The following is a 144,179-nucleotide window of genomic DNA, read 5'->3' as shown; positions in this document are numbered from 1 at the left end:
TCCTTCTCTCACCGCCTCTTTCCCCAACTCTCTATACTGTCTCTCTCACCCCATCTCTCTACCCCTCACTCTCCCTCCCCCTCTCTCTCTCACTCCCTCCCTCCCTAATCCTCTCCCTCCCCACTCTCTCCCCACCACTCTCACCGGCCACACTCTCCCCCACTCTCTCTCCACAATCTCTCTCCCCCGACTATCTCCCCCCACTTTCTCTCCCCACTTTCTCTCCCCACTCTCTCCCCATTCTCTCTCCCCACTCTCTCCCCACTCTCTCCCCAACTCTCTCCCCATCTCTCCCCATCTCTCTCCCCATCTATCTCCCCATCTCTCTCCCCACCTCTCTCCCCACCTCTCTCCCCTTCCCTCTCTCCCCATCCCTCTCTCCCCATCCCTCTCTCCCCCTCACTCTCTCCCCTCACTCTCTTCCCCTCAGTCTCTCCCCCTCTTTCTCATCCCGTTCTCTATCTCCCCCCTCTCTCCCCCTCTTTCTCCCAGTCTGTCTCCCCCTCTCTCTCCCCACTCTCTCCCCCTCTCTCTCTCACCCCCTCACTCTCCCCTTCTCTCTCAACCCCTCACTCTCCCCTGTTCTCTCACCTCCGCTCTCTCACACTCCTCACTCTCCCCCTCACTCTCCCCATTTCTCTTCCCCCTCTTTCTCGCCCGCTCTCTGCCCGCCTCTCCCCCTCTCACTATCTACTGCGTCTCTATCTCCCCATCTCTCTCTCTCCCCCCTCCCCTCTCCCCTCTCTCTCCCCCTCCCTTGCCCCCTCTCTGGCGCCTGTCTCTCTCCCCCTCTCTCTTTGACTCTCTTTCTCCTTTCCCTTGCCCCTTCTCCCTTGCCTCACCTCCATCCAGTCTTTCACCCTCCCTCTCTCGCCCCTTTCTCTCTGCACTCTCTCTGTCTTCTCTCTCTTCCCTCACTCTGTCACCTCACTCTGCCTCCCTCTCTCACTCCTTCCCTCTCTTCCTCCCTCTCTCTCTCACCCTGTCACTCACGATCCTCTATTTCCCCCACTCACTCCCCTCTCTCTCTCCCCCTCACACTCACACTCCCCCTCTCCACTTCCTTCGGTCCACCCCCTCTCTTTCTCCCCTCTCTCCCCCTCTCTCTTCACCCTCTCTCCTCTCTCCCACCTCTCCCCTCTCCCTATCTCTCTTCCCCAGTCTCTATCTCGCTCTACCGCCTCTCTCTTTCCCCTCTCTCCACGACTCTCTCTCTCACTCCCCTACCTCTCTCCCCTCTCTCCCTACCGTCTGTTGTCTCTCAACCCCTCTCTCTACACCTCTCTCTCTCACCCTCTCTCTACCCCACACTCTCTCTCTCCCCTCGCTCACACCACCACACTCCCCCTCTCTCCCCCTCTCTCCCCTTCTCTCTCCCCATCTCTCTTCCCCAGTCACTATCTCGGCCTGCCTCCTCTCTCTTCCCCTCTCTCCATGACTCGTTCTCACTCCACCCTCTCTCCACACCCCTCTCTCGCCCTCTCTCTCACCATCTCTCACCTCCTCTCTCCCACTCTCTCTTGCCCCCTCTCTCCCCCTCTTTCTCCCCCTCTGTCTCCCTCTCTCTACCGTCTCTCTCTCAACCCTCTCCCTACACTTTCTCTCACCCCCTCTCTCTACCCTCTCTCTCTCTCCCCCTCTCTCTTCACTAACTCCCTCCCCCACTCTGTCACCTAACTCGCTACCTCTTTCTCCTCCCTCCCTAACACTCTCCCTCCCCCACTCTCTACCCCCACTCTCCCTCCACTCTCTCCCCACTCTGTCCCCCCATTCTGTCTCCCCACTCTCCCCACACTCTCTCTCCCCCAGTCTCAACCCCACTTTTCCCCCCACTCTCTCTGCCCCCACTCTTTCTGCACTCACTCTCTCTCACCCTCTCTCTCTCCCCTCTCCCCTCCTCTCTGTCCCCAAACTCTCTCTCCTTCTTTCTCTCCCCCTTTCTCACCCCTTCTCTCCCCTTTCTCTCCCCTCTCTTGCCTCCTCTCTCTCGCCTCTCTCTCTCACCCTCTCTCTCCTCCCACATTCTCCCCCTCTCTCCCCTCTCTCTGCCCCCTCCCCCTTCTCTACCCCCTCTCTCCCCCTACCCAACTCTCTCCCCTCCCCCTCTCTATCCCCACACTCTCCCCCTCTCACCCCCTCTCTCCCTCTCTCCCCCCTCGCTACCCAATCTCTCTCGCACCCTCTCTTTAGCCCCCGCCTTCTTGCCCCCTCTGACCTCTGTCTCCCCTCTATCTTGCCCCACTCTAACTCCCCTCTCCCACCCCCTCCTTCGCTCACCCCCTCTCTCTACCCCTCTCTCTCTCCCCATCTCTCTCTCTTCACTACATCTCTCCCTTTACTCTGTCACCTCTTCTCCCTCACTCTCTCATACCATCCCTATCTCTCCCTTCCTCCCTCTCACTCTCCCCCACTCACTCCCCTCTCTCTCCCACTCTCTCCCCTCTCTCGTTCTCTCCCCCTCTCTCGACCCCTCTCTTGCCCTCTCTTGCCCTCTCTTGCCTCATCTCTGTTGCCCATCACTCTCATCCCTCTCTATCTCTCGCCCCCTCGCCCTCACCCTCTCTCTCCATCCATCTCTCTCCACCCATCTCTCTCCACCCATCTCTCTCTCCAAATCACTCTCCATCCATCTCTCTCTCCCCTCTCTCCCCCTCTCTCCCCCCTCTCTAACCCCCTCCCCTCTCTCTCTCCCCATCCCACGCCCACGACCTTCCCCTCCTGTTTCCGCCCATTCTCTCGCCTCCTCTCGCCCCCTCTCTCCCCTCATCGTCTCTCTTCCATCTCTCTCTCCCCACGTCTCTCTCCCTGTCTCTTTCTCCCCACCTCTCTTCCCGTCTCTCCCCGACTCTTTCCCCATTTCTCTCCCAATAATTTCCTCCCTCGCCCCCTTTTCTAGCTCCATACTCTCTCGCCACTCTCTCCCCACTCACTGGTCCTCTCTTTCTCTTCCTCTCTCTCCCCACTCACTGTCCTCTCTTTCTCTTCCTCTCTCTCCCACCTCTCTCCCCCCTCTTTTCCCCCTCTTCCCCCTTCTTTCTTCTTCCCCGCCTCTCCTCCCCCGTCTGTCTCCCCCTCTATACAACCTCTCCCCCCTCTTCCCCCCCTCTCTCCCCCTCTCTCTCCTCCCTCTCTCCCCTTCTCTCTCCCTCCCCCCCTCTCCCTCTCTCTTCCCGCTCTTTCTCCCCCCTCCCTCACCCCCATTCTGTCCTCCTCTGTCTCCTCTCCCTCCCCCCCTCTCTCCCCCTCTTCCCCCCACTCTCCTGTCTCTCTCCCCCCTCTCCTGTCTCTCTACCGTCTCTCTCTACCACTTTCTTTCTCCCCCTACCTCGCACCCTCTCTCTCCCCGTCTATCTCCCCCCTCCACCCCACTCTCTCCACCCACTGTCTCCACCCTCTCTCTCCCTCTCCCCCTCTCTCTCTCCCCACACTCTCTATCCCGCTCCGACACCCCCGCTCCCTCAAACCCCGCTCCCTCACCCCGCTCTCTCACACCCCCGCTCTCTCACCCCCCGCACTCTAACCCCCACTCTTTCATCCCCACTCTCTCACCCCCGCTCCTCTCACCCCGCTTTATCAACCCCCCTCTCTCCCTCTCTCTACCTCTCTCTCACCCCCTCACTCTCCCCTCACTATCCCCCTCACTACCCCCCTCACTCTCCCCCTCACTCTCCACCCTCTCTCTTCCCCCCTTTTTATCCCTCTGCTCTCTGCCCCCTCTCTCTACTCCCTCTCTCTCTATTGCCTCTCTCTCTACCCCCTCTCTCCCCATGATTCTCTATCTATCTCCACTCACTCTCCCCACACCCCCCCTCTCCCCCTCCCTCTCTCTCCCCCCTTGTCTCCTCTCTCTCTCGCCTCTCTCTCTCTCTTCCTCTCTCCCCCCCTCTCCCTTGCCTCCTCTCCCTCCCCTCTTCTCCCTCCCTCTCTAGCCCTTCTCTCTCTACCCCTCACTCTGCCCTCTCTCTCTCTTTTCACTCTGTCACCTCCCTCTCCCTCCCTCTCTCCCTCCCTCCCACGCTCCATCCTTCCATCTCTCACCCTATCACTCACTATAGTCTCTGTCCCCCCACTCTCCCCCTCCTCTCCCCCCACTCTCCCCCCTCTCTCTACACCCCTCTCTCACCTCTCTCTCTACCCTCTCTCACTATCCCGCTCACCCCCTCTCTGTACCCGTCAATCTCTCTCCCCCCTCTCTGTTCACTAACTCTCTCCCCACTCTGTCACGTAAATCTCTCGTCTCCCTCTCTCACTTCCTCCCTCTCTCCCCCTCTCACTCTCTCCTCTCTCCAACACTGTCTTTTCCCACACTCTCCCACATTCTCTTCCCCCACTCTCATCCACAGCTTTCTCCGCTCTCTCTCTTTCCCCTCTCTCTCCTCTCTCTCCTCCGTCTCTCACCCACTCACTCTCCCCTCTCTCCCTCCCACTCTCTCCCCACTCTATCCCCCAATCTCACTCACGATCTTTCTCGCTCCCTTTCTCTCCCCCCTTTTTCTGCCCCCTCTCTCTCCCCAAACCCACAATTCCCCCGTCCGCTCTCTCTCACCCCCTCTCTCTCACCCCCTCTCTCTCACCCCTCGCTCTCACCTCTCTCTCCCCTTCTCTCTCACCCCCTCTCTCTCACCCCCTCCCCTCGCCCCCACTCTCGCGTGCTCTCTCTCTCAACCCCACTCTCTCTCCCTCTCTCACCCCCTCTCTTACACCCTCTCTCACACCCTCTGTCTCACCCATCTCCCTCCCCCCTCTCTCTCCCGTTACGCCAACCTCTCTCTCCCCCACCCTCCCAAACACTCTCTCCCCCTCTCTAACCCCTCTCTCCCCCTCTCTAGCCTCCCTCTCTCTCCCCCACTCTCTGCACCCTCTCTCAACCCCCTCTCCCTCGCCCGATCTCTCTTGTCCCCCTCTTTCACACCCTTTGTCTCGCCCCCTCTGTCCCCGTCTCACCCTCTCTCTTGCCTTTTTCTCTCTCTCCCCTTTCCCTCCCCTCTCTTTCTCACCTCCTCTCTCTACCCCTTTCTCTCCATCCCTCTCGCTTCACTAGCTCCCTCCCCTTACTCTGTCACCTCACTCTCCCTCCGTCTCTCACTCCCTCCCTTTCTCCCTCCCTCTCACTCTCCCCTCTCTCACCCCCACTCACTCCCCTGTCTCACCCCCCACTCACTCCCCTCTCTCTCTCACTCACTCCCCCTCTCTCGCTCCCCCCTCTCTCCCCCCTCTCTCTCTCCCCCTCTCTCTCTAAACGCCTCCATCACTCTCTCTCTCTACCCTCTCTCTCCACCCCGCTCACTCCCTCTCTCTACACCTCAATCTCTTTCTCCCCTCTATCTCTTTACTAACTCTCTCCCCCACTCTGTCACCTAAATTCTCCCCTGTCTTACCTTCCCTCTCCCACTCCCTCCCTCTCTCCCCCTCTTACTCTCCCCTCTCTTCCCCGCTGTCTTTCCCCAATCTCTACCCCAATATCTTCCCCCACTTTCACCGCCATTTCACTCCCCTCTCTCCCTCTCCCTCTTTCTCTCTCCCCCTCTTTTTTCCCCATCTCCACCCTCTTTCTCCCCCCTCCCTCTCTCACCCTCCTCACTCTCCCTCTATCTTAATTGCTCCCCACTCTCCCCCCCAATGTCACTCCCCCACTTTCTCTCCCCTATCTCTGCCCCTTTCTGTCCCCCTTTCTCTGCTCCCATCTCTCTCCCCCACACCCAACTTTTCCCTCCCTCTCTGTCCCCCACTATCTCTTTTTCCCCCCTCTCTGCCCCCTCTCGCACTGCCCCCCTCGCTCTGTCCCCCTGCTCTCTGCTCCCCTCCTCTCTGTCCCCCTTCCTCTCTGTTCCCCCTTCTCTCTGTTCCCCCCTCTATCTGTCCCCCTCTCTCTCCCCTTCTCTCTGTCCCCCCCCCTCTCTCTGTCTCCCTCTCTTGGTCCCCCTCTTTCTGTCCCCCCAGTCTCCCTCTCTCTGTTCCGCTCTCTCTGTCCCCTCTCTCTGTCCCCCACTCTCTCTGTCCCTCTCTCTCTGACCCCCCTCTCTTTGCTACCTCCCTCTTATTCCCCACCCCCCCGTCCCACTCTCTCTGTCCTCAATCTTTGACTGCCCCTCTCTCTGTCACTCTCTCCCTGTCCCCCCGTCCCCCTCTCTCTTCTCCCCCTTCTGTCCCCCCTCTCTCTCTCCTGCCCCTCTCTCTGTCCCCCCCCTCTCTCTCTCCCTCTCTTGGTCCCCCTCTTTCTGTCCGCCTCTGTCCCCCCAGTCTCCCTCTCTCTGTTTCCGCTCTCTCTGTCCCCTCTCTCTGTCCCCCACTCTCTCTGTCCCTCTCTCTCTGACCCCCCTCTCTTTGCTACCTCCCTCTTATTCCCCACCCCCCGTCCCACTCTCTCTGTCCTCAATCTTTGACTGCCCCCTCTCTCTGTCACTCTCTCCCTGTCCCCCCGTCCCCCTCTCTCTTCTCCCCTTCTGTCCCCCTCTCTCTCTCCTGCCCCTCTCTCTGTCCCCCCTCTCTCTATCCTCCCTCTCTCTGTCCCCCCCTCTCTCTGTACCCCCCCTCTCTGTCCCCCTTCTCTCTGCCCCCCCTCTGTCTCCCTCTTTCTGTCCCCCCACTCTCTGTCCCCCTCTCTCTGTTTCCTCCTCTCTCTGTCCCCCTCTCTCTGCCCCCCCTCTCTGCCCCTCTCTCTGTCCCACCCTCCCTGTCCCCTGTCTCTCATTCTCCCCCTCGCTCTGTCACCTCCTCGCTCTGTCGCCACCTCAGTCTGTCCCTCTGCTCTCTGCCCCCCTCCTCTCTGTCCTCCAATTCCTCTCTGTTCCCCCCTCTCTGTGTCCTCCCTCTTCCCTGAACCCCTATGACCACTGTCTGTCCCCATCTCTGTTCCGTCTTTCTGACCTCCTTCTCTCTGTCCCCACTCTCTCTGTCCCCCACTCTCTGTCCCTGTCTCTCTCTGTGTTCCCCCCGTCTCTGTCCCCTCTCTCTAACCCCCTCTGTCCCCCACACTCTGTCGCCCCCACTCTGTGCCCCGCTCTCTGTCCCCCCTCTGTCCTTCCTTTTTGTTCCCCTCTTTCTGCCCCCCACTCTGTCCGCACTCTCTCTCTCCGCCCTCTTTTCTCCGCCCTCTCTCTCTGTCCCCATCTCTCTGTCACCCTCTCTCTGTCCCGCCTGTCCCGCCTCTTTCTGTTTCCTCTCTTTCTGCCCCCGTCTCTCTCTGCCCTCTCTCTGTCCGCTCTCTCTCTCTGCCCCCCTCTCTCTGCCACCCCCCCCCCCTCACTGTCCCACTCTCTCTGCCCGCCTCTCTCTTTCCCCCTCTTGGAGTCCCCCTCTCGGTGTCCCCCGACTTTGTGTCCCCCCTTGCTCTGTGCCCCCCTCTCTGCATCCCTTGCCCACTTCTCTCTGTCCCCCTTCTCTCTGTCTCCCTTCTCTCTGTTCCCCCTCTCTCTGTCCTCCTCTCTCTGTCCCCCCTCACTCTCCCTCACTCTCTGCCCACTCTCTCTGTTCCCCATGACCCCCGTCCTCTCTGTGTCCCGTCTCTCTGTCCCCATCTCTGTCCCCACCCTCTCTGTCCCCCCCCTGTACTCACCCTATGTTCCACCCCTCTGTCCTCCGTCCTCCTCTTTCTGTTCCCCTCTTTCTGTCCACCCGTCTCCCCCCTCTCTCCTCCCTCTCGCTGTCCCCCCTCGCTGTCCCTCATTCTGTGCTCACTCTCTCTGCTCCCCGTGACCCCGTTTCTCTGGTCCCCCATCTCTCTGCCCCCCTCTCTCTGTCCCACCTCTCTCTGTCCCACCTCTCTCTGTCACTCCCTCTCTGTCCCCCCGCCCTCCCCACTGTACCACCCACTCTGTCCTCATATCTCTGTCCCCCTCTCACTATTCCTGCTCTCTCTGTCCTCCTCTCTCTGTCCTCCTCTCTCTGTCCCCTCTCTTCTGTCCCCCGCTCTCTGTCCCCCCCCGTCTCTGTCGCCCCTCTTTCTGTCGCCCCTCTATTTGTCCCTCTCTATTCCTGCTCTCTGTCCCCTTCTCTCTCTGTCCCTTCTCCCTCTGTCCCTTCTCTCACTGTGCCCCTCTTTCCGTCGCCCTCTCTCTGCCACTCTCTCTGTCCCACATCTCTGTCCCCTCTTTCTGTCCCCCCTCTCTCTGTTCACCTCTCTCTGTCCTCCTCTCTCTTTACCCCACTCTCTGTCACCCCTCTATCTCTCCCCCCTCTGTCCCCTTCTCTCTGCCCCCGTCCCCCTCTTTCTGTCCACCCTCTCTCTATCCCCACTCTCTCTGAACCCCCTCTTTCTGTCCCCCCTCTCCCTGAACACCCCTCTCAGCCCCCTATGACCCCCTTCTCTGTCAGCCGTCTCTCTGTCCCCAATCCCTGTCCCCATCTTGTTCCTTTCTCTCTGTCCCCCCTCTCTGTCCCCACTCTCTCCTTCCCCCACTCTCTGTCCCAGTCACTCTTGTCCCCCTTCTGTCCACCTTTAAATTTCCCCCCTCTCTCTGCCCCCTCTTCTGCCCCCCCCGCCCCCTCTCTCTACCCCCCTCCCACAGTCCACCTGTCTGTACCCCCTCTCTCTGTCCCCCTCTCTCTGTCCACCCCCGCACCCTCCCACTGTACCACCCCCTCTGTCCCTCTATCTCTGTCCCTTCTCTCTCTGTGCCCCCGTTCCCCTCTCACTGTTGCCCCTCTCTCTGTCCCTCTCTCACTATTCCTGCTCTCTCTGTTCCCCTCTCGCTGTCCCCCGCTCTCTGTCACCCCTCTGTCTCCCCTCTTTCTCTCGCCCCTCTCTTTGTCCCTCTCTCTATTCCTTTTCTCTCTCTCCTCCTCTCTCTCCCTCCTCGCTCTCTCTCTACCCCCTCTTTATGTCCCCTCTCTCTCTGTCCCACTCTCTCTGTCCCCACTCTCTCTGTCCATCTCTGACTGCCCCACTCTCTCTTTGGCCCTGTCCCTCTGTCCCCGTCTCTCTGTACCCTGTCTCTCTGTCCCCCCTCTCTCTGTCCATCTCTCTCTGCCCCCCTCTCTCTGCCCACCTTTTTCTGTCCCACTAAGTCTGTCCCCTTCTCTCTGTTCACTCTCCGCGCCCCTCTCTCTCTATCCCTCTCTCACTGTCCCCCTCTCTCTCTGCCCCCCGCCCCCTCTATCTGTAACCCCCTCCCTGTCCCACTGTCTCTGTCCTCCCCTCCCTGTCTCCTGAATCTCTATCACACCCCTCTCTGCCACCTCTCTCTAACTCCCTCTCCGCTCCCTTGCTCTGACCACGCTCCCTGTCCCCCTGTCTCTCTGTCCCCTCTCGCTCGCTCACCCCTCGCCGTCCCCCCTCACTCTGTCCCCCCTCACTCTGCCCCCCCTCTCTCGATCCCCCTCACTCTGTCCCCATGGCACTCTGTTCCCCTATGTCTGTCCCCCCTCTCTCTGCCCCTCTCTCTGTCCCACTGCTCTCTGTCCCCCTCCCTATTTCCCCCTCTCTCTGTCCCTCACTCTCTCTGTCCCCCCTCTCTCTGACACCGCTGCTCACTTCCCCTCTGCTCTCTGCCCCCTTCTCTCTGCCCACCTCCTCTCTGCCCTCCCTGTCTCTCTCCCCTTCTCTCTGTCCCTTCTCTCTGTCCCCTTCTCTCTGTTCCCTTCTCTCTGTTCCCTGCTCTCTGTCCCCACTGTCTCTGTCCCTCACTCTCTGTCTTTGTCTCCATCTGCCCCCTCTCTCTGTCCCCACTCTCTCTGTCCACCTCTGTCTCTGTCCATCACACTCTCTGTCCACCTCTTTCTCTGTCCCCCTCTCTCTGTCCCCTGTCCCCACTCTCTCTGTCTCCACTCTCTCTGCCCCCTCTATCTGTCCCTGTGTAACTCTGTCCCCCCTCTCTCTGACCCCCCCTCTGTCCACCTCTCTCGCTCTGCCCCCCTCTCTCTGCACCCCCTCTCTGCACCCCCTCTCTGCACCCTCTCTCTGCCCGCCCTCTCTCTGCTCCCCTCTCTCTGCCTCCCTCCCTCTGCATCCCTGCCCCCCTCTCTGCCTCCCTCTCTTTCAGCCCTCCCTCTTTCTGCACCCTCTCTCTGCCACCCTCTCTATGTTCCCCTCTCTCTGCGCCTCTCTCTGTGACCCTCTCTCTGCCCCCTCCCTGAAATTCTCTCTCTGACTCCATGACCTCCTCTCTTTGTCACTCATCTCTCTCTGTCCCCCCCCTCTCTGTCCCCACTCTCTCTTTCCCTCCTCTCTCTGTCCCCCTCTCCCTGTCCCCACTCTCTCTGTCTCCCATCTCTCTGTCCCCACTCTCTCTGTCCCCCTCCATCTGTCCCCCTCTCTGTCCCCCTTCTCTCTCTACCCCCTCTTTATATCTCCTCTCTGTCTGTCCCCCTCTCACTGTCCCCACTGTCTTTGTCCATCTCTGACTGCCCCACTCTCTCTTTGGCCCTTTCCCTCTGTCCCCGTCTCTCTGTACCCTGTCTCTCTGTCCCCCCCCTCTCTCTCCCCCCTCTCTCTGTTCCCCCTCTCTCTGCCCCCTCTCTCTGCCACCCTCTCTGTGTTCCCCTCTCTCTGCCCCTCTCTCTGTGGCCCTCTCTCTGCCCCCTCCCTGAAACCCTCTCTCTGCCCCACTATGACCTCCTCTCTTTGTCACTCATCTCTCTGTTCCCCCGTCTCTGTCCCCCTCTTTATGTCCCCCTCTCTCTCTGTCCCCCTCTCCCTGTCCCCCTCTCTCTGTCCCCACTCTCTCTGTCCCCACTCTCTCTGTCCATCTCTGACTGCCCCACTCTCTCTTTGGCCCTGTACCTCTGTCCCCGTCTTTCTGTACCCTGTCTCTCTGTACCCCCTCTCTCTGCCCCCCCTCTGCCCACCTTTTTCTGTGCCACTAAGTCTGTCCCCTTCTCTCTATCACCCTCTCTCTGTCCACCCAACTCGCTCTGCCACCTCTCTCTGTTCACTCTCCCTGCCCCTATCTCTCTAACCCTCTCTCACTGTCCCCCTCTCTCTCTGCCCCCCGCCCCCTCTATCTGTCCCCCCCTCCCTGTCCCCCTGTCTCTGTCCTCCCCTCCCTGTCCCCTGACTCTCTATCACCCCCCGCTCTGTCCCCCACTCTATTTCCCCCTCTGTCTGTCCCTCACTCTCTCTGTCCCCCCCTCTCTGACACCGCTGCTCACTTCCGCCCTCCTCTCTGCCCTCCCTCTCTAAGTCCCCTTCTCTCTGTTCCCTTCTCTCTGTCCCTAGCTCTCTGACCCCTGCTCTCTGTCCCCACTCTCTCTGTCCCTCACTCTTTGTCCCTGTCTCCCTCTGCCCCCTCTCTCTGTCCCCACTCTCTCTGTCCACCTCTCTCTCTGTTCACCTCACTCTCTGTTCACCTCTCTCTCTGTCCTCCTCTCTATGTCCCCCTCTCTCTGTCCCCACTCTCTCTGTCCCCACTCTCTCTGTCCCCCTCTCACTGTCTCCCTCTCTCTGTCCCTTCTCTCTCTGTCCCCACTCATTCTGCCTCTCTCTCTGTCCCTGTCTCACTCTGTCCCGCCTCTCTCTGACCCCCCTCTCTCTGCCCGCCCTCTCTCTGCCCGCCCTCTCTCTCTCTGCCCCCTCTCTCTGCCACCCCTCTCTTTGCCCCCCTGCCCCGTCATTCTGCCCACCTCTCTCTGTCCAACTCTCTCTGCCCCTCTCTCTGTGACCCTCTCTCTGCCCCCCTCCCTGAAACCCTCTATCTGCCCTCATGACCTCCTCTCTTTGTCACTCATCTCTCTGTTACCCCCCTCTCTGTTCCACTCTCTCTGTCCCCCTCGTTCTGTCCCCCTCTCTCTGTCCCCCCTCTCTCTGTCCCCCCTCTCTGTCCCCCTCTTTCTGTCCCGCTCTCTCTGTCCCCCCTCTCTCTGTCCGTCCTCTCTCTATTCCCCCATCTCTGTTCCCCCCTCTGTCCCCCTCTTCTCTGTACCCCTCTGCCCCCCCTCTTTCTGTCCCTCCTCTCTCTATCCCCTCTCTCTGTCCACCCTCTCTCTGTCCCCTCTCTCTGACCCCCCTCTCTCTGACACCCCTCTCTGTCCGCCCCCACTCTGTCCCCCCCACTATGTCACCCCTCACTCTGTGCCCCCCTCGCTCTGACCCCCCTCGCTCTGTACCCTCTCTCTGTCCCCCTTCTCTCTGTCCACTTCTCTCTGTCCCCCTCCCTCTCTGTCCCCCCTCTCTCTGTCCCCCTTCTCTCTGCCCCCTTTCTTTCTGTCCCCCTCCCTCTCTGCCCCCCTCTCTCTGTCCCCCCTCGCTCTGTCCCCCCCCCTCTCTGTCCCCCTCACTCATTATCCCCTCTCTCTTGCCCTTCCCTCCCTGGTCCTCCTCTCTCTCGCCATCCTCCTCTCTCGCACTCCCCTCTCTTACACTCCCCTCTTACACTCTCCCTCTCTCTCGCGCTCCCCTCCCTACTGCCCCTTTCTCGTCTTCCCCTCTCTCAACCTCTCCCCTCTCTCTCTCGCCTTTCCCTCTCCACCTCTCTCGCCCTCCACACCCTCCCTCTCACCTCTCTCGCACTCCATACTCTCCCTCACCTCTCTCACACTCTCCCTCCCTCTCGCCCTCGCCTCCCTCTCCCCCCTCTCTCGCCCTCCCCATCTCTTGCCTTCCCCTCACTCCTGCTCCCTCACCTTTCTCAACCTCTCCTTTCCTCTCACCCTCCCTTCCCACCCTTTGCTCGCCCTCCCCTGCCTCCATCCCCCCTCTTGCCCTCCACCCTCTCCCTCCCCTCACTCGCCTCGTCTCTCGCCCTCTCCCCTCCTCTCACCCTCGCTTCACTCCCCTCTCTCACCCTCTCCCTCACTCTCGCCTCTTCTCCCTCTCGCCCTCTCTCGCCCTCCTCCTCTCTCGTCCTCCCCTCTCTCACACTCACCCTTCTCTCGCCCTCCCCTCCCTCCCTACTCTCTCTTGCTCCCTCTCTCCCTCTCACCCTCCCCTCCTTCCATCATCTCTCGCGCCCTCCCTGCTGTCTCACCCTCCCTTCTCTCGCCCTCTCCTTCCCTCTCGCCCTCACGTCCTTCACTCCCCTCTCTCGCCATCCCCCGTCTCTCACACTCCCCCTCTCACCCTCACCCTTCTCTTGCCCTCCCCTCCCTCCCCTCTATCGCCCTCCCCTCTCTCGCCCTCTCCATCCCTCTTGCCTTCACCTCGCTCCCCCTCTCTTGTACCCCACACTCCCACCATCCCCCCTCTCTCGCACCTACCTCTCTCACCCTCCCCCTTTCTTGCCCTCCCCCTTTCTCGCCCTCCTCCTTGTCTCGCCCTAACCTCCCTGCCCTCTCCTCTCTCGGCCTCCCCTCTCTCATCCTCCTCCCCTCTCATGCTCCCCTCTCTCGCCCTCCCCTCCCTCCCTCCCCTGTCTCATCCTCCCCTCTCTCAACCTCCCCTCTCTCGCCCTGCGGTCTATCACTCTCCCCTCTCTCGCCCTCCTCTCTCTCACCCTCCTCCTCTCTCATGCTCCCCTCTCTCGCCCTCCCCTCTCTCGCCCTCCCCCTCTCTCTCATCCCCTCTCTCGCCCTCTCCCTCCCTCTTTCTCTCTCCCCTTCCTCCCTCCCCTCTCTCCCTTCCATTCTCTCGCCCTCTCCCTCCCTCTCTCTCCCTCCCCTCCCTCCCTCCTATCCCTCCCTCTCTCTCTCCCTCCCCTCCCTCCCTCCCCTCTCCCCACCCCCTTTCTCGCCCTCTCCCTCCCTCTCTCTCCCTGCCCTCCATCCCTCCCCTCTCCCCATCCCCTCTCTCGCCCTCCCCACCCTCTCTCCCCTCTCTCGTCCTCTCCCTCCCACTCTCCCCTCTCTCGCGCTCACCCTCTCTCCCATCCCCTCTCTCGCCCTCTCCCACCCTCTCTCTCTCCCTCCCCTCCCTCCCCTCCCTCCCTCCCCTCTCTCGCCCTCCAGTATCTCACCCTATCTCTCCCTTGCCCCTCTCTCTCCCCCCGCTCCTTCACTCTTGCTCCACCCTCTCACTCTTGACCCCCTCAATCAATGTCTCTCTCTGTCCCCACCTCCCTCTGTTTGTCTCTGACTGAATCTCTCTCCCTCCCTCCCTTTCTCTCAGTCACAACCTGTTTTCCTGGTCCTTCCCTCTTCCTCTGACCCAGAGACTGGGGGTTGGGGGATGATTGGTCGTGAGGCTGCCTGTGGTGGGGGGTGGGAGATGTGGGAGGTAGGAGAAGGGGATAATGGTCTATAGATGGAACTGGTGGAGGGAGGCAGAGACGGCAGGACAGAGAGAGTGAGGGTGAGGGGAAGGGAAGAGTGGAGGCAGGTGGAGAAACCGGGGTTGGGTGTGTGTGAGAGAGGGGGAGCGAGGGAGTGTGAAGAGGAGGGGTGGTGAGAGAGAGGGAGAGATTTGAGTAGAAAGTGGGGGGAAGATGAAATGGGGAGACCAGGCTGCAGTGGTGGGACAGAGGGAGCTAAACCCAGCTCCTGAGTTCAGGGCGCGGTGCCCTCCCCTTCCCTGAGGACCAGGACTTGGGACTGAGTCTGTCTCTCTCCAGCTCAGCTTCTCCAACACAAATACACACAACAACATCAGTCACTCTGCTGCTCAGCACTCTTTAATCAACATTTTTATTGGTTACAAATGGAAGTGATGGATTCAGTCAGTGGGATGGTGCCTTTTCTCACTGGCCACTGAGTTGTGAGAAACATTGAAATGTTTCCCTGTAACCCCCCTGCGGGATTAGGATGGGCAAACCAGCGTTACCCTCAGTCTGTTACCATAGCGACAGGCTGCTCCATCGCTGAAACACTGAACTGAAATGAGAAAATCCCGGATGGATTGATTAATGAGGGAATTTGATGGATGGATGGATTTGGGTGAAGGGATATTTCAGCACATTCTTCAGCTGCTGCCTAAACTTAGTCTGGGTCACGGCATAAATCGCGGTGTTTGTGCAGCAACTGAGGAGCTGCAGCATGAAGCCCAGTTCCTGCACAAAGGGATCGAGAAACACAGAGTAATATCCAATATAATACATCCGGTACCATATAGAATACAGCATTAACGTTGACCATAACAGGATGAAATTGGCCGAGATCATAAACAGTAAAATGATGGATTTTTTTCGGTTTCTCATTTCAGTGTCAGACTGAGCGTCCCCATTGGTGTGAGCGCGGAGTCTCCTGCGGGCTCTGCTGGTCACTAAAATGTGTCTGACAGTGAGAACATTGAGCAGCAGAATCAGGAGGAATGGGACACACGGGGTTAGAATGTGGTGGAGGAACTCGGTTGTGGCCCAGACAATGGAGAATACAACAGCGTCTGTTACCTCACAAAACCAGGGGGCGTTCCCCAGCCAATACCGAGCCGTGAGCATAAAATACCAGGAAATGTTCTTTAAACAGCTCAGCACAGTCACTGCTCCCAGAACCACAGCCGCCGTTTCCCCACTGCAATATTTACTTTTCAGTTTCTGGCAACAAATGGCCACAAACCGATCAAAGGTGAAAGTGACGGTGAACCAGACAGAGCAGTCAGTGGCTGCATAAAGCAGGATGGCGTGGATATTACACACGGGGACGGAGTTCGTCAGGAAATAAAACTGTTCCCGATAAACAATGGGAATGTGTCTCAGGATCAGGTCGAGGATAATGACCAGGAGATCCGCCGCTGCCATGGCCCCCAGGTAACGTCTGACACATGGAGACAATCCACAATCTTTATAAAGCAGGACGTAGATGGTCACTACGTTAACTGTGAGGAAGGAAAACAAACCCATTATCCATCAGCCTGGAGGCAAAGGGACCCGTTTGATCGGGGACCCAGTGAGATTTTCAAATGTGTCCCTGTATTCAGGGATTTATTAAAATCATTGGAGCTGGAATAACAAATGGGAAGGTCGGAATTACTGACAAAAATGTGACATAAACCACAAGAAACCCTCCCTCCCCAAACACACAGAGACACATTCATAAAGACAGATGGTTTCTAGAACATTCCCACACACTTGATCACTCGAGAGCAGACACAGGTCACTCCTTCCCAGTTCCTAATACGGAGGGTGGGAACGTTGCTGTCCTGAAGGATTCTCTCCCAGTTTCCTGAAGACAAACGGAGTTTGGGAATTCCTGTATTTTGTTCTAAATTGTGGTCGATCCTGTGTCGTGGAGAAATGTAAACACAGGGAAAACGTATTCCCCCCTTTAACTGCCCGAGGGTCCTTCGGAACAGTGTGTCCTTCTCCCTGGAACGGGATCTCTTCCCTCGGGATCTTATCGTTTGCTCAATTCACTGACGTCCGGCCGTTCACAAACAATGTCAGGGACAGAACGTTGCAGGGAATGTCAGTTATAGAATGTCAGGGACAGAACGTTCCGGGGAATGTCAGTTATAGAATGTTGAGGACAGGACGTTCCAGGGAATGACAGTTATCGAATGTTGAGGACAGGACGTTCCGGGGAATGTCAGTTATAGAATGTCAGGGACAGAACGTTCCGGGGAATGTCAGTTATAGAATGTCAGGGACAGAACTTTCCAGGGAATGACAGTTATAGAATGTTGAGGACAGGACGTTCCGGGGAATGTCAGTTATAGAATGTCGGGGACAGAACGTTCCAGAGAATGACAGTTATAGAATGTTGGGGACAGAACGTTCCAGGGAATGTCAGTTATAGAATGTTGGGGACAGAACGTTCCGGGGAACCCCTTGACCTGTCCATGACCTTTCCCTCCTCCCCACCCCACCAACACGATGTACTGTGCCTGGACACACTGTAACATTAATGGGGTGTGAGACGGAGCGTCCAATCACAGGAATGGGAATTAAAGGCATTGCCAGATCAGCTGAAATGGTTAGATATACCACATTCTCAATCCACCTCACAGATCCAGCCCAGACACCATACACCCAGAGGAGATATCTGTTCACCGTGGAACACTGTACAGACCAAGCCAGTGTCCTGCTCAGTACAACCCAGCAATCTGTCCAGATTCATCCATTATACTGGTCAATACAATCCAGCAATCTATCCAGAGTGGAACACTGCGCAGACCACAGCAGTGCATTGATCTATAAACCCGGACTACATATCTGTACAGAGTGGAGCACTGTGCAGACCACTGCAGTGCATTGATCTATAAACCCGGACTAGATATCTGTCCAGCACAGGGAGCTGTGTAGACCACAGCAGGGCACTAATGTGTGAACCTGAAACAAATATCCATCCAGCATATGGAGCTGCACAGACCACATCATTGTATTATCTATAAACCTCAACCAGAATGAGTGACCAGCACAACGACCTGTGCAGTGATCACCCGTGCATTGATCTGTAAACCAGGAGCAGTTACCATCCCAGTATGTAAGACTGTGTACCCCACCCCAGTACATTGATCTGTAACCCAGGAGCAGTTACCATCCCAGTATGTAAGACTGTGTACCCCACCCCAGTACATTGATCTGTAACCCAGGAGCAGTTACCATCCCAGTATGTAAGACTGTGTACACCACCCCAGTGCATTGATCTGTAACCCAGGAGTAGTTACCCGCCCAGCATGTAGGGCTGTGTACGTCACCCCAGTGCATTGATGTGTAAACCAGGAGCAGTTACCCTCCCAGCATGTAGGACTGTGTACACCACCCCAGTACATTGATCTGTAACCCAGGAGCAGTTACCTTCCCAGTATGTAGGACTGTGAACATCACCCCAGTGCATTGATCTGTAACCCAGGAGCAGTTACCCTCCCAGTATGTAGGACTGTGTACCCCACCCCAGTGCATTGATCTGTAACCCAGGAGCAGTTACCCTCCCAGCATGTAGGACTGTGTATCCCACCTCAGTGCATTGATCTCTAACCCAGGAGCAGCTACCCTCCCAGCATGTAGGAGTGTGTACCCCACCCCAGTGCATTGATCTGTAAAACAGGAGCAGTTACCCTCCCAGCATGTAGGACTGTGTACCCCACCCCAGTACATTGATCTGTAACCCAGGAGCAGTTACCCTCCCAGCATGTAGGACTGTGTACACCACCCCAGTACATTGATCTGTAACCCAGGAGCAGTTACCCTCCCAGCATGTAGGACTGTGTACACCACCCCAGTACATTGATCTGTAACCCAGGAGCAGTTACCCTCCTAGCATGTAGGATTGTGTACCCCACCCCAGTACATTGATCTGTAACCCAGGAGCAGTTACCCTCCCAGAATGTAGAGCTGTGTACCCCACCCCAGTAAATTGATCTGTAACCCAGGAGCAGTTACCTTCCCAGTATGTAGGACTGTGTACCCCACCCCAGTGCATTCCTCAGTAACACTGTGTTAGATCCCTGCCCAGTGTGGGGAAACTTGTAGCCCATGCTGGAAGTGACAGGATGTACAACACTCACCCATTTCCTGCTCCATATCTCCATTGTGTCATGACAAGGGGGTGCTGTGGGTGTGAACATCACTGACTGGGAGAGATAGTGGGGGAATCAGTTTAATATCATCACATGGGAGGGGTTTGGGGTATAGACAGTTAGAGGGAGACTGAGAGACAGTGTCATTGAAGGATGTGGTCCCAGGTTGCAGAATACTGAAAGCTGGACACTTCGATAACATCCTGAAACATGAACCAGTCTTCCCAGGAAAAATGGGAAAATGGGATATTGGTGTAAGGTCAGATGATGGAGAGTTTTGGATGAGCATTTGTTCTCCAGCTTTGTAAATGGTGTCCTTCATGGCTGGAGGTACACCCCATCAACCAGATGCTCCTGGATATTCCATGATCCCTGATACTGGTGCCATCTTTAAAAGGCCAAGGGGCACATGATTGAGCTTTCTCAGTTTGGACCTGCCCTGGACAGTTTACCCTGAGCCTGGCAGATAAGGGGCAATTACACCATGGTTTGTCAACGGGCGTACGGAGGTCCTGGTGGCTGGGCTAGTACAGAGGGGGACCATTCTCTTCCCAGAGGGGGCGACACCACCAGACCCACCGAGCATGGTCTGAGCTCCCCACCCAGCTCAGTGCAGTATCTGGGGTCTGAAGAAATGTCCAGCAATACAGGACAAGCTTCAATAACCTCCCCCACTCGCTCAGGATAAGGGTCACTGTATTCTCTCTGCTCCCTCAGTCTCACTGTATATCTGTTATTGCACCGACCCCCGAACAAGGCTCATGGTCCACCACTCTCACTGCCTCATGCTGCACCTTCTTTCTCTGTCTCTGTCTTTGTCTCTCTGTCTCTGTCTCTCTCCCCCTCTCTCCCCCCCTCCCTCCACTTCACCCCCACACTAATAACACTGCATGGATACAACACTGTGGACTGACTCCCTCCAGACACCTCACCATGACCCCCTCCCCGCCTACACTAGCACTAACAGTAGGACCACACCCACTCCCTCCCTCACTCCCTCCCTCTCTTCCTCCCATTCCAGGAGAAACAGCCTGGAAAAGGACAGAAAGATCCAAGCCGGGTGGTGGAGTGCCCGATATCCGTTCCCTCACCCCCCCTCCCCCCGCCATGTGGGGAGGACCCTGGTACTGGAGCCGGAGAGGACGGGGACATCTCGTGTGGAGATTCTGAAACATCCAAGTCCCACCGACCGAGTGAGGAGCAATGTTCAGTGAAGGGCAATTCTCACTTTAAACCCACTGGCAGTTCCGTTTCCCCCGGCACAACTTAGAAGCCGTGGCCCTAATGCCATCTTCCTTTTGTGTCGAGCTGGTACAAATGGAATCCCCACGGTCTTGGTGGGCAGGAGGATGGGCTCACAATACATCGTCACCACCACCTCCCAGGAAGGGAGCACGGAGACTCCCTCCTACATCTCCCCCTGTAAACAGCTCAGATACTGAAACTAATCTGTGATAGTTACTGCTCTCCCCACTTGTCGTGACATCTTCAACAATCTGTGCTCATATACACCCAGAGCCCTCTGCTCCTGCACCCCCTTTATAATGGTACGGCCTGTTTTAAACTGCTTTTCATTGTCTTTCCGACCAAAGTGTATCACTTCACACAGCTCTGCACTGATCCCCATCTGCCATAAACCTGAACACTACACCAACGTGTGATTGTCCTGTTAGAGTTCCACACTCTCCTCCATCGACTTCAGAGTTCTTCCAGGTTCGGTGCCACCTACAAACATTGAGATTGTTATAGTGTCACAGTCCCCATGAAACAACTGAAATCCTGCCCCACATCCACGAGTGTGAGCAAGTGAAATACTGATATATTCCCACGGACTGAGTCGAATTGACATGCTGTCAATGGAGCAACAGTCCTGACACACACCAGATGGAGCGAATGAAATATTGACAAACCACAGAGCAAGAGAAATCGGATAGGTGCCACTTATCGATATTCATCAGGGTACAATGTGATGAAGTTGAAAGGGTGTACTATACCTTTAAGAGAGAGGGAATGCTGTTCTGAACTGAGAGTTTATAAGCAACTGAGATATGAGAGGATGGCAGACCCAGAAACAGTATATTGCTGTAGAGCTGGAGTCGGGTAATAAGCAATGAACACAAAGAGGGTCCCAGAGTTGTGAATAGTTGATGCAAAATTTTCACTTTCAGAGTGAAAAAAAATTGATATTTTTTATTTAAACAGTGAAATTTGGCAGATCTGTCCCTCATATTTTAATAGTTTACGAGGCGAATTGAGCATTACTTTATGTTTCATTTAAGTTACCAGATGAGCTTCCCGCCGTGTCCGAACCATCCCCGTGTGTGTATCTGTGTGTCTCTGTGTGGGGCAGGTCTGGCAGTCTCTGTGGTGCTTAAAGTGATACAATGCCACCCTCTGCTGGCCTCCACACGCCACTGCACAGGCATTGGCAGAGGGTGAAAACCAACAGGGATTCATTCAGAGATGGGGAGGGAGAGGTCAGCTGATCACAGCACCATCCAAACTGATGTCTTATCCATGGACTGATCTAAATGTCCTTTAAACGTTGTAATTGTCCCTGCTTTGACCACTTCCTCTGGAAGTTCATTCCACACTCAAGCCAGCTTCTGTCTAACATAATTACCTCTCATGACTTTCTTAAATCTTTTTTCCTCGCACCTTAAAAATCCCTCAGTTTTGAATCCTCAACTCTAGAGAAAAGACATCAGCCCTTCAGCTTCTCTGTAATCCTCATTATTTTATAAACCTCTGTAAAGTTATTGCTTAATCTCATATTCTTTAGTGAAAAAAGTCCCAGCCGATCCAGTCTCTCCATATAGCTCACTCCCTCCTTTCCCAGCAACATCCAGGTTAATCTCTTCTCAATCCTCTCCAACTTAATAATATCAACGTCAGTAATATCAAAGTGAATAGTCAAGGTATTTTCTAAGGGTACGGGGAGTCCAAAACTAGAGGACATAGGCTTAAGGTGAGAGGGGAAACATTTAAAAGTGACCTAAGGGGCAGCTTTTTCACCTAGAGGGTGGTGTGCCTATGGAATGAGCGGGCAGGGTGACCAGACTGGACACCGAATTCAAAAAGAGGTCTCACCAATGTCCTGTACAACCACAACATGACATCCCCACTCTGATACTCAAAGTTCTGTCCTCTGAAGAGATGTGTGATAAACACCTTCTTAACCACACTATCTATATAAGATGCAAATTTTAAAGAATTAAACCTGACGGCCTCGGTTTCTGTACTACAACACTGCCAAAGGCTCTACTTTTAATTGTATAGATCCTGCTGTTGTTTGATTTACCAAATCCAGTACCTCGCATTAATCCAAAATAAACTCCATCAGCCACCCCTCAGCCCAGTGAGTGATATTACTGTCACCTCCCCCTCCCCTTCAATTTTAAAGTGCCCATCCCTCTCCAGAATGCCTGCACACTCCGGCCTTGATTTTCACAAAGACCCTGAGCTTGGGTTGCCTTGTGTGGTTTGGGGGAGGAGGGACAGATTGCAGACACAGTCAGTGGGGAGGAGAGGCTGGCCAGTAATCAGCGGCCAGGAAGAGGGGAGTCGCACATTAGAGTTGGGTAAGAGTGATCGGTGTTTTGTGACCAGAAATTAAGCTCTTCCTTCGTCTCTGGTGTTCAGTAATAAATATCTAATTGAGACCCTTCATTGGGCAGAGTGTGTCTGCAGGATTTCTGTCCCTAATATTGCAGACTACAGATCATAGCAATTAAAGATGTTTATATTTAATTTCAATGGCATAGCACGTACACTCAATATCCTTCAGTTGAGACAAATATCTTGCATTTATTTAACAATACAAAGTGTTTTTTGTAATTCAGTAATGGTAACCTGATTATAATAAATCCACACCGAGCTGAAAGTGGGCACTAAAATATGACCCAAAATCTGGGTATGGTAGTGTAGTGGGTAGTGTCCCTGTCTCTGAGCCAGAGCTCTGTATTTGATGCCAATTCCTGAACTTGCGTGGTGGTGTTCCTAGCTCTGGACTAGAAGGCCTGGATTCAAGTCCTGCCTGTTGAAGAGGTATGTCCCAGCATGTCAGGACAGGCTGATGAACAAACACACAGGAGAATACTGTTACAGCTTTATGGGTATTGCTGAGTGATGCTAGTGTCCCTGCCTCCGGGCACAAAGGTCTCGGTGTGAAGCCCACAGAAGTGTCTCAGGATACATCTGAACAAACTGATTAAAATGGATTTAAAATTGTGACTTGATGGAGAAGGAACAGGTATCAATATTGCATTTCAGAATTTAGGCCCAGGATGACTGAAAGTACAGCCATTCGTGTTGATTGGGGTCACATTTCGCAGCAGTAAAGGTTTATAAAATCAGAACGATTATGGATAGGGTGAGTAGTCAGGGGTTTTTCCCCAGGTTTGGGGCGTCCAAAACTAGAGATCATTGGTGGAAACTGAGAGGGGAAAGGTTTTGAGGAGACCTAAAGGGCAACATTTCACACAGAGGGTGGTGAGCGTATGGAATTAGCTGCCAGAGGAAGTGGTGGAGGCTGGTACAACTACAGCATCTGGGTACTGAGAGACCTGGCGAGCTTTTCCAGCAATTTCTATATTTCTTTTAAAAATGCATTTATTTTAACACAGGTATTCTGAATAAATTAAACATTTTTATTTTTTAATGACGCAGGGACATATAAATATATCTTCAAATTGACTGAGACCATTTTCTGCGAAGGGTATGGCTCTGTGTATGACAGCAGCAATGATACACCTACATGGAACACGGAATGTGATGGAGACATAGTTTGGACAATGTACAAGGAGGCCTCACAAGGTCCAGTTTGGGAGAGGATGACATGACTGTGCAATTCAATTCAGAGAGGGAGAAAATGTAATCTGCCTGAGAAGTAATGGCCTATTGCACTCTCTCTCCTTCATTGTTCCTCATCACAGCAATGTGTGCGAGCTAAACAAATGTCTACAGTCATCATTACCATTCTTATTTGTATGGTATCCCTGCAGTGTTGACACAGGCCCTTCGGCCCAACAAGTCCATACCAACCTCCCCAAACCATTTCCCTATATTTACCCCTGACTAATTCACCTAACCGAGAAATCCCTGAACACTACAGACAATTTAGCATGACCAATCCACCGAACCTACACAGTTTGTGGTAGGAAACTGGATCACCCATTAGAAGCTCACACAGAAAAGTGGAGAATGTGTAAACTCCACACAGACAGTCACCTAAGGCTGGAATCAACCGCAAGTCTCTGGTGCTGTGAGGCAGCAGTGCTAACCACCGTAGTACCCTTTGGATGATCCCTAACCAGCATTCACTGGAATCTACTCACTGCCTAAAGCAAAGGGAATTCAGCCAAATCCAAACTCTCCCAGGATGAAATCCCATTGCTAGCAGCTTGTGTGAGTACAATATCTTCAGAAGCAGAATCTCACAATTTTTCCTTTGTCACACGTTCCAATAATATTGGGACAAAGTTCTTTCAAGTTAAAATTGCAGAGATTGTGTGTGTGTGTGTGTGTGTGTGTGTGTGTGTGTGTGTGTGTGTGTGTGTGTGTGTGTGTGTGTGTGTGTGTGTGTGTGTGTGTGTGTGTGTGTGTGTGTGTTTGTGTGTGTGTGTGTGTGTCAGCATTTTTAGAAAGGGAAATATTGATTATATAATTGCAATACCCAAACAGTTTGCCATTCATCTTTCCACCATAGTTTGAGTAACATTGTTTTGGATCATGAACATGTTGTTTTAGCAGATTAAAGAAACTAGTCTGACTTGTTCCTAAAACTGACACTGACCCAGTCTGAGACCGATATCATCAGCCATATCACCAACCTGGTCACATTTAACATTTGTTATGAGCAGTGGAGGAGTGGGACTAGAAAAGGAAACAGTGACCCAAAAAGCTGGGGAACTATAGACCGGTGAGCCTGATGTCAGTGGTGGGTAAGTTGTTGGAGGGGATTCTGAGGGACACGACTTACGTACATTTGGGAAGACAAGGGCTGATCGGAGTAGACAACATAGCTTTCTGCATGGGAAAACATTGATTTGGTTGAGATTTTGAAGAGGTGACAAAGAAGATTGATGAAGGCAGTTTGGTAGGCATTGTCTATATGGACTTCAGCAAGGTGTTCATTTAAAGAACAAAGACCAAAGAAAATTTACAGCCCAGGAACAGGTCCTTCTCCCTCCAAGCCTGAACCAATCCAAATGTACTGTCTAATTCAGTCGGTCAATTCCTAATCATCTGTATCCCTCTGCTCCCCACCTACTCATGCATCTGTCCAGACGAATCTTAAATGAATCTACCGTGCCTGCTTCCACCACATCTGCTGGAAACGCATTCAAAACGCCCAACAGCCTCTACGTGAAGTACTTACCACGTGTATTCCCCTTAAACATTCCACCTCTCACTTTGAAAGTATGACATCTCGTTATTGAATCCTTCAACCTGGGAAAAAGCTTGTCTCTATCCATACTGTCTATACACTTTGTGATTTTGCAAACCTCAACCAGGACCCCCTCAACCTCCTTTTTTCTAGTGAAAATAAACCGAACCTACTCAGCCTCTCTTCATAGCTAGTATTTCATTCCGATTGGTAGACAGATTAGTAAGTTTCAGTCACATGGGATACAGAGGAAGCTCGTCACAATTGGCTTGAAGGAAGACGGATATTTTTCAGACTGGAGGCTTGTGAGCAGCAGTGTGCTGTAAGAATCAGTACTGAGTTCACTGTATTTCATCAATTATGTAAAGGATTTGGATGTGAATATTTTGGCCATTGTTAGTAAGTTTACAGATGACATCAGAAAGGTGGTGTAGTAGATTATCTCAGAGTACAACAAGACCGCAATTAGATGGGACAAAAGGGGCAAGGAGTGACAGATGAAGTTTAATTTAGAGAAATACGAGGTTTTTGTATTGTGTGAAAGCAAATCAAGGCAGAAATTATACACTTAATGATAAGGTCCTGGGGCGCGTTGTGAAACAAAGGGACCGAGCGATGCAGGTATTTTGTTCCTTGAAAGTGGAGTCGCAGGTAGACAGAGTGGTGCAGAACACATTTGGCACATTTGCCTTAATCAGTCAGAGCATTGAGTATAGGAGTTGTAGTGGTATGTTACATCTGTACAGGACGTTGGTGAAGCCACTTTCAGAATACTGCGTACAACTCGGTTTTCTGCAGAAATGATTTACACAAATGTCCCAGGAGTGGAGGTTTGAGCTTTAGGGAGAGGTTGATTAGGTTGTGGTGTTTCCCCCAGGAGTGTCAGAGGTTGAGGGGTGACATTATAGAGGTTTATAAAACCATCAGGGGCATGGATATTCTGAACAGCCACGTTCTGCTCCCCAGGATAGGGGAGTCCAGAACAAGAGGGCAGAGGTTGGAGGGGAGAGGGCGAATGATTTAGAAGGGACCTGAAGGTAAATATTTCACACAGAGAGTGGTGCGTACATAGAAAGTGCAGTCAGAGGAAGTGCTGAAGGCGGTTACAGTCGCACATTTAAAAGTATCTGAGAGGAGGAATATTGGCCAAATGCTGGCAAATGGGAATGGATCAGATTTGATATCTGATTGGAGGGAACGGATTGGACTAATGGATGACTCTCTGATTCTACAAGAGAGATGACAAAAAATTCTGAAAAGACTTGTCAAGTCAGAATTCTCTTCACTGGAAGTTTATTGTGTCTCTATGCTCATATTGATTGAATGCTGCGTTGGGTAAATATTTGACAGAGAAGTGAATCATGCATAATGGGACACAGACAGGAAAGTGGGGCTGAGACCCCAACCTGATCAGCCACAATCTTAGTCCCTGGTAGAGAACGCTCAAAGTATCTAATGACCCACTCCTGCTCCTCAGTGCCATGTTCCTGTGTTCCATTCAGCCCCTCATACCTGCTAGACAGGAGCAGTTGGAGGCTACTTACTCCTATAACCTGGTGCACAGAAACACAGGAGACTATTCGGCCCTTCAAGACTGTCCCACATTGTTTGAGGTGATTTGGGAAATGTAATTGGGAAGCCCAGGCTGGGTATGAAAGAGGCCCGTCATCTCTCTTTGCAGAGCTCCTCCTCTCTGCAACTTGTGATTCATTTGTTGGTCATGTTGTAGACCCAGATTCACTGTGATTACAGCCCACATACCTCACCAAGCAATGGCTCACAAAATCCTCTGGTCTCCCTGACTGCAACATTCAATAAAAGAACTTTCATGAAAATAACACCCACTAACTTTCAAATAATAGAATGGGAGAACATCAGAAACAGGGGCAGGTCGTTCACTCCCCAAGGCTGCCTTACCCTTCACTAAGATCATGGCTGATCTGCTCTTGGTCTCAAATCCTTTTTCATACCCATTTATTCATAGCCCTCACTTCCTTGACAGGTCAATATCTATCTACCTCCTCTTCAAATACTTTCAGTCATCTTGCTCCCCAACACTCTTGAGAAGAGAAATCCACTCATTCAATCCTACCTGTTTGAAGAAAACAGTTGCTGCTCCTATATCATGGCTTATTGATGTGAACAAAAGATGTTGACTCAAGGGTTCAGGTAAAAATGACTGGCCCTGATATCAAAGCAGTGGTTGACTTCTGTTGACACCAAGGAGCAGGACTTAATGGGAATCAGAGTAAACTCTCCAGTGTTTGGTGTCAAACATGGCACAAAGTAAGATGTTCATCATCTCAGTTCTGGGTCACCTCTGTCGGAGATCGTGAGGTCAGCTTCCTTTTCTCAAAGATCTTCAGCTGCTTCATCAATGTCTCCCCGACCCACCCTCCCCACCATAAGATCAGAAGTGGGGATGGTCACTGAAGATTCCACAATGTTTGGAACATTTTGTCCCCCCTCAGCTCCTGAACTGGTCTGTGTCCATTGCAGCAAGACCCTGACTCCATTGAGACTTGTGCTGTTAAAGTGTCAGTAACATTCATGTAACAGTACATTGCCACAGTAAAACAAGAGTTCATTCACCATCTAACTCTGGTTTCACAGGAATATGAGGAAGCCATTCAGCCCATTTACACTATTGGAGAAGAACAGTGACAGCCCATTCAGTGCCTTCAGCCTATTACTCAGGAAGGGAAGGAGTCTAGTGTGATGGACCACACCAGAGCCCCCCGAAAATATTTGAAGGCAGTAGCCGCGATTCTAATGTTTTCTTATTTTAAAGGAATTGTAAAGTTTCTGTTCCAGACGCAATGTGATTGGTCAAACTACTCGGTGGTAAGCAAAACACCATTTACTTAAACACAAAAGATGACACAAAACCAAAGAAAGAGGAATTTAGAATAATGTAATTACATTGGACAGCTTAACAGAATAATAGATCTAGGAGCTATTACTGATGAACTGTTCCAATATAGGAAACTCCCATAAACACAGCCCTTGGCAAAAAGAAATATTCAGATACAGAATGTCACAAACATTTCTCCAATCCAGGAATTAAAAACAGCAGCAAGAGAAAATTCAGAGAGAGTATCAGCTAGGAGACATTCCCTAAAGCTTCCAACTTTGTGGAGACCCCAATAGTTTCTGATGTTACTGAGAAACCAAAACCCAGTGATCCTCATCTGTGAGAGCTGGCCACACCCATTCAGACTTGATGGCCTCCCTCACTGTTACTCAAGTGGTCTTAACTAGCCAGCTTGGTAACAATCGTTCAATCTCTCTCTTAAAAAAAACAGGACAAAATGACCCCTTAAAGCTGCAGCATTGTCACACTTGTCAGCACATCGAGCTGTCAAACAGGAACCCAGTCAGGCCCTTGGCCCTGTCCAATTGGACGATGAAGTAGCCAGTCAGTCCCTTGAGCCACTTACACAGGAACAGAAGGAGGCCATTTCCACCTCAATGCGCTTACACAGGGACAGAATTAGGTAATTTATGCTGATTCCTGATTAATGTCTTATGCCCGAAACGTCGATTCTCCTGGTTCTCGGACGCTGCCTGTCCTGCTGTGTTTTTCCAGCAATTCACTATCTACTCTGATCTCCAGCATCGGCAGTCCTCACTGTCTCCTAATTGATGCTCTAACATGATGAACAATTGGAGCAGAGGCTGCACAGAGAGATTGCTCCACGGTGTTCCTCTTGGCTCCGTGGCTTATGATACACACGTGGGACTTTAACGTGGTTTTCTAGTGGTGAGCAGGGAAGCCATATGTCTTGTGTAAAGTCTCAAGAAGGCACCTTCCATCTCCACGAAGACAGCTTGTTGTTCTCTATGTAGGGCGGAAGCTGGTGGGAATGGCTACCTGTTTCAGATAGAAGATATTGTGGCTGCTGTTGGGGCTTGTGAGCAACCTGACGTTCAGTACAGCGTTCACACGCCGACTGCACAATAACGTGGGGAGAGTTAATTAGGCATATAAACTATTAGGAAAGTCATGTTAGACTGATGAATGGATGCTCTAAGTTCAAATAATGGTGATCTTGTTCATGTTGATCTTGTCTAGTGCACGTCCTGTTCAGTGTAACCTGTATGCCTTACTCTGTCCAAGTCTATTTCCACCCTATGATCTGTCTGGCCATGCTTCCTATGATCTTCCTCCACTGCTCATAAATAAAGTTTTTCCCTGGATTGAGATACACGTGACAATAAATCAAACCAATCAATCCTGGGTAAAGTATAGAATTTCTCTCCCTGTCAATGTCTTTTTTGGAAATAAGTGATCGCTACCACACCTCGTGTTTCAGCATCACCATTTCCTCGTCTCTCACAGTACTACAGAGTAAACACTCATCTCCTTCACTTTATTCTCATGATACCATCACTGGTTATGTGGTAAGGAGATCATTCCTTACAAAAGTGATCAAATCTGTACAGAGTGCCCGGAGTTCTCTCTCAGCAAAGCTCTACAACAGCAGGAAGATGACATTACTTATGTACTCGAATCATCTTACAATGAAGGAAAGCATACCATTGAATGCACCCATTACTTACACAGGGTTTGTTTCTGAGCAGTCAGCATGAACTTGTGAGTGGGAGATCATGCTTCCCAAATTTCTTAGAGTCCTTTTGTGAAGTGACCAAGAAGGTTGACGAGGGAAGAGCGGTAAACGTAGTCTGTAATGATTTCAGTAAGTCCTTTGATAAGGTTTCACATGGCAGGCTGCTCTGGAAGGTTCCATCACGTGGAATGTTGGGGGATTTGGCCAATTAGATACACAGTTGGCTTGATGGTAGGATGCAGCGGGTTTAGGGGAAGGATGCTTGTCAGACGGGAGGCTGGGTCCATAGCTGTTTGTTATCTATGATTGGGTTGAGAATGTATAAGGCATGATTAGTAAGTTCGCAGATGACACTAAAATAAGTGGGATTGTGATTCGTGAGGAAGATTATCACAAATTGCAGCAGACCCTTAATCAGGTGGGCAAGTGGGCCGAGAAATGGCAAATGGAATTTAATATAGAAGTGTGAGGTCTTGCATTTTGGAATCTCAAATCAAGGTAGGAGTTCCATGGTGCATGGGAGAGCCTTATGGGGTGTAGTGGGCAGAGAGACCTTGGCGTTCAGGTGCACGGTTCTCTGAGAGTGGAGTCACAGGTCGACAGGGCAGAGAAAAGGGCATTTGCGACACTGGCCTTCATCAGGCAGGGCATTGAGTATAGAATTTGGGAATTTATGTTTCAGTTACACAGGACTTTGGTAAGGCTGCACTTGGAGTATTCTGTTCAGTTTTGTCACCTTTGTTATGGGGAGGATGTTATGAAATTAGAAAGCGTGCAGAAGAAATTTACAAGGACATTGCCAGGACCCATTGGTCTGAGTTATAGGGCGAGGTTGGGCAAGTAGGTCCTTTTCTTTAGAGTGGAAGAGACTGAGGAGGGTCCTTATAGAGCTGTATAAGATCATGAGGGATATGGATAGGGTGAATACTCTCAGTCTTTTCCAAGGTTTAGAAAATCGAGGACGAGAGGGGATCAGTTTAAGGTTAAAGTGGAAGGAATAAAAGGGAACCTGAGGGGCCACTTCTTTACACAGAGGGCTGGTACGTGGATGAGCTGCCAGCAGATGTGGTTGAGGGGGGGTACATTAACAACATTTCAATAGCATTTGGATAAATATGTGGATCGGAAAGGACTGGAAGGATATGGGCCAACTGCAGGGAATTGGGGTTAGCGTGGATGGACATTTACAAAGTGGTGTCAAACCCCTCTGTTAATTAAAACCAAACATCCAGAAAAGCTCGCCTCACCTTGTTAAACTGTTAAGATATGAGTGACACAGATCTCCTACAATCCACTATTTAAACAAAAATTAACAAGTTAATTTCTTAACTTTAAAAGTGAACACTAAACAACAACTATTCACAAATACAAGCCCCTCTTGTCTGAGCTAATTACTATCTGACTCAGACTCTGTAAAAATATGCTGTTCCAACAACCCAATCACAACCCAAACCCATGCAACATCACAATCTCAAGACCACACATTCTCTATCTTCCCCGCTGTATTCACTCTTTCAGCTGCTGATCTCCTGGGTCATTTTTTTACGCAAGTAGGTTTGACATGAACATGTATCTTTGCTAGAGAGTGTTAGAAATGGCCAGTTAGCACTCCTGCTCTACAGCAGTTACTCTGCTGTAGGATGGCAGTGGCTCTCCCTCTAGTGTTCAAAATGCTGGGTTTATATACTCCCCACATACAATAATTCTCATAATTCGATTTCTTTCCAGGTGTCCAAGCAATAATATTCACATTCTGTTGGCTTCTGGTATCCTGAGCGTTATTTAAACTCTTTGGTTGTCTTTGAATTGTTGTCAAAACAGCAACCAAAACTCAGGTTTCCATTTCCCAGCTCAGTGTTACATGTGGAACATTTTGAACTTTAGCTTGCATCTCTGGCTGTACTTCCTATTCAGCAAAACCCGTTCTGTCTTAAAATGACCGGACATGCTTTCGGCTTCATAACATCTCCCCACATCAAAAAAAAACATGAATTGGCAGAATGAAAAGATGGCTTCATTTCTTTTCCTCTAATTCTTAATCCCATTATTATGAATTACAAAATTATTAATCTCAGCTATACCATACATATTAATTCTGCACACATATCTATAACACTGCAATAAGTCAAATTTTATCTAAACGTATTCCATAAAATCGGGGTTAACGCATCTGCTATCATATTTTAGGACCCACAACATGTACATTTTGTAATGTTAAAGTCGGTAAGATTAGACTCAAATGAAATAGTCTCATATTCTTGTCTTTAAATATTCCAAAAAATGCGAGAGGTATGTCGTTCTCCACAACGATCTCTGACAATTCCTTTGTCATACAAACATAAAAATATTGTCAGTCCAGTGCTAAACTTAATCATTCTTTTTCAATAATGGAGATGTTGCATTTTTTTTTTGGTGGATATTGAATTTTTTCGACAAGTAGCCAATTGGTCATTCAATTCCATCATCCTCTTTCTGTATCAATACATCTTCGACCACGATACCCCGAGCATCAAACACAATTTTCAAAGGGTTTCAGAATATTTGGTGCAGCTAAAACTGGTGCGGTGATTAATCCTGCTTTAAAATCCTCAAATGCCTCCTGGCATTGTTCTGTCCACCACAAGTCTGTGTTCTTCTTAATAAATCCATCAGTGGTGCCAATACGCTGCTGAAGGTTGCAACAAACTTCCGATAGAATCCACGCAGTTCGAAAATTCGAAGCACCTCTTTCTTCGAGGATGGTTGTGGAAATTCCGCAAAGCCCTTCGTCTTTGTGTTCCATGAGGTCAACCTTCCATGTCCAATGTAATGTCCCAAGAACTTCCCCACTGCCTTGGCGAATTCTGTTTTCTTTAAGTTTATTACCAAGTTTGCTTCTTGTAATCGTTCAACATGCTCTGCCAACTGTAACATGTGAGCTTTCAATCACTTGCTAAAGGTCACTACATCATACAGATAAGCTGCATAATTTGTTCATCTGGCCACAACTCTGTTCCTGAGTCTTAAATGTATCTGGAGCATTATTCATTCACGTGAAGAACTCTAACTTTTTTTGTCATCTCTGCTATCTTTACCAGATAGTTGAACTGACTCAACACTTTTTTAATTTGAAAGGGGGCACTAAACCTGGCTTTGAAGGGATTTCCTACCACTGGTGGCAATACTAATACCTCATCCCCACGGGAAATCGTCAAAGTTTCAGAGTTTCTATCTGCCACCTGCTTCATTCCATGCTGTGTCCTCTTCAGGTGCTGTTTAGCTAACTCACCTACTCCATCTAATTTCTCCCTCACGTGTGACACATAATCCAAGTGTGGATCTCCGACTTCGGTCCTGTCAATTTATATTTAATTGATTTCAAAGGACCTCTCACTTCATGTACCAATATTAACTCAAAGGAAGTAAACTGAGTAGATTTATTTGGGGCATCTCTCATGGCAAACAATATAATGAGACGCCTTTATTCCAATCATTCGGATAATTCTGACAGTACGCTGTTAATATTGCCTTTAGCATCTGATGCCAACTTTCCAAGACTTCCTGGGATTCGGGATGGGATGCACTTGATTTAAACTGCTGTATGCCGAAGTTATCCAAGATGTACTTAAATAGCTGATTGGTAAAATGAGACCCTTGGTCTGACTGAATCACACTGCATAGCCCACAGCGAGTAAAGAAAGCTACCAACTCCTCCACCTCCCCTTTTGCCTTAACACCCCATAATGGAATTCTCCCTGGAAATCTGGTGGACACATCCATTATGATCAGCAGATATCGGTTTCCTCTTTAATTTGAAAAGGGGAGCTCCACCACTAATCATAACTTACGTGAAAAGCTCTTCGAATACAGGAATTGGCAACAAAGGTGCTGGTTTTAATATGGCCTGTGACTTTCCTCCCATTTGGTATGTATGACATGTACAACAAAAAGTAACCATGTCCTTGTTCATTCCAGCCACTAGAAATGCTTTAGCCTGAATATTCCGTGCATCAACTCCTTTGGCGTTTTCTTTCGGTTTTCCTTCCTGTTGTAACTTACGACAGTAGGATCTTGTTACTACACAGTCTGGAAAAATCCCTGGGGTATTTTCCTTTTAATTCCCCTGTTCCCTGGTCTTACTTTGGCTTCTCCACCACAAGGGGCGCCTTTCACACCTTTGATCCTGCTAACTCATTCCCAAGAACAAACTGCATTCCTGGAACTGACACCCTGTCACTCAATCTCACTGTTACTTCCCCAACCTTGATGTGGCACTGCAACCTGATTTTACACAAGGGAATGCTTAATTTCTGTCCCCATCCCACAAATTATCATGCTGTTGAGTAATATGTCAGAAAGAGTGAAAATACGATTAGAGGCTGAGGGAAAGTGAGGACGACAGGTGCTCGAGATCAAAGTTGAAAAGTGAGGGGCTGGAAAAGCACCGCAGGTCGGCAGCATCCGAGGGGCAGGCAAGTTGACGTTATAGACAATAGACAATAGACAATAGGTGCAGGAGTAGACCATTCTGCCCTTCGAGCCTGCACCACCATTCAATATGATCATGGCTGATCATCCTTAATCAGTATCCTGTTCCTGCCTTATCTCCATAACCTTTGATTCCACTATCTTTGAGAGCTCTATCCAACTCTTCATTAAATGAATCCAGAGACTGGGCCTCCACTGCCCTCTGGGGCAGAGCATTCCACACAGCCACCACTCTCTGGGTGAAGAAGTTTCTCTTCATCTCTGTCCTAAATAGTCTACCCCGTATTTTTAAGCTGTGTCCTCTGGTATGGCACTCACCCATCAGCAGAAACTTGTTTCCTGCCTCCAGAGTGTCCAATCCTTTAATAAACTTATATTTCTCAATCAGATCCCCTCTCAGTCTTCTAAACTCAAGGATATACAAGCCCAATTGCTCCAGTCTTTCAGCGGAAGATAGTCCCGCCATTCCAGGAATTAACCTCGAGAACTTACGCTGCACTCCCTCAATAGCAGAATGCCTTTCCTCAAATTTGGAGACCAGAACTGCACACAGTACTCCAGGTGTGGTCTCACCAGGCCCCTGTACAGCTGCAGAAAAACCTCTTTGCTTCTATACTCAATCCCTCTTGTTATGAAGGCCAGCATGCTATTAGCCTTCTTCACTACCTGCTGTACCTGCATGCTTACCTTCATTGACTGGTGTACAAGAACACCCAGATCTCTCTGTACTGCCCCTTTACCTAAATTGATTCCATTTAGGTAGCAATCTGCCTTCCTGTTCTTGCCACCGAAGTGGAAAACCATACATTTATCCACATTAAACTGCATTTGCCATGCATCTGACCACTCAACTAACCTGTCCAGGTCACCCTGCAATCTCCTAACATCCTCCTCACGTTTCATCCTGCCACCCAGCTTAGCATCATCAGCTAATTTGCTAATGTTATTACTAATACCATCTTCTATATCATTAACATATATTGTAAAAAGCTGCAGTCCCATCACTGATCCCTGAGGTACCCCACTGGTTACTGCCTGACATTCCGAAATGGAGCCGTTTATCACTACTCTTTGTGTCCTATCAGCCAACCAATTTTCAATCCCAGTCAGTACTTTGCCCCCAATACCATACTCTCTAATTTTGCTCACTAACCTCCTATGTGGGACTTTATCAAAAGTTTTCTGACAGTCCAGGTACACTACATCTACTGGATCTCCCTCGTCCATCTTCAGAGTTACATCTTCAACAAATACTGGAAGATTAGTCAAGCATGATTTCCCCTTCATAAATCCATGCTGACTCTGACCTATCCTGTTACTACGATTCCAGATGTGTCGTAATTTCATCCTTTATAATAGACTCCGGCATCTTTCCCACCACTGAGGTTAAACTACCTGGTCTGTGATTTCCTGTTTTCTCTCTCCCACCTTTCTTAAAAAGTGGTAACATTAGCCACCCACCAATCCGCAGGAACTGATCCCGAATCTATCGAACTCTGGTAAATAATCAACAGCGCATCCACGATTTCTTGAGCCACCTCCTTCAGTACCCTGGGATGCAGACCACCAGGCCCCGGGGACTTATCAAACTTCAGACCTAACAGTCTCTCCAACACCAATTTCTGGCAAATATTAATTCGCTTAAGTTCAGATCCTTCAGCCACTGTTACCTCAGGGAGATTGCTTGTGTCCTCCCCAGTGAACACAAATCTGAAGTACCAATTCAATTCTTCTGCCATGTCTTTGTTTCCTGTAATATATCCCCCTGTTTCTCTCTTCAAGGGCCCAACTTTAGTCTGAACCATTTTTTTGCCTTTCACATTCCTGAAAAAGCTTTTACTATCCTCCTTTATATTTTTGGCCAGTTTTCCTTCGACCTCATTTTTTCTCTGCGTATTTCCTTCTTAGTAATCCTCTGTTCTTCTTGAAAAGCTTTCCAGTCCTCTGTTTTCCCACTTATCTTTGCTATGTCATACTTTTTCTCTTTTAACTTTATATCTTTCTTAACTTCCCTCGTCAGCCACGGCTACCCATGCCTCCTCCTGGGATCTTTCTTCCTTTATGGAATGAACTGATCCTGCATCTTCTGCATTATACACGGAAATATCTGCCATTGTTCCTCCACTTTCATCCCTGCTAAGGAATTAAACCATTGAACTTTGGTCAGCTCCTCCCTCATAGCTCCATATTTCCCTTTATTCAACAGAAATATTGTCACTTCCGATTGTACCCTCTCCCTCTCAAATTGCAGATTGAAGCTTATTGTATTATGGTCACTACTTCCCAACGGCTCCTTCACTTCGAGGTCACTGATTTATTCTGATTCGTTGCACAATACCAGATCCTGAATTGCCTTCTCCCTGTTAGACTCCAGCACCAGATGTTCTAAGAATGCATATCGGAGGAACAAAGTCTCTTTCTTGAGGTCCAATACCATCCTGATTCTCCCAATCTACTTGCATGTTGAAATCCCCCATAACAACTGTAGTAACATCTTTGCGACAGGCCAATTTCGCGTCCTGATTCAACTTACATCTGACATCCAGACTACTGTTTGGGGGCCTGTAGGTAACTCCCAAGAGGGTCTTTTTATCCTTAGAATTTCTCAGCTCTATCCACACTGACTCTACATCCCCTGATTCTAGGTCCCCCTACGCAAGGGACTGAATATCATCCCTTACCAACATGGCCACCCGACTCCCTCTGCCGATCAGTTTGTCCTTATGATAGCACGTGTAGCCTTGTATATTCATTTCCCAGGCCCTGTCCACTTGAAGCCACGTCTCAGTTCTCCCCACAATATCGTATTTGCCAATTTCCAAAAGAGCCTCAAGCTCATCCATCTTATTTCTAATGCTTCGTGCATTCATGTATAGTATTTTTAATTTGTTACTGCCCTCACCCTTCCCATCAACTTCTATTTCACTCAACCTTACAACATGATCCCTTTTTGAGTTTTCTGTCTCATTGATACTATTGTATTTCTTGATTTCCCTTGTTCTAATTTTCCCTTCAATTTCCTTCTAAAACATCCAGTTTGTCCTCTCCCTCCCGCTACTTAGTTTTAACGTAGCTGTGTTGCAGTAACAAACCAGCCTGCCAGAATGCTGGTCCCTAATCTATTAAGGTGCAAACCGTCTCTCTTGTACAATATATGCTTACAACAAAATATACCCCAGTGATCCAAGAATTTAAATCCTTGCTTCCTGCACCATTTTCCCAGCCACGTGTTCAAATCCATTATCTCCCTGTTTCTGGCCTCACCACCCTGAGGAACTGGAAGCAAACCCGAGATAACCACCTTGGACGTTCTGCGTTTCAGTCTTCTTCCTAGTTCTCCGAAGTCCCGCTGTAGTATGTTCTTCCTCTTCTTTCCGACATCATTTGTGCCGACATGTACCACCGCCTCTTGCTCTTCACCTTCGTCCTTGAGAATTTCCTGAACTCTGTCTGTGATGTCTTTAACCCTGGCACCAGGAAGGCAACAAACCATTCTTAAGTCCCGTCTGCTGCCACAAAAACCCCGGTCAGTTCCTCTCACGATGGAGTCCCCTATTACCACAGCTCTGTGTGATGTCCGGCTCTTCCGCTGTGCCTCCACGCCAACTTTTGATTGACGGACCTGGCCGCCTCGTGGACTGGCAGTGTCATCTGTCTCTACTGTTTCCAAAAGATTCAACTTGTTCCCGACAGGTACTTCCCCCGGAGTCTCTTACACCCGGGGGCCTCCTCTCCGCCTTCCTCATCGTCTGCTCTCTTCTGCTCTTTTCTGGTAAGGTGTAATAATCTCGCTGGAGGTCTTGTCCAGAAAGATCTCGTTCACTCGGTTGAGCCTAAGGTCCTCGAGTTCTTTCATCAGTGCTGCAATATGCTCGGTCAGTAGCTGAACGTGAACACACTTTCCCCCCTTATACGAACCAGACAGACCAGAGTCGTTGACCTCCGACATCAAGCACGTAGCACACTGAACTTGGCAGTCATGTCTTCACCCTCTTCAACTGTGGCGTAATCACTTCACTCAATCTCTTTGTCAAAGACTCCTTTCAGGCGTAAATTCTTCATCAGGAAAGTAAGGGAGGGGGAAGGGGCTGAGAATTAAATAGGATGGTGGGGGTGGAACTGGGTGGAAGGTCGCTTGGAAGGCGATAGGTAGATTTAGGCGGGGTCTGATGGTGATAGTTCGGAGGGGAGGGTAAAGTGGCTAGGTGGTAGGACAGCTGAAAACGTCAAACTATTCAGCATCAACGTTGACTTCACCAATTTCCAAAGTGCCCCTCCCACAACCATTTAAATTAGCACTGCCCTCTTGAACTGCCCTTACTGTCCATCTTCCTTCCCACCTATCCACTCCACCCTCCCCCTGACATATCAGTTGTACTCCAACCTACATTTTCCTATCACCCTCCCAGTGACCCTCCTGCCAGCCCAGCTCCTACCCTCGTATTTACCTTTCAGCCCCCTTGTTCCCCGCCACATTCCTGATGATGGGTTTATGACTGATACATTGATTGTCCTGCTCTTTGGATGCTGTCTGATCTGTTTTGCCTTTCCGGCTCCTCACTTCTCAACTATTAGAAACTGAACAGATCCTGCATCTTGCAAAATTATTACTTCTGTCCTCTCCCCACACCCCTTTTTTTCTTCGTAAGTTTTATCTACAGAGGTGTATTCTTTGTAGGGATCAGGCACTGACTCCATACCCAGCCCCTGTCTCGGCTGTGCACTCTCCTGCAGCTCCTCGGCTCTACTTGGGGTCTCCTTTACCAGGTTCACTAATACCACTGGCTTAATCACATCTTTTCCCAAAGTGCCTTGCTTCAATGCCCAGCACGGTGTGTCCCAGTTTACTGCAGTGAAAATACCTTTTCCCAGTGCCCTTCTTAAACCACCAGCACTGTAATTTTATGTGTTCCGCTCCGTTATAATGAGAACACCTGAGGCCTTTCACCACCTTTCAACCCCCTTGGGCTTCTTTTTCACCGGTGGTAAACTATTGCCAGTGTGCCTTACTCTATGTTTTGTAGCTTAGGATCTCCCCTTCTCCCAATTTCCATCCCTCACAGGATGAAAATCCTCCCAGAAGCTAAATATAATCTCATGCACCAGTGCATATTTACCTGCCATTTCTGCCACGCTTCTCACTTCTTGACCTTCCTATTCATTCACTTGAATTCTTACCATCTCTGGAAGTGAGTCTTTAAACTCCTCCGGCAGAATAATCACCCTTCGAGCCTCACAGGTCTTATCCATTTTTAAGGCCTGGACCCATCTCTCAAAATGACTGTGTTTAATTCTTTCAAACTCAATATAAGTCTGACCTGGTTCCATCTCTATATTTCTGAACCGCTGTCTATATTCATCTAGCACCAATTCATAAGCACTCAACATAGCCTGCTTGACATCTGCATAATCTCTTGCTCCCTCACGTGACAGCACTGCATATACCTCTCAAGCTGTACCCACCATCTTAGTCTGAACTAGCATTACCCACAGGTTCACTGGACATGCCATCTGCCGAGCCAATTTCGCAAATGAAATAACAACGGTTTTGGCATTTTTCGCACTGAAATATGGCAATGTATTAACACAGTTGTATACATCCCTACATTCTCCCTTCATCTTCATCCTGCTAATTTAACTTTCTTAACTAATTCCAAACTTTTGAATTTCAAATTCTCCCTCTCTTCCTTTTTCCTACATTTCTCTTTCTCTATCTTCTCTCTCTTTCAGTCTCTCTCTTTATCTTCTAACTGCAGTTGTCATATTTGCAATTTAAGTTTTTTCTAACTCGACTGCAGTTGCAAGCTTCAGCTTTCCTTTTGTCCCTGGTGAAACCCAATTCTAATCTACATGTTAATTCTAAAAGTATGCCCTTCCTTTATCTTTCTACACGTTCTTGGCAAATTTGGGTACCATCTTCAAACCTCAGAACCTTTTTAGTAATATTAAAAGCCATCTCTTTTAAATTAACCGACCACAAGGAAACAAAATTAAATGAATTTTCTCACCTGTATTACTTGAAGATCTAGGTCACTAACTGCCAAGTGATGGAATCTGCTGGGACCTTTTGTACCCCAAATCTGTTCAAATCTGTCTAAATTCCATACGACAAGCCCTCAAACGGTTATGATGTTGATGTTGAACCCCTCTGTTAATTAAAACCACACACCCAGAAAAGCTCACCTCACCTCGTTATCTGTTAAAACATGAGTGACAAAGTAGTCGCAAATTCCACGATTAAGAGAAAAATAACAATTTATAATTATGTATGTTAACTCACTGAACTTGAAGGTTTGTTTTCAGATGTTTCGTCACCAAGACTGGGTAACATCATCAGTGAGAGTCTTTGGTGACGCACTGGTGGTATGTCGTGTCTTTCTATTTCTAGGTCTTGGTTTCTTAAGTGTCGTGATGTCATTTCCATTTTTTTGTTCAAGGGAAGGTAGATAGGATCTAAATTAATATGTTTATTGATGTACTTCTGGCTAAAATGTCATGCTTCTAAGAACTTTCGTGTGTGGCTTTGTCCTAGGAAGTGTGTGTTGTCACAGTCAACGTGGTGTCCTTTTCCTGTATGTATGGGAACTAGTGAGAGTGGGTCATGTCTTTTGGTAGCTAGTTGGTGTTCATGTATCCTGCAAGCACGACAACAGGATAGTGTGAAATGGAGGAAAAATGATTTTTTATACACTGTTTAATCAGTGTGTGTTCAGATAAGGAAGATTGTTCATATGTGTACAACACATTCTGAATGTACAACGGAGACATAGTTAACGAAAAATGATGCACACGATGTATAAAATTTATAAATCATTAAAACAATATTTGATCCTTATCTGAAGTGATATCTTCCCTTTCTCTCAACGTTCCCCCTTTTCTGGGACTCCCAACTCTAGTCTCTCATTCTTCTTAGGATGTGTGTTATAAATTCTTGTTTCTGGTTTCCCAACTTATTTCAGTTAATCCACTTTCTACCAGGAATTAAATATGTTGGCCTGTTGGGTTCTTTCCAAAGCTAGTGTCTGTCATATTGTTGGAGAGAAAAGTTATGGCATCAGACCCAGCATTTTAACATATTGCTTTGTTGTACGTGCACTGTACAAAGGACCACCGCACACAGGAATTGCCAAAACATTGAGGGAAGTATATCTATTTCTTTCGATCATATAGTTTCTCATTTCCACATCTCCATATCTATATCCTCTCTCTCTCTCTCGTTCACCCTTTGTATCTATTTAAGAAATCCACCAGTCATTCTTCGTGGCCCATCTCTCAAAACTCCTTCTTTCAGTTATACGCAATGCTTTCTTCAAGATGTAATGTGGTTATAATTAAGCAATGTAACTACCAAGACATGCGGGAGGAGCTGGCCAGAGTTAATTGGAAGGGGAGCTGAGCAGGAAAGACCATGGAGCAGCAATGGGAGAAGGTTCTGGGGATAATTCGGAAGATAATACCAGAAATGCAACCCCAAGAAGATGAAACATGCTCATGGGAGAATAAGGCAGCCATGTGTTACAAGGCATCAAACCAAAAGAGAAAACATGCAATGTGGTGAAGATGATTGGGAATCCAGAGAATTCATTGGCTCTGCAACTACATAAGGCTGGTATCACTGACACTACAGAGCTCTTAATCATGGTCAGGGAGAGAAACAGAGGAAACACATTCACTTTAAACACAAAAGATGGTATTTCTCAAGGAAAAAGATTCAGGTGAATTAAATATTTGAATTAAGATCAGTTAAATGTTTTTGCGGAATGTGTCAGATTGGAAGCAAGACCCGGGGAGACAGACCCTCAGCAGAATGAGAGTATGAAAATGGAAGTATTTCCACATCAGAAACCAGGTTAGGTCACTGAGTGCAGGGCTCATGGGTGAATGGGTCTCAGTGAGATTTGGGGAACAGACAGCAGAATTGCATTGCAGATATTGCACCTCGAAACTGTGTATTCACGTAGTGCTGAAGACCACAGCAGCAGGAGAAGCAGAGCAGCATTCAACCACAACCTGTAACTTCTTGCCAGGGTAACACCTCAGTCTGTCATTACCATCAACGCCATCTATGACTCAGTGACGAGTGTGGGTGAAGATGTCAGTCAGAATCACATGAACTTTAACCTGATGCTAACTCATTAAAGCTACCGTGCTTGACAAACAGATCTGATCGAAGCACAGCAGTCCTGTCACATTCAGTCATAAATGGTGATGGACGATTAAACAAATGACTGGAGGAAAGGGCTCCACAAACATTCCCATCTTAAATAATGGAACATACCTGCACATCAGTGTAAAAGAGAAGGATGTTTTATCTGCACCATCCTCTGCAAGAAGTGCCAGCCCGATCCCACCCATCATGGCTGGAGTTACTCATGATCGCCAGGATGCCCCGATAGTCCGTGATCCCTTGCACTGGTGCCATCTTTAAAACATAATGGACACACGATTGAGCTCTCTCAGTTTGCAGCTGCCCTGCACAGTTTATCCTGAGCATGGCAGGTAAGGATAAATTGCACCACGGTTTGTTGACAGGGGCATGGAGGTCCTGGTGGAAGGGCTAGTACAGAGGGGGACCATTTTCTTCACAGAGGGAGCCACACCACAAGACCCACCAAGCATGGCCTGAGCTCACCAACCAGCTCAGTGCAGTATCTGCGGTCTGAAGAAATGTTCAGCAATGCAGGACAAGCTTCAATAACCTTTTCCCACTCTGTCAGGATAAGGGTCACCATTCTCCCTGCTCCCTCACACTCACTGTATAGCACTGTATATCTGTTATAGCACCGACATCCGAACACGATTCATGGTCCATGACTCTCACTATTGCATGCAAAGCCTACACACACACACAGACACACACACAAACACTCTCGCATTTGCAATATTTCCACATGTTGATTGAATATTCTGAACAACGCTGATTGTGGAATGTTCAAGTTAGTGTTCCAAATAATTCCCATTTTCAGGAAAATGTCAATGACCCAGCATGTAACACAGAAGGGGAAGGAACAAAGTTGTACAATTTTCAAATCACATGCAATTCAAATCCACCATGAGGCCATTCAGCCCTTCAAACGCATTCTAGCATTTAAGAAGATTGTGGCTGATCTGATGCATTTCTCAGATCCATGTTATATGAATTTTCAGTCATTCAACCCCTGGGCTCCTGTCACTGAGCAGACAACACTCAGGCACTTTTACTCCGGTTTTCTTCAAGCGCCTGCTCGAGGGCTTTTCCCATGGGGGCGCACTCTCCCAACAATATATTCCACCAGCTTTCTCTGTCGATGTAATGGTAAGCACATTTTACACAGAGCAATCAAAAATCTACACGTTATCGATATCCAGTCACACTTAGTAATTCTGGTTATTTCATATGTCTTACCCTATCGTATTCAGCCAAAGACGGATTTGAAATACTTGTCTCATTATAAAATACAATTTGTAGCAGAGAACGTTTTTACCCTCAGTCGTTATTTTGACCGTTATCTGAATTGTAACTTTTTCATTGTTATGACTGTTTCTCTTGCCCTTTGCCTGTGCCTGTTTCTGTCTGTAACAGTTACACTGTCTCCCACTCAGTTGGCTGGACGGCTGGTTTGCGATGCAGTTGGAGGCCAGCAGCGCTGGTTCACTTCACCACAGTGACAGAGGTTACCATGATGGGGACACTGTCTCATCCTCAACCCATCACTCGAGGCGTGGTGACCCTCAGCTTAAACGACCACAAGTGGTCTCTCTCTAATGACAGAGCAGCTCTATGGTCCTTGGAACTCTGTTCTATCACTGTTAGCATTTTAAAATGTTTTCTAGATTACCATTTCATTTTGCCGGATGTTCTGAAGCAGTGTCATTTTGTACCACAGTCAACATTTCCCGATGGTGCACATCGCTGCCCATTCCTTGATAATCCTTGACTCTGTTGCTACTTATGAACATTCTGTCTGTGCCTCAAAAATATTCAATAACTCTGCCTCCAATGGTCTGCGGGGAAGAGAGTTCCAAAAACTCATAGCACTGAGAAAGCAAAAAAAAAACCTCACCTGGGGTGTGAGGTGAGTTTTTGTCTACTTCCCTGAGATTGGATATAATTACATTGGAAGCAGTTCAGCAATGTTACACTTCATGTATTCCAGGGATGAAGATCTTATGTTATGGTTACTCATCGAAAGAGAGGTGATCTTACTGAAACATACAAGACCTTCAGTAGAGTGTATCAGGTAGATATCCGTTGGGTATTTGTATAGTCCAAACTTCTTGATATTGTTATAGAACCTCAACCGTGTGGAGGCAGGGAATTCTGCCCATCAAATCCACACTGACCCAGCGAACAGCATCCCAGCCAGACCTGCCCCCATCCTATCCATGTAACCATGCATTTCGCATGACTGACACATCTAACATGCACATCCCTGGGCACTGTGGGCAAATTGGCATGGCCAATCCACTCTAGGCTGCACATTTTTTGACTGTGGCAGGAAACTGGAACACTGGGAGGAAACCCACACAGACACAGGGAGAATATTCAAACTCCACATACAGGACGTCCGAGGTTGGAATTGAGTCCAGCTCCTTGGTGATGTGAGGCAGCAGTGTGAAACACAGATCCAACATGATCCTCCATTAGTTATATTAGTTACTTGTGTCTGACTAAAGAGATCTGCTTGACTTGTTCTTATCATTGAACCTGACCGAGTCTAAGACTTTTATCATCGGCCATATCACCAACCTGGTCACATTTAAAATGTAATGTGGGTAGTGAAGGAGTGGGACTAGAAAAGGAAACAGTGACACCCTCCAACCTCTGTCAGAACCGGAGTGAGGAGAAATTCACAAAGTGGGAATGTATTCACGTAGGAATTCTCCTTCCCAGAAGTAGATGACTGAAGCTTTATATTATGTCGAGGCTGGCTTCATCTGATTTTCGATAGGAAGTGGATAATGGTGCTTGGAGTGAAAAGTGCAGCTGGGACCACAATGAGATGAGCCACGACCTTATCAACTGGTGGAGTAGTGTCAAAGGGCCGAATGTCCCACTCGTGTCCCTCAGCCTTATGTTCTGATGTTCCATTCAGCCTTTCGGACCTGCTACACAGGGGCAGATCGAGGCCACCCCGATGGTTAGGTGTAGTTTGGGAAATGTAATTGGAATTGACCCGCACCCCAATCCCTCTTTTCAGGTTTCCCGTCTCTGTAACTTCTGCTCCAGATGTGGATCATATTACAGATCCAGATTCACTGTGAATACAGCCTTCTACCCGCATCCAGCGTTAGCTCAAACAAATCCTCTGCTCTCCCTGAATGCAACATTGTACAACACTATTTTCAGGAAAATAACCAACTACTTTCCAGAAACATAACATAAGAATGTAAGAAATAGAAACAGAAGCAGGCTATTCGGCCCCTCAAGCCTGCACTGTCATTTAATAAGAACATGGCTGAACTACTTCAGGGCTCAACTCCACTTTCCCGCTAACCCCTTGTATCCCTCAACTCGCTGATATGTCAAAACCCAATCCAGCCAGTCTGTAAATACATTCAGTGACCCAGTCTCCACAACCTCTGGGTAAGGGAATTCCAGGCATTCACTCCCTTCTGAAAGAAGACGTTTCTTTGTATCTCAGTTTGAAATCGATATCCCTTATTCTGTGTCTACAACCCGAAGTTCGACTCTCTGCCCTGGAATTGATCCACATTCTCGAAAGCTACCTTGTCAAGCCCCCTCTTCCTCTTGTCCATTTCAGTAATATCATCGACATTCATTTCAACTACAATGAATAAACGCCTCACCATTTTAGATGTGCTCAATAATTCAACCCTTTCACTCCAGGAACCCGCCTAATGAACCAACCTAGTTATTTGCTGCATCAGCATGCTGACGTTATGCTTCAGACACAAAAACAATTCCCATCCTTTTGCACTGATCCTTTTGTGGGTGTCTTCTCCATTAAGTAACAGCCTGCCTTTTGGTACTCAGTGTCATCCTCAAACTCGGATATATATTGCACTCAGCTCCGGCTTTCAGTATAGATTGTAACTAAAGATTGCATTGGACTGATATTTGTGATACTCCAGCAGATAGATTTCATCAGGAAGATCCATTAACCCTGACAGTCTGATTTCTATGTGTTAACCAACCGTCATCCCATGCTAATATATTAGCTGTCAAATTATGAGCTTCTGTCTTGTGTAACAAGTTTTATTTCATGAAACCTTATGAAAAATCTTGAGAAAGCCTCGTATCTACCAGATCCCCTTTATCATGTCCTCTTGTTACATTCTCAGGGATCTCCAGAAAAAAAACTTTGCATGATTTTACAGGCAAAATATAGATCGCCTTTCACAAAACCATGTTGAATTTGCATGAAGCTTTTTCTAATTGTCCTGAAATTCCTTCCTTAATAATAGACTCTAGCAGATTCCCAACAATAATATTGAGGCTAAATGGTTACTGCTTTCAGTCTCGCTGTTTTCTTGAAAACAGGCGCCCCATTGAAGGGTCTCCAGTTTCACTGGAAAATTCCTGCAATCCAAAGAGTTATGAAATATTTCTCACAGGAACACCAGTCACTCTGTAACCGCCGCTTTTAAAACCAACTGTGGATTACTGCTGACCTGCGTACCCTTACTCTTATCTGTTTATTAAAAAGCCTTTTTCCTTTTGTTAGAGGCAGTTCACTAACTTCCCTCTTATTGCTATTTTGATTATATCATTGAAATACTTACAGTGCCTTCTAATGTGAGGAATGATATAAAATTCTGGTGTAAATTATCTGTCTGTTCCCTCTAGGCATACCCTCCAAACATCCTCAATATATTTTCCTGACTTCATTTCTACCAAAGGGCATACATTCATCTTGAACTTTCTTTATATACATATTAAAGCTTGCACTGCTTGCTTTTATATTTCTTGCCAGTTTTCTTACATCATATCTTTCTTCCCTTTTTCCTTGCTTCCTTTGATTCATACAGTCATATCGTGCACAAACAAACCCTTTGGTCCAACTTGTCCATGCTGACCAGGTTTTCCAAACTAAACTAGTCTCATCTGCTTGCATTTGGCCCATATGCTTCTGAACGTTTCCCATTTATATATTTGTCCAAATGTCTTTGAACTGTTGTAGCTGCACTTGCATCTTCCTCTGGCAGCTCATTCCATAAGCAAATTACCCTCTGTGTGAAAATGTTGTCCATTTGTCCCTTTTAAATTTCCTCCTTTTAACCTTAAAGCTACATCATCTATGTTTGGACTCTCCTATCCTCTCAAAAAGACCTTGGCTATTCACCCTATCCATGCCTCCCATGATATTAAAACATCTAGAATGTCACCCCTCAACACTCCATCTGATTCTAGCTTCAAGAGCAAACATTTAAAGATAACCACTGCAAATTTGTAACAGTATTAAAAGTGACAGGTAAACAACACACTGCCCAAACTTCATAATGTAATTTGTTTTTCTCCATGTTACAATGCTAAGGCAGCTTGCAATTCTTACTCGTGCTAATGAGACGTCAAGCAAACAAATTCCTTTGTCTAAAGGGGGTGATGATCTCAACAGTGAAAACGTATATTTGGCCAGTTCTATGTTAAAAAAAAAGAATTCTTATACCATACGGTCAGCATGCACCTTTAGCAGAGTGAGATGAAGGCTGGGTGTACTTTTTGGATTTGGGATCACAATGTGAATTCAGTGCAACGGGAGAATGGTGTTTTCAATACGGTTTACTCCAACAATGAAACTTTCCAGAGTGAGATGTGAGTGGGAGGTCTAAGGCAACATGAATGGTGAGGCTGAGCCACACTGAGACCAGTGGCAAGGTGGCAGCACAAAACGCAGATTGATGCTAGTGCAGGGAAGGTAGACTGGATCAACGAGTTTCTGGTGAAGTGGGGAGGGACCATAATGTGAGAGAATGTGCTCTGTAATTTGAGATGGAGAACCTGGAATCAGGAAAGGAGAGGAGCAGGGAAGAGGATGGAGCAGCAGTGACAGGGGTTTCTGGGGAGAATTCAGGAAACACAGCTGAAAGTCATGCCCAGCATCTGCTTCTGATCCCTGAAATAAACATCCTAAATCTGGCCCTACACTAATGCTCATCATAGTATCCTTGTCAACCATAGGTGGTACATCTTCTAATCGAGTCCTTCTTTTTGAACAGAAACAACAATTTCTGAGCGTTATTGGATATCTGCTTGAATGTCTGCCCAGGTACACCCACTGACCTTCCTCTGGGTCTACTTCCACATCCCGCTTCAGATCAGATGTGAGACAGAAAGCCTTAATTTAGATGTCTAAGTCTTTTCAATCATTCAGGGGGGATTTCTGCATGTAGCTGAACACATGATCAGCGGAAGCTGACTCCATTCTCCCAGTTTCTCCATCTCTGTTGTTTCTGTTTGATGACGCCACATTCCAGTGAACTGCCTGTGATGTGACCTCCTTTTCCTTCAAATCAGAAGTCCGCTAATTCCATTGAACAGGGCCTTCAGCTGTGACTATCACATCTCCCACGCTTCTGTCTTCACTCCGTCCCCTCCTCACCAGAACAATGATAGATCTCCCCTCGTCCTCACTTCTACTGTACTAGAATCCACATTCACATAATCATCTTCCACCATTCCACCATCTCCAATGGGACAGCACTATCAAACACATCTTTTCTCGCGACCACTGACAGCATTTCACAGAGACCATTTCTTCTGTAACACCCTCCATCATCCTGAACACTTCCCAACTCCCCATGACACATTCCCATGCAATTACAGAAGCTGCAACACATGCCCATTCACCTCTTCCATCCCCACTGTCCAAGACCCCAAACCCACCTTCCAGGTGAAGGAGCATTTCACTTTCACTCTATCAATCCGGTCTCCTGTCATTGCTGCTCACAATGCTGTCTCCTTTACATTGGGGAGACCAAACAGAGACTTGTTCAAGGACCACTTTCACTCTGTAGGAATGACCCTGAGCCTCTCATTGCTTCCCATTTCAATAACTGACCTTGCTCTCATCCTAAGATTTCGGTCCTGAGCTGCTGAAATGTTCCAATGAAATACCACCCAAGCTCGAGTAACACCTCACTTTACACTTTAATGTATTACAGCCTGCAGGAGTTAATACAGAATTCCAAATTCACAGCCTGACTCCATTATGGCTGTCCTCCATTTTTCATGTATTCTACTTCCTGGCCTCCCAATGATCTCATCTGTGTCTTGTTTATCCTGCACTCAATAGAGACAACCCATGTCTGCCATCTACACTTTAATTTACACGAATTTTATATCTGTTTCTCTTTCACCACAATTAAAAGCCCATTCCTCTGTGACATTGCACCTCCACATGCTCTTTTTCCTATCATCGCTCGTCCACTTTAGCCAAGGCATTAAGCAGCCCTTTTCAGTTCTGAACAAGGGTCACGCTGGACTTGAAACACTATCTCTGTTTCTCTGTCTGCACAGATGCTGCCAGACCTGCTGAGTTTCTCCTGAAATTTCTGGTTTTGAACATATTCTCAGATGTATGTCAAAGCTGCTCAAATGTCCTGACCCACTTGGATTGCCGTACACTGGGAAGTGTAAATTAACAAAAGATGCACAAATATCTTGGTTCTGAAACTACATACGACTGGAATCATTGACACTACAGAGTTCTTAAAGAACGTCATGGAGAGAAGCAGAGTGAAGCACATTCAATTTAAGCACCGAAAGTGGCATAACTGCAAGGGAAAACGTTCAGATGAATGTTAGAATTAGAATCGCTACACTGTGGAACAGGTCCTTCAGCCCAACAAGTCCACACCGATCCTCTGAAGAGTAAACCAAGCACACCCATTTTCTTATCCTATATTTACCCCTGACTAATGCACCTAACCTGCAAATTTTTGGTTTGTGGGAGGGAACCAAAGCACTCAGAAGAATCCCACATGGAGAATGCGCCAGCTCCATAAAGACCGGCGCTGGAGGATGGAATCGAACCTGGGTCCCGAGCGCTGTGAGGCAGCAGCACTAAACACTGAGCCATGGTGATCCCTCACGGAATGCGTTTTGGAGTTTTGAAAAACCTGACAAGTAAGAGGTGTGACACAATAAACAAACGCTCAGAGGGATGAGAATATGGAAATGGAAGTGCTACCACATCAGAAACCAGAGTAGCTCACGGGGTGCGGGTCAATGGGTCTCGGTATCAGTTGGGTGACAGACAGCAGAATTGCATTGCAGACGTTACAGCGCAAACCCGGGAATTCATGTAATAGTGTAGATCACAATTGGACAGAAGGAGAATTGTACTGAGTTACAATCTGTAACTTTTTGCCCAGGGTAATTCCTCAGTCCATTATTCTCATTAAGCTGAATGATGTTTCAGTCACGAGTGTAGGTGAACATACCAGGTTCAGAACCGTGTGGACCTAAAACTGATGGCAACCCATTTAAAGCTACCACACTTGACTACTCACATACATTGCAAACAACAGGACTAACATCTGATAGAGAGGACGAAATGATTACAAAGCAAACAGATCAGATCGAAGCTCTGCAGTCCTGCCACAGCTAGTCAGAAATGGAGTTGAACTATGAAACTACTGACGAAAGAAGAGGACTCCACAAATATTATTTTTTTAAATTATTCAATGGGATTAGTGTGTCGCTGGATAGGTCATCTTGTATTGCCCGGAGGGTAGTTAAGAGTCAAACACATTATTGTGGGTCTGGAGGTACATGTAGGCCAGAGCAGGAATGAATGGCAGTTTCCTTCCCGAAAGGGCATCTGTGAACAAGATGGGTTTCTCACACAATCAGCAACTGTTTCTTGATCATCATTAGACTCTTAATTCCAAATATTTATTGGATTTGAATTCCACCATTTGCTGTGGCAGTATTCGAACTGAGGTCACATGAGCATTGCCCGGGTCGCTAGACTAACAGCTCAATACCACTAGGTTATTGCTTTGCCATTCCCCGAAAGAATGGAACTTTGCTGCAAATCAGTGTAAAAGACAGTATGCAATGTCTGCACCATCCTCAGCCACAAGTATCCCTTAGATGATGCCCAACCAATTCGATTTGCTGCATGTGACATGAAGAAACAGCTGAACACAGTAGGTAAGAAAAAGGCAATGGGCCCTGACACCATTCCTGCAATAGGACTGAAAACTTGTGCTGCATAACAAGCCGTGTCTCTGGGAAACTGTTTCATTCCAGCTCCAACTCTGATATCTCCCTGGCAACGTGGAAAATTCCTCAACTATGTCCAATCCCTTAAGAGAAGAATAATTACAATCTGACCATTTACCACCCCCTCAGTCCCATCACGATAGACAAAAATGTGTGAGTTATTTTTGACAGAGCTGTCAAGCAGCACAGAAATTATCAGCTCAGTGTGGTTTCCGATTGGTCCCCATGTGGAGATGGTGCTGTTGTGGAAATATCACCGGATTACCAATCCCGACCAGGCTAATGCTCTGGCAGCTGGTGGAAGTTAAAAACAACTAATAAAATATCGAAATCTAAAATCTGCTGTCAGTAACAGTGACCTTGAAGCCAAGTCGATTGTAAACACCAATTGCCTTCCCAATGTAATTTCAGGCAGTGAATCTCCCCTGCTTTCCTATTCTGGCCGAAAAGTGCCTCCACACGACAGACATGTGGCAAACTCTTCAACGGTCTCTAAAATGCCAAGCAAGACATTCTGTTGTATCAAACTGTTCCGAGCCCTTAATGGATAAAATTGAACAGAACACCCAGCACCAATCTCGGTATGAGAAAAGGTAATGGGAAACACAGTCTTGTTGATCCAGAAGATGCCTCCTTCCTAACAGCTGAGAGCTTGTGACACAGTTATAGAGTTTTCACACAGACTGCACAGAAACATTGGGGAGGGAATATGTCATTCAACACATTGAGCCTCCCCCATTCTAGTTTTTGGTCTAACATCTCTTCAATTTTTTTTCCCAAACACTGCATACTGTATATCCTTTGAAGTGATTAATTATTTGAACAATATGAATTAGGAACTTCGGTCCATCAATTTTGCTTTCCCATTCAATATAACGATGGTTGATCCTTTCTCCCCACACCAAACTTCTGCTGCAACCTCGTCCCTTTAGTGTCAAGAAATACTTAACGAAATTCAGTGCCTTGCCTTCCACAGGCTTGTGTAGCATAGAATTCCCAGCTTCACCAGTCTGTGAGTTCAGACATTTATTCTCATCTCAATGCAGAGTGCCCTGGCCGTACCTAATATTGTGGCTGCTTGTTTTAGACGTCCCAGTAGGTGAATTATCATCCCTGCTTCCAATAAATCTCGCCCTGTCAGAGTATTATATATCTCACTGAGATCTACACTCATTTTCCTAAACCACATGGAATACAGACTCAGTCGCCCCAAACTCTGCTCCCACAACAAGTTTGTCATCCTAGAGATCAGTCTGGTCATTCTTTGCTGCTCTCCCTCAATGTCAGGTTTGTCCTTTATTAGGTAAGGAGACCAAAACTGCACACAATACTGCACAATGTTCGAGATGGGGTCTCACCAAGGTCAAGTAGAGTTGTAATAAAATACCCTTATTCCTGGACTCAAATTCCCCGGAAATGAAGGTCAACACATCATTTACCTTCCTAAAGGCTTTCAGTTGCTCCGTTAATGCTTTCAGTGACTGGTGTACAGGGAGATCCAGATCCTTTTCAATGTTACATATACCCACTGGCATATGTGCCAGTGCCAATCCCAGTATTGACGTCTGGCTTCAGAATGCACTGCCGTGAATGGACCTCAGAGTTCAGTGAAGAAGTCAACAAAGTATGCACGTTACTATCTTCATCGACCAACATTTCACATCAATTCCTTTTGAAATGCTAGCCTGATATTATATTTTTCCAACCAAAATGTTCAGTGTTACGTCAATCCACATTGCTGTTCATCTGCCACGTATTTGCCCATTTCCTCCACGTGTCTCAATTACCTTTAACTTCTTTACATCCGCCTCATCCAATCAATTCTCAGTTTGCTGCCATCAGCAGATTTTGAAACATTCCATTTAGTACCCCAGAGCAGATGTTTAATCTACTTCCTGAATAGATGGGTGCCAAACATCAATTCCAGGATCATCCTGCTCGTAATTGCTTTCCACTCCAAAAAAAAGGAACTGTTTATTCTGACTCACTTTTTCTTTCAGCTCTCTACCAAACTCAACCCATGCCAGTATATTAGATCTCACTGTTGCACACTGATATGGGCCAGGACAGAACACCTCAAGTCATTTTAAGGAAGTAGTGCAGACTCAAACTTTGCTTCTTGCCTTAAGCAGGTGTAAGGAAGATATTCCAGGAGTGACGCAGCTTGTTAAGCCACTTAGTTTTAAATAAAACAGAATTTATTTTCAAGGTTACGGAATGAAACACAAACAGAAGAGAATAGCATGCAGAATAACAACCTATCCGAAAACCCAACAGATTATGCTAACTTAATGATGTAAGCAAATTAAATTCATAAGGAGTGGGTACATGGGAAGACGAAGAACTGACTTTCAATTCAGCCTACATAGATGTGGGGCATTACTGTGTGACATGATTAGGGATGACAATACCAAGAGACAGCCAATTAAAAGCCATTTCCATGCTACTACTTCCACAGTAGGTAGAACTAAAGTGACTTTTCCCAGCCTTTCTCATTTTAAAGTTTTATAAATAAATATTTAAAAATATTAAAAGTTGGCTACTCAGCTAATCGTCCAGGTGAAGCTTTCTGGTCTTCAGTAGCACTTCATTTCTCAACCGAGAATCTGAAATTGGTTGAAAGCCATTGGGTGGTACCGTGGCAAAGTGGTTAGCACTGCTGCCTCACAGCGCCAGGGACCCGAATTCAATTACTGCCTCAGGCAACTGTTTGTGTGGAGTTTGCAAATTCTCCGCGGGTTTCCTGCGGGTGCTCCGGTTTCCTCGCACAGTCCAAAAATGCGCCGGTTAGCTGAATTGGCCATGAGCAATTGCGCAGAGCGAAGGGGTAAATGTAGACAATTGGATCTGGATGAGTTGCTCTTTGGGGGGTTGGTGTGGACTTGTTGGGCCAAAGGGCCTGTTTCCACCCTGTAAGTAATCTGTATCTAAATAATCTAAGGTGTTGTTCGAAGTACTTGAAACAATCGCCATAAACACCCCATGGAAAATTCGAAAGGAAAAATCAAACCCAGTTTCTTCCAGGAGAGATATCAGAGAGAGGGGGCGGGGGGATCAGCATGGACCTTCTTCTTTGGCCTGATAGCTTCATAACTGGCTGCCTGCTTTCAGTAAACAGCCAGTCTGAGAAAAATCAGTCCAAACAAATCAAAGCAGAGGGTCTGCGCTGGGAGAACTGGCCACTCAACTTTCATAAGAACAGAAGGACGAGGATCAGGAGTAGGCCACCTGGTCCTTCTAACCTGCTCAGCCATTCTGTAACATCAAGGCTGATCGACTCGTGGACTCATGTCCACTTACCCGCACTCTCACCATATCCGTTATTTACTTCATTGTTCAAAACATATCTATCTCAGCTCGAAAAACATTTACTGAAGTAGCGTCAACTACTTCACTGGGCAGGGAATTCCATAGAATTACAAGCCTCTGGGTGAAAAGGTTCTTTCTCAATTCAATCCTAAATCTGCTCCCTCTAATATTGAGGTTATTCCATCTTGTCCTAGCTTCACCTGACAGTGGAACCATCCTCTACTTTTTTCTGACCTCTTCCCTTCATAATATTGTTTATGTTTCTATAAGATCCTCCCCTCATTCTTCTAAATTCCAATGAATATAATGCTGATCTACTCTGCCTCTGCTCATTAGACAACCCCCTCAACTCCAGATTCACCAGAGTGAATCTCCTCTGCATAACCTCCACTGCCAGTACATTGCTTTGCAAGTAAGGAGGCCAAAACTGCTCACAATACTCCAGGTATGACCTCACCAGCACCCTGTACAGCTGTAACATAACCTTCCTGCTTTTAAATTCAACCCCTTTTGCAATGAAGAACAAAATACCATTTACGTTCCTAATTATTTTATGTACCTGCAGATCAACCTTCTGTGATTCATGCACAAGGACAGCCAGGTCCCTCTGCACAGCAGCATGCTGTAACTTTTTTACAATTCAAGTAATAATCCTTTTTACTGGTACTCCTAACAAAAAAGATTACTTCATATTTAACATTGTATTCCATCTGCCAGACCTATACCCATTCATGCAATGTAACTATTTTCCTCTGCAACGTTTCACAGTACTCGCAAACTTTGATCTACCACTCATCTTCGTGCCATCTGCAAATTTTGACCAACTACGCATGCTCCCAACTCCACATCATCAATATAAATTGTGAATAATTGCAACCCCAACACTGATCCCTGAGGCACACCACTCAGCACTGATTGCCAGCCAGGATAGCACTCATTTATACCCACTCTTTGCTTCCCGTTAGTCCACCAATCTTTTATCCATGTTAATACTTCAGCCGTAACGCCATCCATTTTTATCTTATGCAGCAGCCTACTATGTGGCACCCTATCAAAGCCTTTTTGAAACCTAGATACACCACATCCACTGCGGCCTCGTTGTCTATCTTGCTCGTAATGTCTTCGTAGATTTCCAAAAGATTGTTAAGCATGATCTGCCCTTCATGCATCCTCGCTGCATCTGTGCAATGGACCGTTTTCTATCAAAATGCCTTGCTATTTCTTCCTTGATAATATTATCAAGGCATCTTCCCCACTACTCAGATTAAGCTAACTGGTTTATAATTCCCCAACTTTTATCGACCTGCCTTTTTAAACAATGGCGTTCCATTTGCTGTTTTCCAATCTGCTGGGACGACCCCAGAGTTCAGCAAATTGTAGAAAATTACCACAAGTGCACTTGTTATTTCTCCTGCTATCGTTTTAGTACCCTGGGATACATTACATCAGGGCCAGGGGATTCGTCTAACCTTATCTCCATTGCTCGATTAGCTTGCCCAATGCTACCTCCTCTGTAATAATGATTGTTCACAAGTCCTCACCTACCTTCATCTCTTTCGTAAAAACAAGGACTGCAGATGCTGGAAACCAGATTCCAGAGTGGTGCTGGTAAAGCACAACAGTTCAGAGCATTCCTGATGAAAGGCTTTTGCTCGAAACGTCGATTTTTCTGCTCCTCAGATGCTGCCTGAACTGCTGTGCTTTACCAACACCACTCTAATCTAGAATCTTAATCTCTTCGTCGATCACTGACATGTTATTAGTGTCGTTCGCTATGAAGACTGATACAAAATACCTGTTCAATGCCTCAGCCATTTCATCATATCCTGTAACTAAATGCTCCTTCTTATCCTCTCAAGGACCAACATTGAAGTTAGCCACTCATTTTAATTTTATATATTTAGGGAATTATCTGCTATCTGTCTTCATATTCTGTCCTAGTTTTTTTTTTCTCGTGTTCTATCTTACTTTTCTTTATAGCTTTTTTCGTGGCTTTCTGTTGATCTTTCATCTTTTCCCAATCTTCTAGGTTCCTGCTGTTCTTGACCACTTTGCATTCCATCTCTATCAATTTGATAGCCTTGCGTATTTGCTTAGACACCCACGGCAGACTGTCCCTTTTCTGAGAGTCTTTCCTTTTCACTGAATATACTTTTACTTAGGACTTTGAAAAAATCCTTTGAAAATCCTCCACTGCTCGTCAACTCTCACCATAAAGTATTTGTTTCCAGTTAACTTTTGCCACGTCCTCCCTCCATTCTGTTGTAGTCTCCTTCGTTTTAGCACAGGACCCTGGTATTAAATTTTATCTTCACTCTCCATCTGTGTTTTAAATTCAACCATACTGTCATCATTCCTTCCAAGTTGATTCCTAACTAAGAGGTCATTAATTATTCCTGTCTCATTACACAGGACCGGATCTAACATAGCTCGCTCCTCATTGTACGTGTTTTAATTTTCAACTTGAAAGCATTCCCAAGTTGTCAAACCCAGACTCTTTGGATTCGCTGCTTTTCAGACTGCTATGAAAGAAAAACAAAGACAGCATAACCTTGTTAAAGGAGTAGCATTGTCACAACACTACACTTGGGACATCATCAAAAATGTTTCTGAAAATTCAAATTCACTGCATCTATTGCTTCGCCATAATTTATTTCGCAGTCGGAATCTTCAATATTATTCTCCATTAATAATTTGGTATTGACTTGATCCATGTTCATTACTTTCAAATTAACATAATTCTCAAAGTTCCCTGGCAAAGCGTTCTTTCTAATAGACTCTTGTATTGTCCTGATTGCTTCTCTGGTACTAAGCAGATGGTAATTTCCTGCTGTCTCCCTGCCTCCTTTAGAAATATTGGGATTCCATTTGCTGCTCTCAAATCTGTCAATTCAATCACCTGGAATTTGGAACACGGAAAGCAGAGTATCCATTATTCCCATGGCCACCTTCTTTAGGAATCAGAGATATAGATTATCATTCCATGGGGATTTATCAGATTTCAGTACAAATACTTTCTCCAAAACTGCTTAGTTAGTGATTGATTGTATTTCCTTTCTTTCTCAGTAGACCTCAAATTGTTTGGAAGCATTTTTTTAATATCCTATCATGAAGGCAGAACTGAAGTAGATGCTTCATAGTCTGCCATTTTCCTCTTCTCCATTCGTTGGTTTTGGACTGTAAGGAAGCTACAATTATCTTCTCCAACATTTCACCTTGGTATATTGTACGTTGAGACGATTTTACATTTCACGCTTGTAAATGTACTCTTCCAAAGCCCATTAGTTGCTGTCTTAAGCTGTTCAATGATTGACCTTCCACAGACATATAATCACAGAAGCATAGACTCTGTACCATCAAAAATACCGCACGATTTATATTATTCCAAATTTCCTACATCAGTCCCGTAGCCATGAATGGTATGACACTTCAAGTGCTCGTCCAAATAATTTTTAATGGTTGTGAGATTACCCGTGATAACTGCCCCACCTTCGGAAGTCCATTCCAGATTCCATGACCCTCTGGGTGAAAAACAATCCCCGAATCATCTCTAAACCTCAAATCCTTCCCTTTAAACATGTGCTCCCCTGTTCTTGGCCATTTGACTAAAAGGAACAGCTACTGTCTATCTACCCTGTCCATGTCCCTCTAATCTTATCCTTCTGAATCACGTCCCCCTCAGCCTTCTCTCATTCAAACTAAACAATCCGAGCTTATTCAGCCTCTCTCCATAGCTGACATGCTCCATCATTGGAAACATCCAGGTGAATCTCTGCACCCCCTCCAGAATAATCACATCCTTCCTGTAATGTGGCTCCCAGAACTCCACATAGTATTCCATATTGGCCTCAACAAAGTGCTACATCGATCTTGTAATCTATGCCTCGATGAGTAAAGGTTATGCCAACTGCTTCCATTGACTTCTTACGTAACCTTTTATTCTCCCACGTCACATTCAAGAATGTGTGTAAAAGCTCCCTATGATCTTTCTTGTGTGCTACAATTCATTGCGTATTCCCCATTTAGTTCCTTCTGCCAAAGTGCATCACCTCAGTTATCAGAGTTACATTCCATCTGCCATTGATCCACCCATCTGACCATTCCATCTGTATCTTACTGTCACATAAGACCTTCCTCCTCACTGCCAATCACCCGGTCAATCTTTGTATCAAACACAGACTTACTTATCACACTCCCACTCCCCCTCTACATCCACACCTGCACCATTTATGAATACCACAAGTAATAATGGACACAGCACTGATCACTCTGGTATACCGGGGACACCGGTCTCCAGTAACACAAACAGCCTTCTAACACCACCTGTCTTGTGCAAAATTTTCTTTAACACTGATCTGAAACACACTGGTGTATAGTTCCCTGTTCTATCTCTACAACCCTTCCAATAAAGGGTGTTCTCCAGTCCTCGGACACCTCACCTGTGACCAGATTCTATTTAAAAATTTGCATCAGCGCCTTTCATCCCTTGTCTCCAACAGCAGCCTGAGATGTAACTGATCTGGACTTGGGGATTGGTCCAATTTTATACCAGTCCATCTTCTTGAGTTTTGTATCTGCCTCCTCCTTTTCCCAAGTAAAACAGACGTGAAATTCTCATATAACAATCAATCAGCGTCTCCAGTTTCAAACACAAATTTCTACCTTGATCGCAGACCAAGTCTCCTCAGCAGTCCATTGTGCCATCTGAGGAATTAATCTGGAGAAAGCCCATTCAATATATGTGATCAGTTTATTTTACTTAGATCACGACATCAAAATTGTACAGGTACAGTCTCCCCAAATCTCTGTGTTACTCGTGCAGAATGTCTTTACTTCTAGTAGGAGCAAATCACTGCAGAAGCAAAATCTGCACTGAGACCAACACATGCTATAGATCACAGTGAGTCAGACAGCGTCCGCAAAGAGAGATTAAGTTAACACTTTGAGTCTAGTTGATTCTTCATCTGTATTCGGATTCCCTTTAAATGAAGGCGTTTAAAGGGAGACAGCACTGAAACCTGTGGCACACCAGCGTACACCGGGCTGCAGTCACACAAACAACCTTCTACCACCACCTCTGTTCTCCAATAGTTTCTCCAGTGCTTACCTTCCCCTGTTTGCATATGTTCCTTCCAATACACTTTGCTTTAATGTTTTCTGCTAACTTACTGCGTATGCTAATTAAAACTCGTACTGAATATCTGACTGTACCATATTCACTGATTTGCCATTATTTACAAATACAAGAGATATCTTCAAGAAAACCTTTGTAAATTGTAACTTCCCTTTCATAAGTGCAGAACAATTCACTTGAAATTTGCTATTACTTTCTCAGTGTCCAAAAAGATCTTCGTTACAAAAGGTTGAAACAGATTCCCTACTGCGGATAACAACTAACTGGCCTGTAGTCCTTCACTCTCCCACTCCTTCCCTTCGTTAATCATTTGAATGCATTTATAATCTTCTGAAGTGAATACAGAAAAGTACAGTTGTCCCTATTGTAATCAACATGTGTATTGCTGTTTTCTCTGAAATTTCAGTTTGAATTAGATCCCGTCTGTCAGACTGATCAATCCTCATCCCAGTTCTGTTTCCAAATACAACTTCATAACTGTATATGAATTATTTTAGTCTTTAGTTACAAAGATCCCGTGGTGACCTGGTATTTCTGGGAGATTTTCTGGAAGTCATCTTTGAAGACAGATGCAATTAACTGTTTCGTCTCCTTGTCATTTTTCTGTTCTCTACAATAAATTATTGTATCCAGACATACGCTGTGTCACATTTGATCTTCATTTCATTTTCCTTTCAAGTACCAACAGACGCTTTTCGCCAGTATTTACAATTAACAAAGAAAATCACAGAACAGGAACAGGCCCTTCAGTCCTCCAAGCCTGTGTCGATCCAGATCCTCTATCTAAATCTGTCGCCTATTTTCTAAGGATCTGGATACCTCTGCTTCCTCATATTAAATGACGCTATCGTCCCCATCTCTACTACCTCAGCTGGCAACGCATTCCAGCCACTCACCACCCTCTGCGCAAAGAACTTTTTGAGCATATCTCCAATAAAGGTTTCCCCTTTCATCTTGAATTCTTGACCCCTAGTAACTGAGTCCCCGACTCTGGGAATAAGCTTCTTGCTATCCACCCTGTTTACATCTCTCAAGATTCTGTAGGCCTCAATGAAGTCCTCCCTCAACCTTCATCTTTCTAATGAAATTAATCCTAATTTACCAAATTTCTCTTTATATGTCGTTCTCACCATAATAGGCAACATTCTGGTGAAAATCTTCTGCCCTCTTTCCAAAGCATCCAGAACCTTTCAGTAATGTGGCAATTAGAACTGTCTGCAGTATTCCGAATGTGACCGAACCAAAGTCCTATATAACTGTAATACGGCCTACCTACACTTGTACGCAATAGATTCCAACAGATTCCCTCCTGTTCGTGACGGGTTAACTGGTCTGTGGTTCTCCACTTCTTAAATTGTTAGAATGCAGGAAGGAACTATGCTGTATGCCTTCTTGATCATTCTATCGACCTGCCACTTTCAGCGAACAATGGACCTGAACACCCAGATCTCTCTGCACATCAATTTTCCCCAGGGCTTTTTCCAGTTACTGCACAATTAGTTCTCGAATTGGATCTTCCAAAATGCATCACCTCACATCTTCCTTTTCGCCACCCAACTCTCCAATCTATTCACATTCAGCTGTGTTCTCTGACAGTCCACTCAACTTTCTGCTACTCTACCAATCTTAGTGTCATCTGCAAACTTGCTAATCAGACCACCTATACCTTCCTTCAGATCATGTAGTATATCACAACAAACAGTGCTCCCAGCACGGATCCTGTGAAACACCACACAGAACAATTGTCCATTTTGAGAAACTCCCTTCCATTACGACACTCTGTTTCCTGTTGCCCAGCCAGTTCTCTAATCCATCTAGCTAGTACACCATGGACTTCTGCGACTTCACCTTCTCCATCAGTCTATCTCATCAAACGCCTTACTGAAGTCCATGTACATGACATCTACATCCCTTTCTCCACTATCAACTTTTTCATTCCTCAAAGAATTCTATTACGTTTGCTAAGATGTGACCTTCCCTGCATAAACCATGGAAGGTCTTGTGTGGAGTCCGACTTTTTTCACCCTGGAGTCATACTGGTTTTATTTCCACTGCAAGACTTTATAAAATGCCACATGATTGGCTGAGTAAAAATTGAATGTTGTTTTGAACAAAATACAATCTATCCACCAAATATAAAACTGCAAACGCAAATTAGCCCCCCAGATTTATAGGTGTGTCTGTGCGAGAGATGCGGAGTGTGTATGTGGCGGGGGGTGGGGGGAGGATGGAGGTGGCGTGCGAGTGAGAGAGAGAGGGTGTGTATGTTTCTTTCCATGTGTGTGAGCGAAAGAGGGTGTGAGTGCGTGTATGTTTAAGAATGAGAGTGAGAGTCTGTGCTACTTTAAGACCAGACAGATTTAGCAGATCCCTTTCCCCACACACACCCAGTCCGTGGTTTCAGAGCGTCCATGCTCTGCAGCCTCTGCTCCATTTGTTGTTCATGTTACACACACTGATGCTATAACTACAGTCCCAATGCTCCATCCAGAGTTGGGTCACCAAATCCTCAGGTCTCCATGAACGTCTGAGGTAGCTCACAGCACAACCTCCAGCAAACCATCCCCATCCCCATCCCCTCCACTAACTTTTCAATAACAGGAGACAATCAGACTTCCATCCACTAAAAATGAGATATCTCCTCCTTTATAATTATACTTCAGGGTCCTCCTCTTGTTCCTGACCACGTGATCAGCTGAGAGGGACAAACACAGGCGTTCAGTAGACAGGCACAGACCAAGTTTTAAAGACATGAGTCAAAGATGCTGAAACTCCCTGTCCAACATGGAGCACAACTTGGTACGCACTGGGAAGTGAGTAATAACCCGAAACACAACCCCCTGTCTATGGAGCACCACATGGGACACACCAGCAAGTGAACAAAAGCCCAGCACACGCACTGCTGTCTAACATGGAGGACGACGTGGGGCACACCGGGAAGGGAACAGCTGCCCTGAATACACACGCACCTCTTCATGAAGCACCTTAAGGCACACACCAGGAAGTGAACAACAGCACAGCACACACTCCCCTGTCCATGGAGTAACACTTGGGACACAACAGGAAGTGAACAATAGCCTGACACACACCATTACATTATTTCTGAAATTCATGATGCCAGCATTCGATACAATACACAACGAAAAACCAAGGCCAGGGAAAGAATCAGATGGACAGAGACATTCACATTAAAGATAGAAACGGAAGGTGTAATATTTTGTTAAGGCAAATTGTGTTAGCACTTATAGGTAGCATCCTGGGAAGTGTTTTCAAACACAGACAGGTACATACAAATTAAAGAAGCCCTGCAGTGTGGAACCAGGCCATTTGGCCCACAGAGCCCACAATGATCCTCCTGATAACATCCCGAGCAACAAACTGAAACGTTACCCCGGTAACTCTAAATTTTCCACAGACAATCCAACGAACCTGCACATCCCTGGATACAGTGGAACAATTTATTGAGGTCACTGAATCTAACCTGGACATTTTTGGCTGTGAGAGGAAAACCAAACACCCAGAGGAAACTCACGCACACACAAGGAGAGCGTGCAAACACCACACAGAATGTCACCAAAGGGTGGAATCGAACCCAGGTAATTGATGCTGTAAGGCAGTATTGCTCTCCACTATGACACTCAATGACCAGCTGCGCGAGAAACTGCATCCTCCCACTTTCTCTGAATCTGTCACATCTGTTCAAATGATGCCGAATTCCAATGTGGTGCTTCCAGCAAGCCTTCCTTTACCTCCACAGGGCCTTAAGCTGTGACTGACACACTGCCTGATCTTTGCCCTCACCCCTTCCCCTCTTCCCAGATCAAGTTGTTCATTAATACTGCAACATGCAAGATAATTGCTGATCTAAAATAAAACAAAGAGCTGCATATACTAGAGATCAAAAACAAAAGCTGTTCTGATGAAGAAATCCCAAATTGAAAATGTTGACTCACTCTCTTCCTACAGAGGATTAGGAAAAAGTGAATTCTGAAGTAAATTCATGATGAAAGGCTGATGACCGAAACATAGACTTTCCTGCTCCTTGGATGTGCCCTAACCTGCTATGCTATTCGAGGGTCAAACTTCCGACTTTCTTCCTTCAAATAGTACCAGACCCGTCGGGTTTTGCCTGCAAACGCTTGTATATCTAATCTCCTGTTTCGAACGTACATTTTTTCCCTGCAGTATTGACTTCCTTACACATCTCCCACCAGTATTTGCTTGTACTTCTTGTTTATAATCTCTAGTCAAATTGTTTCTGTGTAATCTGATTGCTGGGGTGAGATGAATGGTAGATTCAGCGAGATCTTTCCTGAAGCCTTCCTTGACATCACAAAACCTCGCTGCACATTGTTCGAACAATATATGAATTGGAAAGGCAGAGAAGAATATGGGCCAAGTGCAGGGAATTGCGGTTAATGTGGACGGACATTTTGGTTGGTATGGATCAGTTTTGGCTGAAGGTCCTGTCTCCGTGCATGACTGTAAATGAAAGTGGTTTTGGGTATAGACAGAGAGGGTGAGATTGAGCAACAATATCATGGAAGGATGTGCTCACATGTTTCAGAATGCTGAGATATAGACATTTCGATAGCATCCAGTAAAATATGCCAGTATTACCAGGAATGATGGTGAACAGAATATAGGTGTGAGTTCAGATGATGGAGAGTTTTGGATGAGGATTTGTTCTGCAGCTCTGTAAATGTGAATGGGGTCAGCAGAGTGTTCAACTTATCCGTCTGAATCTAACAATAATTTATCTTTGAGTGATTTCCATTGAGTGTGACAGGGGGATTCTTTGCACGAGGCCAAACTAGTTTTCTGGTGCTATCTTACCGAACTCACCTCATTAACTACTCGCCCTAACCCATTGTGTCACTCTCATTCAATGTTAACCCGATTCTTCCACCCACTTTGGCTGGAGGTACCCACTATCTCCCAGATGCCACTGGATATTCCATTATTGCTGGCACTCGTGCCATCTTTAAAAGGACAATGGGCACTCGATTGAGCTTTCCTCAGTTTGGAGCTGTCATGTACGTTTTACCCAGAGCATAGCAGATAAGGGTCAATTACCCCACGGTTTGTCAACAGAGTCACAGATATCCTGGCGGATGGTTTAGTACATCTCTTCCCTAGTACCACCAGACCCACCAAGCATGATCTGAGCTCACCACCCAGCTCAGTGCAGTATCTGAGATCAGTAGCAATGACCAGCACTACAGGACAAACATCGATAACATTCCCAACTCTGTGAGGATAAGGGGCATCGTATGCTGTTGATCCCTCACACTCAATGTATGTCTGTTCCAGTACCGACATCCGAACAAGGCTCATGCTCCACCACTCTCACTCTTGCATACAGCACGCCCCCCCCCCCCCCCACCGTGTCTCTTTCTTTTGTAATATCTCCACAGATTGTAGAATTCTCCAGAGAATGTTGATTATGGAATGTTCTAGATAATATTCCAAATAATTCCCAGTTTCAGGAAAATGACAGTGCCCCAGTGTGTAAAACATGAGGTGAAGGAACAGTTTTTTTTTTAAATCATATGCAATTAAAATTCACATTGAGTCCATTTCGCCCTTCAAATGTGCTGTACCATTTAATAAGATGGGTGGTGATCTGACTGTCTCCTGAGCTTCACGTTGCAGGAACTTTCAATCATTCAGCCCCCTGGTTTCCTGTCACAACCAGACGACACTCACGCACTTTCTACCCTGGGTTTTTTCAAGCATGTGTTCGGGAGGCATTTCCCATGGGGACCAACCCTCCAAAAAATATGTTCCATCAGCTTTTTACTTTCATACAATGCTTCACAGAGACCAATCAAAAATGTACTCATATTGTATAGTTATCGACATCCAATCACAATTAGTAATTCCGGTTATTTCACTTGGTTCAACTTATTCAACCAAAGATAGCATCCAATCAACTCTCTCGTTATAACGTACAATTTCCAGCGGAGATTTTTCCCCCTCAGCAACTATCTTGACCGTTATCTGAATTGTACCTTTTTTTTCCTTCTTATCAAAGTTTATATTTTACATTGACTTTGGCTATTTCTATTTATAGCAGTTACACAGTCTCGCAATCTTTTGGCTGGATGGATGGCTTGTGATGCAGAGGAAAGCCAACAGCGCATGTTCAGTTCCCCACACAGACAGAGGTTGCTACGAAGGGCACACCCTCTCAACATCATCCTGTCACCCGAGGTGTGATGACCCTTAAGATAAATCAAAATTTGTGGTCCCACTGATGAGAAAGTGGTCCTTTGGGACTCTATTCTATCCATGTTAACATTTTAATTTTTTTCAAAAATATTTTTATTCAGAGAAAATTAGTTTAATGCTTCAATGAACAAATAAGTACGCAACTCAAAAAGCAATGCAAATTGAACACAATTACACCCATGTGCATGTATATAAGAAAAGGTAAATCAACGGGCCGAAGAAAAATAAAAAATAAAAAACGAATACTGGAACTCATTATAACAAAACTATAGCTCTCAACCTTCAAGAGCGTTAATTAATACACGTTCATTTGTTCGTAATTCTTCCTCTCTGGACATTAGATTCATTAGTCAATTTCGTCATAGCTATATTAGCCTGTACCTTGATAATTCAAAAAGGGCTGTCATGACGAATAAAAATCCTCTATTGTATGGTGCAAAATACCTTTTAAAAAGTCCAAAGGGCTATGCTCCATGACAAGGTTACGACAAACCAATAGACCCAGGGGGTTTTCAGACACCCAACTCAACAGAACTTTTTTTTTCTGAACTCAGAGAGTGAGGGTATTGAAGTATTTTTTCCTATGCACATCTGAGTAAGGTAGACTGGGCAGGCCCAGGAAAAGGGAAACCTGAACCATCTCCAATTCTGTCCGCAATATCCTGTCCATCGCAGCGAACACACCGCTCCTATAGCGCTGGTGGATGGTCAACAAGCAATGAGTAAGAGTGTCCATAGTCATTTTGTATTTAAGACATACTCCCACTTGAATTTTGAGAGAGTGTCTGGGGCCAGATAGACTCTATGATGAATCTTCAACTTCAGGGCAAAAGTCTTCTTACAGATTGAAATACTTTTTGTATTTTCACAAATATCCTCCCCTGTGTCCGAAGAGATCTGAACCCCCAAAATTGTTTGCAGACCTCATAAAGGCACAAAGTCTCGTCTAAGGGGTCACTCTGCAACAAATGGTAAAGGGTACTGACAGAGAGTGTGTTCTTAGCAATAAGCACCCTCTTTTCTGTATCAGATCTGTACGGGTCTATTAAAAGCGTGGTTCTTTTCTGAATAACATCTCTGATCTGATAAAAAGAAAACAGAACAGATCTCTACTCGGTAGTCATTAGTTACGACTTATTTTGATCAAAGGACATCATTGTTTCTCCCTCAGATAAATCATCCAAGCAAGATAAACCAACTGGTTGTCCATAGTTTAAACATGGAATCCAGTATTCCCCGTCGGAAACATGGTACACCACGTTTTGGGGTAAGAAATGGGGTTTGGCTATATTGCCCTCGATCGGACACATTACAGTCCCTACTTTAAAATTATTGATATTTATTGGGAAATGGTAATACTTCGTAACTGTCCTCATTTTGTCTATGAGTAGCAGACTACTAAGGGAGTACTTTGCCTTGACAATGGAAGGATAAATAGTTTCCATCCTCAATGTGAGGGACTCAGACAGAATTTTGAAATCAATATTTAGAAGTGAGATAGGCCGATAGGAAGCACAATCTTTCGGTGTCTTCCTTTTCTTCAGAATAAGAGAGATATGAGCCTCTCTTAAGGATGGTGGGATGCAGTCGTGACTGTGTGAGTGACGAACATAGTAAGCATCGGCTCTGACAACAGGTTTATAAATTCCTCATAAAACACACGTGGACATCTGTCAGGACCGGGCGCCTTTCCGCCTGGAAGCTGCTTTACACCCTCCAGCACTGACAGTGGTGAATGAAGGCAAGACTCTTATTCGGGGGTTACCCCTGGAAGGTCCAAGTTCTTGAAGAAAGATTCCAGCTTAATCCATCTATCCTCATAATGCTCAATCTGATATAATTCAGAGTAAAATCTCCGAAATGCTGTTTTAATTTTTATGGGATCGCAGGAAAGGGTCCCAGTACCTTCCCTAATTGAGGTAATGGCATTGGGGCTCTCTTTTCCATCGCATGATAGGCTAACTTCTTGCCCGGTTTTGTTTTGCAAAAGTAAGTTCGTGCTTGGCTGTCTGTGTGAGCATGGAATTCACTGCAAACCGAAGCGTTGTGATCCTCTACAGCCGAGCCACCGAGGGTCTATCACAGTGTGCCCTCTCGGCTGCCTTCAACCATGCCTGGAGCAAGCGTTCCTGCTCCAGCTTCTGCCGCATCCTAAGGAATTGTTCCTTTGGCATAAGCCTTAGCAATTCCCATAGAATGGGTGTGTTACTGGTTGAATCTGAATTAATGGCTAAGAAAGATCTGAATTCATTACAGAAATACTCAATGTACTTAATATCCTTAAGAATAAAGGGATTAGCCAGTGTCTTGAACCTGCTATATTTCCCTTGATCTTAACCAATAAGTATGCCGCTGCATTGGTCAGAAATGGTAATATTCCCAATTGTCCAGAACACCACTGAATTGAAGATTGCTGCAAGGTGAGGAAGACATCAACACTAGTGTGGCATTTCTACGGGTTAAAGAAGAAAATAAAATCCCTGTTTATGAGGTGGATCTGCCTCCATACATCCACCAGCCCCAGTTCCACACAAAAATCCACTAATTGCTTAGATTGGAAAGATGGTGCTTGGAGCCTTTGGGCATACTGTCCACTGTGGGTGCAAAAGACAATTGAAATCTCCTCCTACGATAATGTGCTGTGAAGAAAGGTTACTTAATTTGGAAAAAGCATCTATCAGGAATTTCCGGCAGTGAACCGGGGGCAATAAACATTCAAACTACTGCTTTGTTCCCCATATATCTTTGAGGGTTATAATCCTCCCGTGGGTATCTAATACAATCTACTAATTTAAATGTAAGATTCTTCCTCACCAGTATGGTTTCTCTCTTATTCCTAGTGTTAAAAGATGAGAAATAAACCCGATCAAACCCAGCTTGCTGTAATGTCAAATGTTCCTTGTCATCAAAGTGCATCTCTGCAATACGACAATATCCACCCTCTCCTTTTTCTTAACTGGCGAATGGCTCCCCTTAATGTTCTAGATACACCATTTAAGCACGACATTTGCCATTATACACTGAAACAATATTTGAAATCCAGAGAGGAAGAACTCGAATTACAAATCGCTGAGCACCAATGAAAACAGAATCATAGAGCCTAAAAAAACATACAACCTAAAGCTACTACAACTAATAAGCTCTCAAAACGTTCCAAAACTAAATACATACAAATACAAAAAAAGATACAAAGTGCCAATGGCACTCAGGAGGGGCATTTACCCCCTGTCGACTGGGAGCATTTCACGTCACAAATCTCTATCTTCTGCCCCATTATCAATACTGCAGCCAGGGCAATTAATCACAAACATCGGGACTGAACTGCCATTAGGTAGGCATTCAGTCATCACGATCACCTTCATAACACCGTCCAGCTTGAGCCCAACCCAACACACAAACTAAGCAAGAGAAAAACGAGCATTAATACTAATGAAGGAGTTAAAAGTATGTACTCTATCCAGCCCCGTCTATAATTTAACTCTGCTTAATACCAGAAACTGCCATCAAACTTTCTTTTAAAAAAGAGAAACAAGGTTATCGCTTTCCAATAACGCATCCAGCCTACTTTAAAGTGCCCATAAAGTTTTCACAACCTCTGGACAGTTAGTGGATCTATTGAAAGATCCACTAGTGCATACGGAGCACCGCTGAGTTCATTAAGGAATACTGAATCTCAAGTTCCCTTAATCTTCTCTTGTTATCATCGAAAGATTTTATTTTCTGAATCACTGCCGCTGAAAAGACCTGGAAGAACATAATCCTGAAGCCCTCTTCGGGTCTCTTCCCTGTATTCTGGAGGCTTCCCTAAGTCTTTGTTTTTCCCTGCAACAATGTAATAGCACAAGGACAGGGTGAGGGCGTTGGTCGGAGTATGACCCGCGCACCGTAACCCGATGAACTGTCTCACTCTTCACCCGTCTCTCTTCAGCTTTGTTGTGAAGGAATCTTTGCAGCCAGTTCTCGCAAAAAAAACTCACTGACTGATCACCCTATGTCCGGTCCACCAGACCGATTATGTGAACATTCTTCATCCTGTCCCTGTTCTCGAGGACGTCACCTTGTTCAGCTAAGTTACGGACCTGTTTTGCAAGGGTGAGGATCCGCTCCTTACAGGAATCGATCACAGTCTCTGCCCCTACAGTTTGGCTCTCGACCTCATCCGTTCTGTTTCCAAGGCTTTCAAGTTGCTGCTCATGTTTTTGGAGCACTGCTGAGAGTGGTTCTATCCTCCCGCTGAATTTTTCTTCAATCATGGTTTCAGTCATTTCCCGTAACTTGGTGAACTCGGTGACCAAGTCCTGGTGAGTGACTCGGTCCATTAAACGAACAGAGGGTGTTACAGGTGCGGCCACAGACATGCTGAAAGCTTCTGATGGGTGCGCTGCGTGTTGGGACTTACTCGATCCTTTCCCATGGTTTGCCATTTCCACTTGACAAAATGGCATTAGTAAGGATTCTGTAGCTCTTTTAGTGTTCAATTGTAAGTAAATGACTGTGGTTGGGTGGGGTAGAGCATTATTGTGATACAGAGATCAGCAAAGCTGACCTTTCAGAGCGCTGCCATCTTGTTTCCCCGTTAAAACCTGATCGATGTTATCATTTCATTTAATTCCTGGATATTCTAGAGCCGTGTCATTCAGTACCACTGTCTACATTTTCCCCAACACTGCACATTGCTGCCCACTCCTCGATAATCCTTGACTCATCTGTGATTCGTGAACCTTGCCTCAAAAATATTCAATATTTCTGCCTCGAATTCTCTGCAGGGAAGGGTGTTTCAAAGACTCACTACACGCGGAGAAAACAAAAATATACAGACTCATTGGCATATGTGATTAGTTTTATTTTTGCATTCTTATCTGAGAAAGGATACAGTAACAAGGGAAGCAATTCATAGGTGTTTCACTCAATTTATTCCATGCATGAAGGGCTGATATTATGGCGACGTTAAAAGTTTACCCTTGGAGTGAGAGATGATCTTATTGAAATATACAAAGCATTGAGGCGAATGGATCAGGTATATACTGACTGTGAGTTCGTAGACCCCAAACTTGATACTGTTGTCATTGAACCCCTACAGTGTGGAAGCAGGACATTCGATCCACCGAACAGTATCCCATCCAGGCCTATCCCCCTACCCTATCCATTTAACCCTGCATTTCCCATGACTAACCCACTTCACCTTCACATCCCTGCTACTCTCGGTAATTTAGCATGGCCAATAAAACTAAGCTGCACATCTTTTAACTGTGGGAGGAAACTGGAGAACTGGGAAGAAACCCACACAGACACGGGAAGAATGTTCAAACGCCACATAGAGTTTCAGACGAGGTTGGAATTGAGCTCAGCTCCTTGCAGATATGAGCCAGCAGTGCGAACCAAAAATCTAACATGCTGCTTCATTAGCCCTATTAGTTACCTGCGTCTGACGAAAGATTAGATTAGATTACTTACAGTGTGGAAACAGGCCCTTCGGCCCAACAAGTCCACACCGCCCCGCCAAAGCACAACCCACCCATACTCCTACATTTACCCCTTACCTAACACTACAGGCAATTTAGCATGGTCAATTCACCTGACCTGTACATATTTGGACTGTGGGAGGAAACCGGAGCACCCGGAGGAAACCCATGCAGACACGGGGAGAACGTGCATACTCCACACAGTCAGTCGCCTGAGGCGGGAATTGAACCCGGGTCTCTGGCGCTGTGATACAGCAGTGCTAACCACTGTACCACTGCAAAAGAAATCTGCCTGACTTGTTCCGACCACTAAACCTGACCCGTCTGAGACCTTTATCATCGGTCATATCACCAACCAGGTTACCTTTAAAATTTGTTGTGAGCAGTGGATGAGTGGGAATGGAAAAGGAAAGAGTGACACCCTCCAACCTCAGTCAAAACCGGACTGAGGAAAAATTCACAAAGTCGGATTTCACTCAAGTGGGTATTCCCTTTCCCAGAAGTTTGGGATGGCGGAATCATTATATTATATCGAGGCTGGTTTTCGATAGACAGGTGAATCAGGGATAATGGTACATGGAGACAAAAGTGCAGCTGGGACCACAATGGGATGAGCCATGACCTTATTTACTGGTGGAGTAGTGTCAAAGGGCCGAATGGCCCACTCATGTCCCTCAGCCCTTTGTTCTGATGTTCCATTCATCCCTTCAGACCTGCTACAAACAGGCAGATCGAAGCCACGCCGATGGTTAGGTGTAGTTTCGGAAATGCACTTGGAAATTCCAGGCTTGGTCAGGAAGTGACCCGCAGCCGCAATCCCTTTTTCCAGGCTTCCCCACTCTGTAACTTCTGCTCTGGAATTGCTTTGAAAGCAGTTCCCATATCTCATCCAGGGTTAACTCAGGCAAATTTTCTCCTCTCCCGAATGCAACATTGTACAACACGACTTCCAGGAAAATAACCAATTACTTTCCAAAAGCATGACATAAAAAATAAGAAGTAGGAACATGAGACGGCTATTCGGCCCCTCAAGTCTGAACTCTCATTCAATAAGAACATGGCTGATCTACTTCCGGGCTCAACCCACTTTCCTACCCAATTTCCTGCTTCCCTGCACAACTCTCTGGGTTAGGGAATTCTAGACATTCACTACCTTCTGAGAGAATGAAACATTTTTCACCTCAGATTGAAATCGATGTTCCTTATTCGGTATCTACCACCTTGAGTTCAAGACTCAGGGAAACACCTTCTCAACATCTACCTTGTCAAGCCCCCTCTGTATCTTGCACATTTCAATAATATCACCATCATTCATTTCAACCACAATGAATAATCTCCTCACCATTTTAAATGTATTCAATAATTCAACCCTTCCATCTCAGGAAGCCGCCTCATGAACCAACCTAGTTACTTGCTGCATCAGCATGCTGACGTTACGTTTCATACTCAGGAACACTCCAAACCCTTTGTTCTACTACTTTATGGGAGTGCTCTTCATTAAATAGCAGCCTGCATTTTGGTTCTCAAAGTGATCCATTCACTCCAATGTATATTGCACTCAGCTCCCGCCGTCAGGCTATCAGTATAGATTGTACATAACTGATGCCATCGGCCTGATATTTGTGGTAATCCAGTAGATACGTCTTTATCATAAAGATCCATTACTCCTGACTCTCCGATTTCTATGTGTTAAGCAACCATTATCCCATGCAAATATATTATTCATCATACTACAAGCCTGTGTAGTGATGCCTTGTGAAAACTTTCTGCAAAGCCTCATGTCGACTAGTTCCCTTTATCAAATCTGCTTGTCACTTTCTCAGGGATTCCTGATGAACGGCTCCTGCCCGAAACATTGATTTTCCTGCTCCTTGAATGCAGCGCTTTTCCAGCATGACTCTAATCTTGACATTCTCAGGGATCTCCAAAAATGAATTTGTATGATTTTACAGAGCAAAAAGAGTTTCCCCTTAACAAAACTATGTCAACTCTGCATTAAGCTTTTCTAAGTGCGCTGCAATTCCTTCCTTAATAACAGGCTGTAGCTCATTCCCAGCAATAATGGTTAGGCTAAATTGTTCCTGCCTTCTGTCTCATTCCTTTCTTGAAGACAGGCACCACATTGGAGGTTCTCCAGTTTCACTGGAACACTCCTGTAATCCAAAGAGTTATGGAATATTTCACACAATGCTGCAAGTCACTCTGTGACCACTTCTTTTAAAATTAACTATGAATTACTGCTGACCTGCCTACCTTTATTCTCATCAGTGAGGTAAATACCTTGTTCCTTTTGTTAGAGACAGTTCAATAACTTCCCTCCTGTTACCATTTTGTTTATGCCATTGACATGCTTCCGCTACTTTTCTCATGAGGAGTGATTCAAATTAATAGTGTAAATTATCTGCTTGTTCCCTGTGGCCGGTTCTCCAGTCACACCCTCCTAATGGCCTCAATGTACTTTCCTCACTTCACTACTGCTTCAGCTCACACACACATCTTCAAGCTTTTTGTATGTTGACAGAAAAGCTCATGATGCTTGTTTTTATATTTCTTACCAATTTATTACATCATATCTTTTCGTACATTTTCCTCGATTTCTACATCCATACAGTTATATCGTGCACAAACAGACCCTTTCGTCCAACTTGTCCATGCTGAACAGGTTTTCTAAATTAAACTAATCCTATCTGCTTGCTCTTGGCCCATATGCCTCGAAACGTTTCCCATTCATATGTTGGTCCAAATGTCTTTGAAATATTGTAGCTATGCTTGCATCTCCCACTGTCCCTCTGGCAGTTTATTCCATACATACATCACACTCTGTGTAAAAAATGTTGTCCCTTCGTCCGTTTCAAGTTTCCCTCCTTCCACCTTAAAGCTATGCATCTGTATTTGAATTCCCCGATCCTACAGAAAAGACCTTCGCTAGTCACTCTATCCATTCCTCCCATATAATTATTAACTTCTAGAATGCCACCCTTCAACCTCGTACACTCCATCTGATACTAACTTCAAAATCAAACGTTTAACGATAAGCACTGCAAATTTGAAATAATATTTAAAATGGCAGGTGTACAAAACAGCCCAAACTTCATGCTGTTAGTTTTGCCCTATGTTACAAAGCTAAGGCAGCATGAAACTCTTACTAATGCCAATAAGAGGTCAAGCACCTGAATTCCATAGTGTGAAGGCAGTGATGATGTGTACTGTGAAAACGTATAGATCTAGATCTATATAATATCACGTTGTCAACATTCTCTCTCCTGTTCTCCCGATGGCCTTGTGTGGTTGTGTCTTCTTTATCTTACTCTCACCTAGAGAGAACCCCTTTCCCCCATTCACAACTTAATTTAAACCCATTTTGCATCATATTCTCGTTCACCACTGCTAATAGCCCGTTTATCTTTTGCCACGCCCTCTTTTCCAAGTCACCCATCCCCCATCGCCGGCAAGGGATTAAAAAGCGCAGTGTCCAACCCTTTTCAGTTCAGAACAAGTCACATTGGACTTGTTACGCTAACTCTGTTTCTCTGTTTCTGCAGATTCTGCCAGACCTGCTGAGGCTCTTCAGAAACGAATAGGCACAGCACAAATTTTCAATGAAACAAATAACAATAGATACCGAAATAAATACAAAATAAATACAAAAATTGCTGAAGAAACTGCGGGCTTTGTAGAGGGCCAATGGACTCGAAAGATTAACTCTACATTCACGACAGAAGATGCCGCCAGTTCTGCTTTATTTCTTCAGCAATTTCTCCTTTTGAACACGTTCCAATGACATGTGTGAAAGCTGCTCAAACACCCTTTCCAACACGGAGCGCCCTACACTTGGAACTGGAGCGCACACATTCATTCGCTCAGAAACTGCATAAGGCTGGCATCACTGACACCACAGAGCTCTTAATCATGGTCAGGGAGAAAACCAGAGGGAAACACATTTAATTCAAACGCAGATGGCACGACGAGCAAGGAAAAGACTCAGATGAATATGTTAAGGGTTTGAGTAATGTAACTTATTGGAAGCCTGGCACCAAGGAGAACCATCAGCAGAATGAGAATACGAAAATGGAAATATTACCGCATCAGAAACCAGGTGATGTCACTGAGTTCACGGCTAATCGGTGACTGGGTCTCGATGTGAACTGGGGGACAGTCAGTAGAATTGAATTGCAGATATTGCAGCTCAAACCGGGCTTTCATGTGATGCTGTAGACAACAGCAGCAACCGAAGCAGGATTGTATTCAAACATAATCTGTGTCATTTTCCCCAGGATATTCCATCAGTCTACCATTACCATCAAGCCGAGTGATGGTTCAGTGACGAGTGTGGGTGAACATGCCAAGGTCAGAACCATGTGTGCATAAAGCTGATGACAAACCATTACAGCTACCGCACCTGAGTGGTTTCATTCCAAACAGCAGAATTAACATCTGATAGAGAGGACGAAATGATCCCAAGACCAGCAGATCACATCGAAGCTCTGCAGTCCTGCCACATCCAGACATAAATATCAGTGTAGTATTAAACAACTTACTGGAGGAGAGGACTCCAGAAATACCGCCATCCTAAATAATGGAACAGCCCTGCACATCAGTGAAAATGACAAGGATGTAGTATCTGCACCATCCTCAGCCAGTGGTGTTGAAAGGATGATCCACCTCACCCTCGCCATGATATCCACAGAATCACAGATGGCAGTGTTCACCCAATTCGATTCACTGTACGTGACATGAAGAAACCGCTGAACACAGCAGATACGACTAAGACAATGGGCCCTGACACCATTCCTGCAATAGGACTGAAGACTTGTGCTGCACAACAATCCGTGTCCCTAGGGAAGCTGTTTCATTCCAGCTCCAACTCTGACAACTCCATGGCAATGTGGAAAATTATCGAGGAGAAAGTGAGGACTGCAGATGCTGGAGATCAGAGCTGAAAATGTGTTGTTGGAAAAGCGCAGCAGGTCAGGCAGCATCCAAGGAGCAGGAGAAGAAGGGCTCATGCCTGAAACGTCGATTCTCCTGCTCCTTGGATGCTGCCTGATGACTGCGCTTTTCCAGCAACACATTTTCAGCAATGTGGAAAATTACTCAACTATGTCTGGTCCCCTAATAGGTGAATAATTACATTCTGACCATTTACCACCCCCTCAGTCCCTTCACGATAATCAAATTGGTGGGAGTTCTTTTTGACAGAGCTGTCAAGAAGTCCAGAAATAACCCGCTCATTGTGGTTTCTGATAGGTTCCTATGTGGCGATGGTGCTGATGTGGAAATGTCACTGGATTACTAATCCAATATAGGATAATGCTCTGGCAGCTGGTGGTAGTTAAAAACAATTAATAAAATATCAAGATCTAGAATCTGGTGATTGTAACATTGACCGTGCATCCAATGTTGATTGTAAACTTCGATCTCATTCCCCAACGTACTTTCAGGAAGTAAATCTCCCGTGCTTTTCTTGTATGGCTCCAGACACATAGACATGTGATAAACTCTTCAATGGTCCCTGAAATGGCCAAGCAAGACACTCAATTGTATCACATTGCTCCAAAGTCTTAAAGGATAAAAGCAGACAGGATACCAGGCACCAGCCTCAATATCAGAGAAGGGAACTGGAATCACAGTCCTGTTGACCCTGCAGAGCCCTCCTTCCTAACATCTGAGAGCTTGTGACAACATTTACAGAGCTTTCCCACAGGCAGCACAGAAACATCGGGAAAAGAGAAGGTCATTCAACACATTGAGCCTTCCCCATTCTAGTTCATTGAGAAAATCTCCTCAATGCAGTTTTCCCGACACAGTGTTCATATCCATTAATATGTTTAAACATTGTGAAATATAAAATAAGAACTGTTGTAGACCTTCAGTCCATCAATCTTGCTACTCGATTCTATATATAGGCAGTTCTCTGATAACGAATGTTTATTAAACTGATTTGACTGCAATGCGATTCGTGAATTGCGCACCTTTTTTCCATAAAGTTTACTCCCGTTCACTGTGACGCGACTCCTTGCCAGGCACTAGGTGAACAACAAAACCCAGCTTCAGGATCCTTTGTCTGCCAAATGCACCCTGTGAGTGTTCAGCTAAAACAGGAATGCAATCCGCTCTGCAAGCTTTGAACCTGAGCTTGAAACGGGGAATTGCTCTCTCCAATTAGAAGGAACTTTATTTGAAACCGGGGGAGAATCTTCAGGAGAACTGCAATTCCATGTTGGCATCACGTGGTCAGTCAGTCCTGCGCACTTTCTGGTGAAGAGCTTGGTGAAAGGTACAGGGATTTCGCCAGTGACTGAATTGTCATTATTAACACTATTTCATTACAAAATATGATTTAAAGGTTTAATTAGACTGTGCTAGTGTGTGTTAGACTAACTTTAATTTTGGATTTTTACTGATATTTTGCAGTTCGCCCATTATCCTCTTTTCCCCATAAACCACATCATTAATATTACATGATTTTCTGCAACACAGTGATGCACAGGAACACAGCTACCACGTTATTGGAGAACAACCTGTAATGGTAGCTGATCCTCTATCTTCATACCATACCCTGTTGTCTCCCTATCCCTTTAGTTTCCAGAAATCCATATTTATATTCAGTGCCTTGGTTTCCACAGCCTGCTCTGGGAGATAGTACCCCAGGTTCACCAGTCTCTGAGTGCAAACATTTATTCTCATCTCAATTCAGAGTGGCCTGTCTGTACATAATACTGTGGCCCCTTGTTCTGATGTCCCAGCCAGGGGAATTGTCACCCCTATTTCCAACCTGTCTCGCACTGACAGAGTTTTATATATTTTGCTGAGATCTCCACTCATTTTCCTAAACCCCATGGAATACAGGCCCAGTCACCCCAAACTCTGCTCCCACAACAAACCTGTCATCCCAGAGATCAGTCTGGTTATCCTTTACTGCTCTTCCTCAATGTCAGGTTTCTCCTTTATTAGGTAAGGAGACCAAAAACTGCACACAATAATGCACAATGTGCGAGATGATACCTCAATAAGGCCCTGCTCAACTACAGTAAAACACCCTTACTCCTGGATTCAAATCCCCCTGAAATAAAGGTGAATACACTATTTATCTGCCTATCTGTTTTCTGCTCCTGCAAAATTGCTTTCTGTAACCAGTGCACAGGGATATCCAGATCCTTTTCAATGTTGCACCTCCCCACGTGTTGGGTCTGTGTATACTGGTCAGCGTGCCAATGCCATTCTCAGTATTGACTTCTCGATTCAGATCTCATTGCCCTACACTGATCTCGGAGGGTTGCACAGAAGGAAACAAAAATGCAGCTTCAGTTCCTTTATAGATCAACATTTTTCAAACAATCCCATTTCAAATGATAGGCTCCCGTTCTGCTTTTACCATCAAAGGTCACAATATCACATATCCCCCATAGACCATACCCCCCCACCCACTCATTGCTCTCCATCTGCCATGTATTTACCCAGACACTCCACTTGTCGGAATCACCTTGCAGTTTTTTTGACATCCTGCACCCCCACTCACAATCCGATATTGTTTAGTGCCATCACCAAACTTGGAAATATTGAATTTGATCCACTCAACAAAATATATATTGTGTATTGGGAATAGCTGGAGCCCAAACCCCGATCCTTGCTATATCCTCCAAGCCTTCCTTTCAAATAAACCCATTGTTTTATTCCTACTCACTGCTTCCTGCCCGTTCTCCCATTCTAAAACCATATTAGTCCCAGTCCCAGAGGATTTGAATTTGCATAATAGGCTTGGGGCTTTATCAAAAATCTTTCTGAAAATGCAATCATATTTCATTGATTGCTTCTCCATAATTATGCTCAACGTCCCTTTCTCAAATATGATTCCCATTTGATCAATCTCGGTTGACTTTACCTGTGCTCATTACTTTCAGTTCCAATACTTCCTCTAAGACTGTTTGGTTGCTAATTTCATTCTTTTCCTTTTTTCTCAACAGACTAATGTTCACTAGGATTGTTGGGAAGTTTTCTTTTTTGTTTTGTTTTCTTCTGTGAAGACATAAATGTAGTATTTGCTCCATAGTTATGCCTTTTCCCTGTCCTCAATTCTCTGGTATCAGACTGTCAGAAAGCTGCACATTTTTCCACTTCATTTTGCCATTGACATATTTTCAGAAGATATTACAAGTTCAATCTTAAAACCATTGTTAATATACTCTTCAGAGACCCATCAATTCGTATCTTAAACTACTCAATGATTGACCTTCCACAGCCATACAAACACAGAAGCACAGACTTTGTACCATCAAAAATACAGCACGGTCGACATTTGTCCCATTTTCAGACCCAAGTCCCGTAGCCGTGAATCTTATGGCATTTCAAGTGCACGGCCGTGTATTTTCTAATGGTTGTGAAGTTACCATGACAACTTCTCTCTCAGGAAGGGCTTTCCTGATCCCAACACACTCTGGATGAAAAACAAACCTCAATTCCCTTCACTTTAAAATGTGCTGCATTGTTCTTGGCCCTTTGACTAAAAGGAACAGCTGCAGTCTATCCACCCTGTCAATGTCCCTTAGAATCCTTTCCTTCTGAATCACGGCCCCCTCAGCCTTCTCTGCTCCAAACTAAACAACCTGAGTTTATCCAGCCTCTCGCCATAGCTGATATGCTCCATCCCTGGGAACATCCTGGTGAATCTCCTCTGAGCCCCCTCCACTACAATCAGATCCTTCCCGTAGTGTGGTTCCCAGAACTACACACAGTTCTCCATCTTGGCCAAACCAAAGTTCCGCATAGCTCTTATAATCTATGCCTTGATGAATAAAGATTATGTTTCCGATCCCTTATGCTTTCTCAAAATTGTTCATTAACGTATTTAGTCACATTCAGGGAAGTGTGGAGAAACACCCTCTGAGCTTCCTCATCTGCTGCCATTCATTGAGTACTCCCTGTCCAGTTCCTTCACCCAAAGTGTATCACATCATATTTAGCAAGTTACATTACATCTGCCATTGCTCTGCCCATCTGACCATTCCATCTATATCTTACTGTAACATAAGACCTTCCTCCTCACTGCCAACCACCCGGCCAATCTTTGTATCAAACACAAACTTAGTTGTCACAATCCCAGCACCCCTGCCTATATTCACAGCTGCATCATTTATGAATACCACAAATAATAAAGTTAACGATCACACAACACCAGGTTAAAGTCCAACCGGTTTGTTCGGAGCCACTAACTTCGAAGCGCTGCTTCTTCATTAGGTGGTTGTGAGCGTTGAAAGCTCGTGCCTCTGAATAAACTTGCTGGAATATAATTTGTTGTTATGTGATTTTTAGATTTGGTCACCCCAGTCCAACACCAGCACCTCTGAATTCAAGCACTGATCCCTGTGATACACCATTGGACATCGGTCTCGAGTCACACTAACAACCTTCAACCACTACCCTCTGTCTCCTAACATTAAGTTGATTTGGATGCAACCTGGCAAAACATTGATGACTCGTACCTGTTCCCTTGTTATTCATTTCTGCTTGACACACTTGCAGAATATCTGAAGATTTTCCTTAATCTTACCCTACCAGCAGGTTTCTATGACCCTGTTTTAGGCAGTTCTCACCAAGTGATGAATTTCCTGAAAATTACGGTCTTAAGTGGCCAATCCCTTATCTTGCCATTATTTGCCTTGAATTTGGATTGGGCAGCCAGGGAAGTGTCCTGTTCATCTCCAATTTGTCATATGTTTTGTGAATTTTGTAAATTTCACTGTGATCCACCTGTCATTCTTTGAAACACTCGAGAACATAGGCCGAGTTTCCTCATCCGACAATCTCGCCATCTGTGAGATTAATCTGGAGAACGTCCATTGCAATTTTATTGTGCTCAGTATATTCTTTCTCAGATTGGGTCACCAACACTGTTCACAATGGATGCAGGTTTGCTCGCTGAGCTGGCAGGTTCATTTCCCGACGTTTCCTTACCTAACTAGGTAACATCTTCAGTGGACCTCTGGCGAAGCGATGCTACACATTCCTGCTTTCTTTTTAATGGTTTATTTGAGTTGTTGATGTCATTTCCTGTGGCGAAGTCACTTTCTGTTCCTTTTCATAAGGGGTGGCAGATGGGGTCTAACAACTAACAGCACATCGAGTTAGACATCTGCCAGAAATACATGTGGATTCTCTCCATTGATCCTATTAATTTCTAAATATCCAATATCACGTGCTGCATAATAGATTCCAACAGTTTCCCTGCAGATGTCAAGTTAATTAGTCGACAGTTCTCCAAACTATGTCTTCTTCCCTTTATAGATGTATGGATCCCTTCCATTAATCTATAGTGCTTGGACCACGTTTGCTAACTTCCATTTATCCGGAATGGCTTCCGGCCTCTGCAGAATACACAGGAAAATAAAACACAGTCATCGACAGTGCAATTAATACTTCTGTTGCTGATTTATGTCTGACATTTTAATTTGAAGTACGTCAGGTTTGTCAGACTCAGCAATGCTCAACATAGTTACACTTTCAAATACTACCTTGTTACTGATATAAATTGACTTTTTGTCTTCAGTTGCACAAGTGCTACATGATCACTTGGTATTACTGGCTGATTTTATGGTTCTTCCTCCTTGAAGACAGATACAAAGCAATTGATTATTTTCTTGGCCATTTCCCTGTTCTTCACAATAAACTCTCCTCTCCCAATTACCAATTTCCATATTTGACCTTGCTTTTACTTTGTTTCCTTTGAAATACACATTGTAGATTTATGCAGTGTTTTTGTTCCTGTTTGTTAGCATTCATGTTCTATTTTTGATTTCCTTATCAGTTTCATGGCCCTTGTTTCTGGATCGTGAATTTCTGAGAATTCTCAGGTTTCAACAATGACTGAAATTCTTCTGAAGCCATTTCCTATGGTTATGACATTTTCGAATTTGTTATGTTAAACATCATTATGTCACTTTCCCTTTCTTTGATGCTTGCACCTGAAATAAAAAGACTGTGCAATATTTCTATAAATTTCCTGGTCCTGATCAGATATATTCAGGAACACTGCAGGAGTACATAGAAGGAATTTCCAGAGCCCTGGCTGATAGTTTTGCACCATCGCTGGCCAACGGGCGAAGTCACGAAGGACTGGAGGACAGCGAATGCTGTGTCCTTACTCAAGAAGGGCTACAATGAAAAACGTGGGAATTATAGACCAGTAAACGTAAAATCTGTTGGAGGTAATTTACTTGAACAGGTTCTGAGCGATAAGATATACATGCATTTGGAAAGACAGGGTGTGATTAGGAGCAAGATTAGAGTGGTGCTAGAAAAGCACAGCAGGTCAAGCAGCATCCGAGGAACAGGAAAATCAATGTTTAAGGCAAAAGCCCATCATGAAACTCAGCACGGCTTTGTGCATGGGAGATCATGGCTCACAAATTTGTTCGAATTCTTTGATTAAGTGACTAGCAACGTTGAGGAGAGCAAGATGGTATATGTCGTCTTTATGGATTCCAGTAAAGCCTTCAATAAGGTTCCACATGGTACGCTGCTCTGGTTAGATCGCATGAAATTGGGGAGGAGCTGCCAAATTAGATACAAAATTGCCTTGTTGTTGGGAAGCAGAGGGTAATAGTGGAAGGATGCTTGTCAGCCTGGAGGCCTGTCATTAATGGACGGGTTAGTGCTGGGTCCACTACATATTACATATATCTATGGTTTAGATGAGAATGAACAGGCATGATTTGTAAGTTTGAAGACAGCACTAAAATAGGCAGCATCATGGAGAGTGAGGAAAGTTATCAGAAATTTCAGAAATTACAGCAGTACCTTGATCAACTGGAGAAGTGGCTGAGAAATGGCAAATGGATTTTAATATAGATCAGTGTAAATTCTTCCATTTTAGAAACTCAATTCAAGGTTAGAGCTTCATGGTTAATGGTTGGTTCCTAAGGAGTGTAGTTGAACAGAGGGACCTTGGAATTCAGGTGCATGGTTCTCTGAAATTTGATTCAGAGGTAAATATGGCAGTGAAGAAAGCTTTTGGCACACTGGCTTTCATCAGTGTATATCACTGAGTATCGAAATTAGTGAGTTCCGTTGCAATTATACAGGATGCTGGTGAGGCCATATTGGGAGCGTTATATTCAGCTGTGTTCACTTTGCTATGGGAAGGATGGTATTAAACTGGAAAGACTACCGAAGAAATCACAAGAATGTTGCAAAGGACTCAATGGTCTGAGTTATTGGGAGAGGTTGGACAAGCTAGGACTTTTTATTTTAGATGTATGAGGCGAAGGGGGAATCTGAGAGAAGTGTATAAGGTCATGGGAAGGACGGACAGAGTGAATGCACTCATTTTTTTTCCAGGGTTAGGCAATCACGGACAAGGAAGCATCAGTTTAAGGTCAGAGGGGAAACAATAAAAGGGAACCTGAGGACCAACTGCTTTTCACACAGGGGTGATATGCATATGTAATGATGTGCCAGTGGAACAGGTTGACGAGGGAACATTCGCAACATTTAAAAGGCATTTGTACAAATACATGGACAGGAAAGGATTAGAAAGATACAGGGCAATGACAGGGAAATGGTGTTCGCGTGGATGGACATTTTGGTCGGAATGGACGTGTTTCGGCCGAAGGGCCTGTCTCCGTGTTGTCTGACTCTATGACTCCAACAAACATTGTTTGCTTCCCACTGTATGTTATATTGCACTTTCCCAATTCACTGGAGCGAACTTGACCCTTTAGCCTCCAGGCTACCATGATGTTTAACCAGAACTTTCAAGCATTCTATATTCATGCAGACACCGTGTAAAATGCACCTTATTAACGTCTCTATTCCTTCAAAGCTGATTCAAAGCAAGGTTATTAATTCTTCCTTCTGATCACACAACACCAAACCCAAAATAGACTGCTCTATAGTTTGCTTCACAACATACTCTTCAACCCACCTCACATACATGTGCAGAGTTTATTTTGCACAGCATAAGCAGTCACTTAGTCCATACAGTTTAGATGGAACTTGAGAACATCTGATAAAACTGCAGTATCCATGATACTTGCATATCTAATTCCCAGAGCACATGATGCTCAGGTTTTCTGCAACCGAGATATAACACACCAATATTTGTTGCGCCTTGCTATTTGTAAGTTCTACATAAACTGATTCTGTGGAATCTGAGGGACAGGTCTGTGTCATTATTAGTAATAGACTTGGACAGGACATTCGGGAAGGCTCACCTCGACGCTGAGATGATCTGAAGATATCTCCATCAATACAGGACAAGCATCAATATCCTCCCCGCTCTGTCAGGATAATGGTCACCGAATTCTCTCTGCTCCCTCACCCTGTCTGTATATCTGTTATAGCACCTACCCCCAGAAAATCCTCATGTCTACCTCCAAATAAGGCTCAGACACTACCACTCTCACTATTGAATTCAGCAACGTCCTTCCCAGAATTTCTCTATCACCTACGCAATACGCCCACACATTAATAATACTATATGGATTCAAAACTGTCGACTGCCTCATTCCGGACACCTCACAATTCCTCCTAGATCAACCTCCATCAGCACTAACAGCAAGGCCATCCACTCCTGTCCTCACTCCTTCCATCCCTTTCTTCTATTCCAAGAGAAACAGCCTGAAATAGGACAGAAACGGCCAAGCTGGGTGCTGGAGGGCCCAGTATCCATTCCCTCACCACCCCCCCCCCCCCGACACCCACCATGTGGGGCAGAACCTAGTACAAGATGAAGCGGACTGGGGTGCCTCGCATGAAATTTGTGGGACATTCATGTCCCACTGACCGATTAAGGAGCAGTGCACAGTGAAAGACAATTCTCACTGTAAACACACTGGCATTTCGAACGACAGTCATTTAACTCTCCCCCCCCCCCCCACCAAATACAGTTAGCTCACTGCACAGAGATGTAGACACAGAAATACACAGAATTATTGGTATCACCCCAATATACGAACAAACACAAAATATACAAGGGAATAGGCATACACACGTAGAAACACACGCAGACATATAGAGTCATACAAAAATAGACACAAACATAGATAGAAACACAGGCTGATACACAGAAAGACAAACATAGATGCTCAAATACACAGATGACAAGCAGATGGACAAACATACGCACACATAGACACAGATACAAATTGTTAAGTTTTTTGTTTTATAATGGGATCAAGGATTCTTGGGGTAAGGCAGGAGAATGAGGTTGAGGAACATATAAGAAATTATTGAATGGCATATCAGACTAGATGGGCCGAATGGCCTCATTCTGCTCCTTTTTTCATGTGGTGCTATGCTAACAGGTATTCTCTTCCTGAGACAACAGCAGAGGCTGGGTTTGATACATATTCGATTGGAAAGGTTCAATGGGAATGTGGGACAGGTTTGGAGTCCGGAATAGTTTATGTTTATTCCTAATTATTCTGTCCTTATATCTGCAAAGAGGTGGTGATTTGATGTTCAGTTAACATAGCTTTAAAATAACAGGTTCCACAAAGAAATAAGGACGTAGCTTTCACTTTAGTGTTGAGCTACCTGTGGGGTCCTCATCTTCAGGGAGCAGTGAAGACTCGTTTATAGAGTCATAGAGATGTACAGCATGGAAACAGACCTTTCAGTCCAACCCGTTCATGCCGACCAGATATCTCAACCCAATCTAGTCCCCCCTGCTGGCAACTGGCCCATATACCTCCAAACCCTTCCAATTCGTGTACCAATCCCAAATGCCTCTCAAATGTTGCAATTGTACCAGTCTCCACCACTTCCTCTGGCAGCTCATTCCATACAAGTACACCCTCTGGTTGAAAAACTTTGCCCCATAGGTCTCTTTTGTATCTTTCCCCTCTCATCCTAAACCTATGCCCTCTAGTTCTGGATTCCCCAACACCAGGGAAAAGACTTTGCCTATTTACACTATCCATGCCCCTCATAATTTTGTAAACCTCTATAAAATCACCCCTCAGCCTCTGATGCTCCAGGGAAAACAGCCCCAGCCTGTTCAGCCTCTCCCTGTAGCTCAAATCCTTTAACCCTGGTAAAATCTTTGTAAATCTTTTCTGAACTCGTTCAAGCTTCACAACATCTTTCCGATAGGAGCAAGACCAGAATTGCACGCAATATTCCAACAATGGCCTCACCAATGTCCTGTACAGCAGCAACATGACCTCCCAACTCCTGTACTCAATACTCCGACCAATAAAGGAAAGCATACAAAACGCCTTCTTCACTATCCTATCTACCTGCGATTCCACTTTCAAAGAGCTATGAGCCTACACTCCAAGGTTTCTTTGTTCAGCTACACTCCCTAGGACCTTGCCATTAAGTGTATAAGTCTGAGCTTGACTGATCTTTGTTGGACAGGACAGTCAATGTTTATTGGGAACAGACAGGAGACAGATGGTCAAACACAATCGGATCAGCCATGAGAATTCTGAATGGTGCAGCCAAATGACTAACTGTTGCCCCTACCCCGTGTGTTGTTCCCTCAATCCACCCTCAAGGATATTACATGGTAGGGGACCACACCATTAAATCAGACAAAATCGATACAATGACACTGGAGGAGACAATTCTGTCACTCTAATGAATTGCACAGCAACATAGAATGAAGTAATTCAGCTCGTTGAGAACATTACACAGCCCAGCAGAAGGCCATTCAACCCGCCTGAACGGCTACCCAGGAGCAGGGAACATTCACTCTCCTGTCCAGCAAAGATCAGTCGCTAACAGGAAACTGAGAGTAGAGATAAATGTTTATTTTCAGGCTGCAAAGCTGTAACTGATGGAATGCCTCAGAGATCACTGTGGGGTCATCAATGATCAACAATTTGTATCCAAGATCTGAAAGAAGGGGAGGGAATTGTTTGGAGCTCAATTAGCTCGTAATCCAAGATGGTTATTTAATGTGTCATCAAATGAAGGTAGTGAGTCTGCAATGTGTAAAAGACAGGGAAGGTTAGTGAGCTAACCTTCAGTAGAAATAGCATAAGGTAGGTTGTGTATTTTGGCATGAAGAACAAAACAATGGTAAACAATATAAATGCAGAGAGCTTGCAGAACTCTGTGATTCAGGCGGTTTCTATGTTCCTGGGACATGAATCATATGAAGTCAGTCTGCAGATGCAGCAAGTGATTTGGAAGGTAAGTGGAATGATGCTGTTTTTGGCAAAAGGTATCGCAGGAATGTTTAACTGCATCGGTACGAGGGCATTGCTGTGACCACATTTGATGCACTGGGTGCTGTTTTGATCCCCGAAACTAAAATGAAAGGATTTAATTCTTTTCGAAGATTTTCAAAGAGGTTTCCCTTTACTCATTCCTGGAATGCCGGCCTTTTGTTATCGGGGATTATCAGTTTTGATCTTAGCTGAGAAATAGAATTCAACCATCCATGACGTTCTGAAGAGTGCATCAACTGGATGCACATTATCTCTTGTCAGGAAGACTAAAGCTAGAGAATAAATTTTAAGAAAAAGATGCATTGATATTAACACACATACTATGAAGACACCTACCAATATTTACAAATTACACAGACACATGTAAACATGTCTTCAAATTATAAAGTGGGACTTTTTTGCGATTGAAACGAATGCACTTGCATATAATCTATAATCGGGTTTTCCAGAGAATGTTCCAGAAGAGCACACCTGGTCCAGTTTGGTGTTTAGTTGACATTATCGTATGTTTCAACACAGAGAGGGAGAAAAATGTCCCCCGCCTGAGAAGCAGCAGCCTATTGATCTCTCTCTCTTACGTTGTTCCATCCGATAGCAAAGTGTGAGACCATAAAATCCCTGTGTTATCTTTACCACTAATGAAGGATTTCTGGTGAGAATTCACTAGAATCTCTCCACTGCCTGAAACAAAGGGAATTCAGCCAAATTCAACTGTTCCAGAGTGAAACCCCACTACCAGTAACTTGTGTGAGCAGAATAACTTCAAAGGCAGAATAACGTTTGGGGCACTGTATCATTTTACCATTTGTTATGAGTCCAACGTTCTGTGTCTCACACTTTTCTACAAAATGACCTACTCTGAGACCTACATCATTGGTCAGATCACAAAAATTGTTCCATTTAAGATTGGTGTAACCAGTGGAGGAGTGGGACTGGAAAAGGACGGAGTGACCTTCCAACATTGGTTGAAACACAAATGAGAAATTTTCAAAGGGCTGTTCAAGTGGAAATTCCCTTCCCCGGAAGTTTGTGGTGCTGGATGCTTGCATTTATTCAAAATTATATTTGGTGACATTTGACAGACAAGTGAATGCAGACAAATGGCATACAGACAGAAAAATGCTTTTGAGACCACATGCACATCACCCATGGAATTTGTGAGTGGTGAAGCGGTGACAAAGTGTCTAATAGCCCACTCCTGCTGCTCAGTCCAATGTCCCTATGTTCTATTCAGCTCCTCCCAGCTCCTGATATTAGCAGATGGAGGCCACCTGTTCCAAATACCTGGTCCACTGGAACACAGGATGTCATCCTCAAGACTGTCACACACGGTTTGGTGTGAGTTGGAAAATGTTATTTGGAAAACTAGGCTGGTTTCGAAAGACAGCTCTGGTCTCTTTACAGAGTATCTCCTCTCTGCAACTTGTGCTTCATTTGTTGGTCATGTTGGAGACCCAGATTCACTATGAATACAGCCCCCATACCTCACCCTGAGATGACTCACAAAATACTTTACTCTCTGTGACTGCAACATTCAGTAACAGAACGTTCAGGAAAATTACAATTATTAACTTTATAATTACAGAATATGAGAACATAAGAAGCAAGATTAGGTGACTCGGATGATCAACCTATTGCATACCATCATGGCTGACTTACTGTTATCAATAACTGGTCTTTAATGTCCAATTCTTCACACCCTTTAGCACTCTGACAGGCCAAAAAATTCATGTACCACCTCTTTGAATACTTTCCATGATGTAACTCCCCTCACTATCTAGCCCAGATAATTCCTGGCATTGATTACCCTCTATGAGAGGAAAACACTCCCAACACAGACACCATTATCTATTGATATGAACAAGAGGTGAAGACAGGGGCTCAGGAAAGAGTGAATGGCCTTGATGACAAGGTAGCATTTTACTGTGGATGACATCAGGACCACCTACTTATTTGAGATTAATGGGAATTAGGTATACGCACCCCACTGGTTTGGGGTCTTTCAGAGCACAAAGAAAGATGTTTATGGTCGGTGACTGACAATCCTTTCAGTCCTGGGACATCTCTGCAGGAGATCCTCAGGGTAGCTGCCTCAAAACAAACACCTTCATAAGATCAGAAATGGGGATGGTCACTGAAGACCACCCAATGTTCAGAACAATGTGTCACACCTCAGCTCCTGAAACACTCTGTGTCCATGTGCAGTAAGACCTGGACAGCATTCAGGTTTGTGCTGTTAAAGTGTCAGTAACATTCATGTAACAGCAAGGCCAGACACTCTACATTTCCACAGTTAAATGAAGAGCTCATTCAGCTTCTCAGGCACATTAGAAACAGATATGTGGAAGCCATTCAGCCCATCGAAACTACTGAACAAAGAGAGGAATAGCCGATTCAATCCTCCTGCCTGTTCCACAGGAAGAGAAGGGGTCTGATTACCACATCAAGCTGTTAAACAGGAACAGGCAGGGCCAGGTCCGACCCATGAACCTGTTCCATGGGACCTGGAGGAGGCCATTCAGCCCCTCGAGACACTTATACAGGAACAGGAGGGTGTCATTGATGCTCCAACCTGACAAATCAATGGAGCAGAGAATGCACTCTGAGACGGATCCACGATGTTCTTCATGGCTCCATTACCTGTGGGACACTTGAAACTTTAATATGGTATGCTGCCAGTGAGGAAGGTAGCCAGATGCTTTGTCTGAAATCTCAGAGAGGCATCTTCCGCCTCTGAGAAGACAGACCCATGTCCTCCATGGATGTCAGAAGCTGGTGGGAATAGTTAACTGTTTTAGAATGAAGGTATTGTGGCTGTTGTCGGGATTGTGGATAACATGACGTTTAATGTAGGATCACACACTAAATGCACTGTATTAATGTGGGGAGAATTAATTCAAAGACGGATCCTCTGTCTCTCTCAATCAACATATGGAGTGGGGGTGGGATGAGGGGAATGTCCTCGGAGGCTCTTAACCTATTGAGAATCACTCAACCTGAGTTAATAAAACTCATGGAATTTATCATCGTATCAGTGCCTGTTTAGAACATCATGAGTGACTGTCCATCCCCCTTCAGGTTCAATACAATCATCTCTTATTCTCTCACTGAGCTTCACTCTCTGCTCATTGTGCCATCATCCCAGGGATTAGTCTGGTGAAACTTGAGGGAAAGTCTATCCAGAGTACCCCAAATACTGCCTCAACAACACTCACGGGGATGATCGCAAAAATCATTTTCTCTCACTTAGACATCGCCGTTTCTTTCCTGTGCCACAAAAAGCCATTCTTTCTCTATGCACTCCGACTGACATGGAATGTATAAGTTCCTTACATCTGTACGTCAGCATCAATAAAGCCAACACCAGAGATGCGTATGGAGATGTGCATCACTCTCGGGGAGAATTTCAATGAGATTGAATACACCTAAAATAGGGGATGACACCGACCTGAATAGAAATGAGCTATAGGAATACGGGAAACAGGCAGAGGAAGGGAGCTATCTTTACTTCTGTTGTTCTCTCACAGGATGTATGCAGACCTGGTCAGGGCAGCATGTTATGCCGATCTTGAACTGAATGTTTGGTTCAGCTGTTCCACAGGACAGTAAAGAGAAAAGCACATTCCTGTGGGATTGTAGTGTTACAACACAGGATACATTCTCCTGCTTAATGTAAAACCAACAACAGGGAAATGATTTATCCACTGCAGTAATCCATGATAATTCTAGAGTCCATAACTATTTGAAGTAAACATTAACAACTTTATTTCTTAAAGCATAACAGGGAATAATAGATGAATGAATATTTACAGCTTCTTCCTCTAAGCTATATTTTATCTCTCCCCCCCCCCACTATATTAGTTCGATTAGACTCCTAATTAAGATTTACAAAACAAAACTTCTTGTCTCAAAACCGAGAAGCTGTCGGTTCTTCTCCATATTCCTGTCTTCTTTTCTTCTTTGAGATTCTGCTTTTCCAAGTTACGAATCAATAAAGTTACCGAGAGGAAAACTATTTTTCAGGCAGTCTTTGCATGCTGGTAACTTGTCAGATCTCCTCTCAACTGTCAATTTCCCGCGGTCTTGTACCCCCAAACCATTGGACTGTGTCATTGGCTTTTAAGATTATCAATATACTAAATTCACACTTGATTGGAGGTGGGCACTTTGGGTTATAACTTAAACAGTTTGGCTGAATTTGTTTTTGTCTTGAGAAAATAAACTAATCGACCAAATGTTACATTAAATCTATTTTTCGAAGACTTGGTGCTGTCAGGTAGTTATTGCTGGCTTTTAATTCTGTTAAAGGTGCAGAACACCCACATGTTCCTCACAGAAGTCACACTGAAACCTGAACAGAGAAGAATGACCCATTGACTTCGCTTAAGGACTTGGGGCAAGCAGATGGGCTTTAATGGCAAATGAAAATTGTTGCTTTTAATTTCCCTCATGAGATTTCAACAGACTATTATTCTGTGGCTCTAGAGTATGAGTCTTGAACACCATAAACTGCCGTCCCGTATGTACAGAGAACAAGTTAAACATCCTCAGAGCAATTTTTTTAGTGATGGACATATGGTTAGAAGGAACTTGAAACTGTTAAACAAAGGCACAAATTCTGGTTTATTCAGAAGTTGCAATGAGACTGAGACGGGACTGGAGTATCATGACGGTGATATTGGACAGGATTCGTGCGTGGGGACGAGATGGAGATGTAAATTTGTGAAGGACAAAATGGGTTATGGAGTTTGAGAACAGTCTGGTTCCTTCTTGCATATCAGTGAGTAATTTAGAAATAGTAGTTTGACACTGATTAATATAAGGAAAGGAGGTTTTGTTTGTAACTGAAGACATTGTCTTGCAATTTTCAAATTTTATATATCATGAGCAGAAATTCAGTTCAACCCAGTTTAGTAGACAAATATAATGACTTACCAGGTACACCAATTATAGCGAGGATGGGATAGTAACCACCTTGAATAATCCAAAGGATATCCTGGATCCGTGATGCTAATGATATCCAAGGCTGAGAAAGGTAGTAAAGACCCAAGGATAAACTCCTGACTGTTATTGTAATATTCCAGTCTAATATTCTCAGATTCTGATAGATTGTTGAACCATTCCAGTCTAATGATCTCAGATTCTGATCCATTGTTGTACCATTCCAGTTTACTAATCTTACATTCTGATCCACTATTAGAACATTTCAATCTAAGGTCCTCACATTCTGAACCATTATTCTAACGTTCCAGTCTAATGTTCTCAGATTCTGATTTCTACTCCCCCTCTCTCTCGAGCTGATGATCCCTGTTAGTGCTGTCAGTGATGCTCCGACTCATACTATGGGATACCACACTGAAAAGAGCCCACTTATCATTCAACGATGGAAACTCTCCACTGGGATAATTCGGATCCACGGAGATTGACATTAATCACAGTCACTGAACAAATAGCTCCAGTTAACCCCTTTCAATTTACCATTGATTTTATTAAAATTCTAAAGAACGTATAAAATTTATACATTTGGCATGAGATATGTGGGAGTGACTGAGGAACGGAATATTGGAGATGGTAGATTGATTGCGTGCAATCATTCAATCTGCCTTGGATATGGTAATAATGACAAAGGATTGTCAGAACATAAACAAGTTTCTACGTTTATAAATGGAAACATACAATCTGCAACTACTGATCAGTGATAATAATGTCAGTAAAATATGGAGAGAACTTTTCTAGTCCAGAATCTGAAAGGAAAATGTGCCTACGATAACATGAGTGATAAAGGACAACTGACATGAATATGTCAACAGAGAATATGACGTGACACACAATTCAGATGAGTATTCGAGAATCAGAGAAGGCAGGTGAGGGTCATGCTGTTAATGTTATCGATGTCAATCAACTGTGATTATTTTCCATTGGATTTCAATTGCAGTGTGATTATGATATTGGGGACATGGCTGCTGAGACTGGAATGAGGAAACATGATATTTCCCACTCATCACTAGTGAAACGTTACTCTTTGTAAATCATTTGAAGATCAAATTTCAGGATACAGCTCCAATGAGGAATGAGGAGAGCCAATATTAACCATGCAACCAGAAGATATTGGAGCAGAAATTTGGACATTAGGCCCCTTGAGCCTGCTTCACCATTCAATGATGGCTGTTTAGCTTCTCAACCCCATTCTCCCGCTTTCTACATTTAATCCTTGATCCCCTTTACAGTCAAGAACCTATCTGTCTCACTCTTAAATGTACTCAATGATCTGGACTCGACAGCCCTCGGTGGCCTCTGTGGCAGTGAATTCCATAGATTCACCACTGTCTGGCTGGAGATGTTTCTCTTTATCTCTGTTTGAAAAGATCTTCTCTTTACTCGGTCCCTTTGGGTACTCGCCTCTCCTACCATTGGATATCTCTTCCCAAAATCCACTCTGTCCCACGGCATGCAGTATTCTGTAAGTTTCAATTAGACCTACTAACATCTTTCTGAACTCTATCAAATACAGACCCAGAGCCCTCAAATATTCTTCGTATGTTAAGCTTTTCATTCCTGGCACCATTCTTGTGAATCTCGTCTGAAAACGCTCCAGGACTAGTACATCCTTCCTGAGATATGGGACCCAACGCTGCGCACAATAATCCAAATGTAGCCTGACCAAAGCCTTGTAGAGCCTTAGAAGTACATCCCTGGTTTTATATTGAAGCCTTCTTGAAATAAATGCCATCATTGTATTTGCCTGCCTAACTACTGACAAACTGTAAGTTTACCTTTCAAGACTCCTGGACTAGAACGCCCTAGTCTTTTTGCACTTCAGATTTCTGAATTTGCGTGCTATTTATAAAATAGTCTATGCCTCTATTCATCCTGTTAAAATGCTTATCCACACTTTTCCACATTGTACTACCCCTGCCACTTCTTTGTTCACTCTCCGACCCTGTGAAAATCCTTCAGCAGGTGAAAGTGAGGACCGCAGATGCTGGAGATCAGAGTCAAAAATTGTGGTCATAGAAAAGTACAGCCTGGCAGGAAGCATCCGAGGAGCAGGAGATTTGACGTATCAGGTATAAAGCCTTCATCAGGAATGTGGGGTGGGCGGAAAGTGCCAGAGAGATAAATGGGAGGGGCTGGTGCTGGGAGGAAGGTCGCTTGGAAGGTGACAGCTAGATGAAGGTGGGTGGTGATAGTGATAGTTCAGAGTGGAAGGTGGAGTGGCTAGATGGGAAGGAAGATGGACAGGTAGGACAGTTCAAGAGGGCGGTTCTGAGTTGGAGGGTTTGATCTGGGATAAGGTGGAGGGGAGATGAGGAAACTGGTAAGATTGTCCTTGATACCGTGTGTTGGAAGGGTCCCAAGGCAGAAGATGATGCGTTCTTCCTTCAGACGTCAGGTAGCTAGAATTTGACAGTGGATGAGGCCACAAACCTGCAAAGCCTTGGCGGAGTCGGAGGGGGAGTTGAAGTATTCAGCCACAGGTCAGGGGGGTTGTTGGGTGTGTGTGTCTGAGAGTGTTCCCTGAACTGTTCTGCAAGTTGACGTCTTCTCTCGCCAATGTAGTGGAGACCAGGAGCAATGGACACACTAGAAGAGGTATTTGGATGCACAGGATGTTATCTGACTGATGTGGAAGGATCCTTTGGGGCCTTGGGTGGAGGTGAGGAGGGAGGTGTTGGCACAGGTTTCATACCTGTTGTAGTGGCAAGGGAAAGTGCCGGGAGTGGAAGGTGGCTTGTTGGGGTTGCGTGGACCTGATGAGGGAGCTGTGAGGGAATGGTCTCAGCAGTATGATGATAGGGGTAGGGAGGGAAGTATATCTCTGTTGGTGAGGTCTGACTGTTGGTGGCAGAAATGGCGGAGGATGATGCGTTGTATCCTGAGGTTGGTGGGATGGAAGGCATGCACCAGAGAGGTTCTAACTTGTTGTAGTTGGAAAGGTGAAGCTCAAGGCCGGAGTTTTGGGCAGTTGAGGAGATGCGCCAGAGCACCCTCCTGCAGCCAAACCACCTCTTCAATGCTACCTGTCCCTATATCTATTTTTGCACAGTTTGAAAGCTTAACCCAAATGCCCTCAGTTCCGTCATATAGATAATGAATGCACAAAGTGAAAAGTTGTGGTCCCAAAACTGAGTCTTGTGGAACACCACTTGTCACTGGCTGCCATCCTGAGAAGGACACTTTAGTCCACACTCTCTGCCTTCTGTCAGACAGCCAAACTTCAACTTCCACCTTGCCTCTAACACCATGGACGCATATCTTTCTCAATAGCCTCATGCATGACACCTTGTCAAAGGATTTTTGAGGTGCAGATGGATAACATCTATTGGTTCTCCTTCATCAAATCTGCACATTACTCCCTCAATGTATTCTAGCAGGTTTGTCAGGCATGACCTCCCCTTGATGAAACCATGCTGACTCTGTCCTATTTTACCAAAGACCTCCAAGAATTCAGAAATCCCATTCTTCACGATGAATTCCATGATCTTACCCACAACCAAGTCTGCAAATCAGTCTGCAGTTTTCCATCTTCTGCCTAACTCCCTTATTAAACCGGGTGTCATGTTAGCAATTATACAGCCACTTGGCCCTTTCCTGATTTTAGTCATTCCTGAAAGATTACCACTTTCGATGTACTAACTCTTCAGCGATCTCCCTTACAAGGCTGGGGTGTAATCCATCTGGTCCAGGTGAGTTATCCACATTCAGGCCATTCCGTTTTCTAACATGTTCTTCTTGGTGATGGCCACTGTATTTAGGACTGCCCTCTCACTCTCTTCAATTCTTGGGAAATTACTCGTGTATTCCACCGTGAAGACTGATGCAAAATTCCTCAGCCATTTCTTTGCTTCCCACTACTGTCTTTCCAGCATCATTTCCCAGTGGTCCATATTCACATTTATGTCTCTTTTGCATTTTATATATCTAAAGAATCTCTTACAGTTTCCTTTATATTACTGGTTAGCTTAGCCCCATACTTAATGTTCTCCCTCCTTATTTATTTTTTCTTGCCTTCTGTTGGCCTCAATTATCCAGTTCCCCACTGCCCTTCACTCTGCTTGCTCTTTGGCTTATATGCAATCCTTGACTTCCCTTGTCAGCCCTGGTTGCCTCATCCTCCCTGTACCATACCTCTATTACTCAGCACGCATCACTGCAGTGTCTTTTAAATTATCATGGAATCTCCAGCCATTGCTGTTACCCTGTCTTTCCGGCTAGACGCCTGTCCCGGTCAATTCTACCCAGCTTCTCCCTTATGCCTCTCCAGTTGCCTTTATTCAGCTGAAATACTGTTATCTCTGATTCTATCTTCTCTCTCAAATTTCAGAATAAATTCAACCATGTTCTGATCACTGCTTCTGAAGTTTTCCTTCACCTTAAGCTCCCTTATCTAGCCTTCATCATTAAATCCAGTGTCATCTGTTCCCGAGTGGGCTCCACCACACGATGCTCCAAAAAGCCATCCCGTAGATATTCCTCAAATTCCTTTTCTTGCGATTCACTACCAAATTGGTTTCCCATTTCACTTGCATATTGAAATCCCCCATGATCACTGTAACGTTGTCTTTCCTACAGATCTTTTCCATCTCCTGGTGTATCTTGTGCCCCAGCTCCTGACTACTCTTTGGAGGCCTCTGCAAGTCTCCAACTGTGGTTGTCTTACCTTTGTGGTTCCTCAATTCTACCATGCAGATTCTACACCATCTGACCTTACTTCCTTTCTTATTGTTGATTAAATTTCATTTCTTATTAATAATGTAAATCCACTCTCTCAATCTTTTCGATACGATATATGTCCTTGAATATCCTGATTCCCTTGCAGCCACTTCTCTGTGATGCCCATTACGTCCTCCTACCAATTTCAATCTATGCCACAAGCTCGTATACCCTATTCCTTATACTGCTCGCATTCAGATATAACCCTTCAATCTTGTGTTAACGTTCCTTCTTCTATTGCCATTTGTTTGTCCAGTGTGATTGAAGTTTGATTGCTTACACTTTCCATACACTCTGTTCTATTTGCGTCTATGCTGAAGATTTTAATAACCTCTCTTGAGCTCTGTGCTCTTACCTCCTCTTTACTTATTAAACCCTATAAGGAAACCCCTAACCCGCGCGCGCACACACACACACTCCTAATCAGTTTAAAGCTCTGTCGACATCCTTGGTTAGGATTCACTTGGACTCTGGTCCCAGCACGGTTCAGACGAAGACTGTCCCATCAGAACAGGTTATTTCTTCCTCAGTAATAAAATGTGTTTAAAGTTTGTGAGAAGATTTGTAGCTCGGGTGCTCATTGTTGTATTTCTGTTCGCCGAGCTGGGAATTTGTGTTGCAGACATTTCATCGCCTCTCTAGGTGACATTCTCAGTGCTTTGGAGCCTCCTGTGAAGCACTTCTGTGATGTTTCCTTCGGCATTTATAGTGGTTTGAATCTGTCGCTTCCGGTTGTCAGTTCCAGCTGTCCATTGCAGTGGTCGGTATATTGGGTCCAGGTCGATGTGCTTATTGATTGAATCTGTGGATGAGTGCCATGCCTCTTGGAATTCCCTGGCTGCTCTCTATTTGGTTTGTCTTATAATAGTAGTGTTGTCCCAGTCGAATTCATGTTGCTTGTCATCTGTGTGTGTGGCTACTCAGGATAGCTGGTCGTGTCGTTTCATGGCTAGTTGGTGTTCATGGATGCGGATCGTTAGCTGTCTTCCTCTTTGTCCTACGTAGTGTTTTGTGCAGTCTTTGCATGGGGTTTTGTACACTACATTGGTTTTGCTCATGCTGGGTATCGGGTCCTTCGTTCTGGTGAGTTGTTGTCTGAGAGTGGCTGTTGGTTTGTGTGCTGTTATGAGTCCTAGTGTTCGCAGTAGTCTGGCTGTCAGTTCGGAAATGCTCTTGATGTATGGTAGTGTGGCTAGTCCTTTGGGTCGTGACATGTCGTCGTTCCACTGTCTTTCCCTTAGACATCTGTTGATGAAATTGCGGGGGCATCCGTTTTTGGCGAATACCTTGTATAGGTGTTCCTCTTCCTCTTTTTGCAGTTCTGGTGTACTGCAGTGTGTTCTGGCCCTTTTGAATAGTGTCTTGATGCAACTTATTTTGTGTGTGTTGGTGTGGTTGCTTTCGTAGTTCAGGATTTGGTCTGTGTGTGTGGCTTTCCTGTAAACCTTTGTGGTGAATTCTCCGTTCGGTGTTCTCTGTACCATTACGTCTAGGAATGGGAGTTGGTTGCCCTTTTCTTCCTCTCTAGTGAATCGGATTCCTGAGAGTGTGGCGTTGATGATCCAGTGCAATTTCAACAACAGATGCCTAGGGGAAAGACAATGGAACGAGGACATTCCGCAACCCAAAGGACTAGCCACACTACCATACATAAAAAACATTTCTGAACTGACAGCCAGACTACTGCGAACACTAGGACTCATAACAGCACACAAACCAACAGCCACTCTCAGACAACTCACCAGGATGAAGGACCCGATACCCAGCATGAGCAAAACCAATGTAGTGTACAAAACCCCAAGGAAAGACTGCACAAAACACTACATAGGACAAACAGGAAGACAGCTAACGATCCGCATCCATGAACACCAACTCGCCACGAAACGACACGACCAGCTATCCTTAGTGGCCACATACGCAGATAACAAGCAACATGAATTCAACTGGGAGAACACTACTATTATAGGTCAAGCCAAACAGAGAACAGCCAGGGAATTCCTAGAGGAATGGCACTCATCCATAGATTCAAACAATAAGCACATCGACCTGGACCCAATATACCGACCACTGCAATGGACAACTGGAACTGACAACCGGAAGCGGCAGATTCAAACCACGATAAATGCCGGAGGAAAGATCACAGACGCGCTTCACAGGAGGCTCCCAAGCACTGAGGATATCACTTAGACAGGGGACAAAACGTCTGCAACATAAATTCCCAGCTCGGCGAACAGAACCACAACAATAAAATGTGTTTATTCAACACAAAATACTGGGACAAAAAAACAAGCGTTTCAGCACATACCAAAACATGAAAAATACAAAGAGACAAGTCTGTTAAAATTCACTTACGATGTGGAGCTATATGAATTGAAATGTGAATTACAAAACCACGGACGAGGTATTCAAGCTTTATTGGTCATTATTTGACCCACAGCTGAGGTACTGATTTCCCCCCAGTCAGTGATCCACCTCAGTGAGACTCTCTCGCCCTGTCTCACACATTGTCTAGTTGGCTCAGAATTTTTAAATTAATTCACCTTCTCCCTGGAACCAATCTATTGTTATTTTGGAACTTGTTCAGCAGTCAGCAACACGGTCCTGTGAAATTATTGGCGATAAATGATCTGGGATGGCAGCATAGTGCTCATAGGGTACGGCACCAGACAAAGGGCTTGCAGTCTGTGGGAATTTCTAAATAAAATTTCTGTATGTTTGTCCTCATGCTGTCTTCTGATCTAACTTCATACTCCTCTGACACCCCTTGCTCTCACTCACTCTGTCGCTCCATTTTCCCTCCATTCCTTTTATCTCTCTTCACTTCCTTTTTCTCTGTCAATTTTTCTCTCTCTCACGCACACACACACAGTTCACTCTGTTTTCAAATTGTGATGTTGGAGAGCTCATCGTTGTACAATTGGCTAAACGGCTTCGTTCAGTGCTCTATTAATTCTGAAGCTCTCTGAACCACTATGAAGACTTCAGCACAATAAAGACATCAGGTGCCTGGAGAGACAAGCTGGTCCTGCGAAGGACACAGTGCAGAATCATCCTTTATCTCTTCCTGTTGCCTGTTGTGCAGTGGCCTTGAAATATCTGTTCAAACAAAATAGATTGAAATTCGTGCAGGCGGGAGGACGATCACCAGATGATTATGCTGTCAGGATTTAACAAGCAGATCCCACATACAAAATGTGGATTTCCCCATAAAAAAAAACAAAATGTGGATTTGCCTGATAGCAGTTCCTCCCAATTGAGACGGCCTAGCTCTGCCTGATGCTCACGTAGTTTGCCTTCCGCCAATTCAGTAGCTTCACACAATGTCCTGACTTATCCATGTTCGTAACTATCTTAAATCTGAAGGAGCTGTGACCACTGTTTCTAAAATTATGTCCCACTGAAAGGTCAGTCACCTGGCCAGGCTCATTAGCCGATACGCGGTCCAGTATGGCGCTTCCTCTGGTTGGACAATCCACAAACTGTTGCAGTTAATAAATTCTGCCCCGTCGAAGCCTCTTGCTCCAAGGGGCTCCCAGTCATTATTGGAGATATTAAAGTCACTTACTATGACCACTCTGTTTTTAATACACCTTTCCTTAATCGACGTACATTTCGGTTCCTCAATCCCTCCGTGGCTGTTGGAGGGATTATTGTAACGCAGTGCTTGCAGCCATCTTATTTTTGAGCTTTAACCATATTGCTGCAGTGGATAGTCCCTCCTGTATGTCCTCTTCAAGTACAGATGTAGCATTCTCCCGATTATTAAAACACCTCGTCCACCTCTTTTACCTTTCTCTCCATCTCGCATAAAACAATGAAACCCTGGAATGTTAAATGGCCAGTCCTTTCCCTCTCTCAACCAAGTCTCTGTAAAGCTGCAACATTATAGTCCAATGCACGGATTCAGGCTGTCAGTTCATCGGTCTTAACCATAATAATTCTTCCATTGAAATAAAAACACTTCAGCCCAACTCCATCAGATCCTGACCGGATATTTGGTTTGAGTTTCCCTGATGTAAATTCTCGTTGTCTATTCTCTGGTAATAGGAGATTAGAAAAGACTGTCAGTAAAGTAGAAAATATTGCAAACAGACAATTTCTGTTTCCTCCATTGTCCCTTCTATATGAACATTTCATTACACACTGTCCAATTCCAATAAACTACTGGATAGTAATTATGCTTCAAACAACAGTCTCCAGCCTCTCAATGCACATTTTTCAACTCTCTCTGGACCCATTGGATTGACAGTTTTCTGTTCCCTCTCTCAACCAAATCTCTGTAATAGTTATATCATAGTTATATATACTCATTCAAACTCCAAACTCCAAGCTCATCTGTCTTGCCTGTCATACTGCTCATATTAAAATCAGCATACTTCCGACTGCCAGTCCCACTGTGTTCACTCCACACTGCCAGTTTGTTGCTGGTCTTAGCTGTACTGGGATTAGTCGCCACCTACTCTTCAGTCATGTGCTTGTGGACGTACTCCCCCCCTACCACACCCCCCCCCCACCACACTAGTTTAAACCCTCCTGAGTGACAATAGCAAACCTGCCTGCCAGGAGATTGCTGCCGGTTCACGTCCATCCCGTCCTTCTTGTGTATTTCATACTGACCCAGGATTCCCAATGACCCACATAGCGGAGATTGCTGCCAGTTCAGATGCATCCAGTCCTTCCTGTCTATATCCTACCGACCTGGGAATCCCAATGATCCACATATTGCAAGTGCTGCCTACCCTACCAGCTCTTTGGCCATGTTTTTAACTATACTGCCTTCCTATTCCTAACTTCACTGGCACGTGGCATAATCTCGTCTATCCAACATTCAAAAGTCCTTTCAGCATAACTCCGGCACGATCTTTACTTTGAAATGGATAGACTTGACAATAAAAACTTAGTGTGATCTCATTAACTATGAAAGTGGAGCCCAACGAATCAGTCGCAATGACCATAGGATCTGATATCTTTCACCTTCACCAAACCTGTGTGACAAGGTATACATATGGAGTATCTATTTGTAGATGGACGTGGATAAACAGAAATTAGTCTAAAAGACCTGAAAATGTCAGAACAGCTGGCTGTCATTCAGCCTGTTTACTCTGCTTTGCTGTTCAATTGGATTTTAGCTATTCTGTTCCTTTTAATGGCTGGGGCTTTACCCCAGATCCCTAGCGTCTCAGAAAGTGCCCAGTGTCTTTGTGCGCCCCTTGCGTAGGGAGCATCCAGTGCCAGGCGATGGGGTGTGGGGAACCCCGGGATGGCTCGGTGAAAGGCTGCATGCAATAACGGATGGACTCAGGGCTCGAGAGAGACGGAGTCGGTAATCAGAGACATGCACTCACATCAGTAGCTGGGCAAGATTCCCATGTACTCGGGGAGCCCGAGCACCAGTGCCACTTTTACAATAAACCCGTCATATTTGCAGCAATTCTCCATCAAATACAAGTAAATATACTGCAGGTGGCAGAAACCTGAAACAAACATAGAAACATACTATGAAGAGAGAAACGAGTTAATTCTCCCAATGCAGACACGGGGAGATTGTAAAAAAACTCCACAAAGACAGGGTCCAGAGATTGGAATTATTCTTATTTGAATGAAAATAGTCTTATCAGTGATAGGCAACATGGTTTTGTGCAGAGAAGGTCATGTCTTACCAAATCAATAGATTGTTTGAGGAAGTGACAAAGTTGATTGATGAAGGGGGACTGTAGATGTCATGTACGTGGACTTCAGGAAGGCGTTTGGTATGTTTCCCCATGGTCGGGGTATGTCGAAAGTGAAGTCACATGGTGCACGAGCTGATGGATAAAGAACTGGCTGGGCAACAGGAGGCAGGGAATAGTAAGGGGAGGGAGTTTCGCAAAATTGATAACTGTGACCAGTGGTTTATTTTAAGATGTTTCTGGAAAGATAAATGAATGGCCTGGGAACAAAGGGATACAGATCCTTAGAAAATAGGCGACAGGTTTAGATAGAGGATTTGGATCGGCGCAGGCTCGGACCACCGAATGGCCTGTTTCTGTGCTGGAGTGTTCTTTGTTATAAGATTAGCAATGACCCATCAGACCCCAGTAATGGTGTCCTCCAACCTCTTCCCTCAGACGAAAAGGTACAGAAGCTTAAAAACACTGAGCAGCTGGTTCAGGAACAGCTTCTTCCTGACTGTTATTAGACTGATGAGTGGACTCCCTAATCTCAGATAATGCTGATCTTGTTCCTGTTGATCTCGCCCCGCACACGCCCTGTGCATCGTAACCTGCATGGCTCTCAAACATATTTTATAGCCATTGTTCTGTACATGATTGCTTACTATGCTTTGTCTGCATTTCTTGGTAAAGGTCAAAGTAAATCCTCACCTCCCTTCCCCCAGTTACTACAGTGCTCACTTCCACCTGTCGCTGGTCCACAGCCCCAGAACCTCCCATTCACCACCCCCAGCACACTGTGACCCCATCCCCACTCCCTGTGTGCTTTGTATCTCACTATTTCTCTCACACTGTCTGTTTCCTAGTATTTTCCTTTTATCTGTCTTCTTTTTCTTTCCCATAACTTACTATCTCCCCTTCTCCCTGTTCTTGTGAATGTTTGTTTCTTGTTTTGTTTCCTTTCTCTGTTTTACTGACTGTCCTTCTGTTTGCCTCGCTGTGTTCTCTCTCTCCTTCTACATGTCCATCTCTTTCTCTCTCGTTGTGATAGTGATGGCTTCTCTATTCTTTTGAAGCATGTGATGGCTCTTTGGTTGGATGTTGGCAATACAATAAATTCAATTATGTTTTGGTATCTTAAACATAATTTAAATTTATTGGTTAAATTTCAATTGTTGTCAAAACAGCAACCAGAACTTGGATCTCCATTGAACAACCAATTCTTACATCTAAATATTTTGGAACTGCCTTCTCCCAGTGCTCTGCATACTGGCAACTGAAAGCATTCTATTCACGTGCATAATAGTGTGACGGTAACAGCTCTTCCCAGGACCATAAGAAACTACAGACGGTTTTGTGCACAGCCCATACTATCATGGAGGACAACCTTCCATCCATTTATACTTCTCATTGTCAGCGAAAGTCTGGCAACATCAAATATCTCTCCCAAACTGGTAATGATCTCCCACAACCTCTTCCAAAAGGGAGGAGACACAGAGGCTTGAAAACATGGACCAGTATGCTTAGGAACACCTTCTTCCCTACCGTAATTAGATTGACGAATTGAAATCTCTAACTTTTCAAATAATATTAATCTTGCTAATTTCGATCTTGAATCGCACTGCTCCTGTGTTGCTGTCACCTTGTGTGCCTCACTCTGTCTAAGTGCCCTGTGAGGCTCAAGGACTTCTCAAGGGCGATCAAAAACAGTGAACTAATGCTGGCCCAGCCAGCGATACCTATATCCCATTAATAAATATAAGAACATGACAATACTCAGGGAACACAGACAGGTGGGATCAAATCGCTTTAAACATGATCTTAGATTGATAGAAATATCCCTCGGTATCTGAAAGTAGAGTGTTCCGACAAAGCCTTTCATAAGCTGATATGGCATAAAGTGAGGTATCAGTAATTTATGTGGGGAAAATGTACTTTTCTTGTTAAAAGTGGAATTCCTCTTCGGATTTCTTTTGATTAGTGAAAACAGGACGTAATGGAGGTTTTTCGGAAAGGGAAATGGCAAAATGCGATTTTTTTTAAAAGCGGGGGATACGTGTAGCAGCATGGGCGTGATATTCAGGAAGATTTGAAAAGTTAAAAATAAATGAGGTGATTCTCACATTTTATTTCCACCCCAGCTGATCATCATTCCCTTTGTTTGCTCTTTGTCTTCTATCTCTCTCTCTATCGATTCAACTCACTCCTCCTGCCCTTCAAAGCAGACTTCCCTGTCACCAGCATTGTTACACTATTTTCCAGCTGCTTTCAGTTCAGAAAAGCTTCCCAGCACTTTCTGATCTTTTCCTTGCATTATTTATGCAATTTCAGATCTCCAGCATCTTTCAAATTTGTTTAACCTTCAAATTTGTTATTCCATGGGAAGTCGGCATCTCTGCCCAGGGCAACATTTGTTAAGCATCACTAATTGTCCTGACTCTGACGACATTCCACAAGCCAATAGAAAGTCAAGCACATTGATATGGGTCTGAAGTCACACTTAACCCAGAACGGGTAGTAACATTAGATTTCTTTACCGAAGGTCATCAGTGAAACAGGAAAATGTTCAGACAAAATGTGGTTTTATAGTTGTTTTTCGTGAAATTCACTTTTATTCCAATTCTTATCATTTTTATTTAGTTCTGCCATCAGCTGTGGTAGGACTTGAAACAAATCGCTTGAAACAATGTCTTTCGTTTAATAAGCTTTGCTCCTGAATTACATCCAGCGACATTCCTACTCTGATACATTGTCCTAATCATGAAGGAACGTCTGAGACAAGAACAATTTTGTGATTGAAATACTTGTAACTGGAAAAGTGGCCAGAAGAGAGCTTGAAACATAAAGTCTGAATTTTACCAACGAGCAGACAATGTTTTGTTCAGCCACAGCACTGACGCAGAGATGGAGACTGGGGATATTATGACCTGGTAGTGGACAGGGTTCGTGACAGAGAGAACAAGATACATAAATCAGTTCAGTGCAATAAGAGATCTCGAGGTTGTGCACAGTTTTGTTCTCAGATGTTTGTAAGGGAGTGGTCTGCAATTCACATGAATGGAAACTGCAATTGAAATTGAAGATAAAAGTTTTTTTCATTGGCAAATATAGATAATAGAAATTGTAATGAAGTTCAAAATTGTTTATGGGCTTAATGAATGGACAGAGGTAGAGAACACCAACAATAGTGAGAATAGGTTATGATTTGGAGATGCCGCTGTTAGACCGGGGTGTACAAAGTTAAAAATCACACAACACCAGGTTATAGTCCAACAGGTTTAATTGGAAGCACACTAGATTTAGGAGCGTCGCTCCTCCACCAGGAGTAACACACTCTCCACTCCGCCCAATCAGCACCACTAATATCCGATAAGGTAGACATTTCCGACAGAGGGAAATGTTGAAAAGACCCAAGGAAAGCCTCCTCTCCATTTGTGTAATTATCCAGTCCATTATTCGCAGATTCAGATCTGTCCTCTCCACGTCTCTCCAGCTGCTGATCTCTGTTACTGTTGGAGCTGATGCATCTGCTCCTACACTGGGATAGCGCACTGAGTGAAGCCCCTCACCAATAGGGCACAGTTACAATGCATGTAGACTGACATCAATCGCGGTCACTGAGCAAACAGGTCTAGCTTTCAATACAGCACATTCAGTTCACAATATATCTGGACTGGACTGGACTGGATTCTGACATTGCTGGCTATTGGTCACATCTCCCATCGCCAATTCCTCGAGTGAAGTCAGTTGTGAGGGAGAATGATGGAAGTTTTCTGATCGCAGGCTAGAATACTCTGCCTTGATGTACGTTTGCAATGCTGTCGTCATCATACCCGGAATCTCTGCCCCTCCACAAAATAAAGAAACACAGTCAGGATGTTGTTACTGTGCAGATCTCTCCTTCACGGGAACAAACCCCAGCCAACAGACTGTCACTGGGCACAATTGCCCTGAACATAGACAGGAAGTGTGGACTTCTCTGAATGGTCCTCTTACTGCTCTAATAAAGAAACGTTGGACCTTCCATATAGAATATGCTTCAGTAATTAATTTATACAAATTGACAAACATCTTAATGCAGTTTTATTTGCTGTAAAGCAATAATTTTTCACCTTTTTCCCCCTCAGCCCAAAACCAAAAGTGAACTTATTCATTAAGACTTATGAATTAATAAGTCAGATTTACCTCGTAGATCGTGCGGAATGGGGATAGTGGCTGTGGAGACTGCATGGGGAGTACAATGATATTCCCCAGTCATCATCACTCTTAACGCCAGATAGAATTAAATATAGTTCACAACAAGGAACGAGCCAACGTTTGGGATATGCAATGCTCAATGACAATGTGAACTGAACCGGATAATTTTAAATGTGATAAAGTGAACTATATTTTATATACACACCATTTCATCATTGGGAATACAGATTGAGTAGTGTCACCGCATCTGAAGCATTAACTTTGATGTCTCTTCACAGATACGGCTAGACCTGCTGAGCTTTCCCTCCAACGTCTGTTTTTGTTTGAGATTGATCATGTTGTTCGTATCTGGCAGGATGCTTACAATTAAAAACAGATGCTAATAACAAAATGTACAGGGGTGTGGTGACAATACAAGAGAATGACAGTAGAAATATCGCTCATTCCAAACTGGAAAAGACAATGGGCTGAGTTTTCACCACCTTTGCTGTAATAATTCTATGTTATGCATTGAAAGCTTTTGGAGATTGGGGAGACAAGCTTGTTCAATGAAGGACACAAGTGTTCCATCATCAAAAATCTATTGCTATTATTTCATGAAGTTCAGCTGCCTCTAAAATGTATTGTCAAACAAAATAGATTTCCTGAGATTTACAAGATGTTGAGATTTTCTTTTTACTTTCGATCTTAAAGAAGAGACAGATTTCGGCTGTAATTCAGGTATCACAGACACACCAACAGTAATAGAAACATGAAAGTACCACATTGTCCAAACATTACCAAGGTCAACATGTAGACCTGTCAAGAAACATGCAATAAAGTGATAATGGAAACATGAAATGCAAACAGAAAATGCTGGATAAACAAAAAACGTGAGGATGTGTCTGCAGAGAGCAGCAGAATTAACATATGTAATATGATGTGACACTGTTCTGAAAAGTCCTATTAGAATCAAAGGTTAATGTTTTGCATCTCTGTTCAGATGTTGCCAGATTTACTGAGTTTTGCTCCAGCTCTTTTGATTTCTTTCTTCTTTCTGAACTGTGACAAAGTGTCTGATCTGAATGATAGCAGCAAAGCTGTTATCTTAGTTGAATCTCGAGTAATTTGTTATTGATTTTAAATGAGAAATTACAAAGTTCCTATGTTTGACAGGGCTCTAAATATAGATGACGTATTGCATTGTGAGACCTTGCGATGAAAATGTTGAAACAAAACAGAAGTTGCTGTAAACGCTCAGCAGGTCTGGCATCATCTGTGCAAAGAAATCAGAGTTAACGTTTCAGGTCCAGTGCCCCTTCCTCAGAACTGATAGTAACACGGAAAATGTTGGTTTATATGCAGAAGAGACTGGATAGCTCTTAATGGAGACTGTTAGTAGCTAACAATAGGGTGTGAGTAATGGAAGGCTATGTGACAACTCGGCCTGGTGTATGGATAGGGGGCTAGGACATTGGGGATTTCAGGCCCAAAAATTATTGAACTTGATTTTGAGTCTAAAGGACTGCAGTGTCCACACATGGAAAATGAGGTGTAGTTCTTTTAGCTTGCGTTGAATTTGCCTGGAACACTGCAGCAAGCCTGACACAGAGATATTGGTCAGGGAACAGGATGGGCTGTTCAACTGGCAGGCAAATGAAAGCTCAGAGTCATCTGCAGCGGTCCAACTTGGATGTTCTGTGAAGCGTTCACCCAGTCTACCCTTCATTTCCCCAATGTAGAGGAGACCACATTGTGAGCAGCGCATGAGGTAGACTGGATTGTGGGAAATGTTGGTAAGGTGCTGCTTCACCTCGAAGGTATAGTTGGGCCCTTTGATACTGATGAGGAGGGAGGTAAATGGGAATGTGTTACACCTCCGGCAGGGGAAAGTGAAGTGGACCTGTGGTGGGAGTGAATAAAGAGTAGACCAGTGTGTCCTGGAGGGAATAATCCCTCTAGAAGGTGGACAATGGAGGAGAGGTGAATTATGTGCAGGTGGGGCATCTCGCTGAAGGTGGGGGAAATGTGGGCTGATGATCCTCTGCATGTGAATGCGGCTGGGATAGTAGGCAAGTGCAAGGGAAACTCCGTTGCGAGAGGGAAGGGGAGGGGCAGGCTAGAAGTGCAGGAGATGGGTCAGACTCAGTTGAGGACCCTGTTGACAACAGTGATGGGGAATCCCTTGATTGAGGAACAAGGTGGACATTTGAAAGGCTTCCTTATTGAATTGAGTATCATCAGAAGCAATGCGGTGGAGACGGAGGAACTGGGGGAATGGAATTGACTCTATGCAGGAAACCAGGTGTGAGGATGAATACTCCAGGAACCTGTGGGAGTCGGTGGGTTAATACTGAATATCAGTTGCCTGGCTATCCCCAGAAATGGAAGCAAAAATGTTGAGGAAAGGAAGTAAGGAGCCAGAGATCGACCAGGTGAAAGTGATGGAGAGTTTCAAATTCCAAGTGAAATCGGTGAACTTTTGCAATTCCGGACAAGAGAGAGAGATGCAGCAGCGATGATACCATCTGTGTATCGGACAAAGATTTGTGGATGGGTGCTAGAGTAGAACTGGAACAGGGAATGGTCGACGTCCCCCAGGAAGAAACAGGCATAACTGAGGCCCAAGTGTGTATCCGTGCACTTCCTCCGTGTGGCAGGAGCAGGCTGAAGCAATTTCTCTGCCCGGGCAGTTCTGTTTGTGAATTTTTGAGAGGAGATAGAAGCGAGCTCTGCTCTAAGAGGACCATCAGCTCGGGGGCAGTTAGGGGCGTGGGGCGAGTGGGGCAGAAATCTCCAGATGAAATGTGGTCAGTTATCATAGTTGATACAATTGCCTGATGTGCCATGGTAGGGACATGATCTAGGGGGAGATGAGAGGCAGTACCTGAGAGTGGGCGTTCAACCTTTGCAATGTCGAGGTCAGTCCACCAGACTATTGCAGCACCACCCTTGTCAGCACAGGCTGAATAACACAGTCAGAGTTGGACCTAAGCACATGGAGTATAGGCTGTTCGGACATTGATAGTATGGATTTGGTGAGGCAAGTGCAGAGAAATTACGACAACCAATGTCAAGTTGAGATTTCTCAACGAACCGATTTCGTTCAGGTAGAGGCCAGAGGGAGGAGTCCAGGTGGAGGGAGAGTGTTGGAGCTGGGTAACGGCGTATTTAGAACAGGGAGAGGAATATTGCTGAAAGAAATGGGCACTGAGGCGAACGCAGCGGAAGAGCTCAACTTAATGTCATGCCTAAAATTCCTTAAAGTGGGGGCACAGAGAGGTAATGTTCAGATATTTGCTGAGTACAGAACATTCAGCATCAGAGAGTGGAAGTGAAGGAGGGACGGTGAATAAACGATAGGAGGTGGAGTTGGGGGAGGGCATGGAGTCAGTGGGCAGGTATGAGAGGGGAGGAAGGTTCCAGAGGGTCAAAGGCATCTCTACCTTGTTGCAAATTGTGTGCCCAGTGCATCTGTTTAGCATGACGAATGAGCCGGTGAATAAATTAGAATTGTAGAGTGGTGCAGTCTTTAGACAATATAATGCGATTCTGCTGGACAGAGAAAACGTTGATCTCAGTGGTACTGATATCGCACGATCAGACCTCAGAAAGTAAATGATTGACTATAATTGGGAAGGTATACTTATTGTAACATCCTTATTTCAATGGAGTGACACTCAAGCAGCAAGGTCTTATTTTTTTCGGAGACTTTAGACCAAACTTTAAATTATAATATGTCTTGATGTTATTAACAAGAAAAAAAATCAATGGTTTTGGAAGGCACTCGCAAGGGCAGAGTTTATTTGGCATTCCCAATAGCTCTGGGGAAGGTGTTATTGTTCAGTGAGGAAATTACCAGCGCAAAATTTCCTGCGATTCCCAGTGACCACAGTTTACTCAGGATCTCTGATGTCACAGGAGTCAAATACTACTTTAATGCAATGCAAGTTACTCTGATCTCACCTCAACTGACATTGGAAGATCAGTTAAATGAATAAAGAATAAAAGGCCAGTACACAGCCTGTTAGAACAATGTGCTCACTCTATTCACAATGTTTAAGGTAAAACTGATGCATGGATTTCTGACTGTGAGGAGAGGTTTGTCCTATTTGTGATGAGGCTGTTTGGTTAAGCGCTGTGACAGAGAGACAGAAAGACACTCCACTCTGTACCATGGGGAACAAAACCACCCTGTTTACGGTGCATCAGACAGTGGCAGAAACAACTATTGTCAGTTCCTATTGGACATTGATCATCTCAATCTAATCATTCACTGATGCTCAATAGCAGCCCAGAAGCCAGCGGCTCCCATCATCCCAGTTGGAAAGCAAAATGGGGAAGGAATGGCCAGAGAAAGGGGGAGTAACTGGGGAATTGGTGTAACTTACAGGGGAGTGGCAGAAGAAGAGTGTGAAGGGAGATCATCGGTGGAAGAGAATGTAGCAGCAGGAGGTGCAGTGTAAGGGAAGTAGGACTGTAAGAAAAGAGTAGGACAGAGGAGGAAGAAAGGCAGATGAAGTTTTAGTGACAGGGAAAAGCTTGCTTTTGAGGAAGTGAGATTGGATGAGAAAACATCACTGTACAAGAAAATCGGGATCTGGTTTCCATTCAAAATTAAGAAAGGATTTCTTGTACTTTCTCTTCTATCACTTGATTCTTGTTCAGGTTGTACATGTACTATATATTTCTATATCTCCATCAAGTACAGACGACATGTTTCTTTCTCCCCTACGTGGTGTTTCAATATTTTTGATTTTATTTTTACAGTATATATTTGCTTCCAATTCAAGGTGGATATGAGAATATGATTTGATCTTCTGCAGTTTGCCCATAATATAGAATTTATTTGAATATTTATCCTCATCACATTCGCTGATTAAAACAAACAATGAATGAGTGCATGTCCATCCTGCAGATGAAAAATTTCTTCAGCTCTGGCTATTGCAGGGAATGTTACAAAGAACAGTGCCACGCAAAATGCTAATGTTCTACCGCAAAATGCCAAATCCTAGTTTATCCTAAATTATTTACAATGTTTATAAACAAAACATGCAGAGGGGCGGAGTGTAAAAGGTGAATTCAAATCTGTGTCGAAAATGTTAATTGTGGATCCCTCATAAAATGTGATAACTACATCACTCATAAATTCACCAAAATAGGAAAAGCAAGAGACTGTAATTGTCCAATCATCATCTAAATAACATCTGGCGAACAGGAAGGAAATCACGGTTTGTTTGTGATATTCCGAAATGACGATTGTGAGAATGTGGAGGTGGGGAGCAGTGAAATGGTGATCAATGTTGTGGATGACACAAAGATGGGCTGGGGGTGGGTCACAGTCAGGAGGGAAGTGTTAGGCTACAGGAGGACAGAAACAGATTATTCAGATAGCCAGATCAATGGCCTGATGAAATTTAACACCGATAAATTGGGAAGATGCAAGTCAGAAGTAACAAGACAAGTGAGTACTCAAAAGTGAGTATGAAAGAGGAGGGCTAAATTTGCTCCTTTTTTCTTTGCAGCAGGGAAAGTTAAGGAGGGAATATGGTACAGGTGTACAAGAGCAAATGGGGTCTGGAGGGGATGAACAGACAGCAGCTGTTTTCCTTCGTCAAAGGATCAAAAACAAAGAGACACACTTTTAAAGTGAATGTCAGGGGATTGAGAGAGGATTTGTGGAATTTGTTTCGAACTGAGAGGATGGTATGAATCTGGAATGCTTTGTCTCGATGGGTGGTTGAGGCAGGTAACCTCACAAACGGTTAAAATGTCTTTGGATATGCACTTGCTGGCACAGACGTGATAGGCCTGTTTTTCATTGCATGATTCTTTGCAGTGGCAGCCATGAACACTCTAAAACAATTAACAATGGCAGTTGCTGCTTTGTTCCTTTGACTGTACTCCGGAAGTGGTTATATTACAAACCAGCATCATCTCATGCATCTTCAGCACTCACTCAACCAAAGGCAGCCCAGCCATCTCTGGGACCATCCAGTGGAATTCCTATTCTCAGTAGATGCTGTCTAACAACAACACTGACACTATTCTAGCTGTATGCAACCATTAGTAAAGCTACAGTCATAATATGAAGACAGCTTTTCCTCCATTATAATACAGACCTCTAGCAATAAGGGTGTTCTTTATCTGAAGCATAATAAATTCTTTCCCAGGTATTCACTTTTACAAGCAGCAAATTTTCCTGTGTTTTGCTGCCAGTTGTTTATCATGGAATTTCCCAGCCCAACCTCTTTCCCATTTAACATTTTCTTGTGCACTGTCTCCCTGATCCCACACACCTCACTCCCTCACATCCCCCACACTCTCCATCCTTACTTGTTAATCTCTGAAAAACCTGCGCCTCCTCTCTATAATTTATTCCAACTCCCAACTCACTGTTTTGATTCCTCCTCTCGGCATGGTCATTAGACTGGCCGTGCCTGATGTCCTATTCACCTAACCTTCTGCTCAGTTCCTGATATTCTGCTTTGGTTCTCACTCTCCTGGTTTATTCAAATCCATCTGACTTGTACTAGAAAATATCCCCACAAGGATGATGGTGCTTGTACAGTTAAGATACAATCTGTCTTTTTTGTACAGGTCCCCACCTGTCCTGGAAGAGATCCCAATGATACAACAATCTGGAACTCTCACCCCTGAACTAGATTTTTAACAACATGTTAAGCTTTAGTGTCTTCCTCATCCTTCTCTCTTTTCCACATGGCACGGGGAGTAATCCAGGGATTACAGAGGATTATTCTTTCTCTTTCTCGCTCGCTGTCTCTCTCTCTCTATCATATACACACACACACATTCAAACACACACAGAAAGACACTATATTACTTTGCAAAAGAATGCAAATAACCTTAAAATAATCGGAATGACAAGTGGAATGAAGTATTTAGTTAAAGGGAGGATGAGAGAAATTGTGCTTCTTCTGGATGTCAGTTTGCTCGCTGAGTTGAAGAGTTCATTTTCAGATGGTTCATCACTGTACTAGGGAACATTATCAGTGAGCCTTCGGTGAAGTGCTGGTATTATGTCCCATTTGCTATTTATGTGTTTAGGTTTCCTTGAGTCAGTGATGTAATTTCCAGTATTGGTGATTTTATGTCCAGTTCTTTTTGTCAGAGAGTGTTCGATGGAATCAAAATCGATATGTTTGTTGATAGAGTTCAGGTTGGAATGCTATTTTTCTAGGAATTCTCGTGCGTGTCTCTGTTTGGCTTGTCCTAGATGGATATGCAGACCCAGTCTAAATCGTGTACTTCCTCATCTATAAGTAAGGATACTAGTGATAGTGGGTCATGTGTTTTTCTTCTGGCCAGTTGTTGTTCATGTATCCAGGTGGCTAGTTTTCTGACTGTTTTTCCGATGTAGTGCTTGTAACAGTTCTTGCAAGGATTATTTTTGCTTGAGCAGAACAGACAAATATGTGAACTTATTGCAGTGCTCAAAAGTATGAAAAAACGTTGTAGAGTAAAACAGGAATACTCTGTTTCCGTTAGTTGGCATTCCAGCATCAAGGAGTTCTAATTTCAAGCTTGTCAGCGAAAGAGCCAGGAATGAGATAAGGAAACACTTCTTTATTGAGAGAGTTGTTAGGATTTGGAATGGAACTGCCTGGGAGAGTTGTGGATGAACATTAAAAAATAGAACTGGATATGCATTTGGAAATATGAATTTAACAGGCTGCAGAGATAGGGCTGGCAAATGGGAGGGGCTTGGGAGACATTCCTGGAACTGATGCACACACAGTGGCCAATGGCCTCCTCCTGTACTTTAAGGTTTTGCACTCAATCATGTGTCTGATGCGAATAAAAGTCAGGATCCGATTATTTCCCATTGTAAATACTCACGAATATCTGATTATTTATGTGTTATCTGATTATCCAGTCTCGTAAGCATCCTGGTAAATCTCCCCGGCACCCTCTCCGAAGTCTCAACATCTTTGCAGTAATGAGGCGACTAGAACTAAATACAATATTCCAAGTGTAGTCCCAAGAGAGATTCTTGGCGCTGCAGCGTAACCTTGCGGCTCTTAAACGCAATCCCTGGCTAATTTAAACACCAGACATCTTAACAACCTTATCAGCTTGGGTGACAACATTGACCATCCTATGATATGGACCACACGATCCCTATGGTCCTCCAGTCTACCAATAATCCTGCCTTTAAACCTGTATGCTGCATTCGAATTCGACCTTAAAAAATGAATCGCTTTACACTTATCCAAGTTGAACTCCATCTTCCATTTACCAGCCAATCCTGTCAATGTCCAATTACAACCTAAGACAGCCCTTAACAATATCCATAACTCTAACATCTTTATTACATTGTAAAACTTACGAAAGCACCCTTTCACTTTATCATCCAAGTCATTTGTAAAAATCACAAAGAACAGCAGTCCCAGAACCGATTCCTGAAGAACGCTACTGGTCACCAACCTCCAGGATGAATCCTTTCCATGTTCTACCACCATCAGTCTTCTACAGGTCAGACAATTTGTATCCACACACACAGGTTTCCGTTTCCTTGTACCCCATGCCTCCTTACTTTCTGAATGGGCCGATCTTATGGTAACTTTATCAACCACCTTGCTCAAATCCATGTACATCACATCCACTGCTCTACCTTCATCAATGTGGTTGATCCCATCCTGAAAGAATTCAATAAGTTCCTTGAGGCATGATTGTCCCTCAAAACGCCATGCTGACTATCTCTAATCAAACTATCACTTTCCAAGTAATCATAAATTCTGTTTCTCAGAATCCTCTCCAATACTTTTCCCAATACAGAAGTAAGACTGACTGGCCAGTATTTCGCAGGATTATCCCTATTGCCTTTCCTGAACAAGGGAATAACTTTTGCCACCCTCCAATCATCAGGCAATACTTCAGTGGACAGTGGGGACGCAAGGATCATCTCCAAAGGCGCAGCAATCTCTTCCCTCACTTCCTCTGGTAACCTCGGGTGCCTCCTGCCTGGTCCAAGGGACTTATCTATCCTTATGTTTGTACTTCAATCAGTCTGTACTCACCTTACTTTGTCTACCCCCTGTCCAAACAACTGATTGACTGCTTTCCATTTCAGGGCTATATACAGTGCTGCCCTCCTGAGCAAGTACAGTTCCAAATTTCCCATGGAATGGAAAAAATGTGAATGCACCAATGTCTTCCTGATGAAGGGACTGTGCTCAAAGTTTTCACTCTCCTGCTCCTCGGATGCTGCCTGACTCGCTGTGCTTTACCAGCACCATACTTTTCGACTCTGATCTCCAGCATCTGCAGTCCTCACTTTTTCCATTACTGAGGGCTGACCCCTCTGCACATGAAGCAAAGTAAGGTATTTGGAGCTGACTGTTCAGTTCTGGAACATTGCATTTGATTAACACATAAATTAAAAAAGAAATTACAATTCAACAATTATTCATTCAGTCCCAGAGTTACAGTTTTAGTTCTTGGAAAGGCAGTTTGATAACAAACAGTAAATGACTGAAGAACTGCGAGGTACAGAGTATTCCGTGTGCTATATTCCAGGCTGGATGTCCTTTACCTTAATGTTGGGAATATTATCAGACCGATAAGCGAATGAGATGACATTTTTGCAGTGTGACATTTTTGCCATCACAGAGATGTGTTTGAGGGTGGTCAGGGCTGACAACTCAATATTCTGTGGTACAAGAACTATGGACAGCACAGGAGAAGGGTAAAAGAGAAGGTGGCGTTGCCTTATTAATTATGGAGTCAATGACTGCAGTTAGCTAGCATCATATCTTGGAAGGGTATTCAAATGAAGCTTTGTGGGTTGAGGTTAGGGTCAAAACGATGACAAATGCACTGCTGGGGATATATTACCGACTCTCAGATAAAAGAAAATACAGCAGCAGATATATAACCAGTTCACTGAGGTGTGTAAAAACAATAATAGGATTTTTTTATTTAGACATTTCAATTCCAAATATTCATTAGGACTGTGATTTTTTTTAAAGAGGGGAAGATGAGTTGACATTTATTCCAGAGAGACTCTTATATCAACATGGAGCAGATACAACGATGGGCGGGGCAGTGCATAGGCGTGACTGTGGGGAGCGAAGCCAGTCAAGTGCCAGGCAGGTTTGGGAGAGCATTGCAGGACCAGTGACCGTGACTCAAGCATTTTTAGCTTGTTAAGGAAAAGACCAAAAGAAAAAGGTTTGAAAATTAAAAATAATTTGGATGATGGAGGCAGATCTTACCAAGAGAAAGACAGGATCTGGCCACAGTACAGTTACTTCTGGGTGAAACTGTAACAGAACAGCGTATAGTTGGGGGCGGGGGGGGGGATCACATGCTCACAATGGAATTGATGAGAGTGTCACCACAACATGTTACACCAAAGATGAAATGTAGGAAAACCAGCCCGGAGAGCCTGGGATATCTACACATATTCAGAATGGAATTAACAATGAAAGAGAAGCTTAAAACAGGCATAAAGGGAGCAGGTCAATGGAGGTCCCAGAAGAGGAGAGAACGTGAAGGTCTAAACTCAAGAAAGTAAGTAAAAGAGCAAAAAGAGGGTAGGGGTGCAGCGGTGATAAAAATATTAGTGGGCAGTATTTTCAAGACTCCAAAGACATTTTATCGGTTTATTAAGGGTAAGAGGGATAACAAGAGAAAGAATAGGGAGTATTAGGATCCGAGGAGGCAACCTGTGCATCGAGCCAGAGAATATGTCAATGACCTATTACATATTGGTCTTCAATTTGGAGGAGCCGTTACTGTATTCAATGTCTGTTCCTGACAGTGTGACCTTGAGCAAATTTATACAGAAGCTGAGGAAGAATTGGAAGTTGGTGTATGATAAAATGTGGCCAAATCCCTTGATCCGGATGAACTGTATCTTAGACTGATGTGGAAGATGAGGGAGGAGATTACAGGTTCTTAACCGTTGTGTTTCTTTTTTTTTAGTTTTGCCTCTGGCCACAAAGTTGGTATTATCGAACATGATAACATCTAATGTAGGTTTAACTTCCACACAGAGTGCTAGAAAAAAAGCCATGGGATTAAAGACCACCAAGTCTCACATCAGTGGGAGGGAAACAATTGTAGAAAATTGAGATAGCTGTTGAGGAATGATCACTAAATATGTTCAAGGCTGAGATGGACAGAGTTTTAAACAAGGGTTACAGGGAAAATGCTGGAAAATGGAATTGAAGGTTATCAGAATAAATGTACCCTAATTGAAAGGAAAAACAGAGTCAGCGAGCGGATGGGCATTATATCGCTCATATGTCTAATGGTAAACCTTTTCAAATAGCCTGTATTCACTGGAACACCAGCATCTCTCCCTCCAGAATGAGACACAGTTTGGAAAGCAATCAATAGATTCAAGGAATTCACAAATGCAGTATTAATAGACAGAAAAGATCAGAGGACTGCGACAACGTGGATTGGCTGTCAGGGTGAATATTTGCATCTGCGCAGACACCACGACGAGAAAGAAAACCTCAGCAAGACACTCTCCAAGTCCAAGTATGGGTCTGGTGTCAAGGGGTGCTTAAGTCCCAAACAATGCATCACTGCAGTGTTTCTCTCCTGCCTTAACCAAAACTAAATGTGGAGTGGTCTATTGACGTGCTGTTAGTGGCAAAATAGGTAGTAATGCTTTGGTCCCAGAGGCTTTGGTGAGCAGAGGCTCAGCAAAAGGTACAGGTAAGCTCACGTAAGGTCTTTTTAATGCTAGTTTGACAACCGTTGGGATGGCAGTTAGGGCAGTTGCACGTTCCACCTGCGGGATGTGGAGCTCAGCGAGATTTCCTTTGTCCCTGATGACTACACGTGTGGGCAGTGCAACCAGCTGCAGTTCCTGGGAGACAGTGTTCAGGATCTGGAGTTGGCTGTTCTCCGGATCATCCAGATACAGAGCACTTCAGAGGTAAGAGCTTTAGTGAGGTGGTCACACCCAAGTCCCTCCCTTAGCCGTGTTTCTTTAAAGAGGGTCATATCCCAGTCCCATGTAAAGATCTAATTCATGAGTTCGTCATTGTTACCTGTCAGCCGTGTTGCATTTAAATAAACGCAATTTAATCCAACAGGTGTTCCTTGCTTCCTGTCGTGTTCCAGGCAGAGAGTAGCTGGATGACAACCAGGAATGGGGAAGGGAGTAGGCAGAGAGTGCAGGAATCCCCTGTGGCATTCCTCTCGAAAACAAGTATACCATTTTTGATACTGACTTTGTGGTGTTGGGAAATGTGTGTTAGGAAATGACCGTTTAGGGGAAAGCAGCAGTAGCCAGCTTAGTTGCATTACGACTGGGTCTGGGGAGCAATGGGAAAGGATAAAGGTAAACAGGGTCTTAGAAATGAGAGATTCTGTGGCCTCAAACGGCAAACCAGGATGGTGTGTTGCTTCTCAGTTGTCAGTGTCCAGGATGTCTCTGAGTGTCTGCTGGAGTTGGGGGGCGTGGGGGGTGGTGTGAACTGTTAGAAGTCATTGTGCACGTTGGCACAAATGACACAGGTAGACATAGGAATGTGGTCCTTCGGAGTGATTCCTGAGAGCTCGAAGAAAAGTTAAAAAACAGGACGTTGACAGTCACCTGATGACTTCCATTGTCATGAGCGAGTGTAGGAAAGAACAGGAAGATATGGCGGATACGTATGTGACTAAAGAATTGGTGCAGGGGGTGGGATTCATATTTTTTTGATCATTAGGAGCTTTTCTGTGACAGAGTTGACCTGTTCAAGAGGGACTGGTGGCACATGCACTGGATGGGGGACCAATATCTTGGCAGCCAGTTTTGCTCGTGCTACAAGGGAGTGTTTAAACGAGATTGGCAGGAGGTGGGACCCTCGAGAGTAGGGAGGCAAGTGTGAGGCTGGAAGGAAATACAGTATTCAGAAATAGTACGTTGAGGAGACAGACCAGGCTGGAACACGATAGGGAGCAAGGAATTTCCTGTTGATTAAATTGCATTTATTTCAATGTGAAAGAGCTGACAGGTAAGGCCAATGAATACAGGGTGTGGATAGATACTCGGCACTGGATAGTCTAGCTATTACAGAAACATGGCTGAGGGATGGATAGGACTGACCTTTAATGTAAAAGGATAAATGCATTAGGAGGGACAGAGATGGTGGAAAGTGGGAGGGGAGTAGCATTTCTAATCAAGGGGAGTAGAAAGCACTGATCAGAGATAAAATAACTGATGAATCATCCAGTCAGGCTTTGTGGGTGGAACGAAGAAATAAGAAGCGGATGGTGACTTTATTGGGGTTGTAATATAGGCCCCCAAACTGTCAACAGGAATTACAGTAACAAAACTATCTAGCGAGTTTGGGGAGACTTGCAGGGAACATTCGGGTTGTCATAATAGGGGTTTTAATTTTTATAACACAGACTGGAACTGCCAGAGCATTTAGGGATTTGATGGGATGTGTCAGGAAAGTTTCCTCCAGCAGTATATAGAGGGTCCTAATCGGGAAGGGGCAATATTTGACCTACTCTTACGAAATATATCAGGATAGGTGAGTGAGGTGACAGTAGATGTGCACTTTGGGACCAGTGACCATAGTTCTGTTAATTTGCAAAAAGTTATGGAGAGGGAAGAAATTGGTCCATAGATTCAAGTTCTAAATTGGGGCAAGGTTAATTTTGATAGACTCAGACAGGCGTTTGCAGGAGTTGATCAGAGTAGTCTGTTTGCAAGCAAAGGGACCTCCAGCAAGCGGGAGCTTAAGATCTATATGTTCCTGTGAGGATGAAAGGAACGTTGACAGGAATGAGGAACACTGGATAACAAGAAATGTTTAGGCTTTGACCAAACAAATTGTGGAGGCGTGGCTCAGGTAGAGGCAGCTTGGATCACGGAAATCCCTGGAGGTGTACAGGGGATATCGGAGTTTACTGAAGAAGGAAATTAGGAGTGCGAAAGGGGGGTATGAGATAACCTTGACTGAGAAGATCAGGGTGAATCAAAAGAGGCACTTTAAGTATATTAAAGGAAAATCATTAACTAAAGAGAGAATAAGACCCCTCAAAGACCAAAGTGGACATGCATGTGTAGTACCATAAGAGATAGGCGATGTCCTCAACAAATATCTCTCCTCTATATTTACAGTGGAGAAAGATATGAATATATGGGAATTTGGGGAAATTAGTGGTGATATCTTAGGGACAGTCTGTATCACAGTAGAGGAGGTAATTGATGTACTCGAATCTTTGAAGTTGGAGAAATCTCATGGTCCTTACCAGAGATATCCAAGAACACTGAAAGGGGCTAGAGAAAAATTTGCGGGGGCCGTGGCTGATAATTTTGATCATCAGTTATCACAGATGAGATCCCAGAAGACTGAAGGATAGCAAATGTGCACTTAATCAAGAAGGACTGAAACAATTAAGCATGGGAAATACAGACCAGTCAGCTTAACATCTGTGGTAGGTAAATTACTTGAGAAGATTCTGAAGGATAAGATGTACATGCATTCGGAAAACGGTTTGATTAGGAATAGTAAGCATGGCTTTTTGAGTGGAAGTTCATGCCTGAAGAATTTGTTAATTTTCTTTGATGACATGACCAGGAAGGTTGACTAGGGCGGGCCAGTAGACGTCCAAATGTGAGGTGCTGGACAAGAACAGCAGATCAGGCAGCATTGGAGGGGAAGGAAAATCGATGTTTTGGCATATGCCTATCATCAGGAATGTCCAAGATTTCGATACTCCTGCTTCTTGAATGCTGCCTGACCAGCTAGGCACTTCCAGTGCCACACTTTGCAACTCTGATCTCCAGCATCTGCAGTGTTCACTTTCTCCAAGGGTGGTAGATCTGGACTATATGGATTTCAGTTACACCAGAACAGGATGAGGCTTCTCAGCCCCTGGAGTATGATATACAGTTACAGGAGGAGGCCAATCAGCCCTCAAGGCAATAGAACTAGACCCATTCTAGATCATGCAGCAACATGATCAGGCTATTCAGCTACTTGAAGTCAATAACACATGAAATGGAAGAGGCAACAAAATGACTGGCCTATGGGGTACACTGGAATAACACCAGGCTATATAGCCTGTAAAGCCTTCAATAAGGTCAGGGCTGATCTCTCCCGGCATTAATTTCTCTTCTCTGCCCAATTCTTTGTAGCCCTAACTCCCTGATGTGTCAAGATCCATTAACGCCATTCTGCTCCCCAAACTTTCAGAGATGTAGCTGTCTGAGATAGAGAGGCCAGAATAGTCACTACCCTCTGAGAGAAGGAAACAGTCCCCACGGATCTACCTTGACCTTTGACATGAACAAAAGATATGAGCACAGTATCAGAGTGACTGGCTCTGATATCACGGCAGGGCGTGACTGAGGAATGTGTCAAGGAAACTGAATAACATTGAACCTAATGGGAATCAGTTGTAAACTACCAAGTGGTTGGGCCATTCAGGACACCATGTGGCTGGTGCAGATCAATCCTCTCAGTCCCTAGATATCTATGTTGGCGATCTTCAAGGTAGCTTCCTCGGCACAAAAATCTTCAGCTGGTTCATCAACGTCTTACCCTCCATCATTAGATCAGAAGTGAGTATGCTCAGAAAATATCACATAAAATATCAAAACCTGGTCAACGTTCAAGCTCATGCTGTTAACATCTAGGTAACATTAATGTAACAGTACTACTGGACCCTGAACATTTCCAAAGAACTAAAAAAGAGCAGCTCATTCCGTATCTCAAGCTGGTGTCACAGAAATGTGAGAACACCATTCAGCCCATTGAAGCTATTGGATAAGAAGAGGCTCAGCCCATTTACTATCTCTTACCTATTGCACAAGAAGAGTTTTAAAAAAACTACAAATGTTGGAATGCAGGAGACTGGAAGAACGCAATAGGCCAGGCAGCATCAGGAGAAGAAGTCCACTCCTTGGGCATAAGCTTTCTTCATGACTGGGGTGGGGGTAACGGTGTGTACAGATAAATAGTCGAGGTGCAAGAGTAGGAGGAGGCGGCGTGGGGTGGTGGTGAGGTGGGAAACACAGGTAGAGGGTACCACCGGGTTGGTCAATGGGAGGAATGAATCCAGTTGACAGCTGGAAGATGGGTTGATGAGAGGAAAGGAAGGAGGAGAGGCTGGGAAGGGAGTCGGGGTATTGGAAGGGAGGTTATTAGAAATTGGAAAACTCAATGTTGAGTCTCCCGGGCTGTAGGCTGCACCGGTGGAATATTCAATGTTCCTCCAGATGTGCTTTCGTTCGTTCTGGCAATGGAGGAGGTCAAGGATGACCATGTCGAAAATGGAGTGGGAGGGGGAATTGAAATCGGAGGTGATTGGGAGGTCAAATCTGCCCTTACAGGCCCAGCTGAGATGCTCAGCAAAGCATTCCATTTAGTTTACATTTGGTCTCCCTGATATAGAGAAGACCACATCAGTAGCACCAGATACAGTTAACGAGGTTGGATCCCATCACCTGAAACATCTTCCACAAGGACCAATCACTTAACTAATTTTGGTTCGTGCCACACTCCCCACCACACCCGCCAATCCTCACTGGCAACTGACCCTGCAGATGAAAATAATGCATCACCTGCTGGAACACCACCTCCCTCATCTCATCCAAGGCCCCAAACAGTCCTTCCATGTTAATCATAGGTCACATGCCTCTCCTTCAACCTAGATTACTGCATCAGGTGCACCTGATGTGGTCTTCTCTACATCGGGGAGAGCAACGTAAACAAAGGGCTCATTTCGCCGAGCATCACGACCAGGCCCACAGCGGCCGACCTGAACTCCCAGGCACCACCCATTTCAATTCCCCTTCCCAATTCCTTTCCAACATGACCTCCTTGGCCTCCTCTGTTGCCACAGTGAGTCAGACCGCAAATTGGATGAACAACATCTTACCTTCTGCCTGGTTAGCCTACAACCTGGAGGACTCAACATTGGGTTCTCCAATTTGGAATAACCTTCCCAACCATGGCCCTACTCCCTTTCCAGTCCCGCCTTCTCCCTTCCATTGCACCAAATGACCCCACCTTCTAGCTCCCAACCGGATTCATCCCTCCCATCGACCAACCAGGTTGCACCCACCACTTGTGTCCACCTTTCTGCTACCTCTCCATCCTGCTGCTCTCCCCACTCCAACCACTCAATCCCCTCTTTATCTGCAGTTCCCCCTACCCCCACTCGCAGTCCTGAAGAACGGGTATATTTGAAGTGTTGACTTCTCCACCTCCTGATGCGGCCTGGCTTGCTGTTTCTTCCAGCCTCCTGTTTGTTTAATGTTACACAGGAAGATAAGGAATCTAGTCAGCACAACACGCAGGTAAGCAGCTGCCACGCGTCACCCAATAGTGGACCTCTTCCCTGGAACGAGGAAGAGGACATTCAGCCACCCGAGACATTGACAAATGAACAGAAGAAGCCATTCAGCCCGTCCAAACTGTTACACTGAAATAGGAGGATGTAATTGATGCTGCAACACTACAAACTAATGAAGCAGAGGCTGCACAGACAGATTGCTCCATGTTGTGCCTCCTGGCTCCGTTGCTAATGTTTCACACGTGTTACATTAACATGGTTTGCTGATGGTAAGGAGGCACACCGGATGGTTTGTGGCACATCTCAAGGAGGCATCTTCCATCTCCGAGAAGACAAGGCTAGTCTTCTGTATGGATGTTAGAAGCCTTTGAGAATGACCAACCCTGTCAGAATGTGGCTGCTGAGAAGTTGGTGAACAACATGATGCTCAGTGCAGGGTCTCACTCCAACCTTGCGTTGAGACGGAGAGAGTTTGGTCAGAGCCTGGAGCTGTCACTCAACAACATGGGGGCTCCACAGGGACATGTAAACTATCACAGAGTCATAGAGTTCAAAGTTCCCTTTAGCCCAAACTGGACCATTCAGACTAAAATGTCCATCCATGCTAACTCCATTTTCCTGTACTTGGCCCATGTCCTTCTTAACATTCCCTATCATATATTTGTCCAAATGAGAAAACATAAATTGCGGGAAACACGTAATATTTCATGGTGTCAATGCTTAGTTTTGAAAATAATGAATGTTGGTCCATAACGCTCAAGTTTTATTGCAAACACATTTTATTATTTTTTTGCATTACAGATTAAACACTCATTTCCTTCACACTCTCCTTGTGGTACCTTCAACACAGGGATTACTCTGGCGCATTGCCTGTATTCTGTCTCATTGTGGCAAGGAGATCATTCCTCATAAAGGAGAGAAAATCTGTTCACAGCGTCCCAAGTACTGTTTCAATAACACTTTACAAATTCAGTAAGGTGTCTTCATACTTATACTTCCATCATTTTGCAATGAAGGACACTATACATTTACTGGGCTGATTACCTACTGCTCCGTATGAATTCTATCAGTGGCTCATGACCAAGGACATCCACCTCTTTTTCACCAAGAACACTTGCCATCATCTCACCTTCGCATAAATACAAACTGGGAAGGATGGTATGTTTTGCCAAATCATTTTGTTGCCTTGAAAAACGCTATGCTTTAAGCACAGCCACGCCAACAACAACAACACTATTGCCATTGGAGATGGTTGCAGATGCTGCGGAGGTGATGGCCTAGCTGTATTTTCTCTGGAATAATAAGCCAGAGACTCAGGTATTAACCGAGACCCCGGTTTCGAATACCCACCACGGCAAATGTTGGAATTTGCGTTCAATAAAATATCAGGAATGGAGAATCTAATGAAACCATTGTGTTTGTCCTACCTGGAACACTAATGCACTTCAGAGAAGGAAATCTACTGTCTTCACCCGGTCGGACTTACATGTGACTCCAGACCACAGCACTGTGGTTAACACACAGTTGTAGTTTGAAATGGCCAAGCCAGCCGCTCCGTTATATCACTCACTAAAATTTTCAAATAAATGAAACCGGGCGGACCACAACACTGACTACTTACAGCTCACAGACTGCAGTGGGTCAGGGAGGCGGTTCACCAACACCTTCTTAAGGACAATCAGGAAAGGAATTAATTAATGGCCCAACATCCCATTACTGAATAAAAGAAGATGATGACACTCAAGGAAGAGAGACAAAGGGACATAGCTCACTTCAAACTGGGACATGGAGGTACACCTCACATGGGCATGAATTTCAGTAATATGGGAACAGGAGAAAAATAAATAAGATTAGTCTGGACTATTATTTCCACTCCAGCTAATCATCAACAGTCCCTCTGTTTGTTTGTTTCTTTCTCTCTACCTCTCTCTTTCTCTATCTATTCAACTCACTCCTTCTCCCTTTCACAACAGCCATCCCTGTCATCAACATCAAACACACTATTTCCCAGCTGCATTCAGTTCTGATGTATGGTGATTGGACGCAAAACTTCACTTCTATTTTTCTCTCGACCTGAGGCTGCCAAATCTGTTCAGTTTCTCTGGCACTTACTCGTTCCTTTTGTTTCTGATCTCTAGAGGCATTTTTTTCCTCTACCTTTCATGGGATGTCTGCATCACTGACAGGGCAGCATTTGTGGACCTCACTAAATGCCTTTTACTGTGAGGCCATTCCTTAAGGTATTGGGTCTGACGTCAGTCTTAATTCAGACCGGGCAATAATGTGAGATTTAATCACCAAAGGACAACAATGAAATAGATAAACTTATTGACAAAGTGCTGGTGGGATTATACTAGTAAAATTCACTTTTATTTCCAGTTCCTGTCATTTGAATTTAAGTTCTGTCATCATCTGTGATAGGATTTGAAACAGTGTCCACAGTGTAGTTACCTGGGCCACTGAATTACGTGGCCAGCGACATTACTACTCTGACACCGTGTCCCTGTCATGAATTTACTTTACAGACAAGAACAAGATTTTGATGGAAACATTTGTAACGGAAAGAGTGATTAGAAGAGAACAGGAACCATAAAGTCTGACTTTTACCAAGGTATAGATAATGGTTTATTTTGCACTCACACTGACGTCAAGATAGGGTCTGGCGCTACCATGGAGCTGGGAGTGAGTAGCTTTGGTGATGGAGAGAATACCAAGACATAAATCAATTCGGGGAAAATAGGTACTTTGTGATTGTGAACAGTCTTGTTTTCAGATGTTTGTGTGTGCGGGGGTGTGGGCGGTTCTGAAATTTGTGGGTAATGAATGCGTTTGCATTTGAAACTGAAGACAATAGTTTCAGTATTTAGTAAATATAGATAACAGAAATAGCACAGAAGTTCACCATGGGATTAATAAATCGATAGTGATGGGGAGACTTACCAGGAACACCAACAATAGCGAGCATGGGATAGTAACCAGCCTGAATAATCAGCAGTACACCTAATATCCGATCTGATAACATGTGCCAGGAAAAATACAAAAGACCCCAATATAAACTCCTGTCCATTGTTGCAGCATTCCAGTCTATTTTTCTTAGATTCTGAACCATTGATGCGTCATTCCAGTCGACTGTTCTCAGATTCTGATCCATTGTTGGCATATTCCAGTCTAATGCTGTCAGATTCTGATCCACTGTTGAAACATTCAATCTATTGTTCTCAGATTCTGGCCCATTGTTGGAACATTACAGTCTATGGTTCTCAGATTCTGATCTCTCCTTTCCCTGTCGCTGCAACTGATGATCCTTGTCAGTGTTGCTGGTGATGCATCTGCATCAATAATGGGATAAAGCATTGGAAGAAGCCCCGTATAAATAGAAGAGGAAAACTATCCAGTGACATAATTAGGATCCATGGAGAGTGACATCAATCACAGTCATTGAACAAACAGATCCAGATAACTCCTTTTGGAATACGACTTTCAGTTCAAAATAAGAACTGGATTGAATTGAATGTTGACATCGCTGGCTAATGGTCACATCTCCAATTTCCATTTGCTCTCGTGGAGTTAATTGTGAGGGAGAATTATTGACGTTTTCTTATCGCGGGTTAGATGATTCTGCTGTGTTATTCATTTGCAATGCTGTAACCACCTGAACGCTCCACCATGACCATCCACAAAAAAAAATCATAATCTAGATGTGGTTTCCATGCTGGTCTCTCCTTGACTAGAACAGGCGCCAAGCAATAGATTCTCAGTGGATATATTTGCCCTGACCATACACAGGAAGTGTGGATATGTCTGGACATTCCACTCGTGACAATGCTGAATCTTCAACACACAATATGATTGAGCACTGTTTTATGTAAACTAACAAACACCTTAATACATTATATTGGCTTCAAAGCGGTAAGACTTACAGTTTTGGAATTCAGTCCAAAGCCAAATGTGGCATGTTCTCACAAAGCCAGTCCTTTTACAGGGTTATGTTGTCCTTGGTTTTTTTGAAAGAGGGTCTAAAGGACCCAAGATTCCAATATGTCAGAATTTTGAAAGGTTCTTTGGGGTCCTTTTGTTTATACCTAACAGATAATGCCTCATCCAAGAAGCCTTTCAAGTCTCTAAAAAGTACCCTGTATAATCAGGAGGACCTGTCCAGCTCCCTAGGTGGACAGGTTGGATCAGTTCAGGGGTTTGTTGAGTCAGGGTCACTGGACGCTCTCTGCCTCCTTCTGCCCTTCCGACATTATAACCTGTAAGCAGTTGTGTCAGTTTTATTCTTGGTGCTAAGGGGTTTTGTTTATTGGGATTGTTGCAAGTATATTGGAACAGCATCTTTAAATCGGGATAGCCTGTCAGGTTCGGATACGATACGTTATTCAGGTATTCTATTTTCGGTTCCTTATGTTTAATTTGGGAATTTGGCAAATAAATGGCATTTGTTGAAAACTCGGCATTCTGACCAGCTAATTCTCTCTGGGAATATCAGCTATACACGAACCTTCAACAAATAGCAAATTTATCGTCCGGCTACCTGCTTAAAATGTTTTGAGGGTTCGGGTCTGGTCCATAACAGATTAGGGGCCTTCGCGGAATTTAGACAGCCAGTGGCAGGTGATATTGTCTCTTACTTCGTGTGTTGATTAGGTGAGTAAACAGACCTTCAGATAGCAATGGTTCCTGCAGGAACCAAGCTTGTTTTGGAGGTGGAGAAAGTGACCTTGGGGGTTTTACAAAATGCACATAATTCCAAGCCACAGGAATTAGTAGACAAAGGGAGTAAAAGCTACCATCTGGTGTGAGGAAAGATGAGATGAATGCAGCAGTAGCTCAGCATTCCAATTTGCTGGAAACTCCATCAAGATCTGTGGAGATGAGTAAGCTTCAATCGCAAAAGAGGCAGCTTGAGTTGGAAGCAGAGGTGAAGCAGTTTGAGCTACGACTATAAAAAGAAGAGGAAGAAAGATAACGAATAGGTTTAACGGAGGAAAGAGAAAAAAATAAATAGCTTCAGCAGGAGAGAAAGAAAAAGAGGGAGCATTTGAGCTTCCGAGGTGGACACTTAGAATGGAAAGTCAGCTGAAAAGGATGAGGATGAAGGCTGAAGGTCAGCTTAGCGAGGTACAGAGTGAAGATGGGTAAACCCATGGTCGTCCAAAGCCTGGTGAGAAATGTGTTTCAGTATATTCACAGCTTGCCTAGATTAATGAGGAGGAAAGTGGCTAAAGAATTTCAGTGGGCAGTGACCATGGAGGTTTTGTTGACCCAAACAAAACTTGTAGGTAGAGCTAGTGAGGTATGTGCAACACTATCAGAGGAGGGATCTGGGGAGTATGAGGAGGGGAAAATGTACATATGAGCATGTGCCAAAAGCCTACAGACAACGTGAGGAATATAAGGAAGGATCCTGTTCGAACCCATATTGAGTTTGAAAGAATCAAACAAAGTAATTTTGATAGATGGATAAGAGCTTCAAAAAGAGAGCAAACCTGCAATGCTCTGAGAGAGACAATTACTTTGAAGGGGTTTTAGCATTCACATAGTGAAAACTCATTTGGAAGATACTAGAGTAATAAAGGCAAGGCTGGCAGCTGAAGAGGCTGATGATTATGACTGGTGATTATTGTTATAAAATTTGTTTTGGCTTCCAGAGTCAATTTCAGTCCATGATGGATAGAAATTGGGGCAAAGAGAAATCCCCACGTAGAAAGGGAGACGTAGATCTCGGTGAAGGCAATACTTGAAGGAGGCAGAGAAGATTTCTTAAAAGCCTCCGGTGTTTTCATTGCAACAAATTAGGTCACGTGAAATCACTGTTTTTGGTGGATTCAGAAAAAAACACAGACGTAGGAAAAAGGAATAAATCTGGGAGTTTTGATGGAGCGGTAACAGAATGCACAGTGGAAACTAGAAAGCTGCATCAGAGTGTATAATCTGATTGGAGGTTTGTTACGGAGGGAGTACCAGATCTGCTTATAAAATATACCTGCAAAGGGAAAGTTTATTCACATAGGGCAGTTAAAGAGAATGCAATATTAAGAGACACCGGATCCTCTGTGAATAGATAAGGAGATATATACTCCTGAAGGAATATTTCCAAAAAAGGTACAGCGAAAGGCAATTCACCATGAGACAAAAGGTGCAAAATCATGTAAAGTGAGCATAGCGTGTCCAGAAAAATGTGGGGAAATTGTGGTAGAGGTATTGGACAAACTCTCAGCTCCAGGAATACAATTTGTCCTTGCGGAAAATATAGCTGATTCAGTGGTAGGATTACTGCTACTCTCGTTGAAAAGCCAGTGGATATGCAGACAACTGAATCAATGTAGGAGTTTTATCCTTGACATTTTCCTGATTGTGGGTAACAAAGTCCCAATGTCACAAGTTGAAACAGAAAATACCAAAAATGTAAAGATAAGGAAGCTTAAGTGGCATGAACAGATATTTTGTTCCATCAGAAAGTTGAGCCAAAACAGGAGCAAATAGGTGATCATGTAACTATTTTTGCTCAGCTAAACTAATTGAGTCACAGCAGAAAGATAAAAGTTTAAAGCAGTTGTATCAAAAAGCACATACGTTAGGAATTTTGACTGTATCCCTGAGCTTTATTACCTTAAAAATGATGTCCAAATGAGGAAATGGAGACTATCATATTTTCAAGGAGATGAGAAATGAGAAGAGATTCATCAAATCATATTGCCAATGTGGTACAGAAATGAGGTGATGCGAATGGTGGATGAGTTACCACCGAGAAGTCAGTTCGGAGTGAGGAAAAAAAAAACAGACTGAATACAGAGACATTTGACTGGCCTGGACTGCAACAGGATGCAGTTGAATTTTGCCAGATGCATCATACATGTCAGGCAACTGGAAAAACACAAGCGATAATAAAACCTGCACCTTTCTTAACTATTCCGGCATTTGAGGAACCTTTTACAGGAGTCTTAATTGATTGGCTAGGTCCCAGACCACAATCAAAAGAGTGGGCATCAGTATTTTTTTAACAATAATGGATGCATCGACTAGATTTCCAGAGGCCATCCCAAGGTGCAGTATCACAGCTAAAAGAATTGCAAAGGAATTACTCTTTTATAAAAAATAGATACGGACTACCAATGAAGATACAGTGAGATCAAGGTTCAAAGTTCACATCTAATTAATCACGATAATGTCTTAGGAATGAAGCAATTCAAATCTACTGCAAACCATCCACAATTGCAGGGAGCACGAGAAAGGTGACATTAAACATTAAAGACCATGTTGAGGGCTTATAATCAGGATTGTCCAGATGATTAGCGTCGGGGAATTCCATTTGCACTTATTGTGATCAGGGATGCCCCCGTTTAACAGAGCAAATTTGTTCCATTGGAATTATTTTGGGGCATTAATTGAGGGGACCATTAAAATTGATTAAGGAGAAAATCGTAAATTAGAGTTCAAAGGCCACACATTTGGACTCCGTCTCAAAATTTAAGGAACGATTAATTGCGCTGGGGAGTTGGCTCGACAGCATTTAAAAGAAATGCAACATGCAATAAAACAGGAAGCAGACAGGAAATTTTAAAAAGTGCAATTTTGTTATCGGGGATAAGATTTTACTGTTACTTCCAGTTATAGGTGAACCTTGAAAAGCAAGGTTTAGTAGACCTTATCAAATACAACGGATATTGAGTGAGAGTAACTACTTGATAGGACTCCAGAAAAAAAGAAATCTCACAGCGTATGTCATGTGAATATGCTCAAAATGTACTTTGACAGGTAAGGACAGCCAGAGAACAAAGTGTTAATGATTACGGCACAGAAGGAAAAAAACAACTTCAGAGGATTCTGAATCGGACATTCCTAACATTAAAGTGGACAATGAGGTAGTTGTTTAAAAATGTGTTGCTGGAAAAGCGCAGCAGGTCAGGCAGCATCAAGGGAGAAGAAGAATCAACGTTCTGGGCATAAGGCCTTGTTCAGGAATGAGGAGGGTGTGTCAAGCAGGCTAAGATAAAAGGTAGGGAGGAGGGACTTGGGAGAGGAGCGTTGGGAATGCGATAGGTGGAAGGAGGTTCAGGTGAGGGTGATAGGCCGGAGAGGGGGTGGGGGCGGAGAGGTCGAGAAGAAGATTGCAAGTCAAGAAAGCGGTGCTGAGTCTGAGGGTTTGGACTGAGAAAAGGATGGTGGAGGGGAAATGAGGAAGCTGGAGAAATCTGCATTCATCCCTTGTGGTTGGAGGGTTCCTAGGCAGAAGGTGAGTCGCTCTTCCTCCAGGCGTCGTGTTGCCATGGTCTGGTGATGGAGGAGTCCAAGGACCTGCATGTCCTTGGCGGAGTGGGAGGGGGAGTTAAAGTGTTCAGCCACGGGACAGTTGGGTTGGTTGGTGCTGGTGTCCCAGAGGTGTTGTCTGAAACGTTCTGCAAGTAGGTGGCCTGTCTCCCCAATGTATAGGAGGCCACATCGGGTGCAGTGGATGCACGAAATGATGTGTGTGGAGGTGCAGGTGAATTTCTGATGGACATTGAAGGATCCCTTGGGGCCTTGGAGGGAAGTGAGGGGGGAGGTGTGGGCGCAAGTTTTTCATTTTTTGCAGTTGCAGGGGAAGTTGCTGAGAGTTGAGGTTGCGTTGGTGGAGTGTGTGGATCTGATGAGGGAGTCACGGAGGGAGTGGTCTTTCCGGAACGCTGATAGGGGTGGGGAGGGAAATATATCCTTGGTGTTGGGGTCCGTTTGGAGGTGGCAGAACTAACGAAGGATGATACGATGTTACTGAAGGTTGGTGGGGTGGTAGGTGAGGACCAGTGGGGTTTTGTCCTGGTGGTGATTGGAGGGACGGGGTTCAAGGGCGGAGGAGCGGGAAGTGGAGGAGATGCGGTGGAGAGTATCGTCAATCACGTCTGAGGGGAAATTGCGGTCTTTGAAGGAGGAGGCCAGTGGATTGTTCGGTATTGGGATTGGTCCTCCTGGCAGCAGATGCGGTGAAGGCGAAGGAATTGGGAATATAATCCCACCCTTTCCTCCACTACATTGATGACTGTATCGGCGCTACTTCGTGCTCCCACGAGGAGATTGAACAGTTCATCCACTTTACGAACACCTTCCACCCAGACCTCAAATTTATCTGGAGAGTCTCAGACTCCTCCCTCCCCTTTCGAGACCTCTCCATCTCTATCTCGGATGACCGACTCAACACGGACGTATACTATAAACCGACTGACTCCCACAGCTACCTAGATTACACCTCTTCCCACCCTGCCCCCTGTAATAACGCCATCCTACGTTTCATTCCAGCTCCAACTCTGATATGACCCTGGCGATGAGGAAAATTACTCAACTATATCCAGTCCCTGCATAGGAGAATAATTACAATCTGACCAATTACCACACCCTCAGTCCCATCTCGACAGTCAAATTGGTGGGAAAACTTTTCGATAAAGCTGTCAAGTAGCACCGAAATAATCGGGTCAGTTTGGTTTCTGATAGGTCCCCATGTGGAGATGGTGCTGCAGTGGACATATCATTGGTTTACGAATCCAGTCCAAGCCAATGATCTGGCAGCTGTTGGAAGTTAAAAGTAATTAATAAAATATCGATACCTAAAATCTGGTGTCAGTAATACTGTCCAATGTTGATTGTAAACATCGGTCTCCTTCCCCAAATGAACTCCCGTGCTTTCTTGGCCTAAAAGTGACTCGAGACACACAAACATGGTCTCTGAATCGGCCAAGTGAGACACCCAATAATATTAAACTACTCTGAGGTCTTAAAGGATAAAACCTGACAGAACATCTAGCATCAACCTCGTTATCAGAAAAGGGAGTGAGAAGCACTGTTCTGTCGACCCTGCATAGACATCCTTCCAAACATCTGAGAGCTTATGGCAACATTTACAGAGCTTTCCCACAGACTGAACAGAAACATCGGGAGAGGGGGAGGTCATGTAGCACATTGAGCTTTCCGCATGCTAGTTCATGGCCGAACATCTCCTCAATGCAGTTTTCCCCACAGAATGTTCATATCCCAAAATATGTTTAAACAATATTGAAATATAGTGCCTTCGGCCCATCAATATATAGGGAGTTCTCTGATAACACGTGTTTATTAAGTATGATTTGACTGCAATGTGATTCGTGAACCATTTTCTAGAAAATGAACTAACATCCCTGCTTCCAATCTGTCACACCCTGTCAGAGTTTTATATATCTCACTGAGATCTCCACTGATTTTCCTAAAGCCCATGGAATACAGGCCCAGTCACCCCAAACTCTGCTCCCACAACTAACTGTCATCCCAGAGATCGGTCTGGTCATCCTTCAAAACACTCCCTCAATGTCAGGTTTGCCCTTTATTAGGTAAGGACACCAAAACTGCACACAATACTGCACAATGTTCGAGATGGGGTCCCACCAAGTCCCCGTACATTTGCAGTAAATGACCCTTAGTCCTGTATTCTAAATCACCCTGAAATGAAGTTAAATAAACCATTTATCTTCCTACCTGCTTTCTGCTCCTGCAATATTGCTTTCAGTGACTAGTGTACAGGGAGATCCAGATTCTTTTCAATGTTACTTGCTGGGTCTACGTACACTGTATACAGCGTGCCAATGCCATTCCCAGTATTGGCTTCCGTGTTCAGAACTCACTGCCCTACATGGACTCGGAATGCTGCGCAGAAATAAACAAAAATGAAGCTTAAGTTCATTTATATATCAACAAATTTGAACCAATCCCTTTTCAAATGATAGGCTGCCATTGAATTGATCCCATCAATGTACACAACCTCTCATCTCTGCCATTGATCTCCATCTGCCAGGTATTTGCCCAGTCACTCCACTTGTCTCAATCAATTTGGAGCCTTTTTTACATCCTCCTCATCCACTCACAAGCTGACATCGTTTAGAGCTGTCAGCAGTCTTGGGAATATTGCAATTGAGCCCCTCAACCAAAGATATGATGTGTATTTGGAATAGTTGGATGCCAAATCTCGATCCTTGTTATATCCTCCAAGCCTTCCATTCAAAAAACATGGTTTTGTTCCTACTCAGTGTTTCCTGCCAGCTCTCCCATTCTAAAACCATGACCATATATTAGCCCCAGTCCCATAGGATTCGAATTTTCACAATAGGCTTGGGGCTTTATCAAAAATCTTTCTGAAAATCCAATCGTATTGCGTTGATACCTTCTCCATAATTTTGCTAAAAGCCATTTTCCCAAACATGATTCCTATTTCATAAACCTCTGTTGACTTTGTCTATGCCCATTAATTTCAGTCCAATATTTTCTCGAAAATGTTTTAGTTACTAATTTCATTCTATTCCCTTTTTCTCACCAGACTAAAGATCCCGAGTATTGCGAGGAAATTTTATTTTTGTTTTTTCTTCTTCTGTGAAGGCATAACCGAAGTGTTTGCTCCATTGATCTGCTAGTTCCCTGTCCTCAAATCCCTGGTATCAGACTGTAAGAGAGCTGCACCTTTTTCTCTTAATTTTGCCATTGGCGTATTTTCAGAAGATATTACAAGTTCACTCATATACACTGTGATAAGATATTCATCAGAAAACCATCAATTCCTATCTTAAGCTGCTGAATGATTGACCTTCCACAGCCATATAATCACAGAAGCACAGACTCTGTACTATCAGAAATACAGCACGGTCTGCATTAGCCCCACTTTCCAACACAAAACCTGTCGCCGTGAATCCTATGGCATTTCAAGTGCACAACCATGTATTTTCTAATGGTTTTGAGGTTACCATGCCAATTCCCTCTCACGAAGTGCATCCCAGACCCAAACATACTTTGCTTCAAAAACAGTCCTCAAATCCTCACTAAACCTCAAACCCTTCACTTCAAAAATGTGTCCCTTTGATTAAAAGGACCAGCTGCTGACTATCCACCCCATCCATATACCTCGTAATCTTATCCTCATGATTCAGGTCCCCCTTGGCCTTCTCTGCTCCAAAGTAAACAATTCGAGCTTATCCAGGCTCTATCCATAGCTGATACGCTCCATCCCAGGGAACATCCTGGTGAATCTCCTCTGCACCCCCTCCAGTACAATCACATCCTTCCTGTAATGTAGCTCCCAGAATTGCACACAGTATTCCATCTTGGCTAATGAAAGTTCCGCATAGCTCTTATAATCTATGCTTCGATATGTGAAGGCTATGTTTACGCTCCCGTACGCTTTCTCAAATTGTGTGTTACCCTGTCCAGACACATTCAGAGATGCGTGGAGAAGCACCCTCCCAGCTTCCTAGTGTGTTGCCATTCATTGAGTCCTTGCCTGCCTGGTTCCTTCTTCCAAAGTGCATCACCTCATAGTTATCAGGGTTACATTCCATCTGCCATTGATCCACCCATGTGACAATTCCATCTGTATCTTCCTGCAACGTAAGGCCTTCCTCTTCACTGTCATCTACGCGGCCAATCTTTGCATCAAACACAAACTTACTTAAGACACTCCCCACCCCTCGTCCATATTCACAGCTGCATCCTTTATGATAAGGTTTAAAATCACAAAATATCAGCTTGTAGTCCAACAGGTTTATTTGGAGGCACGAGCTTTCAAAACGCTGCTTCTTCATCAGATGGCTGTACGCTTTGATGAAGCACTTCAAAAGCTAGTCCCACCGAAAATACCTTTTGGAGTATAACCTGGTGTTATGCAATTTTTAGCTTTGTCCACCCCAATCCAACACTAACACCTCCGAATCACAAATATTAAGAGACACAGCACTGATACCCGTGGTGCAGCATTGGGCACGAGCCTCCAATCACACAAACAACCCTCTACCACCACCCTCTGTCTCCTAACACTTAGGTCCATTTGGTTGCAACTTGGCAAGTCACTGATGAGTCCTACATGTTCCCTTGTTATTCTGTTCTGCTGGAGACACTTGTAGAATATCTGGTGATTCTCCCGAATCTTTCCTACCAGTAGTTTTCCATGCCCCTGTGTTAATTAGTGGCCTACAAGTGATGAATTTCCTCCTTATTGCAGTCTTAACTGTCCTGTCCCAGCTCCTGCCATTATTTGCCTTGAATGTGTAATAGACAGCGAGGGAAACGTTCTGTTAATTTCCAACTTGTCAAATGTTTTGTGAATTATCTAAATTTCACTGTGACCCACCTCTCATTCTTTGAAACTCTAACGAACACAGGCCGAATTTCCTCATCAGGCAATCTCACCATCTGAGGGATTAATCTGGAGAATGTCCACTGCACTTCCTCTCAGGTCAGTATATTCTTTCTGTGATTCGGTCACCAAACCTGTGCACAATACTCCAGCTACAGTCCCTCCAACACGCTGTCAAACTGTTTCAACATGTCTTTACATCAATGTTCTGACTCCCTTAAATGAAGGAAAACCAAACTTTAACTTTCCACTTACATATATTCCTCCAAATACCCTTCACATTCATTGCATTTACGAACTCACTGAGATCTTATAGTTTAAGGTCAGAGGGGAAAGAATTAAAGGGAACTTGAGGAATAACTTTTTAACACAGGGGCTGTTACACATATGGAATGAGAAGTGGTTGAGACGGATACATTAACAATATTTCAAAGGCATTTGAACAAATACACGGATTGTAAAGGATTGGAAAGATACGGGAAAATGACAGGGAAATGGGTTTAGCGTGGATGGGCATTTTGGTTGCAATTGACCAGTTTGGGCTGAAGGGCCTGTCTCCGTGCTGTCTGCCTCTATGACTCTAACAACCATTGCTTGTCTCCCACTGAATTTTATATTGTACTTTCCAAATTTATTGAAGATATCTTGACATTCTAGCCTCCAGTCTTACGCGATGTTTGACTAGAATAATCAAGCATTCTATATTGGATGCAGACACCTTGTAAACTGTACCTTATAAATGCCATTATTCCTTAAAGGCTGCTTCAGACCAAGGTTAATAATTCGTCCTTCTGACCACACCACATCAAATCCGAAATAACCTGCTCTCTAGTTTGCTTCACAACATACTCTTCAACCGACCTCATATACACTTACGGAACTTATTTTTCACAGCTTCAGCAGTCACTTAGTTAATGCTGTTAACCATTCAATAAGACTGCGGTATCCACAATCCTTGCCTATCTAATTTTCAGAGCATATGATGCTCCGATTTTCTGCTACCGTTTTGTGTTCGATATATAACACACCAATATTTGCTTCTCCTTGCTATCTGTAAACTCTACCTAAACTGATTCCGTTGAAGCTGAGGGACAGGTCTGTGTCGTTATTAGTGATAGACCTGGTCAAGACATTTAGGGAAGCTCACCACGACGCTGAGATGATGTGAAGAAATGTCCCACAGTACTGGACAAGCAACAATATCCTCCTTGCTCTGTTACCATATACTCTCTGCTCCCTCACACTCACTGTATATCTGTTATAGCACCTAGCCCCGAACAAGGTTCACGCTCTGTCTTCAAATAAGGCTCAGGCAGTACCACTCTCACTATTGAATTCAGCAACTAATAATACTATATGGATTCAAAACTGTCGACTGACTCATTCCAGACACCTCACAACTTTCCCCACCTACACCAGCACAAACAGCAGGGTCACCCATTCACACTCTTCCTCCACCCCTTTCTCCCATTCCAGGAGAAACCGCCTGGAATAGGATAGAAATTTCCAAGCCGGGTAGTGGAGTGCCCGATATCCGTTCCCTCACTCCCCTAACCCCGCCATGTGGGGAGGACTCTTAAGGAGCTGGAGTGGATCAGGACGCCTCGTGTGGATAATCTGAAACATCCACGTCCTACTGACCAGTTAAGAAGCAATGTTCAGTGAAAGACATTTCTCAGTTTAAACCCACTGGCAGCTCCCACAACACTCACAACAGTCCTTTCATTTCCAAAAAAAAACAGCCACAGATACCTCACTTCACAGAGACGCAGACACAGAAATACACAAACGAACACACACAATACTTACAAGGAGATAGGCATACACACACGTATAAACAGACTGAGACATATACAGTCACGTACAAATAGACATATATACAGACAGCAACACAGGCTGAAACACAGACAGACAGATGTAGACACGGAAACACACAGATAACAAGCACACAGACACACACACACACAGGCGCACACACACACACACATACAGACACACAAAAACACAGGCACAGACACACACATCCAGACATACAAAAACACAGGCATAGATACACACACACATACAGATACACGCACAAACACTTACTCACATACAGACACACAGGGGCACAGACAATAGTGTCATTAAGACACAAATCGATATGTTTTTGATTTGTAAGGGGATCAATGATTCCAGGGAAAAGGCAGAAGAATGAGGTCGAGGTACTAATAAGAAATTATTGAACGGAATTTCAGACTCGATAGGCTGAATAGCCTCAATCTGCTCATTTCCTGAATGCTCCTGCGGTATTATGCTATCAGGCATTCTCTTCCTGAGACAGCAGCAGAGGATCAGCGTGATAAATATTTGATTGGAAAGGGTCAGTGGGAATGTGGGATAGGTTTGGAGTCCATAGTGGTTCATCTTTATTCCTAATTATTCTGTACTTATGTCTGAAAAGAGGTGGTGATTTGATGTTCAGTTAACACAGTTTTAAAATAACAGTTGTCCCACAATGAAATAAGGATGTCCCTTTCACTTTAGTCTTGTGCTACCTGTGGTGTCCTCATCCTCAGGGAGCAGTGAAGACTCGGTTATAGAAGATATTCCAGACTGAGACCTTTACTGGACAGAAGGGTCAGTGTTTATTGGGAACAGACAGGAAATGGATGGTCAGGCACACTCGGACCAGCCATGAGCATTCTGAATGGTGCAGCCGAATGGGCAACTTCTGCCCCTACCCCATGTGTTCCCTCATTCCACCACTCGAGGCTGTTACAGAGATATACTGCTGTCCCTACCCCATGTGTTGTTCCCTCAATCCACCCCTCGATGCTGTTACAGGGTAGGGGACCACTCCACTAAGTCAGACAGGATCGTTACAATGAGACAGGAGGAGGCCATTATGCGCCTGTAAGGAATTACACAGGAATATAGAATGAAGTAATTCAGCTCGTTCAGTACACTACACAGTCTAGGAGGAGGCCTTTCAACCCAGCTGAGCTACTACACAGGAACAGGGAAGCTGTTGCCAACAGGAAATAGAGAGTAAAGACAAATGTTTATTTTCAGGCTGCAAAGCTGTAACTGATGGAGTGCCTCAGAGATCACTGTGGGGTCATCAATGATCAATAATCTTTATCAAAGATCTGGAGGAAGGGGAGGAATTGGCTTGGAGCTCAATAAACGCGTACACCAAGATGGCCATTCAATGTGTCGTCAAATGGAGGTATGAGAGCTGCAAAGTGATACAGGCAGGGAAGGTTAGTGAGCAAACCTTCAGCAGAAATAATATAAGGTAAGTTATTTATTTTGGCATGAAAGATGAAACAATGGTAAACAATTTAAATGGAGAGAGATTGCAGAACTCTGTGATACAGGAGGTTTCCAAGTTCTTGCGACATGAATCATATGAAGTCAGATGCAGCAAGTGATTTGGAAGGTAAGTGGAATAATGCTGTTTTTGGCAAAAAAACATCGGGTTTAATTGCAGGAATGTTTTACTGCATCTGTACAGGGCATTACTGAGACCACACCTAATACACTGTGCGCAGGTTTGATCCACTAAACTAAAATAAAAAGATATAATTCTTTTCGAAGATTTACTCATTCCTGGAATGCCGGCCTTATGTTATGGGGGATTATCAGTATTGATCTTAGCTGAGAAATAGTATTGAACCATCCATGACTTTATGAAAACTGTATAAACTGGATGCATATTATCTTCTGTCAGGGAGACTAAAGCTAGAGAATAAATTTTAAGGAAAAGATACATTGATATTAACACACATACTATGAAGACACCTACCAATATTTACAAATTACACAGACACATATAAGCATGTCATCAAATTATAAAGTTGGAAATTTTTGGGACTGGAAGGATTTGTGCACAACAAGAGCAATGACGCACTTGCATATAATCCATAATCAGGTTTTCCAGAGAATGTTCCAGGAGATCGCACATGGTCCAGTTTGGTGGTCAGTTGACATAATTATTTGTTCCAACACAGAAAGGGAGAAAAATGTTCCCTGCCTGAGAAGCAGCAGCCGATTGATCCCTCTCTCTTACTTTGTTGCGCCCGATAGCAAAGTGTGAGATCAGAAAATCCCTGAGTTATCTTTACCACACGTGAAGGATTCCTGGTGAGGATTCATTGGAATCTCTTAGCTGCCTGAAACGAGGGAATTCAGCCAAATCCAACTGTTCCAGAAAGAAATCCCACTAGCAGTAGCTTGTGTGAGCAGGGTAACTTCAAAGGCAGAATAACATTTGGGGCACTCTGTCAGTTTACCAATTGTTATGAGTTCAACTTTCTGTGTCTCACATTTTTCTCGAAAATGACCTCCTCTGAGATCTATATCATTGGCCACATCACTAAACTGGTTGCATTTAAGATTGGTGTAACCAGTGGAGGAGTGGGACTGGAAAAGGACATAGTGACACTCCAACATTGGTTGGAACACAAATGAGAAATTCTCAAAGAGCTGCTCAAGTGGAAATTCCCTTCCCCAGAGGATTGTGGTTTCTGGATGTTTGCATTTATTCAAAGTTGTTTTTGGTATGTAGTAAAATGGCATACAGACAGAAACGTGCTGCTGAGACCAAAAGCACATGGAGCGGTGATAAAGTATCTAATGGCCCACTCCTGCTGCTCAGTCCTATGTTTCTGTGTTCTATTCAACCCCTCACAGCTCCTGCAAGGAGCAGATGGAGGCCACTTGTCCCAGATACCTGGTCCACAGTAACACAGTATCTCATCCAGTCCCTCAAGACTGTCACACATGAACATAGAACATAGAACATAGAACAATACAGCACAGAACAGGCCCTTCGGCCCACGATGTTGTGCCGAACTTCTATCCTAGATTAAGCACCCATCCATGTACCTATCCAAATGCCGCTTAAAGGTCGCCAATGAATCTGACTCTACCACTCCCACGGGCAGCGCATTCCATGCCCCCACCACTCTCTGGGTGAAGAACCCACCCCTGACATCTCCCCTATACCTTCCACCCTTCACCTTAAATTTATGTCCCCTTGTAACACTCTGTTGTACCCGGGGAAAAAGTTTCTGACTGTCTACTCTATCTATTCCTCTGATCATCTTATAAACCTCTATCAAGTCACCCCTCATCCTTCGCCGTTCCAACGAGAAAAGGCCGAGAACTCTCAACCTATCCTCGTATGACCTACTCTCCATTCCAGGCAACATCCTGGTAAATCTTCTCTGCACCCTCTCCAAAGCTTCCACATCTTTCCTAAAGTGAGGCGACCAGAACTGCACACAGTACTCCAAATGTGGCCTAACCAAAGTCCTGTACAGCTGCAACATCACCTCACGACTCTTGAATTCAATCCCTCTGCTAATGAACGATAATACTCCATAGGCCTTCTTACAAACTCTATCCACCTGAGTGGCAACCTTCAAAGATCTATGTACATAGACCCCAAGATCCCTCTGTTCCTCCACCTGACCAAGAACCCTACCATTAACCCTGTATTCCGCATTCTTATTTGTTCTTCCAAAATGGACAACTTCACACTTGGCAGGGTTGAACTCCATCTGCCACTCCTCAGCCCAGCTCTGCATCATATCTAAGTCCCTCTGCAGCCGACAACAGCCCTCCTCACTGTCCACAACTCCACCTATCTTTGTATCATCTGCAAATTTACTGACCCACCCTTCGACTCCCTCATCTAAGTCATTAATAAAAATTACAAACAGCAGAGGACCCAGAACTGATCCCTGCGGAACTCCACTTGTAACTGGACTCCATGCTGAATATTTACCATCTACCACCACTCTCTGACTTCGACCGGTTAGCCAGTTTTCTATCCAATTGGCCAAATTTCCCTCTATCCCATGCCTCCTGACTTTCCGCATAAGCCTACCATGGGGAACCTTATCAAATGCCTTACTAAAATCCATGTACACTACATCCACTGCTCTACCCTCATCCACATGCTTGGTCACCTCCTCGAAGAATTCAATAAGACTTGTAAGGCAAGACCTACCCTTCACAAATCCGTGCTGGCTGTCCCTAATCAAGCAGTGCCGTTCCAGATACTCGTAAATCCTATCCCTCAGTACCCTTTCCATTACTTTGCCTACCACAGAAGTAAGACTAACTGGCCTGTAATTCCCGGGGTTATCCCTATTCCCTTTTTTGAACAGGGGCACAACATTCGCTACTCTCCAGTCCCCTGGTACCACCCCCGTTGCCAGTGAAGACGAGAAGATCATTGCCAACGGTACTGCAATTTCCTCTCTTGCTTCCCACATAATCCTAGGTTTGGTGTAGGTTGGAAAATGTTATTTGGTTCAAAAGAAGCCTCTGGTCTCATTACAGAGTGTTTCCTCTCTGCAACTTGTGATTCATTTGTTGGTGATATTATAGACCCAGATTCACTGTGAATACAGTCCCCATACCTCAACCAGAGATGAGTTACAAAATACTTCACTCTCTCTGATTGCAAAGTTCAATAAAAGAACATTCAGGAAAATTACAAACATTAACTTTACAATTACTGAATAGGAGAACAAAAGGAATAGGATCAGATAATTCGGATGATCAAGCCATTGTATACCATCATGGCTGATCTACTGTTGACATTAACTCCCCTTTAATGCCCAATTCTTCACCCCTTAGCTCTCTGACAGGTCATAAATCCATCTACCTCCTACTGAAATGCTTTCAGTAATGTAGCTCCCCTAACTCTCTAGCCCAGATAATTTCTAACAGTGATTACCTTCTGTGAGAGGAAAACACTCCCTACACATACATTATCACCTATTGATATGAACAAGAGGCGAACACAGGGGCTAAGGAAAGAGTGAATGGCTAAGATACCTATGCAGTATTTGACTGAGGATGGCATTGGGACCACCTATGTATTTGAGCTGAATGGGAATCAGGTGCAACTTTCCCACTGGACGCGGTCTTTCAGAACACAATAAGGTTTGGGGTCAGTCGCCAACAATCCTCTCAGTCCCGGGACATCTCTGCAGGAGATCCTCACGTTAGCCTCCTCAGCACAAACATCTTCAGTTGCTCCATCAATGTCTTTTCCCAT

Source organism: Chiloscyllium punctatum, chromosome 31 (genome assembly GCF_047496795.1).
Source record: "Chiloscyllium punctatum isolate Juve2018m chromosome 31, sChiPun1.3, whole genome shotgun sequence".
Taxonomy (NCBI): domain Eukaryota; kingdom Metazoa; phylum Chordata; class Chondrichthyes; order Orectolobiformes; family Hemiscylliidae; genus Chiloscyllium; species Chiloscyllium punctatum.
Note: the sequence above shows the minus strand (reverse complement) of the source record.